This window comes from Lygodium microphyllum, chromosome 19, assembly GCF_053477565.2.
Source record: "Lygodium microphyllum isolate KBCC chromosome 19, Lygodium_microphyllum_v1.1.10, whole genome shotgun sequence".
Classification (NCBI taxonomy): domain Eukaryota; kingdom Viridiplantae; phylum Streptophyta; class Polypodiopsida; order Schizaeales; family Lygodiaceae; genus Lygodium; species Lygodium microphyllum.
This window is the reverse complement of record NC_141153.1, coordinates 68,741,400-68,877,962: the sequence shown is the minus strand read 5'-3', so window position 1 is coordinate 68,877,962 and position 136,563 is coordinate 68,741,400. Positions and strand designations below refer to the sequence as shown.

Below are 136,563 nucleotides of genomic sequence, written 5' to 3'. Positions count from 1 at the left end.
GCTTCTTTAGCTTGGTTTCTCATTAAACTATGCAACCAAGTGGAAGTCATGAGGGCAAAATCAATTTTCCAAAATTGCCCAATGTGAATAGGAATGGATTTAAACACGTCAAAACATCAAAGCCAACATCCTTAAGCCACCTCACATGAACAACTCCCAAGTATAGGAGCCAAAATAACAACTTGTACATGACTTAACATACCCCAATGTAGTGGCTTGTGAAATGATATTTATCTTTCATTTTACATCGCCTCATAGAGATCAAACCAAAAGGGTGTCACCTTACAAGCCTTAACTAGAAGAGCATTACCTTATAAGCCTTAAGAGGTTTTAAAGGACTCAATGAAGCAAATATTCCAAGCTTAAAGAGCCTTGCTTCTTCAAGCTTCCAAGCTTAAACTTTTCTAACAAAGGCCCTTCTTATCCATGGGCACTAATTCTAAAGCTTAAACATTTCTAACTTCAAAGGCTCTTCTCATCCATGGGTGCTAATTCTAAAGCATTACACATCCATGGTTGGCAGATGATCTTATCTTCTTCAAGATTAGCTTGAAGGCCTCGAAAGTAGCTTAAACCTTTTGTAAAAATTAGGAAGAACTAACCAAATGTATGTATAGCATAAGTATACAAAAATAAAGGACTAACCAAATGTATGTATGGCTAAAGGATAGGAGAAGAAAGGAGAACCATTAAAGAAGCTTTGTCTCCATTCGACAAAAAATGAAAATTGTGCATACGTGGATAATTTGCAACTTTTAGATAGTCCTCTCATAATTCATCCCCCACTTAGTGGGAGTAGAAATGACACTTGCTAATATTGATTAGGAGGTTCCTCCATCACATTGGAATCATATGAGGTCTAAACTGACAAGTAAGCAATTTGGACTTGGCTATTAGGCTATTACCTTTTTAGACATGGTTGAGTACAAATTGATGTGTAGACTAATTTTGAGCAACATGTGAAGATGAAGATCTACAAGTCCATGTTTCCCCTTCACAACACGCATAAATGAAGATGCGGACAGTCTTTACACATGTATTCTACTTCAAATTCAATGCTTACAACTCAAAGACATGTCCTTTGATGATTAATGACCCTTGATTAAATGGCAATGTGACTAGAACATGATAATATGCCTACGTTACGGGTTGTGGGGTAGCATAGGTTTGAGTGGCATAATTGTGTGTTTCCAAGAGTTAAAGAGAATCCACAATCATGTGGAGGCTACAAGTTTGAAGCTCTCATTCACTTAGGTAGCAAAGCAAATTTATGCACACCATAACCTTGATATGTGGTGCCAAGCTTTAACCTTAGGTTGCTTGTAGGAGCATGTAAAGGACTTGCTGATAGAAATTTATCGAGACATCTACATTTTAACTATACATGCACATGGGGACAATGTGATGTCCAAGGATTTCACTTTCCTATGATTGCTCCAATTTAGGTATGACAAGGTCCTACATCTTGTTAGCATAATGGATGTGAAAGATGCAATGCTTTTGAGGGATTATGCCCACTGGAATGAAAGTGAAGATCACAAATGTAACAGAAGAGTTGCCCCATGCACATATAATGAGACTGAATTAGTTGAGGTGGGGAAAGGCGACCATTTTGAAGAAATAGGCATAGAGTCTTACTGAATGAGATGTAGATGGCCTTGCACTAGAGAATTCTAGCGCATTAAATTGCCTTGGTCCTACATTTGATGTTTTGCTTCCTACACAAGGACAGTTGTATTACGTCCCTTTCCATAAGCAACACTTGAGAGTATTGACACACATATATAAGGAAGTGAATGACAAAGTGCTACCAATTGTTCAAGATATGTTATGTTCTCTAATGAAGGGTGCTTTGACTTGTTCTCATTTTGAGAGAAGTGACACTTTGTAATTATTTATTGATTATCTCAATTCAAGAGAAGACCAACATAGTTTCCCACCACCGCTATTCAAAGAGAAAGATGTTGCACATGTCTCAACCTTAGGAAAGCAAGGTGCCCCAAGTAAGCCAGAAGAGTAGGATACACTAGCTTCAACTACCCCATCCCTATAAGAGCATCATGTTTCACCATCAAATTTTGTAAATTAAACAATACATTTTGTAATTAAATCAATTCATTGTCCTAAGTCTTAAAGTAAATGATGTACATGCACTCAAAGAAACAAAATTTAAGCATGTATTTATTATATGTTGAGTTTATGAATGGCATAAGTACGTGACATTTAGTGATTTCTCCTACATAAATTGTGGTAGTAAGAAAACAATGATTTCTCCTCGAATGCAAGGGGCTTGTGCCTAAAGGAAACCCATAAAGGGTAGATCAATACCAATTATATTAAGAGCTACTAACTAAGAGCAAGATTACAGGTATTGACACAACAACGATGTCACCACGACCATGATAGGCCTTGACCACCACATGCCTTGATTCACATCATTATTGCAATCCCATCCCTCGACACCAGCACACAAGGCTAGCATGCATATCAAGTTGACCAAGATATGACCCACCATAACTTGTGCCTCAAGACTTACATCCAATCTGTATTCAAAGCTCAAGCAACTAGTTGTGACATTTGACACACTTGGGTTTGTAAGAATTCAATAATCATAACACTCAAACTATATTTATCTAGTTGATCTACTCGAATAACAACTTATTTGTGGGTGTTTACATTTAGGTCACCTTAATTGAGTGCATCACAACTAACTTCGAGTGGCATATGAAGATATCTAGACATGCTCATAAGTTGATTGTGAAGCCACAATGGATGTTAGATCTTGGCCTAAGTGACTTGAACCCTCGGCTTTGATATTGTGACCATACATGTCTTGAACATCTTGAGCAACAAGACTCAACACCTTAATGACACATCTTCTAAAGGTCATGCAAGTTCCCTTCTTGAATACCATAAACATTGCTCAAAGCTTCAATGCCATGAGTGGGTGTTGGACAACTTGACCTAGCCAAGAATTCTTTTAAGTATTTCATGTGCACATACTCTTTGCTTGGAAGTGTTGAAACTCTTCTTGAGTAGAACACTTGGTTTCAACTAGAGCAAACCCACATTAATTCCTACAACACTCACACACCTCACAAGTAGTAATAGCCTACTTCAAGCTATCTACTTGGAGGACTAGAGTCAATAACTCTTGATTACAAAATTATGCATCCTTCACCTCTACTAACCTTAGTTACTTGTATCCAAAATGTCTCAAAACATTATCATGCACCACAATTTGTAAGGCCTAAGTCATCTCTCACAACGAAGTCCCATCTTAAGACTTGGCAATGTGGTAGAGCAACTTGGCTACATTGTATTGAGTTATCACACTCTTGTGCCTCTAGTTCACATGAAAATGGCACATTTGAGTACCACCAGATCTAGGGCCGCCAAACTCTTGCCATTGAAGCCACTCATTTGAGAGGTAACTCCTTAATTTCAATTAATCTCGTGATTGAAAGAACTCAATCAAACTATCTAATTTCCAAAGGACAACTCTTAGGCTCCACGCATCACCACAATATCGGCCCTCACAAGCTCCACAAGCTACCTATAAAAAACAATAGAAATCTAATCCATAGCTAACCCAAGAATCGAACACCTCAAGTTGGTTCCTAGGTATTAAGCAAATTTTTTATAGAAACATGAAGTACTTGACTTCCCTAAAGCTAGACAATTCAAAAGAGTTCATTGTCAATGCAATCACCTCAAGTTAAACCTTAGTCTTAGCTTCAAAAGTGACTATACTTTGGTGATGCTTATGCCACAAACTAGAGACTTGCAACATTGCCATTATGTGGGAGACAAGATTCTTTGTGGGTTGTAGAGAGCTAGAGCACTTGAGCCTCACACTAAGCTAAAAATTAGACATCCAAGTCATGCACTTGAGTAGTTGAAGAAGCCCTTCTCAACACAACCCAAAACACATGATTCACTAGGCCATTGAAGCTCATAATGCTTGCCTTGAAAGACTCCCCAAAACACCACAAGTGGAAGATTGCACACACGTGTGAATTGGGCATTTTTTGATTGAATCTTGGTGAAAGCAACTCCTCACACCTTGGCATGTCACAAGGTCATCATAGTTTGGAAGCAATAGCCAATACTTCAAGGACAAGAAGTTAAGCTCAACTCAGTTGTATGGGCACCTTTTAGGAGTGTTCCGAGAGCGCTAGATAGAGGCAAATGAAATTGAGCCAACACTTCTAGTCCACTCACTTCCAAAGAGAGTGCCAAAGGCTCACTTTATACCTTGAAAAGTGAACTCAAATAATTAAATTGAAACCATTTGTGTACTTGCCTAGGACCATGCCATGAGAACACATTGAGTGGATGCACTAGCTAGTGGTATTCATTAAACCTTGGAATCGTGCATGGCAACGAGACCACCAATAGTGACTATCTCAAGAGAGATAACCAACCCTATGAAGACCATGACCTTGCCCAAATTAGCCTACAAAAACACTTGCAAAAAGTGAGTAAATCATAAGACAATGAGTATCTGAATCGTTTGGTTGCAAGAATTGTGGTTGGATGCTTATTTACACATGTCACAAGTGAATTGGAAAGTAAACAACCAATTTGAGCACCATCATCACAAAGATAGTTGCATTTGCATCGAGTCACAGTGATTGTGGAAAGATGAAACATAATTGTAGATGGTGCATTTGCATACACTTGCACAAGCTAGTAAAATGATGGGTTGCTTGCAAAGGGACACAAAAGAAATAAGAAAATAATTCACAAAAAGGAATAACTAGAGAACAACTTAACGAACCCCAAAACCAATCAAATCAAACATAAGCAAGGAGGGGTAAATAGAAGGAAATTCAAAAATAGGGAGATTAGCCCAAAACACTTGCAATCATAGTTTAGACAAAGAAAATACACTTTGAAAAAATGGACCTTATCATTAGAAATATTCTAAAGCTCTCACATGATATATACCACAACACTTAATGAGCCTTACTAACCAACAAGGGCAAATTAGGTGACAATCTTTTTAGCACTAGCATGCGACACATCAAACATACAACAAAGTTCCAAAGTGATAAGTGACTTCCTCAAGAGCCATCGCTTCCTTGCTTGAACTAATTAGCCTTATTAAGACCCTAGTCATGCAAGAGGAGTCAAGAACCATGTTTGCCTTAAGCTCAAATGTGGATAGTCTAGGTTTTGATCCTACTGAATCCCCAATGGAGATTAAGCACTACTAGTGCAAGATGACCATGTCAGCATAAGAATGTAGATAGTCTAGGTTTTGACCCCACTAAATTGCCAATGGAGATTCTTCACTACTAGTGCAAGATGACTAGCTGCTTTGCTGACGAGGATTGTTCACATAGGTTAGCGTAAGAGATACTAGCAGACTTAGAGGAGGAAAGAACACTAGGGAAGGATTTGCTACAATAGGTTTCTAGGTACACAAAAGCACAACACAGATAATTTATAGAGAGAGGCCAAACTAAATCAAGTACAGCAAATCTTGGCATTCATAAGAATAACAAGATTGAGAGGAAATAATAACAAGAAGAGAGCCCTAGAAGAAAACCTCACCTTGACCCAAATGGCTACTAGATAATTTAGCTAGCCAAAACTAACGAACTAGTGTGGCACTAGTAGCTTCAATCTTGGCCAAACTACAAATAGCACTGAATAGCAAGAGTAAAGCAAAAATTTCCACAATCACAATGTAATTTGACAAGTATAAAGTAGGGGATGATCTCTATAGCTTCATGGAGCTATTCGAACAAGTCTATGAGGCCAATAGACTCCAAGACTGGAATAGAAAAGCACAAGCTTTTAGGATGTGTCTAGGAGAGAAAGGTAGAATTTAGTTCAAAAACCTGGGTAATGTTGAATGCAATAATATTGACGTGCTCGAGGATGTCTTTATCAAGAGATGTTTGAAAGTTGGGTATGCATACAATTATATAATCAACCTCATGAATGCGAGTTAGAAGGACAATGAAAAAATTCACAATTATATCACTCATATTCAAAGTCTGTACAAGAGGATCCTAGCAGCAGAGCGATCTATGCAAAAGGCTATCTCCACAATGTTTTTAATGGGATTAGATATGAGGAGCTTTACAAAGCACTAATCAGCAATTCAATCTACAAAGGGATGATGTTTTTGAATAAGCAATATGTGTAGATGACCTACTAAAGGAGAATAACACTAAGCCTATTTGGACAACAAGCATTATCACCATACAATTAGAGATCAACTATCTAAAGTGAGAAGCTAAACTTTGATTTGCAAGACAAAGGAAAAGGTATAGTCCTCACAAAAGAAATGGCTTGCCTTATGCTAGAACTTGCTTCAATATGTATTGAAATGACCCATGTAAGACCACATGTGTGGTGAAGAGAGAAGCTCAAGTGAGAGCATGAGCAAGTGGAAGCACCAAAGGTGTGAGCTATGGTGGATGGAGAGAGAGAGAGAGAGAGAGGGATGTGTGGAAACTCAAATAGTCACAATGTGTGATTGGCCTCCCTTATTCTATTGGTCATTGAAAGAATAAAGAATGACATGACACTGACGGGGCCTACGAGTTGCATTGTACAAGTGTGCGGGTAGTGTTAGTGTAGTGAATACACTGGCAGTGTAGGCACAAGCACCTTTATCCCCAACAACCTCTCACTTAAAGAAGAATGTATCCCTAGTGAGGAAAGAACAAGAAAAAAGTGACAACATACAAATGTATATAAATTACAATAGGACAAGGAAAGGTGTCATCTCGTCCAACTTCCATCAACTTCATAAGGAAGGGAAAATGCTTTGTTGAGAGACTTTTAGTGAACAGATCTGTAGGATTTTGGTTAGTTGAGATTTTAAGAAGATTGATGGATTTGTCCTCAATTGACCTCTCTACTAACAAAGTGGTAACACACCTCAATATGCTTTGTCTTTGCATTGGAAGACCAATTTCTTGGCCAACTGGAACTCATAAAATCTGAATGTGGTGTAGGGACTAGATCAGTGATACCAAGGTCTACGACTAGAAACCCTAATTGAAGAGCCTCCTTATAAGCCTCAATGGCTACAATATACTTTGCCTTTGTATAGATAGGGCTGTGCATTTCAGCCCCTCGAACATCCAAAAATAGCACCTCCAGCAAAGGTGAATACATAGCCAGAGATGAAATTCCTACTATTTGCATGTCTTGGATAATCAAAGTCAATGTATCCCATGATTCCTATATCCTAGCCACCATAACATATGCACATATTTGCAATACCCTCAAGGTACCACATGATACACTTCATGACATCCCAATGCACTTAGCCAAGTGTAGCCGTATAACATGCCACAACTCCCATTGCAAATGCTATGTCACGATGAGTGGCTATCATGGCATACATCAAACTGCCCATTGTGGATGCATAAGGGATATTGTCCTTCTTGGCCTTTTGCTCATTAGAATGCGGACAATCAACCTCACCAACCTTCACATGAGAAGGCAAAGGACAGTCAATAGGCTTAACAACATGTATATGAAACCACTCAAGGATGTTTTTGATGTACTCCTTCTATAACAAGTAAAGGAGCCCCTTGGAGTGATTGCACATGATGTGCATCCCAAGAATATGTGAGGTTGATTCCATGTCCTTTATCTCAAAGCTATTTTTAAGTGCACTTTTCAAGGTATCCAGTTCATCATGAGAGCTCCTAAAAATCAAAATATCATCCATATAGAGTACCAAAATCACAAGGCTGCCATCACGGGCCTTCTTTGTGTATAAAGATGGATCCATATCACTATGGGTCTATCATTGTGAATACATGAAAGCATCAACCTTGTGGTACGATTTCCTAGGTGTTTGATTAAGACCATAAAGGCTCTTTCTCGACTTGCACACTAGGTGTTCCTTGTCTTTTTTGAAAGGTGAGAAGGATTGAAGCTTGCTTGGAAGAGCTATGACGGGAGAGCAAGAGCAAGAAAGAGAGAGAGACCAAATGGGAACTCCAACAGTCACAATGTGTGACCGGGCCTTCCTTTATTCAAACTGTCACTAAAAGAATAAAGAATAAACTGATGGTGATGGGCGCCCGCCACTTGCAATGTGCAGTGGCAGGTATTGTTAGTGTAGTAATACATGGGCGGCTAGGTAGAGGCGCCTTTACCCCCCAACAACCTCCCACTTAAAGGCGAATCTGTCCTAGTGAGAGTGAAAAGAAAAAAAAAAGACAGTACAATGTATACATGTACAATAGGATGAGGAAGAACATCATCTCATCCAATGCCCATCAATCTCCTGATGAGAAAGGCAAAGCACTTAGTAGTGAGGCTTTTTGTGAGATAATCTGCAAGATTTTCATTAGTGGAGATCTTGACAAGGTCAACAGACCTATCCTCCACGACCCCAAGTATAAAGTGATACCTCACCTCAATGTGTTTCGTCTTCGCATGGAAGACTAGATTCTTGGCTAGTTGGATAGCACTCATAAAATCCGAATGTAGTGTAGGTATAGCATCAATCCCAAGGTCATGAACCAAACAGCCCAACCATATGGCCTCCTTGAAAGCCCTAGTGGCTGCAATATACTCGGCCTCAGTGGTAGAGAAAGCCGTGGACTTTTGAATCCTAGACATCCAAGAGATATCACCTCCAACATAGGTGAATACATAGCCAGAAGTGGACTTCCTACTATTTGCATGTCTTGCATAATCAGAGTCTGTGTACCCCACAACTCTTGTATCCTAGCTACCATAACAAATATACATATCTGCTGTGCCTTAAGGTATCTCATGATACCCTTCACGGCATCCCAATGTTTCTTGCCAGGTGTAGCCATATAGCGTGCCGCAACACTAACTGCAAAGGCAATATCTGGATAAGTGGCTATCATGGCATACATCAAATTGCCCACAGCTGATGCATAAGGGATCTTGGCCATCTCGGCCTTCTCCTCATCTATCTGCGAACAATCGACCTATAAAACCTTCACATAAGAAGGTAATGGATAACCAATAGGCTTCACGTCCTGCATGCGAAAATGCTCAAGGACTTTATGAATGTACTCCCTCTATGAGAGATAGAGTAATCCTTGATGCCTATCACGCTTAATGCGCATACCATAAATGTGAGAGGCTTGTTCCAAATCCTTCATCTCAAAGCTCTTCTTTAGCTGAGATTTAAGAGCATCCAGCTCATCATGAGCTTTCCTTGTTATCAGCATATCATCCACATAAAGTACCAAAATAAGCAATGAGCCATCATGGACTATGTTAGTGTAAAGACACGGATCCATAGGGCTTCTGTTGTAGCTCTGTGACTGGTATTGCCTTATAAGCCAGCTTGGGGTGCCCAGGGGTACTTTTCATCTTGTACACCCATTTGCATGGCAAAGCCTTCTTGCCATTAGGTAATGCAACCAAATCCCAAGTCATATTCCTATGCAGGGAGTCCATCTCAGACTGCATAGCCCTCTCCCAGGAGTGACTATCACCCCTCTGCATAGCCTCATCATAGGTAAGAGGCTCTCCCGCATTTGTAACCAAGACATAATGCATCGAGGGCTCAAATTGATCAAGTGGACATCTAGCTCTAATGGACCATCTCACTGCAAGCTCTCTTGCATGTCTAGCATCCTGTCCAATACCCTGGCCATGTGTACCAACTGCTGTTGCGAGCTATCCAACTCGCTATGTAAGAGCATGTGGCTCCTCCTGGAATATAACCCTACGTATCTCTACCACCTTCTCAAGCTGCTTTTGCATATTGTCTTCATGGAAGACTACATCATGGATACAAACGACTTTTTGCACTTGTGGATCTTAGAGGTGGTAACCCATCTCGCCTGCATCTCCATAGCCAAGGAAAATGCATTTGACACTATTAGGATCCAACTTAGTCTGCTTGTCCTTGGGCACATGGCAGAAATCCTCACATCCAAAGACACGTAGATGCGCATAAGATGGAGGTTTCCTAGTCCATACCTCCTCAGCAACCTAAAAATCCAAACCACTGGAAGGTGATCTATTGATGACATGCATAGCTGTATTGACTGCCTCAAACCAAAAGCTCTGTGGTAGGCCTGCATGGCTAAGCATACTGTGTACATGCTGATGGATAGTTCTATATATCCTCTTAGCCAAACCATTTTAGGGTGGGGTATAGGGGGCGATCAACTGACACTTAATACCCCTTTCATCACATAGCTACTCAAAGGCACGTGATACATATTCTCTCCCATTGTCAGTCCTAAGGCATTTCAGTCTATGCCTAGTCGGGTTCTCAACCAATGCAAGCCATATCTGAAACATAGCCAAGACATATGCTGACTTAAGCTTAATGGGATAAGCCAAGACATCTAACTTAAGTATAATGGAATATGCCCAGACTTTACGCAAAAAATCATCAATAAACGTCACAAAATACTTTGCATCACCCATAGACTGATAGGGCATGGGCCCACAGACATCCAAATGTACTAATGCCAAGAGCTTATCCATGCATGTCCGACCAGACTTCTTATGTGTATTCCTAGTCCTGTCTGCCATAAAGACAATGCCCACATGAATCAAAGCATGAATAGTCAAGGGGCGGTAAGTACTACAAACCAGAAAGGATTTTCATTCCTTTCAAAGACATATGGCCCAAACGGGCATGCCAAAGAGATACATGTGGGATGAAATTGACTGACAAAACATGGTCAACAGAGGACCCATCAACTACAACAGGATAGAGGCTACCAACCTTGGCACCTCTAGCAAGCACAAGTCTGCCATGGGTGATCTTCTCGATAGAATCCCCAAATGAAACATCAAATCCAGCATCATCAAGCTGCCTTGCGGACATAAGACTGTATGTAAGTGCAGGTACATGACATACATATTGTAACAGTAAAGTAATGCCAGTAGAGAATTGCAGCCATACATCCCCAATGCCAACAATAGCAAGTGACCTGTCATCACACAAGCGAACTGAACCAGAGACAGTGTGGTGGGAGTAAAACTATTCAAGTATGGTGTAACATGAAATGAAGCACTAGAATCCAAAAGCCAACACTGCGCATACATAGAGTGAACCTCAATCAACAGTGTAGCATCACAAGAACTAGTTGCAAGTATGTACTCCCCATCGAAGTCATAAGTTTGCATGACATTTATCTCCTCAAATTTCACATTGGATTTCGTAGGTACCATGCTGCGATCAGAGGGCTTTTCTTATACTTTTTGTTTCCCCTTCTCTTTGTGTTTCTCATTGCATAACTCATGACACGGTGGGCGTATATGACCCTTTTTGCTGCAATAATGACATGCCACATTAGCATTTCTTCCACAAGACTTGCTGCGTGACTTACCATGCGACTTAGACCTAGATTTCCGCGAGTCTCTGCCCCACGGCCATTCCTATGATCATTCCTTCCATTACCATCTCTGCCTCTAACAGTCAAAGCATGCCACACACGAGAGGCACCTAAGTTCTTATGCTTGATCTCTTCCTGCAGAAGAGCATTCTCTACATCAGGCAAGTTCAAAATAGTATTAGGAGCACATAAGGCAGTGCAGAACACATCCCGTAACTCACTCAAACTCCCAAGCAAAAATAATGGGGTCACCTCATCATTGAAGGTAATACCTTGCGAAGTCAAGTTCTTGAGAATAGCATGGAACTAGCTCAAATGAGCAGACATCATCATATTCTCCTTCATGCGTAGGTCCATAAGTTGCTTCAGCAAATACATCTGACTTGTTGGACTTTTCTTGTTATAGAGGTTCTTAATTTTATCTCAAAGCTGCCAAGCACTCTGTGCTTCCTCAACCACATTGTAATGCACTTGCTCATTAAGAGACAAGATGAGCATGGACTTGCATAACTCATCAAGCTCATCCCATTCGTCTCATCAGTCACATAGTTTCAGACTGCTCGCCATGTATCCTTAGTGGCTTGATTTGTGATTTTTGCACCAATACCTGCCAAACTTGGCTCTTCTAATAGGCATAATTCGTACCATCAAGCTTAGTGATGTTGAAGATAGCACTATCATTGGAAGAATAACCCATAATGCAGTCCAAAATGGTGCATATAGTTCAAAACTGCTTGTTATTTTCTGTTGTAAACATCCAAAATACCACCAAAACCAAGGCAAAATGACCACAAACTGATAGCTAATGATGCTACCACCAAGTACTATCAAAAGTACATAAAATGAGGATGATTTAGCATGAAGATTCCACACCAATCCATGCATAATTACTTGCTGTAATAAATTACACCCAGGTACAATGAGAGCAAACTATAGGTAAAATGAATGCACCAAGTCAACCACTGACTGTCAAAGCATAACCAGTATCAAGCGGGCATAAATCAACATGTGACAGTCATATGGACGTCGAGGGAACACCCAAGTATGTCAAATGAATCGGTCAGTAAGAAGGCAAGACTTGACACAAATATCTGTATGCTTAAGGAGTGCAAAGCCTAAATCAACCCAAGTACATCTGTGAGGACTATGACATATCAACCATGTAACATCCAAGTGAAGATCCCAGTCTCAAGTATTCGAATGATCAAGTAGTATAAACTAACTGCTCAATGTCTGTCAAGCGTATCAAGACACTCCCACCGATACAAAAGCTGTAAATGTCAAGCAAAGAAGCTCAACAAGGGCATATGATAGCACCAGTGTCAAAAGATCCAAGATCAAGCATCAATAAGACCTCATGAGCATATAGGCCGTGTAGCATCTGTACATAGTATCCCTAGACATCAAGTATATTCAAAATTTAACTCTGGCAAGCTGAGAAATAGCCAAAGTAAGCTTCGATCAATCAAATGTCAAGCCAAAGCAAGGCTCAGTAGCATCCAACTCCAGACAATGTAACGGGCATGTAGTAGTGGCATAGGCCAAGCATGTCAAGACCGGCCATACATAAGTGAAGTACATGCCATAAGTACATCAAAGATGGAGATCCAAATGCTATGCAAAGAGAGATCAAGCTCAACCAATGATCTGAAGCAATATCAAGCTCAAAGTTGATCCCCTATGATCAATACATCAAAGTATATCTCCAAAGCATGTCCCGATTCCAAGAGGCATAGGCAAACATGAAATAATAGACTTCAACCCATTATTGTACAGCACTGATTTACTATTCAAAATTGAGATTTTTTAGCCCAAAAATCAATCCAAAGGCATGGCAAAACACTAGCATTACATCCACCAACCAATAGGCATCAATGGCCTAGTATACGAGCATTAAGTGAAGTGTAGATGAGCTCCAATCTTCATGTAGAGATCTATGACAGACATAAACAACAAGTCTATTATATACACAGTCAAACTGGAGCTAAATATCAATGCCCAAAGCCTTTACAAGGCTCAAAGCATGTCAGGGATCATTGCAAGTAGTGCCACAATGCCCAAGAGACCAAGCTTGATCATTAGCAAGAGCATGGGAGATGTCCAAGGTCAGCAGGAAACATGCGGAAATCACATTGATTTGTTGATGGCTTTTGCTGCTCTTGTTGGAGGTAAACCAAATGAAAAAGGGCTCAATCTTGAGCCAATGAAGGCCTAATACAAGCCCAAGCTGGCCTAGAAAGGCTTCATGCAGGGTGTGATGAGAACAAGCTCCAATGGTGGGAGCTATGGCTGCCCCTAATCTTGCAACCCTACTGTACATGTGAATAGCAATGAAACCTTGAAATAAATGAAGAAAAAACTTTGATGCAATGCCTTGAGGGTGCCCAAAGGGGTCGGGTAGGTACTCGAGAAGCCGGGGAGTGACGGAAGCTCAAGAGAGTCGGCTACTATGTCTATCGAGAAGGAAACCCAATGAGTGTAGGTAATCAATAGGAAGCTGAAAACACCACGAAACAAGCTCAAGTAGTCATGAATCCATGCTCTGATACCGGTTGAAAGGTGAGAAGGATCGAAGATTGCTTGTTGGAAGAGCTATGGTGAGAGAGCAAGAGCAAGAAAGAGAGAGAGAGACCAAATGGGAACTCCAACAGTCACAATGTGTGACCGGGCCTTCCTTTATTGAAACCATTACTAAAAGAATAAAGAATAAAGTGATGGTGATGAGCACCCACCATCTGCAGTGTGTAATGGTGGGTACTGTCAGTGTAGGAATACACGGGCGGCTAGGTAGAGGCACCTTTACCCCCAACATTTTTCCTCAAAGCCCTTATGTTGATACATATAAATCTCATCATGTAAGTCCCCATGTAAGAAAGCCATATTGACATCCATATAATAAGGCCTAAATCTAGGTGTGTAACCAAAGATAAAACCAAGCATAGGGTACTCATCATGACTAGAGAAGAGATGACTTCATCGAAGTCAATACACCATGCTCCTGCTTAAAATCCTTAGCAATCAATTTGGCCTTATAACCTAGCTTCCCATCCCTAGGGGTACTCTTCAACTTGTACACCCACTTGCATGGCAAAGCATGCTTTACACTAGACAAAAGAACCAAATCCCATATGTGATTCTCTGACTACCTGGCCCTCTCCCAAGAGTGACCATCACTTCAGCACATGGCCTCATCATAGGCAAGAGGCTCACTAGTATTTGTCACCATAATATAATCCGTGTAGAGGGCACAAATCAATTAGGCTGATGTCTATCTCTAGTAGATTGTCACAAATAGGCTGTGTGGCCTATAGATCCTATCTACCACCATGGCCATGGGCCACTAGGGCATCAACTACTATAGGTTGTCTAGTTGGCTATACAGTAACAAGAGGATCCTCTTGAAATATCACCTTGTGGACCTTAATGGCCTACTCAATCTACTTATGTATTCTCTCCTCATGGAAAATAGCATCATGGCTATGGATGACCTTCCAAGCTTGTACATCCCATAGGTGATATCCCATCTTATATGCATTCCCATAACACAATTGAGCATATAATGGAGGTTTTCCAGACCATACCTTCTCTGCAACCTGACAGTCAAGAGCAATGCATAGGGATCGATTAATCAAATGTACAGTAGTAGTAGTAATTGCCTCAGCCCAAAAGTGTTGCAATAAGTATGCTTGGCTAAGCATACTATGGACTTGCTCTTGAATCATCATGTTCATGTCCTCAACCATACCATTGTGGGGTGCAATGTATGGAGTGGTCAACTGATACTTAATATCCCTTTGATCACAAAAATGCTCAAATGCTTTAGATACATACTCACCCTCAGATAGGAGTTGCATTGGGCTCATTTTGAAATTTGATCAGCCTATACCTAGACTGGCCCTCAACAAAAGCAAGCCAACATTGAAATGTAGCCAATATTTTTGATTTTTGCTTTATGAGATATGCCTAAACCTTATTTGAGTAATCATCAATGAAAGTAGGCAAAATACTTCGCATCACCTAATGACTCATCCATGCGTGTAATGCCAAAATTCTTATGCAAACTATGGGTCTACCTGTCATAAAGGCAATGATCAAAGAATCAAAATATTTGTCATTTAGGGGTGGAAGATATTGAAAATGTGTAAGCATTTTCATTCCCTTTAATGACATGTGCTTCAGATGATGATGCCATAACAATATACGTAGTATTGTAACCACTACCAAAACATGGTTGATAGACCCAAATATAAGTAAGGGATAAAGAGTGCCAGACTTGGCACCTCATGCTAGAACAAAATTCCCACAAGTAATATTCCATAAGGAATTCCCAAAGGATTCAAAGTAGCATGTATCATCCAATTGTCCATATCAGAGTAGGCTTTTAGTCAAAGCTGGAACATAGCATACATCATGCAAAATAAAGATGTTTCCTAAAGCAAACTACCATTGGACATCTCCAATACCAACAATATGCAATGCCAAGTCATTATCCAATCTAATAGATCCTTTCATGCTGTGATAGGAGTGGAACCACTCTTAATGAGGGGTAACATGAAGAGAAGATGCAAGTATGTAGTCATCATCAGATTTGTCTCCATGACACTAATCTCTTCAATCTTGAAGCATTGATTGTTAGGGAAAATGTTGTGATCATCATTATTTTTTGACACTTTGTCCTTTCCCTTTTCCTTGCACTTGTCACATTATGCATTTTATGATATTGTGGTAGAATATGACCTTGATTCCCAAGAATGTGTAGAAGAAGCAAGCAAAGCCGATTAAAGCAAAGGGAAGAAAACAAACTGATGTAGAGCAGGATGATTGGGATGAATTGAATGAGCTTGCATGCTCGACCATTGAGCTATTGATTTCTGATGCCTTGCTGTTTAAGATTGAAGGGCTGGATTTTGATTATGCCATTTGGAAGCGACTATAAGAATTGTATGCCCAGAAGAGTGTTGCAAGCAAAGTCTACTGGCTGAAGAAACTCATGGATTTGCATATGAAAGAGGGTACTACAATGTCTACTCACCTTAGTGAGTTTAACTCCATTTTTAGCTAGCTTGCCGCTTTGAAGTTCAATATTGATGATGAGTTCAAAGCTACATTCTTGCTTTGCACTCTGCCAGAGAGCTAGGATACCTTTAGGATTGCTATGAGCAATTTTAATGCTATGCTTTTGTATGATGGTGTAGAGAGTGCTCTACTCATGGAAGAAATGAATTGGTAGAACAATGCATCTACTAAGTCTTCTAGTGCTTTGCATACTAAAGGCAAATCATAGTAGAAAGGCAAATTTGATAGCAAGGGGGGATGCAATAAATCACGTAATAAGGATGTTGAATGCCATCATTGTGGCAAGAAGGGTCACTTCAAATGTGATTGCTATAAATGTAAGAAAGAGAAAGCGAATGTCAAGAAGATGGATGATAGCAAGGAAGAGAATAAAGAGAGTCAGCCTACTAAGAAGAGTAGTGTAAAGATCGAAGAGGTGAATGTAGTTAGTCCATGAGAGCGACAATGGGAATGATGTACTCTTTGTCTCTTCATGTTTCAATGCACATGCTTTGATAGTCGATACAGATGATGACATACACGCTTGGATTTTGGATTCAGGTGCCTCTTTTCATATCGCCCCTCACCGTGAGTGGTTTACAGGCTATACAGGAAGTTGACATGGTTTTGTCCATCTTGGGGATAATTATGCATGTGACATTGCAGGCATTGGTAGTGTGCAACTACAGTTTCATCATGGATCTGTCTTCACTCTTCAAAATGTAAGGCATGTACCACAGCTCAAGAAGAGTTTGATTAGTATTCATAGCAAGGACAAAGAGGTTGACATGTTTAAAAATTTCTTGGCATTGGTAGAGAATTAGACTAATAAGACACTTAAGTGTCTTTGCTCTGACAATGGTGGTGAGTACATGTTTAAGGCCTTTCAGGCATTTTGTGACAGTAAGGGGATAAAGAGGGTGCTCACTACCCCTCATAATCCACCCCAAAATGGAGTTGTAGAGCTCATGAATCGGATCATACAAGATAAGGTCCGTACGATGCTGTCTCATACTCCGTTACCTCATGGCTTTTGGGTAGAGGCTATTATGACAACCGTTCATCTGATTAACACGTCACCGAACAGGTCTTTGGGAGGGAGAGTCCCTCAAGAAGAGTGGTCAGGCAAGCCACCTTCGTATGCTCATTTGTGAGTGTTTGGCTGCGAGGCTTTTGTGCACATAAGGAAAGAAGAGTACAACAAACTGGAACCAATGTCATGTAAATGCATATTCCTAGGATATGGTGATGAGGGTGAGATGGGATACAGACTATGGGATCCCAAAAAGAGAAAGATAGTACGCAGCAATGATGTCATCTTTCGTGAAGATCGCATGCATAAGCAACCCATAAAGACTAAGGAGGTTAGAATGGTTGTTTTCAAGGAGGATGTACCTATTGGACAACAGTTAATGCCTAGTGGACAATAGCATATACCTGTTGTAAATACTCCTAAAAATGCAAAAAATGGTGCTAGAAATGACGAGCATGGTATTGCCCATGATACACCACAGTTTTAGCCTAAAAACATGTAGTTAGGATAGCCTGATTTGTTAGGATATCATGTTGGTATTTCAGGACATCAACATGTACATGCAGAATTGCATGCCCAAAACATTTATTGCATAGGTCAACCTTACCTTCATGGCAGCCAAATAGGTTTATTCCTGGTGTGTAGTATGTTGTAGATTATGTCATGGTTATCGACTGTGGTGAGCCACCATGCTTCAAGGAAGCAATGACTAGACTGGACATCAAGAGTGGTTCAAGACCATGCTGTTAGAAATGGAATAACTTGATAAGAATGGTACTTGGGACTTGGTGCAGCTGCCTAAAGGGTAGAAAACTCTTCCATGCAAGCGGGTGTACGAGATGAAGGTCACTTTTGGTTCTTCGCTAAAGTATAAAGCACGGTTGGTTGCAAAGGGGTACAAGCAAGAACATGGAATTGACTTGATGAGATCTTCTATCCTGTAGTCAAGATGACTACTCTGAGAATCATATCGGGCTTGGTTGCAGCTGAGGATATGGAGCTCATACAGATGTATGTAAAGACTACATTGTTACATGGTGATCTGCATGAAGACATATACATGCAACAACCTGAAGGTTTTGTGGCTAAGGGCAAAGAGAAGATGGTCTGTAAGCTCAAATGGAATCGGTATAGACTGAAATAGACACTGAGGGAATGGTATCATAAGTTTGATACTTTCATGTAGTCTCAAAGCTTTCAAAGAAGTCAAGTTGATCATTGCTTGTACACCAAGAAGGTAGCAGATGTGGCAGCTTGATTATCTTGGTTCTGTATGTTGATGACATGTTGATTGTTGGCAGGGATACTCATGCCTTAGATTCATTGAAGCAAAGTCTTCATGGCAGCTTTGACATGAAGGATCTTAGTGATGCAAATCACATTCTTGGGATGCAGATGTCAGAGATAGATCCAAGGGGTTACATTATCTATCTCAGCATGAGTATGCATCCAAGATTTTGCAGTGTTTCAATATGGAGGAGGGAAAGCAATCCGAGTTCCATTGCCTCCATATGTGAAACTCAATGCAGAGGATAGCCCTACATCTGATGATGATGAGAAGGCTAAAATGGCAAAATGCTATGGTTGTTAACTGTCCTGACATTGCCTTTGCAGTGGAAGTGGCAGGTACATGGCAAATCCTAGCAAGAAGCATTGGGAAGTAGTGAAAGGTATTATGAGATACCTCAAGGGCACCAAGGATTTGTGCATTTGGCTTGGTAAGCAAAAGGCATATGTCATTGGATTTACGAATGCAGACTATGTTGGACATGTGGACTGTATGAAGTCCACTACAGGATATGTGTTTAACTTCACAGGGGGATTTGTCTGTTGGATATCCAGATTGCAGAAGTGTGTTGCAGAGTATGTGGTTGCCACAGTGAGGCATGCAAAGAGGCCTTATGGCTGTCATGTTTGGTTACTGAGCTTGGGATTACTGAGGTTCATGTCCTCCATTGTGATAGTCAGAGTGCTATCATGTTAGCACAAAACCCTGTCTTTCATGCAAAGACAAAACACATGCAAGTGAAGTATCATTTCATCAGAGAGGTACTTGATAGCAAGAGCATTGAGCTGGTCAAGGTGCACACTGATGATAACCTTGCAGACCTTCTTATGAAGGGTCTTTTACCCATTGCTAGTAAATGATGGGTATTGGATAGGTATAGTCTTTTCAGCTTTGTACATACTCAGACTTAGCTGATTCTTTTCCTCTACTTTTGGGCACATTACCTTTAGGGGGGAGGTTGTTGGAATAAAGGATAGTGCTACCCGTGTTTGCCCATAAGGGCCAGGCTGTACATAGTACATATACCTATCTAAAACATTATTGAGGTACTCTTCAATACCACAAATCTTGTGTCTCTGTCTCTTCTCTCTCTCAACTTGCATCTCTACACAAAAGTTCCATTGCAGCTAACTCAATAGAAACTCATTCAAGTGGGTGGACATGGGAAGTTCCCTTTTTCATACAAAGTTCCATGAGTTATGTTAGCCTATACATCTAAGAGGCATGCTTGTCATAGACATTATGAATCTTTTTCCATAATTGCCAACGGTCTACCCTTTAGAGACGACATTATAGTAGACCTACTTAGACAGTGACAAAATGATTGTAGATTTACATAACTCATCTAACACCTCTCCCTTTCATGAACTAGATCCTCAAGTGTGGGACAACACCTCATGCTTGACCCATCTCCCAATTCCACCACCACTCACACAATGCACTACATGGTAAGGTAGACACTCCCCCTAGGTAGTGCACCTATTCTTCCTTTACAAGTACATTCCACAGTTGTACAACTAGCCAACAACTTTAGAGGCCCTCTTTGATCAATCAACATAATTTCTGATCATATGTCACAAGCTTATCCTACATGACCAATTTTCCAAATGCCCCAAGTACCATTTCATAGACCGCCCTCAACCTCTTACCATCTAGTGCCGTGGGATTGGCACTCAGCTATAGGAGGGGGGTAATGTTAACCCTCAAAACAACCCAAGGTGCAAATAAGGCTTAAGAAGGAGCATAAGAAGATAGGCCGATGGAAAAAGAAGACCAAGAAACACGAGAAAAATTTGAAAATCAAGAACACGGCACACAAGAGATAAAGCACATTTTAATCCTTTGTAAAAGAGCGCCAAGCTTCCTCCTATGCAAGTTGTAAATGAAAAGGTGCATGTAAAGGAGCCATGAGAATCGAAAAGAATAGGAAAAGAGTACAAAATAAAATCGAGGCCATATGGCCGATTATGGAAATGGGTTGGGTACCCAAGGGGAGAAGGGCATGTATAGAAGCCAAAAAGTTAATGGATAAGCTCATTCTTGGTGTGTGTGTGTGTAAACTAAGTCTCTTCTTGTTCTTGTTCTTGCTTCCTGCTTCTGCATGAGAGAGGGTGAGAGGAAGTGTGTGAGTGTGAGAGTGAGGGACCATGGAGAAGCTCTTCTCTCCTCCTCTCCTTCTCCTCTTCTCTTTTCTTGTGTGCGCAACTATGGAGGTTGGAGCTTGGAGCATGGAGATGGAGCTTGCTTGAGCTAGCACCTTGAATCATGGAGCCGTCAAAGGATTTGAGGAAGAAGACTACAATGATTGGATTAAATAATAAGCTCACTACATCCTTGTGTGAGAGCATGCATGGCTATGTGAGAGGTAGCCATTGCTACTCGCCTTGAACACTTGACTTGATAAGGGGTATGTAGGGTCTTTGCAGTTGCTAGTGATAATGATGATAGGGTAGTTGAAAAAAGTCTTCATGAGTCGACTAAATGAGAGCACTAGATATTATGGTTGGAATAGGTGGGCCTTGTACTTTAGGAGGGCATAAACATTGGGTATCTTAGGAAAATGGTAGCAGGAGTGCTCCTCCTTAAATAGGTTGTGCTAGTGGGGGTAGGGGTAGCAAGTAGGATTAGCCCATTCACAAGCACTCACATAGTAAAAGGTAGGCTAGGCAATCAGATCAACTTCTAAAATAGGATATTGTCACTCCCACTAGGTTGGCCATACATCTCGAGGCTTCTTATTAAGGCAACTACTCCTAAACCCTCAATGACAATAACTTTATTGGAAGGTCTCAGCTTTCAACTAGGAAAGCTACTCACAAGCTATATTTTCCCATCTTTTGATGACTAGCTCTGTAGTTTGCATTGAGAGTGGACTTTGAAAGTTGGTATGCTAGCTCTTTTGTTTGCTTTTTGTGGCACTTCCTCTTCATGTAATACTTGTGAGGCTTGTGATATGTTGAGAGAAGGGTCCACTACTCTTTATGTGGGTGTCTTTAGCATAATGAGCATTCCCTTATACACCTCCCTTTGATCTTGTGTCATCTCATTGAAGGTGCCATTGCATCAACTTTGAACATGCATAAGGAGTTAGTTAGAATCATCATCATGGTCACTTAGTGGATTGCATGTAGTGTGAATAAGAAGTAGGATTTTATTTTGAGAACCTTGCCATGCTGGATTAATTGGGAGATGTGAAAGTAAAAGACCATAACATTTCACTTAGTTAATTTTTCACATTTGACACACTCACGCACTCATGCACGCACGCATGTGCACGCGCGTGCGCGCGCGCACGCACACACACACACACACGAGCGAGCGAGCGAGTGTGTGTGTGTGTGTGTGTGACTCACACACACACACACACACACACACACACACACACACACACACACACACACACACACACACACACACACACACACACACACACACACACACACACACACACACACACACACACACACACACACACACACACACACACACATGCTTGCACTTTGACACCAACCATGTGCTTTCGACTCATGTTGCTAGGAGGAGCAGGGAAAATGAGAAATTTTATTATGAACTTCCCTTCAAGTTACATTGAGTAAGTTGAGGGTGCATGAACACTACCCCCCCAAGTGTGTGGGAGGAACCGTGTATGGGTAAGCATGAGAGAGAGGAAGTGGTTGTATGTGGCAGAGGAGGGGAGGAACATGAGCTTGAACGCTATCACATGTGGGGGGAGAGAGAGGAAGACAATTATATAGAGGGAGAGAGAGGAAGAAAGTTATGTCTATTTGTAATTACATTTTTTATTTTTTATTTTAAAAAAGAACTATAGGTGTAGAGGGTTTTAGTGTCTTTACACTTTTTAATTAAAAAAAGAAAACAATAGAAAAGAAACGTGAACGTGCTTTCGTATAGAGGGAGGCCTTAGGGTTTGAGCCCCCCCCCCCAATACCTACTCCGTCACTACCATCGGGCACTCTGCCTTCACTCCACATATTGTGGCACCACACAACCCCACCACACCACACAAATGATCAAATTATGTGAAACCCCACCATCATACCATGCCACAAGCACTTAGCCCCACAACCTCTCACCATCATATACACCAATCCCACCACCGTACACGCCAAAACTACCTCCTCCTCACCTCCATAAACTACGCCGTCTTCCCCTTCTCCACCCTTTGAAACATGTCTAGCAAATGGATTGCTAACACCATTAGGAATTACTGCCGCTACCACAAGGCAAAGCCATTGACAAAGGGAAGCACCACCAAAGGCCTCACCATCGACCATAGTACGAGGAGACAATCACAGAGAAATGAATGATCCTTTTTAAATAATAATTTTCCTCTCACTATGTAGGAAGGAATGATAATGATTTTGGAAGGAGCATGCATGAAGTGTGGATATTAGTGAGAGTAAGGAAGGTGGGGCATTGATGCCAATCGGTTACAACTTATTGTGTGACAAGGAGATTGGGAAAAGTGGTGCATTAAGAGATTTTATTACAACAACTAGTATTGGGTCAAAATTGTTTTTTCCAATAGTCCATTTTGGAATGTTCTTGTTTATTAAAATATTGAAAATATTCCATTGTAACCATCCTATTAGTTGTAAGCCACTTGTCTTGTCAAAACTCATTAAGGAAAGAGAAACTCATCGATGGGTAAAAACTCATTGGCATGAGTGAGAAAACACCTTAAAATCAAGTACTACTTTCTAGCCTACTTGTAGCTCCTGGTACTTCTTCATTGGCTCCTCCAAGTCTTCTCGTTGCTCCTCATATCTGGTGTTGTTGAGCGGATGGTCAATGACTTTTTAATTGGGGGTCTTCAATGCATTGCATAATGCATGACAACTCTCTTGCACTTCAGATAACAACTCCATTTCTAGAAGTGGTCCTTGTGGTACATCTTCTAAGCCTTCCTCTAGCTCATCAAATTCTTGAGGCTCTATAAAATCTATTAAGGTAGACAAAATCTCTAGTGGTTGTAGTGGAAATGATAATTTTGATCATGAAATGTCTAACTTGCCTAACCTTATAGCTTCCAATTCCCAATCTTCATACCCAACACTTTTTAGATGATGTCGAATTGCACCTTTAGTTGGGGTTGAAGTTGAAAGATCTTGTACTTAGCCAAAGTCCATATTGCCCAATGCTACATTGGCCAAGCTCGTGCCTTTAGCTCAATCATTGTTATAAGTTGAGATCATTTGAATGGTTTTCTTGTAGAGCTATCACTATCTTGTCATAATAAATATATAGATTTCTATATGTGATTTGAGCCGAGTCTCTCTAGCTAGTGAACTGGCTAAGTCATTTGTCAACCTTTTTGATGCTTCCCCCAGGCTCCTTTTTACTTCATTCTTAGTCCTTTTGATTGCTTCAAATAGATATGCATCAATGGTTTGTTGTAGACCTATGCAAGCTAGCTTTAATTGTTCTTGGGCCCTTTGATTCTCTTGGATTTCTCTTTCATGTAAGTCTCCCTTAGCCGTTTCTTGTTTCAATGATAACTAGAGGTCTATAATTTGAGCTTGCAATTCTTCTATCTTCTTTGCTTTTGATTCCATTGCCTTACCCTTTTCCTTTAGTTCGATTTGAAGGTCTTGAGTCTGGCACTTTGCTTGGACTATGAAATTTTTGTAGGCCTCATGAGTCTTCCCTAATCTTTCTTGCTCTAGTTCTAGAAGAATAAGATTTATTTTCAATGAACATGTGGTGGAACCCTAATGGTAGGTCTTCATCCATGATGGTTGTGTAGTACACCATGTTGCATATTCTCTCTCGATTTTATAAATCATTGTTGCACATTTGGAAATCTAGGGGTATTCCCTTGTTTGTTTCATATTCCTAGGGCCAAATCTATCAGTTGTTGCAGTCTAAGGGTTACCTTGCTAATCACTTGTTTATCATATGTCCAGTCTGTCAACACACTAGCTTTAGTGTGAGGGTTACCTTGTCAATCAATTGTTTATCCTATGTCTAGTCTATCAACACACTAGTTTTAGTGGTGGGGTCATGGTTCAAGATGAAGTTCCAACATGTGTATAAGTGGGTTGATTCACTGCACACTTTTGTATAAAGCTATAGACCACAATCTTGGACAAATTCCTTTGTCATTTTGTTGTCATTTACTAGCTCCCAAAAATTTTCTATGAGTCTAAATTTGAGATCCCTTAGGCTCCACAAGGTGGGTTCCAAGTTGTGAATCAAAGTATTTAGCCCTAAGGACCACTTTTTCTTTCATTTTTGGTTCACTTATTAGGATGGGGGTTTCAAGGTCACTCATTTTCTAGAGTGTTTTGATTTGCACATTTGGACAATAACAACTTGTGAGAATGAGAGAAAAACAAAACAACATTGATACAACATAACATCATTCTAGAACACACTTTCTTGACATTGTACATGGTTCCTACATCTTTTATACAACCCAAGCAATCAAGCACGTTAGGCAAGATCTTTTTGGTTTATTAAATTTAATGTCTCTCTCCATTTCATTTCAAATCTTACTCATGTCTTTACAGTCTTGGTCCAGTCCCCCTGTTGGGTTGGTAGTAGACAATTTCCTAGTTGTGATAGTGGTTGGTTTCAAGTGTGCTCGTGTGTGTTTTTGTTAGAATCAGCCTCAAGATCTGCGACCACTAGGAGAGACTCCCTCCTCTAGCAAGGGTTGTGAGTTTAAGTCGAAATGAGAAGCAAGCTCTGAGAGCGATCCAAAGATACCCCTGACCACCTAAAACCAAATGCACCAAGGGGGACTTGCTAGTCCATCTGAGGTGCAAATGGTTGAAGGGGAGGAAAAGAGAGGACAACCAAAGGGGTTGGAGGCCAAACAAAAAAGGAAGCCCCATGACCTACCAAAGTGCCTCACTAAATTCAAGAAGGGAGATAGCGTAGTGATCTTATTGGGAGCGAAGAGGTAGGGACAAGCAAGTGAACCAATAGAAGGGACTGCCAAGGTCAAGGAAGTCAACTTGATTAGAGAAGTGGAGAAGCCTCAACTCGTGTTTATAACCAATGACCTAATCAAGCAAGAGGAGGTTGATCTCATCGCTCTCTTGCGAGAGTACATAGATGTGTTTACCTGGTCCTTGGATGAACTCAAGGGAGTTGATCCGAGAGGCGTAACACATAACATTCCAATCACTCTTGACACAACACCAATAAAGCAATGATATGACCTTACCTTATGAATCGCAATCATGCTCACACCATCAAGGAAGAGATCAATAAACTATTGAAGGATAGATTCATCTATGGAAAAATTCGAGTGTGCAAAAACTACAAAAAAGTCAATGCCATAACTAAGAGAGACAATTATCCATTACCCTACATAGAGCACATGCTCAAGAGAGTATTGAGGAAAGAAGCCTACAGTTTCCTAGACAACTTCTCGAGCTATAACCAAGTTCAGGTATACCCCAACGATAGACACAAGATGGCATTCGCCACATAATGGGGCATGTTCACTTACATAGTCATGTTGTTTGGGCTTACTAATGCACGTGTCACCTTCCAGCATCTAATGTGTGCCATCTTCAAGGACATGCTTATGTGAGAACTAGAGGTATTCATTGACGACCTATGCATGCACTCTAGTTGGGCAAAACACTTAGAAAAGCTTCACATCTTTGAATGGTGTAAATAGTATAGTGTCTCTTTAAGCCCCTTCAAGTGCCAAGTTCTGGATTAAACATGGATGTATCCTAGGGCAATGGTGTCCAAGAATGGCATTGTCCCACTAACTTCTCCAAAATTAGGGCTATTGTCGGCCTTGCCACCACCAATGAATTATAAGGGAGTTTAGTTCTTCTTGGGACACATAGGGTACTATCTGTACTTCACCTTGAAATACACATTGATTGCTAGACCACTTTACAAGTTACTGATCATATTCGAGTGGACCGAGGAGTGCCAATGCGCTTATGAGGAATTGAAAAAGGCTCTCACTACTGTACCTATTCTACAAGACCCAAATTGGAACATAACATTCTGCGTGCACATTGATGTATCAAAGTTTTCCATGGGAGTTGTTTTGTGCCAGCCTGGTGAACACAATCTTGACTATCCAATAAGATTTTCTAGCAAACAACTCACCAATACAGAGATGAACTACTCCACAATGGAGAGGGAAGGACTAACCATGGTATTTGCTGTAAAGAAGTTTTGGCATTATCTTTTGGCTACACCTTTCACCTTCTTTGTGGATCATCAAGCTTTGCTTTATCTTGTAAATAAACCTTGCACTACAACATGTATAGCTAGATGGCTGCTTTTGCTTCTAGATTTTGACTATTCTATGGTAGTACGCAAGGGCAAGTAGCATTACATGGTTGATCACATATCCCACATACCCACAGGAGAAGCTGTTGGACAGGGGATTGCAAAAGACCTACCCAATGCACACCTGCTTAGCATGTCCAATGAAAGAGACTTGTTCAAGGTAGTCTTAATGCCATATCGGTTAGATGACATATTCCAAATCTTAGAGTGCAAATTACCTACAAGATCTATGAAAAATGCCATGCTAAAGTGCCTTATTCTCACAATTCACCCTTATCAATTAATTTTCCACCAGCTCTATAGATTAGGGCAGGATGGCTTATTGCAAAGATGCGAGTGTGAGCATGAAATGCATGATTTTTTGACTGAAGTGCATGTTGGAATTGTTGGAGGCCACTTCAACAGAGGTACCATGGCCCACAAGGTGCTACAATCTCAAGTGTGGTGACCCACCCTATTTCACGATGCTATCATTGTCACGAGTGCCAGAGGACCCAGGTCCCTGTTCATAAAGATAAGATGGAGTTGACCTCAATCATAGCACGACAACCCTTTGAAAAATGGAGAATTGACTTCATTAGGCTACGAATCCTGCAACATAGTACTCCCAGGCCAAGTACATCCTAGTAGCCACACTGACTACCTCACAAAATGGCCCAAAGCTCGAGCCACCAAGAAGAACGATGCTAGGATTGTGCTAAGTTCCTTTGAGAGTAGGTGATCTCATGATTCGGTTGCCCTATCGAGCTAGTTAGTGACCAAGGCACGCACTTCATTAATGAAGTGATTGCTCATTTTCTATCCACATTCTTGATCATCCATAGAATATCATTACCTTACTACCCTCAAGCCAATGGTCAGGCAAAATCCACGAACAAAATCCTAGTGAACGCCCTGACTAAAGTGGTCTTTGCCTCATGCAACGATTGGGATAACAAGCTCATAGCACTACTATATGGGCCTATAGGATAGTCTATAAAATGACAATGGGGCAAATACCCTTCAAGCTTATCTATGGGACGATCGAAGCGATCTTGCTAGTAGAGTTTTTCATTCCAAGCTTTGAGAGTAGTAGTATAAGAGAGATGGGATGGAAAGGAGGCATGGATGGAACACCTAGTAGAGCTAGAACATATTTCTAAGACTGGCTCTTAGCTACCCATGTGCTCATATGTGAAAAATCACGATGCAAGAGTTGGTTTGACAAGCATGTCAAACAACATGATTTCAAGCAAGGTGACCTCATGTTGCTATACTTTGTGAAGGGCCATAAGCAAAAAATGAAATTAAGAGGATTAGGGCCCTTCAAAGTTTGCAACATTAGTCGAATCGACAATGTCGAGGTCGAGACCTTAGAAGGCAAGGGCATAGACTTCTTCAATGGTAGTTTCCTCAAGAGGTACCACCCTCTAACTCATCTGTTGCATGAGCTGCCAATGTTGCAACCCCCTGTAAATGTAAGAGTGGTCACTATCATAGAGATCGAGGATATAAATGAGAAAGTAGTAGCACTTGCTTACTTGCAAGTAACAGTCACTGCTCAAAAAATACACGCTTTCAACATTGCTTATCGATGAGGGAGGTGACTTCAACATCCTTACCCATGAGCATTGGACTCTCATTGGTCAACCCCAATGGCAACCCACAAATGCTGAGCTCAACCCGTTCTGGAGGTAGATCTACCCACTACTATGAAAGTACATAGTAGTGGTTTCTATCAAGAGACGGAAAGCCTCCCTATGATCTTCTATGTGTTACTAAACACTAAGGACACTAGTAGGGAATTGATGTTAGGCCGCACTTTCACAAAGCAAGCCCATTGCAATGTTGATTACGACTCATAGCGCATTCATCTTGCCATTGGCAATATTTGGATAGTGATGGCTTTCAATAAGGGTAGTGCGGCTCCATTGTAGCTTGCAATACCACCAATAGAGGAAACAAGTGCAAGGTCTAAGGAGGGGGATTGTAACTTGTCCCACCCTCCCAAGAAAAATCACCTACAACCCAAATGAGACATAGCCAGGGGTAGTGACCAATAGCCCAAATGGGTGCCCAAATGACAACCAAAGCCACCTAGAAGCCAGCCTACACAAACTCGTAACCACAAAACCTCATGTCCTAGGCCTAGGAAGCAAGCTTGGTGCTACCCAAGTAGACAAACAGTCAAGCGGTGAAGGGTACCCAAAGACTTATTGTGCACTCAAGGCTACTATGAAGGCAACAATTGGATTTGGTTGCCTAAGACTAGGGGTGGTACACGTGCTCCTCAATCCAAGCCCTCCATCCCATCTCCAAAGACTTTGAAGTTGCCTAAAGTGAGATACTGCCTGAACTAAAAGCCACCAAACCCATAGAGTCTCAATGGGTCTATCAACCTAAACTGTAGCCTGCTGTCCCTCTCAACTGATGCAACCCACAACTCTCAGTGTTCCTGTTGTTCCTTAAGTAGGAAGCAATGCAATCTTGAAGCCCCCAGATAAGCCCCTCATACAAGTTTCTCTGATGAGAGCTCTAATAACCAATCCATGCACCATACATCAATTGCTGAGTTATCTAGCCTAGTCAAAACCCTAATGTCCTGCTACAGGCACCTTAGACCCTCTTATGAGAGTCAATTTATTCTCACTTTGGCATTTGGTTTAGTTGAGAATATGGGGATGACTTGCTCACTTGCATTTGACGTTTAGATGGCACCATCACTATGCTTACTAAAAGCTATGGGCAGTCAGACTTAGGTCTCCTAGAAGAGCCTTTGGGAATTGATGTACGCACGCTGCCATACACCTGGGAAGAATCAAAATTCATGTTTGTTAAAGTCCCCATGGTAGCTGAGGAGTTGATTGCCAATGGATTTTCTCAAGAGCAAGCTCATAAACAACGGATGCTTACATCCTACAGCAAGAGCAAAATCTTTGCAACTCATCAGGAACTAGAAAAGCTTAAAATACTAGCTAAATCTGACTCTTCTTTTCTACAGAAATGGTATGCTCTCTGTCTCCAATGGGAACAAAAGGGCTACCAAATCATGACCAATGTCGAGCATAGATGTGCCATCAAAATCTCAAAGTATGATCAAACTTATAGAGCTCCTACCTCCTTCAAAGTATTGGCTATCACTCATAATTGACCCTTAGAAGATCATGTTATGGCCCATCCTTACTTGGATTGCATCCCGAGTGAGGAAGAACTACACATTGCTAACCAAATCAACTCTAGTGATTTCCTATTGATGTCCTCACCTACATCACACATGTCATTATTTGACCTCAGGACATGGACCGTCATGCTACCTTAGAGTACAACCCACAGTTTTACGCTTGGCTCATGAAAAAGTAAAAGCATCACACCCATGCACTTAATGCCCTTCACCCTTCATCCTCCAATCCTAGGAAGGATTTGCATCATTCCCTGGGGGGAGGGGAAGTAAGGTGAAAAACAAAACCTCAGAGGAACACAAATGATAAAGCATAAAAAGGGGAGGTAGACAAGAAGAAAACTTTGAGATCAAAACCCGAAAGTAAAAAGGCGAATAAAAAGTATTTGCACTTAAGAAGATTTGACAAGAAATGATTGCTTGGAATTTACGGACTGCCTAAAGCAAAAATTCCCATTCTATCTTTGAAGCCCCCTTGTTTCATTGGGTAAAGTTGCAATATTTTGCTTTCATGTTGGAAAATTGTCTTGCAGGTGAACTAATAGAAATTGTAGTATCTTGGTAGGAACCCAAAATGACAGCACAAATTCCATTCTCAAAAGAAGAGCATAATAGGTATTGGTTGGCTGTTGAGACAAGAGTCTTCAACCAACTCAAGTACCATAGCATCGACAATTTGAAGGAACTCATAAATGTTGAAGATGCAGTGAAGAGGATGATTGACTAGTACAATCTTCACAAATACATGGAAAATTTTGACCAAGAGATGGACCACAACCGATGCACAGAGTTCTCAAGGACCTTTGATGCAAGCAAGGGCAACGTTGTTGTACAACAATAGGAATTAAGAGAGCAATTGGAAAGGATAGAGGAGGCAATGAATAGGCTTGTAGAAAAAGACACCTCAAAAGCTCATGAAGAGGAAAAGCAACGCAAAGAAATGGAGGAAATGGAGAATAAGCTGATGTCAACACTGAAAGAGCAAGAGAGACTGAAAGATGAGTGAAGTGTTTGGAAGAGGAGAGAGCAAAAAATGTTGGCTTTAGCCAAAAGACAAAATGGAAGTCTAGAAGAAATGAAGCAAAGAGTTGAAGAGTGGGTAGCTAGGAGCAAGGAAAGAGTGAAAAACTTGGCAAGCCATCTAGCCCATGGGGAGAGCAATAGAGTGCTAGTAGAGAGCAAGCTAGAGGCCATGGAGATGAGGATGGTGGGTGAGCAACGTGCCTTCATCAACACCATCTTAGATATCATGCAGCCAGAAGAGGAGGAGGCCATTAAAATTTTGAAGAAGAAGCTAGAAATTGCACACAGAGCCATATGGCATGGGTTGCATGCTCAAACGCAAGAAGTAGAGACCATCTAAGCCAACAAGAGTAAAGAGAATACTTGCTAAGGGCTGGGTTGATGCCATAAGAAGTAGAGTTGCTAGGGTATCAGGAGCAACAAAGACCACTGGAGCCTGCAAGAGGAGATGACAACACCTAGAAACAATGCCTATTGTTGCAATTTTTTAAAGCAAAATTGTACACAATTGGCACATTGTTACCAACTTTTTACATTAATTTAATGCAAATACGGTGCTCGTTATTGCTATTTTTGGAGGCTGTCTCTTTGCAGTCTAGCCAGGAGATGTCGATACAAGGAAGTTCTTGTATGAGAGAAAGGATTAAAGATTTGGGTAGAAGGTTTTAATCCTAGCCAATCTAGCCATGCTTTGAATACCAACCATAACTAACATCCAACCTTGAGTGCTTGAGGATTCAACACATTTTGCAAAGGGTGTTGAATGGCATGCATTACTTCTCATGGGGAGACCCGTAGAGACACCACATGTCATAAAATAGTAGATATTGGGCCTAGTGTAAGTATAGATAATGACAGTGTCCTCCAAGCCTTGAGTAATGTTGCCATGAAGGGAGTAGAATACGATTTATTTTTTAGTTACCCATGGGTGCATAATGCTCAACTCATTGGAGATTGGGGCAAAAGTCTAGTTTTCTTAGGAAATCGAAAAGAAACAAGCTGTATTGAGATGGAGTCTTGAAAAAAAAAGCCTTTTTGACCTTGATTTCATCTTGATTTTATTAAAAGAAGATTCCACAGACCCTCAAACCATCCTCGGAAACCCCTTCATTGCCTCTTTTTATGATGGTCCTCGACTGTGTACCGAAGGCTATCCAATTCCCAAAGAGAGATTTGTACTAATAAAAATATTAAGTCATGGAGGCCATGTTTCATGATCGCCCAAATGAAAATTTGATCATCTTTTACTAACTAGCCCCACTTGGCAATGGAAAATTTGCATCAAGTTTTATTCCACTTCCACAATAATCTTTTCATATTGTAAATGCAGAAGCAAAATATAGAAGCTAAAGAGCTAAATGACTCAGAGGATGATCATTAGAAAGAGAATTCCAATTCGGATGCAATGGATTATGACATTGATGCCTACACCATTGAGAAAATTTGATTGGACCCCAAGCCATCTCAACCTAAGCCATTGCTCATTGATGTTAGAATTGTAAGTACACAAGGGAAGGGAAGGATATGAATTAAAAGAAAATTTGGAAATTAGTTAGAGAAAAAGACGTTGTTGGGAGGCCGTTGGAGAAAAGGAGGGTTGAATAATTGAGGATGGATTAGTTGTACTATTGTTGTCACAAGATGAGGTAAAATATCAAACGTACTTCCTGTCTAACCTTACCCAGTCACAATTATCACAGCTAATTTTCCCTCTTGGATGTATCCCAAAGGGGGAGGTTCATCAACTAGCCGAGTCGATGGGACTTCCCAATAAGCAGCAGAAAGATTCTCAAGGAATCTGTTTTCTTGGAAAGTGAAATTTAGTGATTTCATCTGTCATCATCTTGGAGAAACGAAGGGTCGTGAAGATGAATAGGGCACCATTGTGCCAAATGGAGAAGATGGAAATTAGAGGGAGATGAAACGAAGCTATGAAGGGAAAGGGAAGGCAATAGGGGGCAATTAGAGAGGGAGAAAGAGGGGAGTTCACTTAAAAAGAAAAAGGAAGAGTCTTGATGAGGAACAAGGCACCATTTTTACTATGATGAAGGGTGAGAGAGAGAGAGAGAGAGAGAGAGAGAGAGAGAGAGAGAGAGAGAGAGAGAGAGAGAGAGAGAGAGAGAGAGAGAGCAAACTAAATGAAGAAGAAGGCGCCATATTGAATGCCATCAATTGGAGAAAGGGAGAGAGGTAAGAGGCTTTCTAAGTCATCCAAGCTAGAAGATTGTAAGGAAATTGTAGTAGGAGAAGAGCAAGAGAGAAGCATTGAAGCCAATGGCTTATTGGAAGCCATCGCCATGCCTTCTCCTCCCACCTCAAGTTTTGGAGCTTCAATGTACCCCCTTCTTCTAAAGTGATAGGATAGGAGATTTCTCTGTTGCCTTCGAATTGCTCTTGTTCGCTCTTGATTCCATGGACAGATGATGGAGATATTGCATTACTCTCCTCCCCCCTCTTAGTTGTCAACATGAAACTCTAAAGGCTAAGCTCTTAAGCTTGAAATTAATCAAGATTAAGTCTTAAAAGAGTTACAAGTGGCTATTCCTATGGGAACAAGGCAATTCGAAAATGAAAACTCAAGGAAGTGGAAAATGATGAGCTCGTTGTTGGGAATGACTAGATAGACTCCCCTTGGATGGATTGCAAAGGACACTGCTTCCAAAGACGCAATTACGATTCTCGTACTTCACATAAGTGCTTTAAATCATTTAACGAAAAAAAGTAATTTTGCATAAATATTTCTTTGGTTTATAATTTTTATAAAATGTCTTTGAACCTCAGTTTCAATTTTGGATAGTTGTTAGAATTTATGTAGGTCTAATTTTATATTTTAAAAATAAAAATATTAAAATATGCTTTAAAATAACTTTAAAAGATAATATATATAAATATGTATAAAATATTTGGTTGAATAATTATGAGATAAAATATTTTTATAATGAATTATATGCTGCTAAAAGTATTTTTAAAAATTTTTAGAATTTTTAGAAGATATTTACTATATCTTAAAAATAAAAAATAGTTATTTTAAATAAATATTACATTATTTTTAAATAAAAATCATGTTTTTAATTCAATAAAAATTAGGATCTTCTATAGAAAACCTAAAAATGTAGTTTTAGATGTTTTATGATATTTTCTTGGGATTAGAGAAAAAGAAAATTAATTCGATGTTATTACTTTGAACATTATTAATATAGAATATGATGTGTCTAACTTTATGCAAATTAAAAGTGTTAACGAGGTATTAAGTTATACCAATATGGAACAAGGGAATTTTTTATGAAAGAAAATTAGAGTTTATGGGTTTGAGGAATGTTATTTGATTTGATAATAAAAGAAATTAGATAGAACTATTGGATTTATGCTCTGAAGTTAATTCCTAAAGGGATTAAAATCCTAAGTCTAGTATTTTGGTATCTAGTACAGAGTTAAAGATGAAGTGCGAGAATATGTAAGTTTATTGAGTTCTCAATATTAGATTTGTTGAACTACTACAAACGAGTGTCGTAAATATTGAGGAAGGCTAAGATAAATCATAGAAGTTAGTTATCAATATCACCTATTCAGTGTAACAACTCCTAGGAGTTGACTTGACAACCTGGTTAAAAGTGGCTTGGTCTTTGGCCGGTCAAGAGAAGAGCGGCAAGTGCCACATACCAAAGGAGGGCAAGGTTTTGAGGAGGTAAGCAAACAAGAAGAAGAACAGGTCCCACAGTTGAGGTCCCCATGATCAGAAGCACAACAAGAGGTTCCACAAGAAGACCCAATGGCAGAAAGGAAAGTCAAAGTTAAAAAGAAGAGAGAAAAGATGTTGAAGCAAGCATGAAGAAGGCTAAGGGGGCAACCCCTAGCAATCCTAGAAGTTTCTATCCCACAAAAAGAAGAATGCTTTCATGTCAATTGGAACAGGGAACTCACGGTGTGGGAACAATGGGAAAACAAGTGCAAAGCCTTTGAGTTCACCTTCTAATTCCCACTCTCAATGAGCCAAGTGCTATCCCCTAGAGTGGTGGAAGAGGTGATAAATATGGGTAGAAGACTAGGGGACTGATGGCATGAAGAAAGAGAAAAGAACCCAACACTGTGGAGGTCAGAGTCACCAGACTATTGGGAAGATAAGATCATGGAAGTGCCCAAGACTATGAAGGGGTACGAAGCACAACCCAAGTGAAGAATAAGAATTTGAGATGCAAATATGAATGTGTGGATGTATTTTTATAGCACCCTACCCTACGAGAGAAATGACCTAACCTACATGCCGTATCCTAGAAGGGTAGGGGTGGATTTCAATTCTGACATCTACAGTATCTATGACTTCCTGAAAATATATAATGTAAATTCCACTAAACAAGAAGAGGCCCTCACATTTTCTATAGATGACCTTAGGCCCTCCATCTCCCACTTCCTTATTGAGTTCTTCTCTTGCCCTAACCCAGCCTTCATTACAACCTGTAATTACCTTAGGTTACATAGGGTGTCACTCACACAAGCTCTTGCCTCTCAAGAAATTGCCTACTACCCCTCTTTTTTTACTTGAACACCGACATAGACAGCTGTACAATGGCTAGACTCATGATGCAAACCACACTTCTTCCATCTTTTTGCATGGCTCTACTAGAAGATATTAATGATAGCCAATTCACTAGATGTTATCATCCCTTGTTGTCCACAACCCCTCTAAATGTACATATGAATCTAAAGAACTATATGAAGAGTAAAAATTTCCTTTTTAGGAAGTCCCTTAAGCCCCCAACCTCTTCCTCCTACGAATAGGGACATGAAGACTAGCTCTTCACGTACCTTCAAAAAAAAAAGAAAAAGAAAAGAGAAAAATAAGGAGGAAAGAGTAGAGAAAATGAAAAGAAAACCAAAAGAAGCACAAGCGATATATCTTGCTTTTGATGAGAGCCACAATCACCTCACCTAGGGGTCCTCAAGTTAGGTGCATTCGATGGCCTTGATCAGCCAAAACCCCTAGCCCTTTTGTCCCCCACTCCACACTTAGGGCTCATCAAGGGCAAGACACACCTAGGGAGGTCACAATCATCTATGGTTAGCCTTGTCTCCCTAAGCTACACCCACTGCACCACCTCCCCTCTACACGAATTGGGTCTTCAAGTGTGGGACAACACCCCAAGCTTGCCTTGACCCAACTCCCAATTCCATTGGCACAAACAAAATGCACTGCACGACAAGTTAGACACCCCCCACACACCCCCCCCCCCCCCCCCGAGCACTGCACCTTCTTTTCCTTTTCAGGTGAACTTGACCAACTACGACAAACCATCGACCTTAGAGGCCATGTCACCCGCTCACTCCACTCTCGGCCTCCACAACCTCAACCACTTTGATATGCTTCTTCTCCATGTACAATTCCCACAAGTCCCCTATCATCGACCTCTATGACAACTCTTCAACCACCCGAGCCCTCATTAAAACAAAGCCCACAAGGCCATGGGATTGACACTCAACTAAGAGAGGGGTGATGTTAACCCCAGTGCAAGAAAGGCAAAAAATAAAAAGAGAGAAGTAAAAGGAAAATTTAAAATACAAGGCAAAGTGAAAAAACGTGGCTCGACATCAAAGATAAGAGGAAAAAGGGCCAAAAGCATAAAGACACCTTAAAAACCCAAGGCGAGTGCAAGATGAGGCGCATTTTAAAATGCAAAGGCACTCCTAAATCTTTGTAAAAGAGCACCAAGCTCCCTCCTGTTCAATTTGTAAAAAGTAGATGGGTGTGGGTGAAACCACAATGTAAATAGAAGGGAATAGGAAAAGAGGACCTAGGCTAAAATGGCCGGTCATGTAAAATAGGGATGGGTGCCCAAAAGGGATGATGGTATGTATAAAAGCTTAAAAATGAATGGAAAAGCTCAATCTTATGTGTGGCCAAAACTAGCTCTCCTCGTTTCTTCTTCTTCTTCTTCTCGTTTGCTTGAGCTTGTGCTTGAGAGAGGGAGTGCGAGAGAGTGAGTGTATGAGGTTGAGGGATCATGGTAGAGACGCTCTCCATCTTCTCCTCTCTTCTTCTTCTTCTTCTTTTCTCTTCTCTTGTCTCGCATGAGGAAATGGAGCATGCAGCTTGGAGCTTGAGGATGGATCTTGCACCTTCGTTTGTGGAGCTACTAGAGTGCCTGAGGTAGAAGGAACTCAATGGAGCATGGAGATAAGCTCACTACACTGGTAGGTGTGAGAGTGTGTACTGCTATGTGAGAGGTAGCCATTGTACTTGGCTTGAAACGCTTGAAGCAATAAGTGGTCCGTGGGTCTTGGCAATCGAGCAAAGGCTCCCACATCCTCGATAAGTTGGGTGTTTCACATCCGAGGGTGACCTAGAAGCAAGTCATAGTCCACTCCCTTCATTACAACATGTTTTACAATGAAATGAATGCCCACAATTTTAATTGGCTAATCTTTCAACATCCCAAGTGATCTAACTTTGTACCCACCATTAGCCACATTAGATTGAAATGCACATTTTTAATAGGTGGGTCTACCCAAACCTTTAGCACTAATTGACTAACTGTGCTGACTTCCACACAATGGCTATGATGCCTCTTCTCAATGAGTTGGCTAAGGTCTCCCTGGGAAGAACGACATGATGCTTGACTCCTTCCCAAAATGTGTTGACCCTAAGGGCTCATGAAGACCATTTACTTGATTCTGCATATGCTAGTGGTTTCTATGACATTTATGGATTGGGTATTCTTTTGGTTTTGCCCCATTCTCTATCCAACTTTTGAAGGCTCTCCAATGATTGGGGGTACTGCACATCAATAGTCCAAGTGGTATTGTCCTGCTAATTGAGGCTACGGTGGAACTAAGGCTAGGTTCTATGTTTTTATAGTAAAACCATTGATTTGGTAGATTGCTAATTTGTTCAAGGATTGAGATGCTCTAGCTCACTCCAATCTCATGTGGATCATAGGCTAGCTCTCATGTTTCAAGTCCTTATCTTGCATTAGATAGTGGCATAATGCTTAACACCCCTAAGCCACTCATATCAAAATTGGGATTGGGTGCTTGACACCCCTAAGCCACTCACATCAAAGTTGGGATTGGGTGCTTGACACTCCTAAGCCACTCATATCAAAATTGGGAGTAGATGCTTGCTCAACTTGTTGAGCTTCATGCACCCGCTTCTTAACCTTGTCAATGATTTCTAGTTGTCACTAAGCATTGGGGTATTCCTTCACCTTAGAGGCTTCCACCTTCTTGATGTGAGTGAGAGTGGTTGCACTTTCAATACTAACACAATTTTTTTTGTATGCTACATTGTGATCCCTTTGCTTTGGCATTTTTCTTGTCATTTATGAATCCATTGGCAGTGGATGGTCCATAGATATTGACTATAGTCTTCTTGCTTTGCATCCTTGTAATGGCATTGATGGGTATGGGGATCATGTCCCCATCGTGAATCATCTCTACCTCAAATAGCATGAGAGGTATAGACATGAAAATGGCTTTACTTGTACCAACTTTCTTCCTAGGACAATTAGGGGACATGTGAGTTATCCCACATTTGTGACATCACTAGTTAGTTTGGTCATCGTTGGAAGGTTTGATTTTTTTAGGACATCTCAAAGATATGTGTTCTAGCTTCTTGTAGTTCTAGCTTTCAATAGGATCCTTGTAGTACGTAGGTGCTCTACCTCTTCCTTACACTAACACCATGACTAGGACACGTCAGTAGTCCATAAGGACTATGTTACCCTCCTCATTGTAAGCCACATAGGGATTTGAATGTTCCTCTTCCTTAGTTGGCTCCTTGATGTAGTGTGTAGAAGTATCGATCGGAGGATAGGTGACTATCAAGGTTAGAGGTTGTAGTATTCCAAAGGGGTTAATATTTTCTCTTTTCACTGTTGGTTTCTATTCGTTGGGTGCTAGCAATGCTAATTGATGGGGCCTTGGATAGTATGGTGTCCTGTTTTGTTGTTGGTGTAGATCATTGCTTAAAGGTTGTGCATTGGGTAGCCACCTAGACACTTGGTAATAAGTTGCCTCATGTCTAATACACCCATAATTTGTGCAAGCCCATGGAGGTCTAAAAGACTGGGATGATAGGTGGTTGCCTCTAGAATGCACACACTAAATGTTAGAGATATGGTCATGGCTGCTTTATGGCATATATGAGCCTTGCCAGCTCAGTTTATTGTTGTTTGAAGGCTGTGAATAGGTCTTGTGCCATGGTTAGTTTGGCACTACCCTTCAAGAATGTAGCATCACTTCTAACTCTATCCCTTACCTTTGCATATATTGAAGCCTTAAAGATGCCTCATGAGCCAAATGGGACTCCTTTGATTTTGCTTCTTTGCCACCAATTGGCTCCTCAAGTGCTCCACAAAGATGAGAAGTTAGAAAAGAAAAAGGAGAAGAAGAAGGTATAGAGGAGCTTCTTCATTATTGATTCTTGACTCTCTCACACTTTCATTTCCTCACACAAACCCACACTCTCACTCTCCCTCACTTTTCATGTTTGCACAAGAAGATGGATGGAAGCACGAAGAGGAAAATCAAGACCCTCAAGTTTGCACATATGTGACAGCTCTTCCATTCAATTTTAGCTTTTTTACATGGGTTTACGATTTGGGGTTCTTCTCAATTCTTTGAATGCCCATCCCACTTTTTAGGCTATTGATCAATCTTCTCTAATTTATGTATACGTTAACTTAGTTGGACTAATCCCCTCAAAGTGAATACAATATTGTTACCCTCAACCTCTTATGGTTACATTTTCTTCTAAGGAATCCCAATATACTTTACTATTCACAACCCAATTCTTGACTAATGTGACAAAAGAGATAATAGAAATAATTGCAACTACATCATGATTAGAGATTGCAAATAATAGTGCCTAAAAGCAATATTATGCAATTTGAAAAATAATCTCCTAAAATTTTCATGGCACTTCATAACTACATGTCTTTGCTCTACTTGAACTTGTATCCTTCTTCATGCACATGGTTAACAACTCTAGCTCCAAGAAGGCTAAAGTGAACACGCTCTTTTGCATAGTCAACCTAACATTTGGTTTGGAACTTAAATGGTCATCCTAGCAAGATTTCATGGCCAACAACTTTCCTATTAGCGAGGATGTAGAAGAACATGGGGATATTGACCGTTCTATCATCACCATTAACTTACATTTTTCCAATTCCATGTAGGGATATCCTCCATATGGGTTGAGTTTATCATTAGAAGGCACCATTAACTTACATTTGATCCTAGAATCTCTAGGGAAACGTGTTCTAGTTGAAACCTCATCAATGAGAGCATCAATGGGGGCCTCTTTGGTAGTGGCGAGCTAAACATTGAGGTAGACTAGAGTATTACTCATTATCCAACCTCATCCAAGTTATGTTTCTAGTTCAATATTCGTGCTCCAGCTTATTGCACAAAGTCAATAGGACCCCATCCACAAAACTTGAGTCTTTTCTTATGGCCCTCATGTGAATTCAAGAGAATTATTGTTGAACATGTTTGTTGACCCATGGTTTGTAACTGACATAAGGGTGGCGAGTAGCCTAGTCTCGGCAAGGCATTCCAAGTTGAATTAGTCCAAGCCTCACTTCCTCCATAGTGTTCCTTGATTGCTATGCATAGGCTAGATATTAGGAACTTGATGGGCATGATGGCCTTTGTGCCATAGGTTGGCCTAAAGAGCCTTTGACCCATGGCAATATTATACGTGGTTCGATAAGCCCATATAAATTTTTGTCCTAATTGGCTCATGATGCAAACACTCTCTTGGTCAATATATTGATTTAGGTATTGTTAGTTAACCCAGATTGGCCATTGGCCTATGAAAGGGGCTAACTTATAATTGGATAATGAGAAATGTAGAGAGCAAGCGCCCCACAAATTCATTAATGATGTGCATCCCTCTATCATTGATGACCTCGAAGGGACAATTGAATTAATGTATGACTTGCTCTTGTAGAAAATTGGTTGTGGTTCTAGATTATAAATTTATGTTGCCCTTGCCACATAAGCCCACTTTGACATATAATCCATAGCAATCATGATGTATTGTGCTTGTGAGTACTTGACTAAATGGGTCCCATGAAGTCAAATCCCCACTTCTCAAAGGGCCAACAATCAAAGACATGTACTATCTCCCTTGCACCCATTGCAATGTTTCACAAGTCATGTGGTATCCTTGAATAGGGTCAACTACTATTAGAGTTGAGACTAGAGAACCTTTTGGGCTATGATTCCCATGTCAAAGTGAGCTCTTATTATCCCCTCATGTGCTTCTTACAACACTTCTTTAATTTTGTGCTCACAAATATATCTCTTTAATGAACCATCCTATTGGAGTCTCATTGTACTATCACTTGATAAGGCTTGGTCTTGATAAGGAGGCATGTGAGGTAGGCCTTTTCTATCAACTACTTATAGTCCATGATATGGTATGTTTACTAGTTGTTAGCCTGATAAGGAGGGATCAACATTAAACAACTTAGCTTCTTGCTCCATCATCGTGAACAATTGGGCATCAAAAGGTTATCATCAATTCCAATTAGCCATATGATGTGATCTCTCCTTCCTCATAACCACATTGAAATCTAATTTAAGGACTAGTCGTAGACATCTAGTGACATGCCATGAGGCACATTGTTTGTTTACTAACTAAAGTAAGGCTTGATGGTCTACAAAGAATGTAAAGGGGGTGGCTAATAGGTAATGATAGAACTTCTTCTCAACATAAACCACGCCAAGCCCCCTCCTACTTAGTTGTAAAGTGGTTCATTTTTGTAGTTGTCAACTAGCAAAACTCACACAAAAATCCATACTATGCTAACCAAGATGGTAGAGCACTAATCCAATTGAAATTTTAGATATGTCAATATGCACATGAAACATGATTCTCTAGTTTGGGGCTCATGGGATAGGTGCACTAACTAGAGCCATCTTACGGCCTTCATTTGCTTTTTATTGACACTCCTTGCCCCACTCCTAGTCTATTAAGAGCTTGTACAATAGCCTAGCAATAGTTGCATAGTTGAGCATGAAGCATCTATAGTAATTGGTGTGACCATGGAAGCATTGTATGCCCTTGACCTTTTCCAATGGTGGTAGCTCTAAGATAACTTTGATCTTTACTATATTAGGGGCAATGTCATTCTTTGATACCACATGGCCCACAATGATGCCATGCTTCACCCAAAATCGGCACTTAAGTGGGTTTAGTGAGAGTTGATATTGCCTACACAATCTAGCTTGATAGATTCAATGTTTGATGGTAGCATGGACACAAATCTTGAGATCCCACTACTTACCATAGTGTTAAGAGGTTAAAGAGAGACTTGTTAGACATTTAAGAAGGCAAACATCGAGGGATGCTTGGGAAAACCAAGATTCTAATAAGGAAAAGGGAAAGAAATTGCAAGATGTCCCTAAGTGTTTCACAAAAATAAAAAAAGGAGATCTCATAGTTGCAATGATTAGCAATAAATGGGAAGGAAAGTTTGGCAAACCCATAGAGGAACTAAGTAAGGTAAAGGAAGTGAATATCACAAAGGGGGGAGACCCCCCCCCCTCCCCGAGCATGTACACATCACCCATGACCTCTTACAAGAGGATGAGATAAGGTTCATCAAGCTTCTGATAAGATGTACTCGTATGGAACTATACTAATCTTAAGGGGGTACCACTACACATGTTGACACATATGATACCTATGGAACCAGACATCAAGACGACCAAATAGAGGCCTTATCCAATGAACCCCGAATATGCTTATCTTATACAAGAAGAGTTAGACAAACTTCTCAAGACAAGATGCAACTACTATGAGATTGAGCACATGGACGAGGTATACCCATAGCTGTGATATTGAAGAAGAATGGAAAGATTAGAGTGTGCATTACTCACAAAAAGGTGAACCTAGAGGGACCATTATCCCTTGTGACACTAAACACATGATTAAGCATGGGGAGTGTTTGCATATGTGGGTGATCTATACATTGACTCCAAATAGGACAAGCACCTAGATAAGCTCCAATAAGTTGTTTGCTAGGTGCCTCAAGAGTAGGCAATGAAGATACCATACCAAATTTCTGTAAGGTGCAACAAACTAGCAAAATTTAGATGACTAGAACACACATGCTAAAGTTTTACATTTGAAACTCATTGTATATTTGTGAATACACATGTAATGACTTCCACACATTTTCCATAGTTGTTAAACTTTTATAGCCCACAATGTAGTGAACCAAATGTAACAATCATATCACCGCAAGAGAGGTTATGAACTATACATCTGTCATCAACACAAACTTCACAATCAAGCCAATCTTGGCAAGTGCAAAAACTAGGAATAAATTATTCTTTAATCTTTGATTCACAGAAAGCATCCATAAGTGTGAATATACTACCATTAATAGTAGTCAATATAAAAGTTTCAACTCCTTTGATAGGATAAGAGGAGTTATTGGCACATATACTACCCTTAGGGATAGGCTCTAGAGAAGTGAACAGACTGTGTAGAGAAGTAATATGCTTTGTGACACCACTATCAACATATCCTGCATTTGAATCCATAATAGACATGTAAGAATAAAGTAAAGAAGGGCCATAACTGCATTGTGCACTAAATATATATTCTGTATCTTGCATAACATTTATAGATTCTGACTTAGAAGGAGAGGTGCCTGCAACACCCATACTAGCCTCTTTTGCAAAAGCTAATTTAGGATAGTGCTTAATGACATGATGATCTTTTGCCCTACAATACCTTCAAAATGTCTAACTCTCTTTTTTATTCTCATCCTTATCAGCCTTCTTAGTTCGAGCAACATCTATACATTTTTGCTTACTAGCAAAAGAGAAAGCTTTCCATTTACCTTTTTTGACGAGCTATAAATGCTTGGTTTGCAACACGCATAATGGACCTTTTTTGCCTAGATTGTTTTTCTTGCAAACAGAATAGAAACAAACTCATCAAATCACAAGGCATTCATATTTTCTTTCACAATCAAATGAAGAGCAGATGTAAAACTTTTATAAGAATGAGAAAGACCATTGAGTGAAATTTGCATAAATGTATTGAAAGGTTGAGAGACTGAGTGGAAGCACACAAGCAAAAGCAAGAGCTATGGTGGATGGAGAAAGAGAGCAAGAGAGAGAGACACCACATGTGGGAACTTCAATAGTCAAAATGTGTATCCCTTATTTGATAGTCACCGAAAGAATAAAAAATAAAGTGACAATGATGGGCACCCGCCACTTATAGGTATATGTGTGGGGTCATTGTGTATGTAGTATACATGGGGGGGAGGTAAACACATGTGCCTTTACCCTCAATAGCCTTCCATTTAAAGTGGAACGTGCCTCTAATGAGGAGAGAGTAAGAAAAAAAAGTAGCAAAGTACAAATATACATAAAGATTAATAGAATGAGGAATAGATGTCATCTCATCCTACACCCACCATCTTCCTACTAAGGAAGGTAAGACGTTCCGCTAAAAGACTTTTAATGCGAAAATCTATAGTATTCTCATCAGTTGACTTGTCCTCCACCACCTCCCTAATGAAGCAATGGTGCACCTCAATGTGATTTGTCTTCGCATGGAAGATCGGATTCTTAGCCAACTAAATAGCACTTATAAAATCCGAATGCAGTGTAGAAGTAACAATAATACTAAGGTTTGCCACCAAACAACCTAACCATAGGGTCTCCTTGCAAGCCTTAATGGGGTTGCAAGATACGTTGCCTTAGTAGTAGCTCAGGCTATATATTTCTATACCTTGGACATCCAAGAAATAGCATATTTAGCAAAGATGAAGACATATTGACTTGATTGATCTTCACATGAGAAGATAAAGGACAACCAATAGACTTAACATCTTGCATATGGAATCACTTAAGCACCTTCTGCATGTAGGCCTATTGTGATAGGTAAAGGAGCCCCTTAGAGTGATTACGTGTGATGCACATACCAAGAATATGAGAGGTCTATCCCGTATCTTTATCTCAAAGCTATTCTTAAGCTAATTCTTCAAATCATCCAACTCATCACGAGCTCTCCTAGCAATCAACATATCATTGACATAAAGTACCAAGATAATAAAGCTACCATCACGAGCCTTCTTTGTGTATAAATGTGGATCCATATCATTGCTTGTGTATAAATGTGGATCCATATCATTGCAAGTATATCCTTGTGAATGCATGAAAGAATCAAACTTATGACACCATTTTGTAGGGGCTTGCTTAAGGTCATAAAGGCTCTTTCTCAACTTGCACTAGGTGTTCCCTATCCTTTTCCATAAAGTCCTTAAGTTGTTGCATGTAGATATCCTTATGCAAGTCCCCATACAAAAAATCCATTTTCATATCCATATGATAAAGGTCCAAATTTTACTATGCAACCAAGGGCAAAACCGATTGTAGAGTAGTTCTCTTGGCTACACAAGAAAAGACTTCATCAAAGTCAATATCATGCTCCTACTTAAAACCCTTAGCAATCAAATGGGCCTTATATGCTAGCTTTGGGCATCAAGCGATACTCTTCAGCATGTACACCCACTTGCATGGCAATGCATATTTTTCGGTAGGAAAGGAAATCAAATCCCATGTATGGCTTTTCTGCAATGAATCAAACTCAAATTCATGTCCCTCTCCCAAGATAGTCAATCACCTCTCTACACACTGCCTCCTCATAGGTAAGGGATTCACTAGAATCTATTACCATGACATAGTCCATAGAGGATGCAAATCAATCATGCTGACATCCTATCCAATGTCATGATCATGGGCAACTAGAGCATTGGATGTAAGCAACCTAGCTAGTTGTATGTGGTAACAAGAAACTCTTGTGAAAGATCACTCTACATTCCATAACTACATGCTTAGGTTGCATATGCATATTCTCCTCATGGAAAGCAACATCATGGTTATGGATGATCTCACGTATATCCCCCAGTACCAAGAAAGATACATTCCACTAACTTAGGATCTAGCTTATTGCATTTATCCTTAGGTACATAGCAAAAAGTCTCACATCCAAAGACTCTAAGATGCACATATGACAAAGGTTTTTCAAACTATACCTCCTCTACAACATGAAAACCAATAGCAATGCATAGGGATTTTTTATCAAATACATGATAGTAGTAACTGCCTTAGCCCAAAAATGCTACAATAAGCGTGCTTGACTAAGCATATTTTGGACTCTTTCTTGAATGGTCTTGTTCATGTGCTCAATAATACAATTTTGGGTTAGGGTGTATAGAGTGATCAACTGACACTTACTACCCCTCTCATCACAAAATTGCTCAAATGCTTTAGAAACATACTCACCCCCATTGTCAAACCTTAGGCCTTTCAACCTATACCCAAATTGATTCTCAATAAAAGCAGACCAATGCTAAAAGGTAGATAAGACATCTGATTTTTGCCTAATAGGATATGCCCAAATCTCATGTAAATAATCATCATTGAATGTACCAAAAGTGCTTTGTGCCACCAATGACTAATAGGACATGGGTCCACATACATTAAAATGCACAAGAGCCAAAGTCTCACCCATGAATGTAATGCCAAATTTCTTATGAGAACTGCACATTTGCTAGCCATAAAGACAATGGTCACAAGAGTCAAAACATTTGTAATCACGAGGCAGAAGATACTACAAAAGCGTAAGCATTTCATTCCCTTTAAAGGGATGTGTCCAAGGCGAAAATGGTATACAGATACATGTGGTATGTCAGTCACCACAGCCAAAACATAGTCAAGGGATCTAGGTACAAATAAAGGATATATGGTGCCATCCTTGGCACCTCGACCAAAAACAAAATTCCCACAGGTAATCTTCCATGTGGAATCACCAAAAGATACATAATAGCTTGCATCATCCAATTGTCCAACAGATAGAAGGCTTTTGGTCAAAGCAGGTATATGACGTACATTATGTAAAGTAAAAGAGCTAACTGAAGGGAACTACAGTTGTATATCCCAAATGCCAATAATATCTAATGCCAAGTCATTTTCTAGTCTCACAGAACCTATCATGATACAGTACGACTGAAACCAATCCCTATGCGGGGTAACATGAAAAGAATCCCCCAAATAAAGAAACCAACATTGAGAATAGGTAGACGAAGCATCAAAAAAGTGAGAAGCATCAAGAGAGGAAGCTACTAAGATGTACTCATAATTTATCTCTTCAATCTTTACACTTGACTTACTAGGGACAATGCTAAGATCATCACACGTTTCTTGCATTTTGCCCTTGCCTTTCTCATTGTGCATCTTATGGCACTACAGCTAGATACAACCATGCTTCCCATAATAATAACATGTCATAGAGGACTTACGACCATGGGATTTATTGCAAGATTGCTTGCAAGGCTGAGACCTTTGTGAGTCTCTACCACAATGGTCATTACCCCTCTTACCATCATGTCTACCTCTAACAATGAATGTATGAGAAATACTGGCTATATCCACATTTTTTTTGTTTATGTCCTTTGTGAGCAAAGCACCCTCAACATCTGAGAGTTTTAAGCCATCTTTAAGCATATTAGCACACATGGCTGTAAAGAAAGTATCCCATGACTCAAGAAGTGTCACAAGCAAGAAGAAGGGAGGTAGATTATCCTTGAACTCAATGCCCTGCAAAGTCGATTGATTAAAAATTGAATGAAACTCACTCAAATGTATGGACATACTAGTCGATTCCTTCATGTAAAGATCCATGAGTTGTTTCAACTAATATATCTATGAAGCAAGACTTTTCTTGCCATAAAGATTGCATATCTTTTCCCATAACTGCCAGACATTATCCTCAAGTGCAACAACATTAAAGTAAACCTATTTAGATAATGATAGTATAAGGGTAGATTTACATAGCTCACCTAACTCATCCTAATCCATGCCTTCAAGCTTTTAACTCTTGGTTTTCAAGATCCTAATCTATTTCTTTTGAACTAGTACTTGCCATATCTGCGTCCTCTAATATGTAAAATTTGTGCTATCAAGCTTTTGAATATTGAAAATAGCACCATCATTTGAAGAACAAGCCATAATGATAGCATGCCAATGCAAAATCCAAGAGAATGTGCTACTCTAAATGATTGCAAATCAGCCCCCAAAAATAAGCCAAAATAAAAGCAAAACATGAGGAAATACTTAAGTATAGAGCTATCCACAAACTGCAAGCAATAGAAACTACCAAAGTACAATGTCTGCTCTCCAAGACAATGCTAAAAATTGTAATTACAACAATATTGAAATAAAGATATCAATATATGTTAACCCAATTGTGGGCAAAGAGCTAGGAAAGAAAGCTCCCACTACTAGGGATATTGGAGTTACAACAAGCGAGATACAAAGAATGCAACTAGGAGTGACTATGTATAGACCATTGGTACCAAAGATTATCACAAACTCAAAGTTTCAGTAAACCATACATCCCATAAGTATATAGATCATCAATAATCTACTGATAGAGGTAAGTGCTAATGTCCAAAGCATACGAAATCAAATCAACCCACAAGCAGGAGTAACTACATCCAATAACATACATGAGAGCGTACACATGAGCCAAGAGTCCCATTATCTCAAAGAACCAAGTTGTGCCAAGTACAAGCATCTCTCACTCGAAGAAAATTTGAAATGCAAAGTGAGCAAGCAAATCTTAGACATATACATCAAAGCATCTAGGAAGCCCAAGCGCATCATAAATATATTCACGATCATAAGTGTCGAATGAAGCTTCAACACCCATGAGTAAGCACAGAAGCTCAAAACAACTAATCAAAGCACAAACATCAAATATAGTCCAAATCCAATTACCAAAGCATTTCATAACCATATCCACACTCATACATCAATGCTAGACATCACCGTAGACATGTAGCATACCTGAAATACCATGTAGGCACAATATGCACTCAAAGCATGAAGTTCACTATTGTATGCTTGCTGTCCAAAGTGTTATGATAGCAATATAACCTCTATAAAATTGAGCTAATCAAGCTCTAAACATTACAGGTAGTATCCCAAGGCATAACCATACCATTTTAGGGCATCAAAATAGCATCCCCGAAGCATCAAATATGGATTATGGAATTTACTATTTGCTGATATGCATTTTTGCCATCCCAACACATTTTCTTAGGAGTAGATGGTGGTGGTTCTCTAGCAATAACTAAAGCAAAACTAGAACATATAGCATCCTCAACAATACATGTTTCTATTACTTGTGCTACACTTACAAGTTCTAAAACACTGTCGTGATATCTTTCAATTCCATGTACAATGTCCTAAAGCCCCTTTCCAACCAATACATGGTGCATCATGTTAAGCCCATAGTAGCTAGTTGGTTCCATCCAACTTGCCCTCAACAACCAACATATGGAGTACATCATCGTTGCTAGCCATGGCCATTGGCTATACAATGAAAAAGTTGCATATAAAGAGAAAAATATGTAAAACCAACTAGTGTTATGTAGCATAGTATAAGGAGGCCAGAATGGATCTTACCTATAGAATTGATTGATGTCAAAAATTCTATACAAAAGATGAAATAGCCTACACAATACTAGCAATACTACAAAGGGAGGCCAAAATAATAAAATAGCTTGTGCAATACTTGCAATATTGCAAACATAGGCCAAAATGATCCAAATAAAAATTATGATGATACCAAGTCCTTATTGGCTTACCCAAAGTACTTGTCGACTTGTGAACGCTTGTCGAATCCTGTCCCAATATGAGGGAATCAAGTGGAGGGTATTGATGGCTCTGCCCAAGAGGTGGAAGCCTACTTTTATACCAATTGTTGGGTTTAGGGTTGTACGAAAGCAAGTACACAACTTGGAGAAGAAGAAGCTTGAGAGAAGACAACTCTAAGTATTTTGAGGAGTATCACTAGAGAAGATTTTCAAGACTTAGTATGCTCTAAAAATAAATAGACAAATATACAAGGCTAGGGGAAGTAAACCTCCTAAAGAGGGAAAAAAGTGTGCCGATGATATGGAATGCATTCACATACATCACTGCAAAATATGGTATCACACATCATTCAAGAAAAGTATCATGTGTTTAATGTAACATGGCTATGTGGCTATCCCATTGATTGGGCCCATCTTAACTTAGTTGAGTGATTAAGCAAACCAATTATCCATTCAAGTGCATGTCCACAACTGCACACTGATATATAAGGCACAACCCAAAATAGAACTTTTACTCTTTATTAAGTCTTATTTTGTGAGAAGAGTCCCTAAAGGCTTGTGAGGACTTTGTGCAAGTTCATTGATGCCATAGCCATTGCCTACTACTTGCCTTGCCATAACCATCACTATAGGTAATCGATTATGAGGGCAAGCACATTACCAAGGCCAAGTTTAATATCAATGCTATCGTAATCATGACTCCCTCCCATCATAAGTAGGATTTCATTATCGTTATGTGCTTTCGAGTTGGGGACTGAATTTTGCTTTCCATTCATTCTATCTTGATTTGTGTTGTGGATATTGGGTCTTCCATCAAGCATCTTGCACACCCATTATGGCCTCCACCAATGGTGTACTATTGTGGTATAAAGCCTCCCATCTTTGATACCTTGTTCAATCATTGGGTCTTCCATCAAGCATATTGCACACCCATTATGGCCTCCACCAATGGCATACGCTTGTGGTATAAAGCCTCCTATCTTTGATACCTTGTTCAATCATTGTTGAATCTAACCTCATGGCATAATCTCGATCCATTGCTAGACTTGATAGTATCCTATGATTCCTTGCCATTTGAGCCCCAATGGCTCAACCTTTGACCCACATGCTAATACTTGAATCCCTATTAGTCACACCTTCACATCTCAATTAGGCTAACAAATCTGAAAAGAACTTGAGCATGGTCCCTCGAGACCTCAAACTCTATCAACTCTAAGCTACTCAAGACCACCTTAATCTACTTGAAGCCTATAATGGCTCAAGTCAATCATTGAGGGTTGACCATTCAAGAGTCAAGCTCTCCAACTCGCTAATTACCTTGAAGGCATTTACTCCATTTTCCTAAGATTATTCACATGAGAGAATTGAGAAACCCCACTTGAGAACTAGACTCAGTTCAGTCCTAAGACTCGACAAATTGACTCAAGGTTCTAACCTATTGCATTGGACTCGACTGAATACCATTGGACCACCCCAAGGCTAGCCAAGCTAGTAGTCAAGGGTGAAAACCTAGCAAGTCACTTCGAACAAAAACTGTTCGATTTCTGCCCACGATTTTGCCCATCAATCAATGCTAGAGTCGATCCAAGCGGAATACCTAGCCTTGTCAACCTTGATTGCTCAAGTGATAGACATCCAAGTGTACCTAGAAACTCAAGTGCAGAATCAGAAACAAAGCATAGAGCATGTACTCAGTTAGGGGGACTAGAAGAGAGAGAAATAAAAGTTAAGTAGGATTGTATGTGCATCTCAATTGCTTGCAAAAAGAAGAAAGGATGTTTGAGCATCAAATCATAGGAAATGGAGTCTTCGGTTTGAAGATCCCTACAAGCGGGGCAAATTGACTTAAGGGAACCCTAAATATCTATAAATAGAACCCATTATGTGATAATTGAAACCTTGAAACTTGTAAAGATTTGCCTCATAAGCTATAAAAAGAACCTCACACGAAATCATGAGTAACAAACCAACAACCCTGGATGAGGCCATTACAATTCAAGTAGCATAAGTGCAAGCACAACCCATCTTAGCCAAGGACTATGACCAACTTAATAACCATCAAGTCACCACGATATGAAACAAGGCATCTGCAAAATCGAGAAGGAATGACAATTGAAGGGGATGCTTGAAAACTTAAGGACTGCACTAGGAAACTTCCGATAAGCCACAACAAAGAAGAATATCAGTGAGCTATTGGACATAGGAGAGCAATACCAAACCCTCGTAAGACAAAGTAAGGCAATGCTAGAAAAGCTCATGGACTTGACCATAGCACCCTAATGAGAGAAAGGGAGTGTGCAATAGGAGTTATCAGAAGATTGTTGTGCAACATAGGGCAAGCTAGTTCATCAAGTGACTTAGTTCATTGAACTCCTGCAAAGGAGGTTTTCTAGACAATACCAATGCCATCTAGGTTAGGGCACATGTTACTAACACTTTGCTCACAAAGCTAGGAGCCATGCCTTGATCCAAGAACTAAGCTAAAAGTTCACTAGTCTCCAATTAGATAGATAAATATAGGGTAGGGGATGACCCTTATATCCTTGTAGAGCAATTTGAACATGTTTGTGAGGCCAACACACTAAGAAGGTATAAGCCTTTGGGTTATGCTTCGGTGATTGAGGAAGAACCTAGTTCACATGCCTAGATGCAATTGAGAAATCACATTTCTTGGTGCTCAAAGACCTATTTATATTGTGATACGTGGAAGCAAGTAAGGGAACAACCTTGTAATATAGCTCATGAACCTAGCATAGTAGTAGGTCAAAGCATGCTCATAGCTTGTACAAGTGAATCTCGACCAAAAACCCCAAGGAGGTTGCCAAAGCCTTTGTGAAAGGAATATGTGACAAGCGAATTTATGAGGCCTTAGCCAACAACTCCATGCTAGATATGCATGACTTAAATAAAGTCCAAGTAGAGATGATGAATAGTGAGGACACCATTCCTATCCTTGTGAATGCTTTCACACGGGCATAAACCAAGAAGGCTAGCATTAGTATTCCCAAACCTTCAATAGATACACTATATGGAAGAAGAGTACAAAGAATATGAAGGAAGAGAGCCACAACCAATGTAATGTTGCACAACAAGGGGTTTACGATAATACTCTCTAAGATCCCTAGACCGAGCATGGAGAGTATCACTACGACTTCACTAATGGAAATGAATGCAACCTCGAAAGACAAAGGGTACCCTAATGCAAAATGCCAACTAGAAATCATAAACAAGGTCAAGGAGTGGGTACATGATTCTCAAGAAGCTAGGCAAGGTCCCCAAGCTCCTCATAATATAAGCACCATAGGGTTATCTAGCACCACACCACTATCATTGACCAAGACATGAGTGCCACATACTAAGATTGGTCTCTACCCAGTGGAGCAAAGAATGAGTCCAATTCCAATAGAAGTGCGGCAAGAACTTAGTCAAGAAACCAAGTTGTTCCATCTCATTAAGGTAGAGCCCGATCTTGTTATCTCATTGGCCTTGAAAAATGCCTGAATACCACCGGGCTCATTACCTCATTAGCCTTGACTAGTGTGTCATTACCACTAGGGATGCTACTACGAAACAATCCCAATCTTTGGAAGGTGTTCAAACTCTGGATAGAGGGAGGATTGGAATTACAAAAATGGCCACTAAGTGTAGCACAAAAGAACCCCACCAACATTCAATGTGTGTGGCTCTCGAGGATCTTGACTCAAATCAATGATCTGTTTGAGAGCAGATTTATGCTTTGTCTATCTATGCCTTTTTTTATCCCTATTTTCCTATTATTCCTAGAGTTGAATATCTTACACAATGTCTTTATGTCTAGATATTTTCCAATATCTTTTTGTATGTTATTTTCTACTAAATTGAAATACAACAAAGCCAATACTCCGAGTTTATCAAACAACCATTATCATTTTCTTTCATCTGCTACTCTGACCATGCTTGTTTTGGAAGCTTGCCACACAAGCTGCTATTCCTAAACACGATGGAGAAGTGAGCGCCTTAGTTGGTTGATTCTACTCTTGTCCCAACAATGAAACCAAAAATGTCAGCACTCACTTAACAGTGGGACATGAGGGGAGCTCCCCAAATTTTAGGAGTTCAACCACCTTTAGCTGACCAATTCTCACCTATTTGCTATCCTCTCCTCTCCAAACCACTAAGTTCACAAGCAAATAAGCAAGTGTATTCTATGAATCTGAGGTTGTAGAAGGCACATCCCTTACTCCCTTCATTGTAGTCAGCTCGATTTGAAGCTTGAGATGGTCCCACAATCTTAATGCAATGTCCTCCACTCCAAGATCTTGATCCACACTAGGCTCACTTCAATCCCAAAACTACTTGTCCCTCATACTTTGAACCTCAATCCCTTGAAGCTTCCCCCCACTGCTTCCCCTTGCCAACCCAAAAAAGAAGCAAAAGTGAGAGGAGAGTAAAGAGCTTTGGCACACACACACAAGAATGAGTTTTCCATTATTTTTCCAAGCTTATGTATATGGACACTTTTTGGAGATTTCTCCCTTACATTGGGCATCCATTTGTGGGTTGGCTCCTTGAATGGCATTTTGGCCTTGAGATTGTTGCTCTTAGGATCATTATGCCATTCCTAAAATCCTACTAGAATCTTTTACACCTTGGACTTTACCTAAGATATTACATCACGAGTAATTAATTATTTGAGGACATTTCAAAAATTGGTTGCCATTGGGCTTCATCCTTGTGCTTCTTCTTCACTATTCTCTTTTAATTGCCACTCTCTTTTCCCTTTGCTTCTTCTATTGTTGCCATGAGTCAATAGATGTCTTGTTACACAGATAGCATGGGCAGATGGTTGTAATAGGGGAGCATTGCATGCGCTTGTCTGATTGCCCTATTTTTCCTACAAGTTGGACGATGAAAGTGTGTTTGGCTGTCTTTCCCCATTAATCACAACATGCTTTTGTTGGGTTTCTCCAATCAAGTCTCCAACACACTCGGTCAGTTTGCTTTCTCTAAGAGGCCGTTTGCTAGAAAGCTAGAGTGCTGGGGATTAGCGAAAGGAGTGGCCATATGCTGTATGTCTAAAGGCGCACATCGTGCCCTTCGTTTGCCGAGTAAAATACCGTGAATCCATAGAGGGCGCATGAGGGACTGGCGACGTGTACGTTGTAGCCACCCTTAAGTGGAGATCGAAGATAGAGAATTCTTTCCTACGGTTGGTGTTTAGCCGGAAGAAGGAGTTCTAGCTACGGATAAGAGGGTTGGTCAGTGGCTGGTGCGAAACATCTCAGGTGGTAAAGATTCCAGAATCTCACACGAAAACAGAGAATCTGCAGCATGCTGGCGTGGCTTACTGCCAAGCGCGAGTTTTCCGATTACCCCCCACCCCACCATAAACCCATTCTCTCTCTCTCTCTCTCTCTCTCTCTCTGTGCGTGTGCTCCAGCCCGGACTTCAGGAATTCCATCTCACCAGTGCCCAGAGGAATGAGATTCTCAGACACACAGTAATCCCTCTGTGATCAGTAATTGGGCCTTTTACATGCTTGCTAATTTATGCCCCGCTGCCTAACTTGAAAAAAGGCAACAAATATTCTGCCTGTCCTTTCCACACAGAATGTGGGTCTCGGGCCTTGCCAAACCTTCGTGCCTGCACTTCAGCAAAGACTCCCAGAAGCTCCTCTGTATCAGTGGATGCTCCAGAGGCCTGATCAATGGTAACTCTGCGCCCCTGGCATCGTTCCCTACTTGCACTCCTGCAGGCTTAGAGGTTCATCAAGCCACTTTCAATTGTGGGTCCTCTTGGGGCACAGCGCAGCAGACCTTGGCTAAGAAAAGGGTCTCATCGGTACTGACTGCCACAGCCAAGGAACTGAGCATTCAGTCTGAAAATGTGGAATCTGAAGGTGCTGCAAATGCAAGTGAAGGGCCGAAGATTGACCCGAAAGAGGCTGCAAAGGCCGCTCGGGTACGTTGCACTGGTTTGTTTTGTCTATCGATTCCACAGAGATGAACTTTGTATCACGACTTTTGAAGGTGGGTTGGCACCATAAGACAGATGATTAGCTTTATATAGTGTACTTTTGAGCAATCTATGAGATTTTTCAACAGGCACTATGCAAGAAAGGTTTGGGCTTTACACCCTGTACTCTGAAGAAAAGATAGCAGTGCATTAAAAAGTTTTTGATCAGTTAATGAAGGAATAAGGGTTTTGGCTGTATGGGATTGACGTAAAATTGTCAAATTATCACTCAGATAATCTGTAGGGAAGCTGTGTTTGCTTTTGTTTCTTAAACAGATAAAAACATCTCTCTTTGATTATATTTGAGTCCGAGTCCAAAACCTTGGTCCCAACTCACCATCCATTTCTTTCAGACATTGAATGTATTCTCGTTCAGTTTCATGTCTTGTGAAGGTTAGAGAGGTCTGTAGGGAAGCCGCTGTTTGCATTTGTTCCTTAAACAGAATTAAAAAACATCTCTCTTTGATCATTTGAATTTGAGTTCAAAACCTTGGTCCCAACTCACTATTCATTCCCTTCTGACAGGGGATACATTCTTATTCAGCTTCATGTCTTGTCAAGGTTAGAGAGCGGAAGACTGGGAAAAAGCACTCAAAGCACAGGAATCTGGTGCTCTGCAATACGTGAAAGTAGAAGCTTGCAATAATGGAGGTTTACTGGTTCGATTTGGCTCAGTTGCGGGCTTTTTGCCCTTCTCACAAATAGGCACCACACGCAGCCCCAAAGGTAACTCTCTGAGTAAATCGTGAGTTTTAGTGACTTAGCCATCAGTCTCTCTTGCAGAACCACACATGCATGCTTACATAGTGTCATTTTGAAGCTTTACACCATATTTCCTGTCAAAGATATCAGATTTGTGACAGTCTTCATGCAGATTTTCACAGTTCAGTCTCACATACACAAGGAGACATGTACTATTCATTTTGGTGAAAATACTTTGATGTTTAATATAAAAAGTTTCAGACACAAATCACTTATTAAATTACCTAGGAAGCAACAAGAGTAGATAGTGCAATGATTTTGTATCTCTCCAATGGATGTGTGCATATATTGAAGTGCTCCAATTTACATCCAAGAAAAGCAAAGAGAGTTTGAAAGGAAAAACAGAAAGGAAAAGGTCTAGACAATACAGATAGGGGAACAAAACAATGTGGGAAAGGTGCGCCCCTCTCATGGGAAGGAGACACATATTACCCCTCATGTCCCTCAATTAAGCTGCTAGGCATCCCTTTGCTGAAACACTCTCAATAACGGGAAAGGCAGAGCAAGACAAAGAATTTGATAGAGTGATCTTGTGATAGTCAGCTCTGCACTATATCTTTGGAAATATTTGGAGTGACGAAGCCACTTCTTGTGCTCGATTCTTGTGCTATCATCAAGCTTGAACTTGATGACAGCTACATTCATCACGTTGATGATTGTGAAACCTCTCAAGCAACATGGGATTGGTTAGAAACCTTGTTTGGAGCTCACTCAAAATCCTCCAAATATGGCTTGCTAATTCAATTTTTTAGGCTTGATATGAAAAGTAGTACCTCACTTGAAACTCATTTGAATTACATGGAAATGCTGTGCGTCTCTTGCCTTAGATCGACACTTGTGGTCGTAATGGCTAGCCTTTTGACTATGTTGACAATATCTATTATTTTTAGGTACATTCTGCCATCCTAGTTTAAGTGTGGATTGATTGTTTCCTTGGGATTCACTAGTCCTATTTTGATTTTGATTTTGATTTGAATTTTGTGTGCCCTTGCTTTGTTGCCACCTTTGAGAAGATACAACAAGAGCCCTCTCTATTGAGGACCTGTTATAAAATTGATTGAACAACTGTGCATAACACAATAACTGACACTTGAACTCATAAGATTGTTGAGAAACCCTTCACCCGCAGCTTTGCGTTCTGTGTTTTGCGTTTAGGGTTTCATAGTGGACAATCCCAAAAAGGGGCTGGGCGCCCACAGTGGGGGCACCACCCTAGATAGGTGATGCCCTCGCTCTAGGCGCCACCCTAGAGTCTCTTGCCTATTTATAGTTTGCCTCTGTCACTCATTCAACATGGTTGATTCATTCAGTCCATTACCTCTTCTCTCTAGTCTCTCCACTACCCTCACATCCCTTTAGGTGGACATTGCGATTTGTGGTTTGTGGCTGTTTTCATAATCTTTCTTGTGCTATAGCACCCTTGTTCCCTTGTATCACATTCACTCCATGATTCAGATCTTCATCATTCCATTCATCAAAGTTTCCTCTCTCTTCTCTTATCTTCTAAGTGTTTACCGAGTTTACTCTGTATTCCTTCTTGCAACCCTATTGTCTTGCTGGTACGTCATCTTTTGACAAAAATGTGGGCATCCGAGGCTGTGAAATCACCTGCTGCACAAAATGGCAATATTTTCTTTGTAGCTTGTTAAGAAACAAGGTAACCTGATTGTCAGAGGACTTAGGAGTCCCAATGGTTGAGAACTTGGTGAGAAAGTACCTATACTCAGCCAACTCGACTTTCAAGTTATCCTTGTTGATGATTTTGAAATTTTGGATCTCATGATCCAAATTGATGCGATGGGTTCTATCCCGAGCCGCATAGTGGTCAGTCAAGTGTGCCCAATGCTTGGATGCTAAGTTGAATTGTTGAAGCTGAGAGTGAAACTTAGGCAACAAGCCCTACATAAGCTCGTGAATAGTGAAGACATCATGAGCCTTCCATGAGCGGATGATCTCATATGGAGCAAGGGTTGGATCAAGTTGGGGTTTCAACCCCTGCACTATATCCCGTAGATTCTGAGAGTCTAAGACATGCCTCATCAAATTTGACCAAGTGGTGTAGTTTGACCCGTTGAAACAAGTTTTTTCATTAAATGCATGCTTGGCAGGTACTAGAATCATAAGGTGTTTGTGAAGATGGATAAATGGGATAAGATGGTAGTGGTGGTGGATAAGAAGTAGGAGGGGTAAAAGATGGATAGGTAGAAATAGGTTGCTGGTGTTCAATGAGTGCTAATTGCTGCAGAGATTACGAAACGAACATAGATCCATATGATACCATAGGTGTAGGTGGAGGCATTGGAACATAATAGCCTTGTCCAAATATTGGCTAGGGCACTACAAAATGATTGGATGGTCTACTAGGTAATGCCATAGAGGTAAACTGCAATACTAACTGATCCAGACTCCAAGAATGCTTTGGAGGGGGAAAACTCAAAAGTGCGTGTGTGGGGGGATGAGGTCCGATCACAGGGACACCATTTGAATAAGAGAAAGGAGTCCTAAAGGCTGTGCCTAATGGAGGACCCCCCAGTGTGGCGTGTTGTGGAAACATAGGTGCACTTAATGGAGGCTAAAAGAAATGTGCAGCGGACGATAAGGAAGGGATGGATGGGAGCCCAAATGGATTTGTGATGGATGTTGTTGTGGAAAACATTATAGGTTCCTTTTGTCCATGAAATGCACTAGTGGAAGATGCACCTATTGCATATTGACAATGAGAAACAAAATCATTTGAAGGAAAAGGAAGGGTAGTAATACTTACAAGTTTTTCTTTTAGCTTGTTACCTAGTTTTGAGTCGATGAAGAAATACCTGACTTTCTCATTACTTATAAAGCAAAGCTTGATTTGAAGAGTCCCTTCTTGATGAGCATCTCCTAATCCAAAAGAAAATATAGAATCAGTTGGCATAGAATTTGAAATAGTAAGGTTTGTACCTAGCATTGGAGAAAAGTACAAGGGAAGTGATGTGTAATCCAAGCCAAGTTCCACTTGTGGATGGCTGGTCCATAGTGGAGATTGTGAAGGTCTTGTAAGATCATTAGTTCTGTGCACCGGATCTAAAGGAGAAAACTCAGGCTTACCTTGAATCTCCTACTGAGCCCTATGCATAAGGATGAGATTATACTTATTGGCAGAAATTTGATACAGTTTGTGGACTCCATGGTAGTCCGATGGTTCTCTGCCCTGTCAAAAGATGACGTACCAGCGAGACAGTAGGGTTTGTGGGGAGGAACACAGAGTGAACTCGGTAAACATGGAGAGGAGAAGAGAAAAGAGAAGAAACTTCGATGAATGGAATGATGAACATCTGAATCATGGAGTGAATGTGATACAAGGGAACAAGGGTGCCGTAGCACTAGGAAGATGATGAAGATAGCCACGAACCATGAACCGCAATGTCCTCTTGAAGGGGTGTGAGGGTAGTGGAGAGGCTGGAGAGAAGAGGTGACAGACTGAATGAATCAGCCATAAGGAATGAATGAGAGAGTGGCCTATAAATAGGCATAGTTAGTCTAGGATGGCGCCCCTTTTTGGGGCTGCAAACCCTAAACACAAAACCTAAACGCAAAATGCAGAAACGCAAACTGCGGGTGAAGGGTTTCTCAACACGTCCATGTCAGATCGGGCAGTAACAAGCGGGGAGGCCCACTCTTGATCGTTTTTGTCCATGTTTGGATGTGGAGATTGGAGTAGTGTGTGAATGTGTTCAAAGTTATCTGACCCTTCTGTCCATGTTTGGTTGTGGAGATTGCAATGGTGTTCGAAGTCATCAGACCCTTCTGTTGTTCCTATTTTCGCAAATGAGCTTTCCGATCAAAGGCCAAGGTTTCTTAGAGTGTATCTAGCTTTGATACCATGTGAAGAAATGCTCTAAACGCAAAATGCATGAAACCAATCGTACAACAAAGCACAGATTGATAAACTCAAAACACAATCAGAACTAGGGTTAGGGTAACACAAAGATAGTGAACACAATGAATAATGAAGTGAATGAATAATGAATATATAGTGCTCATGCAATAAACACACTTATGTAGTGAATATTGAATCTCGAACTCTTGTATCTCTGGGATCAAGGTAGAGGTTATGAGCTGTAGAGTGTGTCATATTTCAAACGGATCCTGAATTGTAGCAAATGCCACCTTCGAGTGTCGAATACTAGCAAATGCAGTTAAGGAAGGCTGGATCTGATGCATATGGCAATGCAGGAGAGAGAAAGACTAAAAAAGCAAGTATTTGAGGATAGAGAATTTGCACAATAGGTGTTAGATGCAAATGCAGCAGATAGAGATGAGAGAATATCAAGGTGGCAGCCTGAAATTGCAAATGCAACATCCAAAGGAGAGAGAAGATCCTAGCGACAGCTACCAATTGATGGCGATAGCAACCAACTATAGGTGACAGCACCCAACTAAGGCGAGAGCTCGTGAGACTTGGTGACAGCTACAATCACGCGAAGAAGGTTAGAATCACGTGCTAGATGATAGTAGGTGGTTGGTGGAAGCTCTAACCGTGATGTCCTTCTCCAATGGGATGTGGGTAGCAGAGATACGGCTCCTGAAACTTGCAAAAACAAGATTGAGGGAGAGTGATGGGCTATATGCCTATTTATAGAAAGTTTGGGGCACCCAAATTAAGGTTTTGCATGTGGGACATGATACCTCTATAGGATTGCGTTTCTTTTTAAAATAACAAGTTTTATCATGAATTAAGCATGTTTTGGGACTGTTTAAGTCAGGCTAATGCATTTTTAGCTCAACAGCTGATACTATGATGATGGAGTGATGAGTCTCTACATGTAGCCCAAAGTGTCAGTGAGGGCACTAGATTAGGCTGATGACAATGGTAGCACCAAGCGCGAAGAGTTCGAGTGTGCATTTAGAAAGGGAAGATTGAAGATTGATGAGTGTGTGTGTCTTTGCTAAATGGTGCGTGCAACTATAAATAGCAAAAGTACCAAAAAAATTGGTTGACCCAATCTAGAAGAGGCTATAAATGCTGGCCGATCAGCATATAATGTTAGTCATTGAAGAAAAAAAAGCCAGAAAAATAGGGAGATCTATGAAAAATCCCAGATGACAATGATAATGTCTGGTAGGTGTAGGTAGACTAGAAAGTAGAAACTAGTCTAGGGATGTGCACAGGGAAGTCAACAAATAAAGAAAATGCACGTAAATTGCGAGAGCTTCTATATCACCATCAGACTTTGATAGGAGCTCACAACCAAGAGATGATAGACTGACATGACTCATATAGATAGGTTAATAGATCGAACAGTGCTAAGAGGTGATAAATAGAGTTGCATCGCCATTGCCAAACATCTAGTTTTTCACGCATGTACCAAACACATTGAGATCCAATATCACTATATGTATGACTTGATTGAGGATGGGATCCTATGACTCTATTCAACCAATAGGCTAGATCCACAAAGGTCACCTTTTTGCCATCAAGTCATGTAGACCTCATTTGACATACAAGTTAAGACTTAACCAATTTCTGGGCTCACACATGGCTTCTCATTATAATGGGGGTTTTACAACTAAGAGCACCATGGGACATTGGTGGCACCTTATGAGGGTGGGGCATTAAGCATATCTAATAGCTTTATCTAGACCCCAACCCTAAAGGTGATAAGAAACCTCTATTCCAACTCCTTACATTGGAAACTTAGCATGGGGCAATGAGAGGGTCATATGCTAGGGGATCATCTTTTTGTCAGAAGTGGAGTAGCGGTGGAAGCATAAACATGTGCTGAAATAAACTGCTGAAACACAAGACAAAAAGAAAAGAACAAGATACAGATGAGAACTCATATGTATGCACGGGAAATGGAATCCATATATTTGAACATGAGACAGTCGCATACAACAGTGAGTCATTGGCTGCGTGGGCACTGGCACTGGCTCTAGCTCCTCTCTCCACAGAGTCTGCAGATGGTGAAGATGATGATGATGATGATACTGACTGAGGAGGAGCACTGGGTATAAATAGGCTGAAAAAGTGGGGAGCAATAATGCTGGTCGGACAGCATTAATGCTGGCCGACTGGTGCATAAAATGCTCCACTGCCACACCAGAAAATACCTAAAATACCTAATAAAAATGCCCAGCCCAGATCAAGCTCAGACTCACACATGAGCTGACAAATACTCTGCTAACACCCTCTCTCAGATCATGAGTGATCTGATACAATACAATAGTACAAGGAAAAGGGATCAGAAACTATACAACATAGAACCACCAAGTAGAACCATGGATACCCAAGCAGTGGGTGATCAAGCCACCACCAAGGTGCCTTGGAGAGAACCTGATGTCGATGTCGATCGTACCAAACACCTGAAAATAGAGAAGATCATAGCATGTCTCTGTGTTTTGCACCAATGTCTCGCAGTAGCATACAAGACCATCCTGTCAAAAATGCCCCTGAACATAGGTGACCATGGATTTCCCGCCTTTGGCCAGACCACCAAAGTGTCCCCTCATGTGAGCTCCAGACGAAAGCCTCCCGCTCTTTGTCAGATAACCAGCTCATCATGAACCTGGATGTCAATCCCAGCTCCAGGATTGGATTCCGCCAGATTGAAGTCGATGCGTCAGGGACGTCCCTCTCTGGAACCTGTGCACCTGTATAAAAGTATAGATGAGGCGCGGCTGCCCCATCTGAACACCCCCTCACACTCCCTCTCTGGCACAAGAGAGTCGTGAGGGATGACCTCATCACCACCACTAGAAAGCAGCCGAGGAAGGGGCCACCAAGCCCTTCCCGCGATCCGAAGAAGAGGATCCCTTCTGCGCCTTGGACTTCACCTTGGTCGGAGGATCGGAGTCGGAGTCTGATGAAGGAGAGGACTCATCGGTAGAGGCAACATCCCGCTTCGTCTTTTGCTCCTTCTTCTTGGAAGCCGCTAGCGTCTTGCAGTCCTCCCGCAAATGTCCCTTCTTGCCTCAGTGGTAACACTGGGCCTTCGACTTCTTCTTCCCGTTACCCCTCTCTAAAGCTACATAAGCCTTGCCTTCATAATGTGCCGGAAGCCGCTCCTGTAATCTCAAGGATGTCTCATGCTCAAGAAGCATTGAGGTCATATGTGTAAAACTAACAGGAGCCGATGATGTCTGTGCCCGCAAAGCACTGGCCACTCCATCAAACTCCGGGGGGAGCTTGTAGAGGACTGTCCCGACGAGATGCGCCTCGGGAAGAGCAGATTGCATGTGCCGAAGCTGGTCCTGTACCTGCGTAACACGAAGAAGAAAGGACTGAATAGTCTTTCGGCTCAAACTTCATCGGCTAGAGCTGGCCATAAAGTGTGACGGCCCGCATGGTGGAAGGTGTCTCGTACATCTGCTGCAACTTCTGCCATACTTCAGGAGATGTCCTATAGGAGGTAACCGCCGGTAAGACCGCTTTAGAAATACACCGAAGCAACGCCGAGTAAGCACGGGCATCGTCCGAGTCCCATGTGAGCATCTCTTCCTCATGGTTGTCCTCATCAAAATCTACAGGAAGAGGAGAAGGACGGAGAGGTCGAGCAATAGCTCCACAGACGATGTACCATAACGGCTTCTGCACAAACCAAGCTTTCATGACAGCACTCCATGTGAGATAATTAGGTCCATGTAACTTATCATCAGTGGAAGTGCACGGAGGAGCCATATGGAGAGGATAAGAAGAGAAGTAGAGAAGAGATGGAATTTAGAGAGGAAACACAACCAAAACACAAGCACAGACCGCAGAAAATGAGAGTTCACATGCAATACAACCCAAAATCTGATCAACAGAAGACAAAATCTGCTGCAGAAAGTCAAAAAATCAGTCAAAAACTGCCAAAAACAGCAAAAACGGCCTGAATTAACAGTCTCCCAGCCACGAGAGACGCTGAATCAGCAAAACGCAGGCTGTAAACTGCAGGAAAATAGGTAGAAAACTGTCGACAGCAGCTGCAGATGAAAAACGCAGGCAGCAGAGGGTGCGTAGGCAGCAGGCGATGGCAAAACTGCAAAAAACGCAGGCTGAAAACAGCCCCAAAACAGGTCGCCTGGCTGCGACAGCAGTCGTCTGATCAGCAGAGGTACAAAACAGTCCTGAAATCAGCAATAAAACACAGCAGAAACACAAATCCTGAAAACTGATACCATGTCAGAAGTGGAGCAGCGGTGGAAGCATAAACATGTGCTGAAATTAACTGCTGAAACACAAGACAAAAAGAAAAGAACAAGATATAGATGAGAACTCAGATGTATGCACGTGAAATGAAATCCATATATCTGAACACGAGACAGTCGCATACAACAGTGAGTCACTGGCTGCGTGGGCACTGGCACTGGCTCTGGCTCCTCTCTCCACAGAGTCTGCAGATGGTGAAGATGATGATGATGATGATGATACTGACTGAGGAGGAGCACTGGGTATAAATAGGCTGAAAAAGTGGGGAGCAATAATGCTGGTCGGACAGCATTAATGCTGGCCGACTGGTGCATAAAATGCTCCACTGCCACACCAGAAAATACCTAAAATACCTAATAAAAATGCCCAGCCCAGATCAAGCTCAGACTCACACATGAGCTGACAAATACTCTGCTAACACTTTTTTGCTCATGTCTTGGGACCACCTTGTGGTGGAATCCCAATTTAGGCCTTGAAAAGGGTTTATGCCACTTGCGATAGCTTTATTTTGATGGGATGCCCACTAAAAATTACATCTTGTCACGTGATTGGGCCTGCCTATTGTAGTAGCATTTTGGATTCAGTAGCCCATGATTAAGTCTCATCGATTTGTCTCAAGAGTCCAAGACAGAGTTTTGTTTGATTTCTGTTGCAATATTTCAATAGCAAGTCCTCAGTCGGCCTTGTCAGTTGTTAGGGTGTTCCAACTCACTTGAGGGATTTTCTTTCCATCCTCTATCTAGAGAAAGTGTTTGAATAGCTTTTCAACTTTTTCCCAAGAATTTTTGTGGAAGAAAAATACCAATCCCACGAAGGTGATGGTTGTGGTTAGGATAGACTTTGGGATAGTTAGCTTTCCTCCAAATGAAAGACGAGCCTCTTGCCATTTGGCCACTTTGCATTCAATCTTGGCATGAAACGAGTTGAATTGCTGCCTCGTAGAGACTTCAACTCTAATAGGGCACCCAAGTTACTTGAAGATTTTGTCCTAGGATCACCAACCTAAATCCATAGCTTAATAACAATCCCGAGGCTCGTTTCAGCGAATCAGAGTCTTCTTGAGCTAGTTTTAAGCTCTTCGCCTAGCATCTGTCTAGATTGCCATCTAAGCTTTATAGTGAAAGCACATAGGTGGGGACATAGCCATCTTTGTATCAATTTGATTAAAATTAAAGCAGTTTTTGTTCTTCTCATATTTGATGTGTATTCTTTACTCTTTGCTTTAATTTTGTCTATTGTGATGTGTAATTTTTTACATGGAATCGGAGCCCAAGGGGCTTTAAGGAGTGAAGAGTATGCAAGAGGTACGGGCTTCAATAGTAAACATGAGAAATGTTGGTCTACTACATTAGGTAGCAATATTGGCGCATTAGGTGGTGGTGGTGCTGTACCAATAATTCAAACATTAAGGATTTGTCCACCAATCTTCAATGCAGGCAAGTTAGATGGTACAAACTACACTTTGTGTATTAAAAGTACAACTATCCTTGATTCTTATGAGCTTCCATAGATGGTGCTAGGGATTGACCCAAAACCATAATCCACCCTCGATCCATGAAATTGGAGTGTTATGATTTCTTCAAGTATAGATCTTCTATAGATTTGAAAATGAAAAAATGCAGATATGTTGTGTGTCTTAGTTAGAAGTTGTTTTGACAGTGTTTTGATATTGATTTAGTATACAACCAAGGCATTAGAGGCTTGGAACGTACTGAGGAGTCGGTAGAAATGTGAAATCAAGCAAGGATTTAAAACTTGGAGAATCAACTAGCAGTAAAGAAGTTTGCTGAAGGAGAGAGAGCGTAAGCATTCATCATTTGGATCAAGAAATTGCACGACTGAATGGCTAGCCTTGGGATACAATAAATTAGTGAGGAGCTAGCTTGGAGGTATCTTCGGATTTGTCCACCAAAGTTTGATGGATTGGTAATTGTCCTAAATAGTCAGATGAGACCCCAAGCTTTGATGTTGGAGGAATTTTGTGCACTACTAATGGAGGAGGATTTGCGGTTCAAAGCTTGAGAAGGTAGCAATAGTGGAGATGCTACATTCTCGGCCAATGTGAAATTGCAAAGGTGGTTGCTCTACCAATGGTGACAAAAAAAAGACGAGTGGAAAGGGGACAACTAATATGTTTGAAGCAGAGTTGGAGTTATTTACAGCGACCATTGAGGAAGTATTTTTCTGGGTACAAGAAGTATTTACTACTGACTCATAGGTATTGGATAGTGGCGCTTCCCATCAACAAGAAAGATCTATATAGTTCTATGTAACCTTTGCAAGAATCCATTATTGTGATGGTTGGGAAGAATGCAAAGGGCCCTATTGTAAATGGTGAACTAAAAAATCTTTCAAATGTGTTGTATGTTCCAAGGATTAAGGGAAATCTATTATTAGTTGCTTCTATAACTGATCTTGGCCATGAGGTGAGGCTCACTAAGACGTGCATAAATTATCGATAGCGTTGGCAAAGTTGTGAGCAAAGGAAAAAGAAAGAACAATTTGTATGAGCTTAGTGCTCTTATAACCACTGTGGGTGTGGGCACAAGTAAACTTGGGTATAAAAGATTTGGTCATATTGGTTTTGTAGCGTTAAAAGGAGATGCATAAGCAAGGTATGGCTGCTTACCTACATGCAATGACTGAAATGAAGAAACCATGTGAGGCTTGTATAATGGGCAAGCAACAGAGAAAGGCATTTCCACAAGAAAGCAAGATCAAAGCGAAGGCTCCTCTAGAGTTGGTGCATACTAACTTATGTGGTAAAATGTCTGTACGAACCTTGTGGGTGTACTTCCTTCGTGATAAGGCTCAAGCTTTTGGTAAGTTTAAAGAATGGCTAAAACTTATTGAGAATGAAACGGAGTAAAGTGTGAGTCAACTTAAAGGCGTTTGAAAACTTTTGCAAAAGCAAAGGGAGTAAGTGTCAATTGATGATGCCTCAAACACCTTAGTAGAATAGTCTTGTTGAATGTTGAAATCGTATCATTGTGAAAATGGTAAGGTGAATACGTAAGTGGAAGGTATTGTCTAGTCTCTTTTGGGTAGGTGTTATTATTGTAGTTTACATTCTCAATCGTTGTTACATAAAGGCTCTCAAGGTCAAAACTCCTCATGAGGCCTATACTGGTAAGAAACTATCTGTCTCGCACTTTAGAACTTTTGGATGTGAATGTTATCACATGTTACAAAGGATAAGAGAAACAAGTTAAAACAAAAAGCACAAAATGTATCTTCTTCGGTTATAGTGATGAGCAAAATGCAAAGAAGTGTTGGGAATAAAGGGCCATCGTGCCTTTCATATGTGCACGGGTGTGAGCACACCCTTAGCACTTTGTACTTTCATACATATATCTATCTAAAAACCTAAAGTGGTACACTCGTCATTGTACCGAAAAACGTGTTCACTCACTACTCTGCTCTCTCGTACTCTCTCTGTCTCTCTCACATCGCGTAAGGTCTGTCTGCCTCAATCTCCGTGCCTAACCTTTCTCTACAAATTGGTATCAGAGCTGGCAAGAGATAGCCAAGGTGCTGCAGGAGCAACTGGTAGGTTGCAGGTGGGCTCGTATGTTGCAGGAGTCCGACGAGTTGGAGAGGTCAGTCGCCTGATGGTCAGACTACAGTTTGCAGTCGTCACTGCAGGGCACATGACAAGTCGTGGATGCTGGAGAGTAGGCGACTGTTGCTGTAGGCATTGCGGGCGACCAGCTGACGGGCGATCAGCAGTAGCTGACGGCGACTGCAACGATTGGTGACGGGCACGGCAGCTGCGTGACACGCGACGGGGCGACTGCACGGTGGGCACGGTGACCAGCATGTAAAGGCAAACAGGCGCACATCTGACAGGTCCGTTGACCCATCAGATTTCTTCAAAAATTTAATCTTTTTTTGAAATTTCTTTCACCCACTCACGAGGTATCGCGCGCGTAAGTACAAGATCTCAGATTTGTGCAAAATCAGCTTAGAAATTTGGGGCTTTTTCCAGATTTGGGAAATTTGATGCAAGACAAGCAAATTTGTCTCAGAAATTGCAAGAATTTGTGACATTTTGTCCCCGACATTTGGGGCTTTTCATGTACATGCACAAATTGGGCTGAAATTGACCCAATTTCTCGACATTGAGGCACATTGGACCTCGTGCAATTTGGGGCTTTTGCGATTTGGGCAAAATTTGTGTACCATTTGGTCATTTCATGTACATGCAGGTTGAATTCTACGCAATTTGGACATCAACACTTGGTAAAATTTGGGGGTTTTGCTGAAATTGCTTTGTTTGGCAAAATTGGACAGTCCTATGCATGACAGAGGAAATGCAGATGTGTGTTTGACGCTTTGAGTACAAAACTTTGGGGCTTTTGACCGTTCGTGTCAAATTTTATGCCCGTGGGTACATGTACAACAGAAATTGCAGCTGAAATTTTGGGATTTCTCATGTAATGTGATGCACATGCCCTTTGGAACAGCTGTAATCAGTTGGATACTGCTGTAGCACTTGGTTTGGTGCTTCTGAAAACTTAATTACAGATCTGAAATCTGTACTTCTACATGGTCATTTATTGCTGATTGGTACTTGTTTGTACCTTGGTCACTTGGGTGACAGTTTCGGCCTGCATTTACTGGTTTTTTGGTCACATTTGGGCTGAAAACCATGGCTGGCAGCAATGACAGCAGTAATTTGATGCATATAAAGAAGCTTGAAGGCGCACGTAATTTTGCAGTGTGGCAAAAACAGTGCTACAATATCCTGTTACAAAAAAAGCAGGCAAAGCCGATCAAAACTAAAGGGGCAAAGCCTGCAGATATGGATGAGGACGATTGGGATGAGTTGAATGAGCTTGCACGCTCAACCATAGAGCTATCGATTTCTGATGCCTTGCTCTTCAACATTAAAAGTTTGGATTCTGCATATGCTATATGGACTAGACTGGAAGAATTGTATGCACAGAAGATTGCTGCAAGTAAAGTGTATTGGCTGAAAAAGCTTATGGATTTGCGTATGAAAGAAGGTACAGCAATGTCTACTCACTTGAGTAAGTTTAACTCCATTTTCAGCCAGCTGGTTGCCTTGAAGTTCATGATTGATGAGGAATTTAGGGCTACTTTCTTGCTTTGCACTCTATCAGAGAGTTGGGATACATTCAGGACTGCTATGAGCAATTCTAATGTGATTCTTTTGTATGTTGATGTAGAGAGTGCTCTACTTATGGAAGAGATGAATCGGCAGAACAATGCATGTAGTAAGTCTTCCAGTGCTTTGCATACTAGGGGCAGATCATAGCAAAAGGGCAAATATGATGGCAAGGGACGCAGTAAATCACGTGGCAAAGATGTTGAATGCCATCATTGTGGCAAAAAGGGTCACTTTAAACGTGATTGCTACAAATGGAAGAAAGAGAAAGGAAAAGGCAAGAAGACATATGATTGCAAGGAAGAGAAGAAGGACAGTCTGCCTAAGAAGAGCAATGTAAAAATTGAAGAGGTGAATGTAGTCACTTATGACAGTGATAGTGGGAGTGATGTACTCTGTCTCTTCACATTTTGGTGCACATGCTCTACTTGCAGATATAGATGATGACATGCATACCTGGATTTTTGATTTAGGTGTTTCCTTTCATGTCACCCCTCATCGTGAGTGGTTTTCCGCCTATACTGGGGGTCGACATGGTGTTGTCCATCTTGGGGACAACTATGCATGTGAGATTGCAGGTATTGACAGTGTGCAGTTACAGTTTCAACATGGCTCTGTCTTTACACTTTAGCATATACGGCATGTACCTCAGCTCAAGAAGAGCTTGATTAGCACAGGGTAGCTAGATGATGATGGTTTTTCATACCACCTTTGGTGATGGAAAATGGAAGATCTGTAAGGGATCTAGGGTTATTGCTAGAGGTTGCAAGAGTGATAGTTGTATCCACTTCATGTATCTAGTGTGCGCGACCATGTTGTTGGCGTGACCGAGCAGCCAAGTGTTTCTTTGTGGCATGGCCGATTGGGACACATGAGTCAAACATGAATGAAAGTGCTTTCTCGTTTGGGTTACTTGCCTTATCTTCGTTATGCTAATTTTGAGCACTGTGATCATTGTATTTATGGCAAACATGCACAGACTTCTCACAAAAAGTCTCTTTCTTTGAAATCTTCTCCTCTAGAGTTAGTACATTCAGATGCATGTCAAATGGCAGGATTATCTTTAGGGGAAAAGAAATATTTTGTCACCTTTGTCGATAATGCTACACGGAAAGTATGGGTTTACCCTATTGGTAGCAAGGATGAAGTGCTTGACAAGTTTAAAAAATTCTTGGCATTGGCTGAAAATCAGAGAGATAAGACACTTAAGTGTCTTCGCTCTGACAATGGTGGGAAATATGTCCAAAGCCTTTCAGGCATTTTGTGACAGCAAAGGGATAAAAAGGGAGCTCACTGCCTCTCATAATCCACCCCAAAATGAAGTTGCAGAGCATATGAATCGAACCATATAGGATAAGGTCCGTACGATGCTGTCTCATGCTGCATTACCTCATGGTTTTTGGGCAGAGGCTGTTCTGACAGCCGTTCACTTGATTAATCGGTCACCAAACAAGTGTTTGGGGGGGGGGGGGAGTTCCCCAAGTGTGGTTGGGCAAGCCACCTTCATATGCTCATCTGAAAGTGTTTGGTTGTGAGGATTTTGTGCACATTCGTAAAGAAAAACACAGCAAACTTGAGCGAAAGTCTTGTAAATGCATTTTCCTAGGATATGGTGACGAGGGTGAAATGGGGTATAAATTGTGGGATCCCGAGAAAAGGAAAATAGTACGCAGCAATGTCGTCATCTTCCGGGAAGATCGCATGCACAAACAGCCCGAAAAGACTGAGGAGGTCCGTAGGGTTGTATTCCGGGAAGACATACCTTTTGGACAGCAAAATGTGCCCGTTGTACAACAACAAATACCTGTTGTAAATGAACTTGTAAATGTAGGAAATGATCAGCCAGCTATTGCCCATAAAAATGAGCCATTACATGTGCAGGAACAGCCAGGACAGCAAGCTGTTAATGCTGATTTGCAGGCTGAAATACCAGGACGGCATGCTGAAAATGGAAATTTGCAGGAATAGCAAGTAAACAATGACCATTGGGTTAGGAGATCGTCTAGGGCTACTAGACAACCTGACAGGTTTGTTCTTGGTGCAATTAATGTGGCTGAGTATGTCATGTTGACAGACTGTGGTGAACCGTCTTGCTTCAAGGAAGCAATGGACAGACATGACAGCAAGAAATGGTATAAAGCCATGCTGTTAGAGATGGAATCTCTTGAAAAAAATGGCACTTGGGACTTGGTGCAGTTGCCTAAAGGGCAGAAAACCCTTCCATGCAAATGGGTTTACAAGATGGTCACTTCTGGTTCCTCATCCAAGTGCAAAGCAAGATTGGTTGCAAAGGGGTACAAGCAAGAGCATGGAATTGACTTTGATGAGATTTTCTCTCCTGTAGTCAAGATGACTACATTGAGAACCATTTTGGGTTTGGTTGCAGTTGAGGATATGAAGCTCATACAGATGGATGTAAAGATTGCGTTTTTACATGGTGATTTGCACGAAGACATATATATGTTGCCTGAAGGGTTTGTTGAACAAGGGAAAGAAAAAATGGTTTGTAAACTCAAAAGGAGTTTGTATGGGCTGACGTACACCAAGAAGGCAGCAGATGGCAACCTGATTATCTTGGTTTTGTATGTAGACGACATGCTGATCGCTGGCAAGGATACTCATGCCTTGGATTCATTGAAGCAAAGTCTTTATGGCAGCTTTGACATGAAGGATCTGGGTGATGCAAATCACATTCTTGGCATGCGAATACTCAGAGATAGATCTAAAGGCTTACTCTATCTATCTTAGCAGGAGTATATCTCCAAAGTTTTGCAGCGTTTCAATATGGAGGGAGGGAAAACAATTGGGGTTCCATTGCCTCCATATATGAAATTTAGTGCAAAGGACAACCCTACATCTGATGATGAGAAGGCTGAAATGGCTAAGATACCATATGTTTCAGCTGTTGGCAGTTTGATATATGCTATGGTTGCTACACGTCCTGACATTGCTTTTGCAGTGGGAGTGGTTAGTAGATACATGGCAACCCCTGGCAAAAAGCATTGGGATGCAGTGAAAGGTATTATGAGATACCTCAAAGGCACAAAGGAGTTGTGCATCTGCTTTGGAAAGCAGAAGGCATCTGTTGTTGGCTTTACGGATGTAGACTATGCTAGTCATGCGGACTGCAGGAAGTCTACTTCTGGGTATGTGTTTACTTTCACAAGAGGAGCAGTCTCTTGGATCTCCAGGCTACAAAAGTGTGTTGCATTGTCTACTACAGAGGTAGAGTATGTAGTTGCCACTGAGGCATGCAAGGAGGCTTTATGGCTTTCACGTCTGGTGGGAGAGCTTGGCATAATAGAGTTACCTGTTCTCCATTGTGATAGTCAGAGTGCTATCATGCTAGCACGGAATCCTATCTTTCATGCAAAGACAAAGCACATACAGGTGAAGTATCACTTCATTAGAGATGTACTTGACAACAAGAGCATTGAGCTTGTCAAAGTGCATATAGATGATAATCCTGCAGACCTTCTCACGAAGGGTCTTTCAGCAAAGTGGTTTGCTCATTGCCGACAGATGATGGGAGTTGGATAGATATATTTATTTCAGCTTTGTGCATACCTAGACTTAGCTGATTCTTTTATCCTCTTAAGGCACATTGCCTTTAGGTGGGAGGTTGTTGGGAATAAAGGGCCATCGTGCCTTAAGGCACATTGCCTTTAGGTGGGAGGTTATTGGGAATAGAGGGCCATCGTGCCTTTTATATGTGCACGGGTATGAACACATTCTTAGCACATTGTACTTTCATACATATTACTATCTAAAAACCTAAAGTGGTACACTCGTCATTGTACTGAAAAACGTGTTCACTCTCTACTCTACTCTCTCGCACTCTCTCTGTTTCTCTCACAGCGCGTAAGGTCTGTCTGCCTCGATCTCCGTGCCTAACCTTTCTCTACAAGAAGTTCATAGTGAGCCGTGATGTGGTGTTTAAGGAGTAGCCACATACAGTGGAGAAGGAAAATACAAGTTCTTCCACTTTATCATCTAGCAAAGAAGTAGCCAACTATGAACTTGTCCCAAGAGTTGTCCCCATTCTCAAGGAGAAGGAAGTATTGTCTTCGGATGATGAGGAGAAAGTTTACCAATGTGTAATCATACCATTGGAAAAGCCATTGCCGCAATGGATGAAGCAACTCGATGGCTACAATAATCCTATACCTACCTCTGTTGAGGAAAAAGGAGATGGACGAAGATCTCAGAGAATAGATGAGCAAAGAAAGGCTTCTGCTCATATAGTTAATATGGCCTTGATGGCTGAGATTATGAGAGAAGTAAAGGAGCCAAATGACTTGGAAGAAGCACTTGCCGATCCAACGTAGAGAGCGGCTATGCAAGCTGAGTATGACAACATAATGAAGAATGATACTTCATAGCTTGTGGATCGGCTAGAAAAGAGGAAGATTATTGGCACCAAGTATATCTGTAAGGTAAAGTACAAGGATGATGGAATCTTAGAAAAGTAGAAAGCTAGATTAGTTGTATAGGGATTTTCACAGGTTGAAGGATTTGATTTTCAAGAATCATTTGTTCTAATTGCTAAAATGACTACTATTTGCATAATACTTGCGATGGCTGCTCATAAGAAGTGACTAGTTTACCAAATGAATGTTAAATCAACGTTCTTGAATGGTAACCTCAAGGAGGAGGTATACATGGTTTAGCCATCGGGTTTTGAGCTTCCCCATTTTGAGAATAAAGTTTGTAAGCTAAAGAAGGCATTGCATGGGCTGAAACAAGCCCCTAGTGCATGGTACCAATGGATAGATAAATTCTTCTTAGGCTTAAATTTCAAAAGATATGCCTCAAATGCTAACATGTATGTTTTTAGGGATGGTGAAAAGTTGTAGTGATTGTTCTATATGTGGACGGCCTTCTTATTACAGGTGACTATGAAGATACGATTCATTAGACTCGAAAGGCTACTATTGTGTGAGGATTGAAGTTTAGCAAGAGCTTGTTGGCAAAATCTTCATCTCTTAAAAGACATATTAATGGGAGAATTTAAAATCATTTGGCATCACTTGGTTTAAGGAGATAGCTACATTGATGGAGATCAATGCCAAGTTATCCATTGAGGATATATTAGCATTAGGAGACATTGGGAGGTACAAGAGGTTGGTTGACAGTCTCATATACTTGTGTAACACCAAGCCAGATATCAGTTTTGTTGGTGGTGTTTTAAGCAGGTTCTCAAACAAACCATGAGAAAGTCATTAGAAAGCTGGGATGTGGGTGCTCGGATACTTGAAGGGAACTCTTGACTATGGTATCGCATACAATACGGGAAGTGCTCTTGTGGGGAACTGTAACTCAAATTGGGCAGGTAACCACAATATCAGGAAATAAGTTTTTGGATATTGTTTTTCTTTGGGTTCAGGAATCTTCTCTTGGATTAGTAAGAGGCAACCAATTGTGGCACTGTCTTCTACCAAAGCAAAGTACAAGGCAGCTTATTTTGCTGCATGTGAAGCAGTATGGTTAAGGAGGATCCTATGGCATATGGGAATACAAGATGAAGATCCAACAGTGCTAAGAGGCGACAATCAGAGTTACATCACCATTGCCCATCTTGTTGCCTGATCCTAGGCCATGATCTGCCTATTGTAGTAGCATTTTGGATTCAATATCTCATCAATTCAGCCCATGATTGAGGTTCATGGATCTGTCTCAAGAGCCCAAGACAGAGTTTGGTTGAATTTCTCTTGCAAAATTTCAATAGGAAGTCCCCCATCGGCCTTGTGAGCTTTTAGGGTGTCCCAACTTACTTCCCATCCTCTACCTAGAGAAAGTCTCTGAAAAGCTTTTCCACTTTTCCCCAAGAACTTTTGTTGAAGGGAGATACCAATCCCAGGAAGGTGATGGTTGTGGCTAGGATAAACTTTGGGATAGTTAGCTTTCCTCCAAATGAAAGAGGGGCCTCTTGCCATTTGACCACCTTGCATTCAATCTTGGCATGAAACCAGCTAAATTGCTGCCATTGCTGCCTTGTAGAGACTTCAACTCCCGCAGGGCACCCAAGTTACCTGAAGATTTGTCCTAGCTTCATCAACCTAAGTCCATAGCTTAATAGCCAATCCAGAGGCTGTTTTAAGCCTAAGAAATCTTGCAGAGTTTTGGGTGCTGGCTTGTGACACAGAGAAAAGCAGTGTCTTCATAAACCTTAAGGAAGCAATCTATGGACTGTTTCTCAGCTTTGATTAGGTTTGCATTGTCATCCATGAAGAACAGTGCTGCAGATTGCTGACCCGAGGGCAAAGTGAGGCCCTTAATGACCCCATCACCTGCATCTCCCTTCCAATCTTCCCAAGTGGGGGTTCTGTGACAAGTGCAAACAGCAAGGGTGCAAGTTGATACCCCTGCCTAATTTTCCGTTTAAGTGCAAAGGGGGTAGTCTTGAATCCATTTACATAGACAGAGGTTGAGGCATTACCGATTAAGCTCCCACCATATGAATGAAAATTGACACATGTAGTGTGGAAATGATGATATCCAACTGATGCTATCATAGGACTTATCAAGGTCCATATTGACCAGGACGAAATCAACTTGCAAGCCCAAGGTGTAATCCATAGAGAGTGTTAGATTCAAAATTCAAATAGGGTCACATATTGTATGGCCATAAATGAAACCATGGCGATGAGGGTGAACTGCCCTAGCGTGTTTATCATCAAGGTGAGTGCCTTAGCGAGAACCTTTTAGGCTAAGCCCAACATGGTGAGCTGTCTCTAGTGGCTAGGTCTGCTTCAATCCACCACCCTGGGCACAGACTCTTCTAGGAGCCTTCCAGACTTTTTGACCCAGATGAGGAGATTGACTAAGTCATCAGCACAGGCCTCCCAAATCCATTGAAATACCTCTGGGGATAGCCCATCAAGCAATTTTCCATGTTTCATGGAGTCCACTATCTTCACCTCCTCCACAGTGAAGGGCTTTTCCAAGAGAAGGCACTTTTCAGATGGAAATGTACTGCAATATCATGAAAAAAGTCATGAAGCTTCTTCTCATAGTCTTGAGGCATAGCTGGCTCCAAGCCAACCATGGAGGATAGGTGTTATTTGAATGCGATTCCCTTGCTCATCATCAACAAAAGCAACCATTGCCTTTGCATGCTTCAATATGAGTGCAGTGAAAGAGAAATTAGTTGGGCCATCTCCAAGAATCCCAATCACCCCTGAGTTGGATTTTGGCTGCTTGGATGCAATGCTCCTCCTGCAGCTTCAAGAAGGATATAAGGCCATGTATCAACTTATGAAGGATTAGGTCATCAGGACAAACCTACACAGCTCGGAGAATCACTTCTCTGCTGCAGGAGGCAAGGTTGTAGTGCTTTCTCCTAGCTTCTATCTGAGCCTTCCCATGGGTTTTGCTACCTTTGTAATGGCATCCGAACACTACAGCCATAGATAGTCTGGGCTAACTGTAGTGTCATGGGCTCCTTGCTGGGTTTCCTTAAGGGTCTGTACAAATCAATCATTCTTTAGAAGTGAAGTGATGAACCTAAAGGGGTGGCCTATTCGTAGTCCTTTCAGACAGATAAATCTTAGATAGTGAAGAAGGATGTGGTTTGAGGCTGTAATCTGACTTAGTGTTCTAATCTTGAAACCCCACTTAGCTACTAGGCACTTAAGTTAGCACAGACTCTATCAATGTGGCTGGCTCTCCAAGTGCTCCCTGAATGTTTGTTATGCCATGTGTATCCAGATCCCTATTTATTTAGAGACAAGAGTGCCATGTCTCTCATACATGCGGGTTAAGTCATTCTATGCTTCTTTCTTTACTAGCATCATGCATCCACCTCTGTGCAAGTGATTAGATTCGCTGCATGTTGTTTCCAATCCCCTTCTAGTAAAGTGGGCTGATTATCCAGTCTTTCACCAATCCTCCTCCACTGGTCATTAGAGGTGTATACAAGTAGGACAGTATGGTTTTCTCCATCAACTCAGTTATTTGCTGCCACACATTTCTTGTCACCTGTCTTTCATGCAAAAGTGGGGTGGTTAATAGCTAGGAGTGTGCCTGCTTTAACCCATGCAGCATGTTGCTACAAAAATTTAAATCCATAATAAGAAATATCACTGATGCCTTCTTTGTCTAATTTGATCTCTTGCCAACAAACCCTAGGCTTGTCCCTGCGAATGATTCCATAATGTGCTTGCTTGTGCATTTCTCTGTCTAATCGTCTTATGCTCTAGGATACCATGGTGATCCTGGAAGATTCTCTGTGCCATTCAATAGCACCCATCTGCATAATCAAAGTTCTCATCAAGACCATCAATGGTTGTGTAGAAGTTGTGACGAGGGGAGTTCTTGCTAATTTTTTGAGGGAAACTTTCCCCTGATTCTTCTGCTACTTCATGTTTTGCAGGCCATGCTTCAGGTCCACATTCTCTTTTTGGATGTGTCTCAGAGGCATTGTTCTCCTGGGATGTGCAACTTTAGTTTTTTGTTGGTTTGCAGACTGCTGTTCATCATCGCGATCTTCGTTGGTACTTGAGATTGTTTGCCTTTAGCAAGATGTTGCAGCTTTGAATCTTTAGCCTTGTCAAACTACTGTTTCTCTGCTGTTCCATCTGCTACTTTCGCCACCTCTTGCTTCTCTGCATGCTCTGGGGGGGAAGACTTGTTGGGATATGCCTTCGCAAAGTGGCTGTATTCCCACAGTGATAGCAAGCATCAGGGAAGGGTGAGAAACAGACTTCAACAACCACTTCGAAACCTTGTGGGTCTATGAGTTCAAGGACTTCCTGAGGCTCATTTTTACGATCCCACTGGATACATGGTTTGCATTCTGACTCGAGTTTGCCCATTGGGGAAGACACAGCAGGCACGTACAGCACCTTGCCAAGCGCTCGGGTCAGTGTGTCAAGCTCGAGGGTCCTCTCCAATGGTGTGGCCTCTCTCTGTCTACTCACTGGGTCAATCTGATGAAGTCCTATAGATACTGATCTCCATGCCCATATAATAGGTGCAGCAAATCTGACCTCAAAGCTGTTCCCAAGCCTTGTAGCTTGGATATGCTGAGATATCCAGTGTGCGCTAGACTGCCAGCAGACACGGCCCTCCATGAGTAGGAACAATGGTCTCTAATCTCCATAATAGTAGCTTCTTCCATGGCTCCTCACCCGGAAGAAGGCCCTTGACAACGAGCTTTACCATCAGTGCTCTACTTTTACTATTTGGTTCAATAACCCCCAAACCACCCCTGGATCTAGGCTGGATGATAACATCCCGAGCTATCTTAGCCCTCACAGGACTACTATCTCTGCTTGACCAAATGAAATTCCTGATGAGTCACTTCACTTGGCCAATGCATGACCTATAGAAGGCCCAACAAGAAGTTGTGTACCACATGGTGGCTAGCAGAACCTGATTTGCAACTACTGCCCTGCCTGCTAGTGATAGTCTTGTTGCACTCCAATATAGTAACTTTTGTCTTATGCTAAGTAATAAGAGTGCCAGCTGCTGCTCTGAAGAAATATCAATGCCTACATGGCAGCCCAAGTATCTCACAGAAGTGCCACTCTCATGTGGTTTCCAGTCTATTTGCCGAGTATTGCAAACCCCAAATCCATAGGATTTGTGCCAGCTAATAAGATTTCCTGAGGCTTTGCAAAAGACCTCTATTGCAGCTTTAAAGGCCCTAAAATTCTCTTCATCCCCATCTACGTACACAAATGTGTCATCTGCAAACTCTACATCCAGCAACTCCTCAAACTCTGAATGGGAAGTCTGATGCCTCGAATACTTGTATTCCTATCCCTCAGGAAGGAGCTCATAGCCTCTGCAACAAATAAGAAAGGGAGAGGTGCAATGGGGTATCTCTATCTCACTTATCTTTGAATGTTGAATCTAGCATCTTTGGTCCTACCAATGAGGACTTGGCCCTGAGGTGATGAATATAGAGCTGATACACCTCTGATCCATTGCTTTGGGAAACCCATCCTCAACATGGTGCCCTCTAGAAACTCCTAATCAATTCTATCATAGACTGCCTTGAAATCAAGAAGCAAAACAATGAGATTTTGTTTGCAGGATTGTGGAAGAGCTATGGATTCCCGGAAGGTGAAGATATTGTTAAGGATGCTGCACTCCCGAACAAAACTAGTTTGGGTAGGGTAAATGAGGTCTGGCATCAAGAGAGATAGTTTGAGACTGATAATTTTGGCTAGGATTTTATATGTTGTTCCAAGTAAAGTGATTGGTCTCCATTGGGTGTTCTCTAGTCTGTCTCTGCTGCCCATCGGGATGAGATGATGTAATATGCCCGCCGCCTAAAATGTGGCCCCCCCCCAATCGCAAGGGGATAGAGAGGCCTTGATTTGCTGTTGCACGGGCACATAGAGAGAGAGAGAGAGAGAGAGAGAGAGAGAGAGAGAGAGAGAGAGAGAGAGAAGAAGAAGAAGAAGAAGAAGAAGAAGAAGAAGAAGAGGGAGAGAAAGGGAGAGGTGAGAAGAGAGACAAAGGAGAGAGAGAGAGAGAGAGAGAGAGAGAGAGAGAGAGACCCTGGGAAGGATCTCCTTCTCTTCTACTCCTTAGAGGGTGTCCATACGCGTCCTTTCTGCTCCCGTTGCCCGTGAACCCATACCCCGTTTCCGCGAGATTATCCTTTAATTGCAAGCTCATTTCGCTCCCCAATTGGCCCCTGCTAATCGAGTACAAGGCGCGGAAGCCTTGTGCGAAGTGCGTTTAAAAGAGAAGAAGATCGGGGATGGCACCCAAGCGGAAATTGTCGCACGCAGATGGCAATCCCTCAACGAGCAACGAAGCCTCGGGCAAGGACATCGCTACCAATTCAACTGCGATACCGGTCGTAAGTAATGTATTTCCAAATTAATAGATGCTTGCTTTGATTCCAGCATGAGGAGTATTGGATTGGTATTATGCCGCACAAGAATAGGACATTGAAAAGGATAAACTGTATCGCAAGTATTTGAAGGATTGAGTTTCCCAAATACGTGTATCAAGAGAAGTTAATTGTATTTAGATGCTATGTGATAAATTCATAAACAATATATAAGGCTTCACGCAGTGTCAACTTCCCGTCCTCGCAATAGTAGGTGCGTTTCCATCACTTCAAAGGTATATGTTGCAACTTGTATACCTGATGGATTGCATGGTAAGCAACTTAGTCTAGAAGAGAATCATTTTCGAAGCTCCAGACCTTTGCCCAGACCTTTGCCCAAGCTCTCGTTAATAGCTTATGTTTGATAGGTTGGGAGTCTTGATGTTGTGTGTAGCTAGTGCAAATAATAATCATTAGGATTAAAACTACGATGCCTTGAGAATCCTATTTGGGGTTGGGCTAGATGCAACAACAACTCTAGGGCAAGCGAAGAGCTCATGGATTAGGAAACCCTAAGTCGAAGGAAAGACCGATGCTTTTGTACTTGTTGGGAAGAAGGCTGGGTTGTCAATCAATGTAAGTGATTAATAAAACTTATGTCTTGTACAATATTTGAAACCGTAACATATGCCTTAGTTGAAAGAAGGGTATGTTAGGTAAATTTTACATAGAACCGCTCCTGATCCCAAGGGGGAGAGCAAATACGCGATGGAAAGGTTATCGCGACTATTCTTGCAATGCTTGGAATAGTCGCAATGTTTGGAAAGGATATCATTGTTTTTGTTGATTAATCAAATAACGTCCTAAATGCTTTTGCATTAAACTGATTATAGGGATGTGATTTGGATGATTATTCAAAGTGCTTGTGTTTGATGGTAAATGCATGGCAGGGGTCAGTGATGACAAGTTGTCATGGGAAATAAAGGAATGTTTTCTTGGAAGACGATATTAGGCTGATTGCCTTGATTGTGCTTAATTAGTCCAATCCATCATTCCCTACGCACTTCCTTGATGGTAGTTCTAGCAAGGCCTTGACAATCTCCTCCTTTGAGAATGGGGCTATCAAATGTATCCTCATGCTCTCTATGATGACTCTCTTGGTACTCTGTCATACAATCTCTTTATCCCTCTTCAATTCTGGAGGCCTCGTTGTCGTGCCAAAGCAATGGAATAATTTGTGGGCACTTGGCTTACCTCATACAGTCCTTGGGCAAGGGATCCATCTACTCTTCTAAGTCTCCTAACACCCTGTCTAGAGTGTCTAGGACCTGTGGTGGGAAAGAATTCTTTGTTCACCTTATCTCCTACTTGTATCTAGAAAGAGGCCCTTGCATGGTTCTTATACTCTGATCTGGCTTCCTTCATAGCATGTATTTCTTCTTTGGCCGCATAGATCCTCTCGGCCACCTACCTATGTCCTTATTGTCTTTCCTCCTCCCTTTCAAGTGTTGTCAATGAAGCTCTAGCAGCCCTCTCTCTCTCTCTAAGAGGTCCTTTGACACATTATTGTACATGGTGTTTTCAACATGCATACTTAGTGTTTGGTTAGATTTTTCTTTGTCTCTTCACATAAAATAGTAAAAGAAAGCATACATTACTATTTATAAGCATGCTCTTTTATGCCTTAAAATGAATTTTCTTTTAAAAGGGTGTGAATACAGCATTTATATGTTCAAAATCAACATGGAAGTTGTGTAACTTGCAGATGGGAAAACAATGGTGGATGTGGGGCAGGACATGATAGGACAAACTATCATGGTAAAGGTATGTTAGACGAGTTATAACCCATGTTTGAATTGGAATTGGACATATAGTACTAAATACCAAAATTGATTAAGAAAAGATATACAGCATTGTTGAGGAGCTATTAGGTTGGCACTGGCATGGTACAGGTAATGTGATAATTCTAGAAGAGCTACACGACATGTTTAATTTGGAACTTGTGTGCTTTCTTGCAATTAAAGTAAGAGACATTCATTCTTAAAAGAATAAAAAGTCATACCAAAAGTTGCAGAACTTGTACTTAAAGAAATGAATCATTCAATGCCAATGATATGAAGGGAAGTCTGATCTAAGTATGTTTCAAATATACTGTGTTACTGTTCAAGTTGATAACTCATTATAGTCTGTAAGCAAGTGGTTCAGCTGAATAATGTGGAAAGGTTATTCAAGAGAATGGGTGGGTCATCAATGCTGATTCAGGACTTCCTTTGAGAGACTAATATGTTTATCTACCTTCTGCTTTGTATGTCCCCTTCCTTGACCCTAGCAAACAGGCTCGGCTTGTCATTTGCTTGTGTCCTGTTTCCCATCATAACTGATAGCACTGGGCCAGGCTAGGTTTCAGGGCAGAGATCAAGCTGTGGAAGCTGTAGGTTCATTTCTACAATTTCCAATTGTTAGAAATGAGGCGTAGTGCCATGCCTACTAGTTTTTAGGTCAGATTGTATCCACTTTCAGCTTCACAGGAGGCTTTGATACATGCTTATCACTTTTTTTTTTGCACGTAAAATGTGGCTGATTATATTACTCAAAAAGCTGATTACAACAGAGTGCTCATGCTCAACAGACTAGCTGGAGCTGATGCAAAGTCACCAATACATCATGTATACAAGCCTCTCAAGGCGGTCTAGGGGGGATGGGGGCAAGAAGCCATGGGGGGGGGGGGGGGGGGTTATATCGCCAAATGGGGCTGCCTGCCTGCATCACAAAGAACAGACCCTGGCTGCCCCAAGTACGCATGAAGTGACCACGGAGCTCTTGACGAGCCCTGGACTCGCCTTGCACTTGACCCCATCGGCCGCAGAGGGAGTGGATGATGGAGGTCCAGAGTTCTGCTAAGGTCTCATGTGCTGAAAGTCTCTCTCCGCCGAAAGCCACTTGGCACCACACCTTCCAAATATGCCATCCAGTAAGACTCCCTATGATCTCCCATACCTCCGAGGGGTCTGCTGTGGGCTTGAGTACCTGGCGGATGGGTAGAGCCTCTAGACCGACCACTGCGCATGACCTTGCCTCGATCATGAATATCTTGTCCTGCATCTCGGCCTCATACAAAAGGTGACGGCCCTGGTTGATTGCCTGCCAACAGAAGGCTCCCCATGAGATACACCCAAGGCTAGGTGCTATACGTCGAAGGATACGGCATGCTCCTCTCCACACGAGCTCCGCCTCCTCACATGACCAAAGGCAGTGCTTTGGGGTTTCGAAAGGCTTCTGTGTGCAGCGTTTACAACCTCCCTCCTTCTGCATCTAGGCAAGCTAACTTTCCACCGCCAAGCCTCCATGTGCCACTAGCCATAAAAAATACGACACCCTCCTCGGCCTCTAGCTATCCCACAGGCGGTGCCAGAAGGTCCGTCGGAAGGGCTCTGTGATGCTGTGCTCCACCCCCAGTGCCCGCTGCGTGACGGCGCCCAGTCCATATCCTCCTGTATCAGTACATGTCTGCCAATCCTGGGCCATAGCCACTCTCCTGGATTCCACTCCAGCTCATCAAGTTGGTCTGCTCTCCCAGATCCAAAGGCGCCACTCCTTGAGCTCCTTCCAGAAAACATAGGGGTCCAGTCGTCAAGTCTTCCCTTGAAGACCCACCACTTGAATCCTTCTCCACGAAAGGGTGGCAATCCTCTCATCCTGCTGCCCTCTGTCAAGGGCCAGACGTCCCCCCCTCCTGAATGGCGAAGAAAGTCCCCTGCAGGGTGCCACCCACTCTACCTGCCACCCGAAGGGGGATGCCTGCTGGTGAAAACCTAGCTGCCCATACCTCCCCGAGCTCTATCGGCTCTCGTATCGGGGGGGGGGGGGGGGGGATAAGCCACTCCAGAGGCATTGTTGCGTCTATCTCTCTTCTCCTCAACTCCACTCCTCTCTGGCAACCTGATACTCGCTGCAGCACCTCCTCGTCCGCCATCCTGTACACCTCCCGCCATGTCTTGATGGTATGAGGCGGGCCGGCCTCCCACCCAGGCCACTGGATGTGGGGGCACTCACCTATCTGTGCCCCTTCCCGATCTTTGACCTGGAGGTTCCCAGATCACCGGCTGACGATCTATTTCCTCCTGGCAACCTGGGGGGCTCTGGATTAGGGCCTTACAAAGGCCCCGCCACATGCGGAGTAGACTGCGAAGGAAAGGTGATTTGGGCTGACGTGAAGATCCATCTCAGGGACGGCCTCCACTCGCCGCTAAGCCTCAGTTTACAATCTTGAAGGCCCTCCTGCAATAAGACCTTCCAGGTCTGCCCGCCTGGTGTGAGACCGCGGACAACTAGCTTGCCCAAGAGGGCCATACTCTGATACTCTGGGTCTATGATCCCAAGCCCTCCCTCTGATCTATGTCGTATGATGGTCGCCTACGCCACCTTGGCCTTGGAATCCCTGGAGCCATTAGACCCAGACCAAAGGAAATTCCGCACTATGCGGCGAAGTTGCACTACGCACGATGAGGAGAAGCACCAAGACGAGGTGATGTACCAGGCCGTCGCTAGGAGGACCTGGTTAAACACTAGGGTCGACTGGCTAGTGAGAGGTGAACCGTGCTCTAGTAGGTCAGTTTCCTCCGAATAGAATCAAGGACAGGAAGAAACTGTTGGGCATGAGTGATGTCGAGTCCCATCTGGAACCCTAGGTATCGGACGGTCTGCCCTTTGCTCACCCATATGAATCCTAGGTGGATGCCCCACTCCGTGCTGGAGTTCGGGTCTGTGAGGAAACCAACCAACTTTTGCTAGTTGATTTTTGCTTCCGTTGCAAAGCAAAACATGTCAAGAGCCAGCCTCACTCTCTCCAGCATCAACTCATCGTCCTCTATGTAGAGGCTTATATCATCTGCGTACTCTGAGTCTAACAACTCAGTGTCCTCTCTCACTGGAAGTCGAAGGCTGTGTAATCCGCTCACACGTGACGTGAGGAAGTAAGACATCGCCTCTGCGAAGAGTAGGAATAGGTATGGGGCTGGGGGGCAACCCTGTCGAACCGATCTCTCTAGCCGAAACTCCTCCCCTCGCCTTCCGCCTATGAGAACCCTGCTGGTGGCCGATTTGTACAGGCCAGAGACCCCACGAATCCAAGTGTGGGGGAATCCCAATTTCACCATGGTGCCCTCTAGGAAATCCCAGTCCACCCTGTCATAAGCTTTCTCAAAATCCAAGAGTAGTACTGCCAGTCTCTGTCCACTATGTTGAGCCCACTCTGTCACCTCAAAGAAGATAAATACATTGTCTAGGATGCTCCTATCCTAGACAAAGCCTGTCTGTGTGTCATGAATGATATCTGGAAGCACGGGGCATAGTCGCCTACCAATCATCTTTGCCAGTGCCTTATAGGCCACTGACAATAAGGTGATCGGTCTCCACTGGGATAGCTCCAACCGGTCTCCCCCTTTGGGGAGAAGACTGATAAGGCCTGCCGAGAGACTCCCTGGCATCTGTCCTGAGGTGAAGATCTCCTGGAAAGCCCTCAGTAGGGGATCCTTCACCACTTCCCAGTAGGTAGTGAAGAAGGCCTTAGAGAGGCTATCCTCCCCCGGGCATTTCTGCTCATCCTGTGTATGGAAAGTCTCCTCTAGTTCCTTCTCTGTGAAGGGGGCTAGGAGGGAGTGTCCCATCTCCTCTGTGACGAGGGATGGGATGTGATCCCATACCTGCTATCTACATCTCTGTCTTCTTGCTGAAGCTGGCTCCTGCTGAAAAAGGTGCGTGTAATAGTCAGTGGCAATCTCCATCATCTCATCTGGGCTAGAACGGGTCCTCCCATACTGATCTTGAAGGCTGCGTATCTACTCTCCCGTGGTGCGCGGCTGGTGCACTTGGAACAACTCCCTGCACACCGTGTCCCCCTTCCGCGCCTAAAAGGCTGTTGAGGTGAGGAAAGAGAACTCCGAGCGCTTGTCCTCTAGGCCAGCAATGGCTGCACGCGCGCGTATCCCCTGTGCTTGGAGGATGGGATTCCCTAGTCCCTCCTGCAATAATCTCTGCGTGGCTGCAATGTCCTGCCGGAGTGCTCTCTCCTCCTCCCAACACTGTTGCTTGGCCTGTGTGGCTGCCTCATGGCAGATTCTGCTTGACTCGGCTAGGACCTCTGCAACCTCCTCTGCTATCCGGTCCCTCCTATCCCACTCTCTGGTCCAAATCTGCTCTACGTGTCTCATCACCTCCTCCCTCCTATAGATCGAGTCAGGGATCCGACAGGATCGTGTGTCTAGGGCGGATGTTGGGGGGTCAAGTGCAGGAGAACCGGGCAATGATTGGATAATGTGGTGCCTGCCAACTGCTCAATCTGGCCTCCACGAAAGCCTTCCCACTCTCCCGCATAAAACCTGTCCAACCGCTCCAAGAAGACTCCATCTAGCCGCCTGTATCCCCAAGAGAAGTCCAACGACCTCTCCCTCCTATGGAAGGCAGGGTCTTTCGAGGCATCACGTGCTCCGACTGCAAGCAAAAAGACCTCCCATGCCTCCTGCTCCTCCCCAGCCATGCTGTAGTAGTTTTTGCCTCTGCCTTGCTGGTCCTCCAAGGCCTCCAGGTTGTTGAAATCTCCTCCAACAATCCAGGAGTCCACCTCTGGTTGTCCAGCTACGATCTCCACCCAGAACCTACTACGTGCCCTAACCTCCGTAGGGGCATAGACATTGAGGACTCCAATACACAAGTCCCCAATATCCAATGTGATCCTTAGAACCCTTCTTGCCACTATCATCCCGTGGTCTCGTACACAGGTGGTGAGACTCGGGCCAATAGAGGTGCATATGCCTCCACTCCTGCCGTGGGCACCTATGGCGTGCTCCCAGTAAGTGTGCGAGCTGCCTGGAAGTACCTTCCCAACCCATTGAGCCCGGGTGTGGGTGAGCTTGTGCTCCTGCAGAAGTAGGATGTCGATCCATCCGGCAAGGGCAGGCTGCAACTCTTGCCGAACAATCAACTTCCTGGAACCACGCGCCCCACTGTAGTGGAGACTATTCACATTCTAGGATGCAAGGTGTAAGCTCATGGGGAAACCTGTGATGACTGACCGAACAGGCATCTGTTCAGTGTGGATGCTGGTGATGAGGAGGAGAGACTATGAGGCATGCAAGTGCGCTTTGCCGTAGGTCTCGATGGTGAACTCCAGTCCCCCATGATGGCCCTCGGCCGGACCATAGGGGTGATAGATGCTCTCGGTGGTACTATCAATGCATCTATCAGCCATGCTGAGAATCGCGACTCTGTACATTGGTAGAAACGGGCCGCCTGTGCCGGGGGCCACTTGATCACGTCCCTCGGAACTCTCCACTGTGGAGGGGCTCGAAAGATAATGCTCAAGTGTGGGCCCCCGGCACGAGCCCACCAGTTAATGTCCATCATGCAACCTGACCATTGTTGTGCAAACAGTGCCAATCCTTCATCTCCTATCCATTGGGAGATGTGATCTGCCACCTGACTTCAACTCCTCCTCAATCTGTGTAGTCGTCCACTCCCCTGAGTAAGAGGACTGAAGAAAAAAGGTGTAGTTTGGTCCATCCGGTGGTGCTGGTAGATGGACCTTGCCCCTCCTTGACTTACGAACCTCGAAGATCCCCACCTCTAGAGGTAGTGGGAACTCTCCGCGCTCTGCAACTCGCAGGTAGGACCATGGGCCACTGCGGAAGAACTCTTGTGGCAACAGCTGTGCCTGTCTTAGGAAGGTGTGGCGGGTGGCAGGGGCGGATGAGCTGGTGGCTGTGTGGGAGGGGGAAGACTGCTGGTGTGCGGAGGTGGTAGGTGTGTGTGGCTCATCACCTCGTGTGGGAAGAGGGGGGGTGGGTTTGGGAGGGCTCACTTGACCTGGGTGCGGATTAGGGGGGGTGCTCGGTAAGGGGGGTGGTGGGGGGGAATACATGCTTATCACTTATGAACGAGATCTTAAGTTGAACGTGTTCCCTATTCCTCCTCACTTATGGGACTAAACTACTATTATGACCTGCTGTGTTTTGTTTTGGTACATGTCACCTACCCTCTCTCATCAGGTGAACACTCAGCCATATGTTAGAGGGCATCAGATGAACACTTAGCCATATGTTAGAGGGATGTTTATCTTCTCATTTTAGTGCTAGTGCCTGCTGTGGTTGTTTGAGAGTCTAAACTTTGTTTCTTGTTATGAGTCCAAACTTTGTGTTGTTATAAGTTGCATTCTTAAGCTAAGCCACTGCCAGATTGTCAAAGTTCACCTAATATTTGGTTTGTTGAATGATTTTAGTAGGTCATTGAAGCCAACAAAGATGATAGGAGGCTGATCTTTTCAGAGAAGCAGGCTGTGTGGTCAGAAAGTATAGGAAAGATCAAGGAAGGAGATGTTTTAGAAGGAAAAGTGAACAGTGTCACAGATTTTGGTGCTTTTGTGGATTTGCAGTTTCCAGATGGTTTGTATATTCTTATCTGTCATTCCCTTAAGATAGTCACAACCATCACTGAAGTGCACATTGTTATCAAGCATCAACGTTTCATTCATTTGATCATCTAGGCTGCTTGTTTGCCAACATGATGATACATCACTATGATCAGAGGCTTTAGATACTTTAAATTCACATAAATCATGTTATTACAAGATAGAAAGCATTGGTAAACTTCAGCATCTTGAAAAAAAAAAAAACTATAATATTTGTTCCTGACTATTGTTTAACATAGATTGTGGTCACAAGAGAGCTATACCCTTTTGAGAGAGTAGCTTATTTCTCCTAAGCTGCCTCATCAGATAGAGGAGGTACAGCTGATAATTGCACAGCATAGCTCCACAGATGCATCCATGTACATGGTCCACTGGCCTGTGTATGTGTATCTGCACACACACTAATACAAACACCCATGTATGTGTGCACTGACATGCACAAATACGCTTGCACCAATGTACATACATACATGATCAACTCAGTAAACTTGTTAAGGTTATGATGGTTCCTTGGATTTTGTTGTACATAGGAGTGGGGCATCAACTAAGCTATTTCACGAAAATAGACCTGTTACAAAGGACAGAGAGGAAAGGTTATTCAAAGATTGGCTTAAGCCTTATACAGACTTGAGAGATGTAAAACCGTTACTTTACATGGCTAGCTGGAGCATCACATATCCTGGAATTCGGCCACACTAGGCTTGCATGGTTCTTGAGCTCCCATCAGATCCACATGAAAGAGTCTCCCAATTGGTGCCCTCTTCTCTTTAAAGGGATAACATGGAAAAAGGCATAATTTTTCATGGTCAGCAGCTAGCTAGAGAATATCAGTGTCCTGAAATTTGGCCACATTAGACTTGCATAGTTCTTGAGCTCCCTTCAGCTCCCACATGCTGCTCTTGGATCTGCTATTGAAAGAGTGGTCTCCCAATTGGTGCCCTCATTTCTATAAAGCAACAACATGGAAAAAGACAAACTTTGTTTTTTTGGAGAAAAGAGCCTATTAAACACCTATGTTGAATTAGACCAAGGTAAAACAATACCAGCCATATATAGGATATTAGTGATAAAACAAAATAACCAAGTGGTCTCCTAGCTAACTGACAAGGATTGTGGGAATAACCAAATCTAGTAGTTTGTACTGCCACTATATGTGACTTGAGGTGAAAGAATGTGCAAAGCCTCCCTGCAGTTTTTGTCTATGCTCAAGCAGATGCGATGACTAAGAGAAAGCTGCCTTGATCCATCCCAGATTTTGATGTTTCAGCCTTTTTCCTAAACAGATTGACATGTCAGCTTTTTTCCTCTGTTTCACAGCTTTTCCCTTATGTGTACATAGCAAAAGTATGATCGACTCTATTGAATGCAGTGTCTTTGTCAAACCTTTAGTTTGTTGCCGAAATTTAATAGTTTTGTCCGGCTAAAAAAAGATCCAATTGATTTAGTGTGCTCTCTGCATCTACACATTAATTAATGTGCTAATGGACTTGCCCTTGTCCTACACAATTCACAAGATTTTTCACATAAAGTACTGCATATGATACTCAGTGCCATGGTAAGGATCAATGTGCCAGATTGGAACATCATATAAATCCCAAAGTAGATATACTGTCAGCAAACAATGCCTCAAATGAACATATAATACCATTAAGTGACTTCTACATCTTTCAACACAATTGTATTGAGAGAGTGGAGGTGCTACCACCCTCTTGAGCATCAATCAATGCTCTGGATCTTTTGGCTTTGCTGAACTTGAAATAGCCTTGACCAAAGTTAGCTCTAAACACTTCGTTTTACGTTTTTGAGAAAGTTTAAAAATGTCCAAATTCCATCTTCATGATTTTCCATGAGAAACCCTACCAACATGGCTGATAGGTAAAGTTGCAACTAGTGAGGTGAATCTGCTAAGTGACCCTCCAAGTACTTTGCATCTCTATCATTGATAATAGATTGAGGTGTCCCATTATGTGAAATGAACCTTCCTTCTGAGAGAGGATGGTAAAACTTGATCAAGCACTTAATTAAAACAATTAACAAATGAACATAAACTGAAATGCACACTTTATCATAATATTCTTGGACATTGAACACCCTCTTGGCCTCAAAATTGGCACCCTCTTGTTATCACAACTGATCAACAAGCCTTTTGGGCAATTTGCCCCTTTATCTTTACCCAAGACTTGTACAAATGGGAATACAAACTGGCCAAATGCTGCCCCAAATCAAGTGGGATGGGCTGGGCATCTGAAATTCTTAATAATTCCTTGAATTTCAGTTGTTGATTTCATTGTACGATGTCTCTATGTGCTAGTATGGTCCCAAGGTGACTGCTAAACCCTAATTTTTGCTGAGAATTAGAGTTTACAATAAAAATCTCACTGTTGTTTACCAAATTTGGTTGAAAACACCTCCAAATGGCTGAGAAATGCTGAGATACTTAGAAAATGGACTAGAGAAGGTGGGAGAATGCTGAGAAGAGATAAAATTCAGAGTTTCCATGCGAGAGAACCTTCAAAACTACTTGTTGCTTGCCTTGATCAGCATTAAATGCTATTGCTTGCTGCCCGGAGCCTCAAACCTATTGTTGTCTATATTAAATGCTGTTGTCAGCAGCCCTTGATGTCGTAAATATTGTCACTTGCTGCTCTTGGCTCTCCTATAGCAAATGGCTGCCTTCAGTAGGAGTCTATAGTCTCACAATTTGATCAGCAACACCTCCTTTCTCTCTCTCACAGGTTGAATGCATTGAATGAGTCTCTCCTGGCCCCAAAGCAAGCTTCTCTTACATTGCATGGGCATTTTTGCAAGTGGTAGCCTTCTAATCCGTTTTTCTAGCAATTTATAGCCAATTTATTAATTTTTAGAATTAAATAATTCTAAAAATTAATTTCAGCCCTTCTAACCTTGCCCAAAATTAAATATGCCCATCCATAATTTAATTGGCTTGGCCATTTGCAACCCAAGTGGTCCCCAACCTTAATTGAGCCTTGGATAGACACAAGTTAATTAATTAGTACCTAGTCCCTAGTGTCACCACTAACTTTAATTGGTCAATTAATTGCCCTAGGGTCAAAATTGACACCAATTGACATACAAAACCTCGTTGGCATAACTTGTCACAACTTTCGCCTTTGACATCCAATGCTTCCTTATGGTCCGTGGCTTGTTACCATGCAATAATCCTATGTGACTTACAACATTGCAAATTTGATTATTAAATTAATCGAATGTTACTAGCAAGAGTAAAGCATCTCAAAACTTTCACATCCCCATGACAGACCTTTCCCTTGAAATCCTTGCAATCATCCTTGATTACATTGTATTGTGCCAAAACAGAAGCATATTGCACTGGAACTTTCAGAAGGCATCATAGTCACAACATTGGCCATTGTTGTATAACCATCCCATATGCCCAAAACTTGCTGAGGCACTCCTTGTGCCACCTCTCCTTTCTCGGCCACAGAGATCGTTCTGCATTGGCTATTAGAGTACTATGCTCAAGGCAATAAGACATATCCGATGTGCACTAAGTGCTTTCGAGCACATGGATAATCGATTAACGCTACGATCTCCGGGAGATCTCCGGGAGATCGTCACAATGCCAACGACAGTCTTCTCCCACCTATTTTTGGGTACAGTGGCTACCATGGCCCTCAGTTCTGCAATGCGCTCCATTGAGAGACTGTGATTGTTTCATACCATCTCCTCGTCAGTGCGCTCCATTGAGAGACAGTGACTATTCGACTCCTTCCTCTTCTTTGGCTTCCCGGTCTACACCATTGAGAAGTAGCAATTGTTGCCCACTCATTGCTCAGTCTAAGCCCCACCCTTCACCCTCACCTACTTAGGGTCGAGAGGCCACCTCAGGGAGTTATTCACCACCCCAAATACCTTCTTTGGCACGACCGCTGGCACTTCCTTCATCCTCAGACATTTTGGAGTCTATGATCCCTAAGTTTTTGGATTCCCTATCTACCTCAGAGGGGGATGGTCTTTCTTTGCCCTCCGAGGGGGCATCTATATCTATTGTGACTTCAGAGGGGGACTCCTATTCCTCTAGTTTCAAAGGGGGATCCCCACCCACTGCTCAATCCTTCGCACACCCTGGCGGAGGTCTTTTATCTTCTTCTTCTACCCTTGGATGGGGTGGCTTTCTTCCAGTAGTCATCTCACCTCTTGATTCCCAGGATCTCAAGGATCTACCTAGATCGAGGCCTTGGAGGTTTAGCTGCAACTTGGTGACGAGGCCTTCGCATTCCTTCTTGCATGGATGCACGGAGCTAGTGGCTTCTCTCACGAGGTTGAGTTTCAGGTTCTCCAATTCACTTTGTCTACTGTTCTTTACCATAGGTTACCTTTCAGGTGGAAATTTTGGATCTTAGGGATTCTCTAGATCTTCCTCCTCCTCTTCTTCTTGCCTTGGTATCTTGGTCAGCATGAAGCTAACTCCCGAGATCGAGTACGGGTATATCCTTATGGTTCTCAGCACCACACAAAGTCTGACATTCCTCCTATGCATTGCTTGTTTTCATCATCTTTGTACTAGGGCGCTTGGGCAAGTGAACAATTTCCCTACGAGGGACATTGTCCAAGTGGCACCTGCTGCATGAGCATTCTTTAGCATGTAGCATTTCATCTTCACCTCAATTTTCTCTTCTCCTTTTTGGGCCTGAGAGGGGGTGTTGAGAAACCCTTCACCCTTTACCCTTCACCCATTGTTTGTGTTTTTGCGTTTCTGCATTTTGCGTTTAGGGTTTGTAACCCCAAAAAGAGGTGCCCACCCCAGACTGACTGTGCCTATTTATAGGCTACTCCCTCATTCATTCCTTATGGCTGATTCATTTAGTCCGTCACCTCTTCTCTCCAGCCTCTCCACTGCCCTCACACCCCTTTAAGAGTGGTTCGTGGTTCGTGGTTTGGGGCTGTCTTCATCGTTTTCCTTGTGCTACAGCACCCTTGTTCCCTTGTATCACATTTACTCCGTGATTCAGAACTTCATCATTTCATTCATTGGAGTTTCTTCTCTCTTCTATTCTCTTCTTCATGTTTGTCGAGTTTACTCCGTGTTCCTTCCCGCAAACCCTATTGTCTCGCTGGTACGTCATCTTTTGATAAAGAGTGCCTCCATAACTATAGGTGCTACCCCTAACTCTGCTTTGATGATAGGTAGTGGGGCGTAGGGCTTACTCCTGATCATGCATGATATCATTATCACCAATGGTCTCTCTATGCGGTCCCAACCATCATAATGGCCTCTCTTTGGGCCAGTTTGGTCGGACTCAATCGTTTGTGATATAGGTTGTAACCCCAAACCTCCGTTGTATACAGAAGAGTAGGTGTGACTAGTGTGTTAAACTACCATAGTTTGGTGTGAGTTTCTTGAAACTATATATGGGTACACTGGCTCTCAAGGGTCCCTAGGGTTGCATAGCCTTGCGCTAACCAGACCTAAGCTGCTTTCCTTAGTGAAAATTTTGGGTTAGTACTCAATTATTGCCCTAAGTGTGAGAATATAATCCAATGTGGTATATCCACGCCTAAAATGAGCCTGCCCTTGTGCTCTCGTGCCTTGCATCTCAGCCCATGCACTAAACTCATACTCCAATATTGGTCCATATATCTTAGTGAGTGTAGGGCCAATCATTATGGTCCTATAGTTAGTGGAGATTAGAGGGTCACCATTGTTAAGGAGTGGGAGTATCGATTACAACTTAATTACAACAACAAACAATTAATGCAAATCTAAAAAATACAAATTTACCTATTGATCTTGGACAATGCACACCTGATTGGCTTAAAAATTGGCACCCCTTTTGGTATTTCAACTCCCCTTGTTGTTCAAAATCACCAGCAAGTCTTTAATCTGATGTGCCCCTTGATTTGAGCTATCAATTGGCCTTCACCCACTTTGATGGAGATGGAAAATGCCCTAAATTCAATTATTTGCTGGTTCCTCCACTTGAATAGGCTAAAAGTAGCTTCAGCCTTGTTGAATCTAAGTCTTGGAGCTTCCAATTTTTGGCACGCTTCCCAAGGTTGTCGGTAAACCCTAATTTCTACTACTTTATAGCAGAGAAATCTGAAATAGAAATCTGAAATTTGTCAACCTCCAAGGGTTCAAATGCTGAGATCTTCGAAGCAAAGCTGTAAAATGGTTGGGAGATGAGAGGGAAAGCTGTAGAGAGAGAAAATTCAGAGTTTTGTTGCGAAGAATGACTGAAATCAGTCAAATGGAGTTGCTGCCCTGCATAGCTTCAATAGCCTGTAGATGCTGTCACCTGATGTTGATTGGTCTTTTTCTGCCCTTGGCGCCTCAAAAGGTTCTCCAATGGCTGCAAATCAGACCAGTAGCCTCCTCTCCTTCTCTCTTGCAGGCTGAATTTATAAAAATGCCTCTCTCCAGCCTCTAAAGACGTTTTTCAGTTCTGCATGGGCATTTTTGACAAGTGGCAGCCTTCCCAAATGGTTTTTCCAGCATTTTTCATAATTAAATATTAATTTTCAGCCTTTAAACACTAAAAATTAATCTAATAATTATTCTGGTACAGTGAAAAATAATATGACTGGCCAATAATTAAATTGGCTAGGCAACTTCCATTCCCGAGTGTCTCTGCACCATCTTTGACCATCAGATTGGTGTTAGGTACCATTAAATGCCACTTTCCTAGTGTTACCAACTGACACTTATGGCCAAATGAATGACCTAGGCCAATAACTGGCACCAGATACCACCAAGTACTTGTGCGGCATAACTTATAGTAACTTTTGCCTTTGACATCCTGTGATTTCTTTGGGTCCTGGGCTCGTAAATTTACTTTAACCCTAGTTGCACCTCATGCGTGTAATATTTACTTAATCATGTGGTTAAGAATTAATCCACATGTTAAGTGAGGTTTCAAAAATACATGTCCTCATGACAATGTTTCATGAGAGATAGCTCCCCATACAAATCACATCACCAAATGCTTGGCTTGACTATGGGAGACAAGTATACAATGTGCTAAGACAGCCACCCATGTAGCCTCCACAGGCTTGCAGGCCAATACAATAGTTTTTCTTCTCTTGGAAAATGGTTAGAGATATGATTTATAGATTACAAAATGGGAGGGCACAAGATTAGGATGGCCTGATGGCATAATATTTCAGACATGTTTCTAATATACTAGCACCCATACTAGCATGCATATTCATCGATACTAGTAGTATGTGATGGATTCTCTTTTGGAAAGTTGCAGGAGCATTAGTCAATCCAAATGATAGGACAAAAAGTTGACAGTGTCCATATTGTGTTCTAAATAGACTATATGGGACATCCTCCCGAACTATCCATATTTGATATATTCGACCTTGATGAAATACCATGCACCACAAAGTTGATCTATAAGATCATCCATCTAATGCAATCGATATTTTTTCTTGATGGTCACCTTATGAGACCCTTATAATCTATGCAGAAGTGCATTGTGCCAACCTTCTTTTTCATGAGAAAAGATAGGCACCCCATGGAGCCTAGCCAAATATCATGAAGCTATCTAGTGATCTAATGTGAAATGGATAGAGCTTATGTAGGAACTTGACTTTGAGATCCATTACTGAAAGGGCACAACCAATATGGTTGTTGATGCCCTTAGTCGGATCCCTGAAGTTAATGCCTTATCCTTCTCTAAAAATTTGAGTGAATTCTACCTTTCTTTCAAACGGCATTGCCAAAACGATTCTCACTTTGGTAGAACTTGGCTATTAGTCCAAGATGGACCTAGTTGCTTTGGATGCTTTGATGGTCCAAATCGCAGAGAGTTGGCTAATGAGAGAAAGATGGTGGAAAAGCTTTCCATTCCTAATGGGTTACCTTTTAAAGAAGGCAAAGTATATGTGTCTGATAATCAGGATATTTGCAAGAAAATTTTGCAGGAGTGTCATGATGCACTGGCTATGGAATACTTCGTATACACGACACTTTGGTTGCTCACTGCTTCTATTGGCCACACATGAAGACTTTGGTTGAGTCTTACGCGAGTATCTCTAGAATTAGTTTACAAGTGAGAATGTTGCATCCTTTATAAAATTTGATAAAAAATGGAGCAACTTTTCTATGGATTTTGTAGTAGGATTTCCCCCCCATTACCCCCTGTGAATTGAGGTTATGGACTTTGGATTATGGTAGATCAATTGATTAAAATGTCTCGATTCATTCTCACAAAGTCGATTGTGAAAAGCCATGAGTTAGCTAGTCTCTTTGTTGAGCAACTTTAAAGGTTGTATGGTTTGCTTGATCAAATAGTTGGTGATTGAGACCCTAATTTTATTGGCCATTTCTGGTGGATGATTTTTCAAAAATTGGAAACTCAATTGTTCATGTCATCCTTGGAGCATCGTGAGATAGATGGACAGATAGAGAGGACAATCATATTATGGAGGATGCGTGCTGTAGACAATTAGATTTGGAGCATTATCTTCATGAAATTGAATTAGCTCATAGTAGAGCTAAGCATTTGGCACAAGATATGACTTGTTTAAGCTAATGCACGACTATGAGCTGAAACCGCAAATTGCCATCAAGCTCAAGGGGGTGAAAATGCAATTGGTGGTTGACTTTTTGCATGATTATAAGAGATGTTGACCATTGGGAGGGAAAGCATTGAAACGGCTTAGGATCATGCAATGTTTTATTCTACAATTGAAGAAGGAAAGTTTAAAGACATTAATTAAAATTAAGGTTCAATGCAAAATTAGTTGCAAAAATTTCATGAAATCCATTTAAAGAAGAATGTATAAAGCCTTGAATTTTCTTTTGGTTCATGAAAGAAATATAATAATATTACTAAGACAAGGGAAAAAAAGATATTTACAATTCCACAAAGGATATGTTTGCCCACATAGTTGACCAAAGGTGCAAAAGTTGATTTAGCATGACCTCTAAGTAACTTGTAGCAAGCTTTACAGTAGTAACTTTTATTAATGGACCTTAGACACAATAGAGATGATGCAAATTGGCATTGCAACAATGGCCCTTCATTCTTGTAATATGGCCTATCATGAATCCATTACACATGGTCTAAATACATTTTAGCACCTAGACATCTACACCTTGAAGAATACTCCTAGTGCTTTTTCTAATAGTAGAAGGCAGAAAGCCCCTAAAATAGGCTTTTTGATGTTATGGTTAAAGCACAAGGTATTGTGTCCCTTTTGAATGCACTAGAATGATAAGTACTATATCCTGTGAGCATGACTTACCTTTGGCGATCCAAGTTCACCCTGTATTCCACATGACTCATTTAAAAGAACGAGTGGGGCAAGGTGTGTTAGAGTGAAGCAATGCGGAAGCGAATGACCAAGACAAAGAGCGGACAGAGAGAAGAAAGAGAGAGAAAGAGACAGTGAAACACAGAAAATCTGCAGTGAAGAATGCTGTATAAGGATGCAGAAATATACACGGGTGTAGAGAGAATGTTTGCGTATGTCTCCACGTGGAAGATCTCAATCTCCATCAGCCCCGAGATCAGTCCCCATGGTCTGCAGTGTGAAAATTCTCCACGGTCTGCAACCTGAAAATTAGGAGCACAACTAATCAAGACTGCAAAAATTGAGGCCAATAAATAGGCCAGCCAAAAACACCGAGAAATAGTAGGCGATTGGTTAGCAAAACTGGCTGTGACCTGCAATCTACCCTCGCTTTATACGGCGCAGCTACCCTGTGGCACTCTTGCACCAATCGCTGCCTGGTGTACATGTTGTACCTGTTGCCTGTTCGGGGAATGTCCATTTCTAACATCCCCTCTCAGATCCTAGACATGGTAGAAGGCTAAGAGATTTAGAGTGCTGTCGAAGTAAAGCTTGAGGAAGCACCTTCGTAATCATGTTTGCAATATTGTCCTTTGTCTTGCAATAGACTAGGGAATAGTCTCATCTAGAATCTTCTCCCAAATGAAATGGTACTAGATCTCAATATGCTTCGTCCGAGCATGAAAAATAGGGTTCTTGGCCAAGGCAATGCAACTCTCATTGTTGCACTGGAGAACAATAGGACCGCTTTGCCGGCAGCCAAGCTCCTCCAAGGGCCTGCGAAGCCGTGCTGTCACATGTAGTAGAAGACAAGGCTCGGTACTCCACCTTAGTTGAAGATAGGGCAATCGTGGGTTGCTTCTTGCTGCTCCATGAAATAGTACCAACACCCAAGGTCGAGCAATAACCTGTCGTGGACCTTCCATGATCCACATCCCCGGCCTAATCAGAATCACTCCATCCTGTAAGTACAAGGTTTGTAGCACCTGTACTAGTGGGATAATAGATTCCAAGATTTGGATAATAGATCCTTTGAGCAGCTTGCCAATGCACCATCTTGGGGTCACTCATGAATTTGGCTAGCACACCTTCAACATAACATAAGTCAACACGAGTATTAAGAAGCCAGATCAAGGAGTCAACTAAGTGGCTATAACGGGTAGCATCTGCCAAAGAAGAATCGAAATGAGCTGTAGCCTTTCAATTCGGGTCCATAGGAGTCATAAGAGACTTGCATTCCTCCATCTCACATGCAGTCAAGAGCTCTTGTACATACCATTGCTGGGAACAACCCCCCCCCCCCCCCCCCCCCCCCCCCCCCCACCCCCCCGAGTTTGATAGATCTCATGACCTAGAAAGAAGTGAAGAAGTCCCATATCTGTCATCTTAAACTTCTCATGAAGTGTTGCCTTCGTTTGCTCAACCATGTGAGTATGGTCACTTTTCACAATCAAGTCGTCCACATAAAGGACAAACAACACACAACCTCCACTTGAGGCGTGGACATAAAGTTGGGGGTCGGCTTTGGAATGCGGATACCTCAATTTCTCTTGGAGGAACGATTCAATCTTCTCATTCCAAGCATGGGGAGCCTGCTTAAGGCCATAGAGAGCCTTGTGCAACTTGTACACCTTACCATCAGAAGAACCAAAGCTTGGAGGTTGCTCAGTATAGATTTCCTCCTTCAACTCCCCATTTAAGAAGGCAGACTTCACATTCAATTGATAGACCGGCCATCTCCTATGGCTAGCCAAGGCAAGAACTGCACGAATAGTAGCCATCCAAGCTATAGTGGCAAAATTATGATGGAAATCAATGCTTGGGCATTGTGTAAACCCTTTAGCAACAAGGTGGACCTTGTGCTTGTCCAATGTGCCATCTTTGTGATACTTGGACTTGAAGACCCATTTGACTCCAATGATCTTTTTATGAGGAGGCTTTGGCACCAAGTGCCATTCTTCTTAATCGACTCCAGCTTTTACTCCATCGCTTTCTGCCAATGATCATGTTGTAAGCCTCCTTCACGGAGGTGGGCTCCGGATCTTACATGACATGAGCCATCAATCAGTAATTAGTGTAAACAAGCTCGGTGTGGTGTGCTTGGTTTCTCTGAGAACGCTGTAGGCCATCTTGCGGCTACCACTCCTCAGGGAACCCCTCAATCCGTGTAGTGCGAAGAGTGTCATTAGCCCAACGAGGAGGCCGCCTTGTCACTCTCCATCGGCTGAAGTTTCTGGAAGGTCCATCGACGACAGGGGAGCAATCGGTGAATCCGATGGTTGAGAACTGAGCTCCTCGTTTGAAGAAGAGTCCTCAAAAGGCACAAGCTCTAGAGGAACAGTTGTTGGGTCCTAGCTATCATCAGGATCTCCAAGAATAGGGTGTTTCTTATCCCCCTCCGAGGTTGGAACTTCCACAAACCTAACATCACGGCTTGTGTAGACATCTCGCTTAATGGGATTATACATCAGTAGCCTCGAGAGTGCGAGCTATAGCCCACAAACACCTGCTCCTGAAATAAGAAACATTTGGCTTAGTCCCAAAGTACGCCTCATATGGAGTCATACCAAACACAACAGAAGTAGGGAAACAATTAAGGATGTGAACTGCAGTAGCCATAACCTCAGCCCATAGACACACAGGTATCTGACGATATTGCATCATGGTATGGGCCATCTTGATCACATTGCGATTCTTCCGCTCCATTATGCCATTCTCCTGAGGGGTATTTGTATTGACAAACTCCTGGTGAATACCACCATATGCACACAAACGAACAAGCTCATTAGAAACAAATTCTCCGCCCTTATCTGATCGTAAGGTCTTTTGCTACTAGCCCGATTGGTTCTCCTCAAAGAGCAACCAATCCTTAAAGTTGAAGAAAGCCTCCAACTTCAGCTTCAAGAAATAAGCCCATGTCATCCTGTTGTAATCACCCACAATTAGTATAAAATATAAGCTTCTCTAAGCAACTCCATCGTCATCGGTCCACAAAGATAGCTAGAAACAAGCTCCAAGGGTGCTGAAGATCACCTTGAAGCCTTGCTAGGAACATCACGAGTCTGCTTCCCACGGATGTAGGATAAACAAGGCTGCTGGCTCACCACAATTGATAAACTTGGAACAAGCTATCCCTTGGACACCTTCTGAAGATAATCATAGTTGAGGTGGCCAAATGGAGCATGCCAAAGCCTGGATTGAGTTTGTGAGGTAAGAAGAAGAGAAGTCAAGGCAGAAGAAGCCTGCAACTTATAGACTCCATTCTCCTCATATCCTGAAGAAATAACTTGTCTCAATCCATGATCAAGAATTCGAAAAAAATCCACATCAAATTTGATCAAAAGGACGAGGGCACAAATCTTGTGCATTGAAAGTACATGGTAGCCCAAGGCCGGCAAATAAAGCACCTTGGATATATGGGTACTACCTCGCCCATCTGGAATAAGATGCCCTACCGCCTTCCTGTCCATGTAGGACATGAGAGAAATAAAAACGAGTGGATGTAAGCATTGAGTTTATCCCAATGTGCCTAAGCCTTTGCAAACACCACCTTATCACTAGAAGAGAGTTTGGACTCGTCTCGCGAAGAAGGACAATGAATAGCCTCCGTAACAAGTTCCGCCAAATCATAGGACTGCAAAATGGCAAGAATCATTTTGAATAGTTCATCACCTACCATTAGGGGCTTGTGATAGGGGCTTAAGCAATCACAAAGGGGGTTGGATTGATGGCAACAACTGCTATTGATTGTAGGTGTAGGTAGCCTTTAGATTGGAGAAATTGGGGATGCAAAAGGGTGCAATTAACCTAGCACACTCTATTTATAGAGATGGAACCAACCAAAGTTAGGGTTTTGCTTATGGGACATAGAAGCACACTTATGCATTTGCGTTTCTAGTTGCTTAACGAGATTAATGAAAGTGTAATGTGCAATGCACATTTTTTAGCTCAATAGGCAACCCCTTCTCTTGAACAACTAGTTGATCTCTTAGATGGTGCATGCCCTTTGTGAGACATCACACTTTTCTTGTGAGTAGATTTTTTGGTCCGATTTTGTATTGTAGAAGAGTGGTTTTACTTTTAGATACCTTTCTATGCATCTACTGAGGAAGTAGAGATTGTAGGGACTGAGAGGAGGCCAGCATCTATTCGAGAGGCAGTTTTGAGGAGTGGAGGACATATTTGCCTACATGCAAACTTTGATAGGACTCTTCTCTAGAGGAGACATATTGTTGCTTTTGGTAGTGACATGGAGGTAGGGAGTCTTTCATTTCATTATGGAAAAGAATGGTAGACACACAAGCAAGGTGTTAGATTACTCTCGCTTCATTGGACTAATGGTTAGGTTAGCAGCTCATTTTGAGTGGAACTCATACGTAGATCATGATGGAGCTTACTGCTCATAGGACAGTGGAGATTTTGGCATACCAGAGAAGATGTTTGGAAAATACTTCAATATGGGATCCAAGAAAGTGGGTTTGGTTTTGTAGAGCCATTTTAGAACAAAGCTCTAGACCTTTCTTTTTTATGGTATGCTACTAGGTTGAGGAGCGGGATACCACAGCAGGATCAAGATGATTCTAGCAGCTACCCAACAGTGGTTTAGACATGGGACCTCTTTAGTTTTGTTAGACTTTTGGAGGACACTTTTAGGGCTAGGTAGATTTCCATCTTTTTGTGGTTTATGGCAATAGGAGTCTAGTAGTAATGAGCTGTTGGGAGATGATGTGGCCTGCTTGCTTGTTTGAGATATGGGGTAGTGGGGGAGAGACAGAAAATGTATTTGGGATTGCCTTGAGCTTAGGAGGCTTGGAGGAGAGCCCTCAGATTGGTATTCCATGGCACTCATGCTCAAATGCTTGTGACCTAGGGATCAGGGGAACAATTGCATGGGTCACCAATAGCGGACTTGCTTGTGTATAGAAAGACTTTCAAGTGAGCGGATCTTAATTTCTCAAACTAAATGGACATGAGGCCATTGTCAACATAACAGCCAGAAACGTTAGAAACGTTTAGAAGCGAAACGTTAGAAATGTGTTTTATAAGTTTCTTTCAAGAGGGGGTAAAATAAGAAACGTGGGATTTTTTATGTAGGGATTTTTAATAGTTTTGACCAGGGAAAGAGGTTCTAAACCTCTATGGAACTCTCCCTCAAACAAAGAATTGCCAATTGAGCTTGAGTGATAATAGAGTCAATTGAGAATAATACTTTACATATCCATGATCCATTATTATTGACTCGTCACTTATGCCAAAGTTAGTCTTTGGATAAGCTATAGTATGGTTCAGAACTCAAACATTATGATTCATATACGTTATACAAAGAAAATTGAAATAAACATATAAATAGCCGATCTACAATATGGTCTGAGTCAAGTTGCAACATATGATTCTCATTTCAAAACAGATTGACAATAGAGTCAATTGAGAATAATACTTTACATATCCATGATCCGTTATTATTGACTCGTCACTTATGCCAAAGTTAGTCTTTGGATAAGCTATAGTATGGTTCAGAACTCAAACATTATGATTCATATACGTCATACAAAAAAAATTGAAATAAACATATAAATAGCCGATCTACAATATGGTCTGAGTCAAGTTGCAACATATGATTCTCATTTCAAAACAGATTGACAAAATGTCAAAATCGAGAACGAATCATAATATATCATAAATAACTCATAAATGAGACTAAAGTCGTATAATAATCAACTCCCAAGGCAAGAATAGATACTAGATTGACAAAGTCCAATAACAAAACAAAATCACAAAAAAATCAGTTGCTCATCCAAAATCTTGAGCCCTCACGAGTCATTCCACATCATTATCATCATGTTTAACATTGCTCAACAGTTTTTATTAAAAAAACCATGTTTTGGGTTTCAACTCCAAAAAAAAAGCCCCATGTTTTTTACTCTTAGAAACATTTCGTACTTTAAGAAATGCTTCCTAAGTTTCAAATTGAAAGAAACGGTTTCTTGGCTGCTATGATTGTCAAGATTGGAGATTATTGGTGGCATCAGTGTGTGGTGTGGATAGTGAGATGCAGCATCTAAATGGAGCAGCAGCACACCACTACTTTGGAGACACTTTCTTGCATGTATGCGCTGAGAGTAATCACTCTCTCAGAGTAGATGGGAAGGATTGCACATTCCCATAGCATAATTAGGGGCAAGAGGCTCGAGAGGCTTTCCTTTATGCGTAGGAGATTTACACTTTGTTCCACCTAGGCACCTGAATGGTTCAGTAGCCTTGTATTTGACACATCCTTGGTGCAGATAACCAGGGAGGGGAAATTTTTCACTCGATTTCTTGATATTAGTCTACACCTTGATAAGTAGTCTAGTATTTTGTAATTTATGATAATGATACTTTTCACTCAGGGTTTTTTGATGAATTTTCTCTGTTAGGGGAAAAAATAGTCTACTTCATTTAAGACTATTAGGAAATGCTGAAAAAGCTTGTTTAATTTTCTTGCAAGATGATGTATAATTACATTTTTAAAATATTGTTGATTTGTTTGCATTAGTGTGAGGTTGAAAACTATATGTAGATTTCACTTTGAAATTCCAATGATTATTTTAGAAACAGCAAATAGGCTAAAGCTGACAGTCTAATACTTTGGTGTCACTTTTTGTCCAGTTCTTCACAGTTTTGTGGTGGAAACTCTTTGAGTTTTGGAGCTTCATACATATCAGCTGATGCATCTTGTTTCTTTTTGTAGGTTCATATCGTGTGACCGGCCTTGTGCATATCTCTGAACTGTCATGGGATCATGTGTATAATCCGAAAGACGTTGTTCAGGAGGGTCAAGATGTGCAAGTCAAAGTCACTAACCTGGATATGTGAGTTTGCATGCCAAATTATCACCATATTGTTGCATCTGTTCAGAAAAGGCAAGGAGCCATCATAGAGCCACTATTATGGAGAGTTTGGTTTGCAGTAATTTCTTGAATTTAAAAATTTTTAACCAATCCAGACTTCATTGATGTGAATTTGATTCAAATTAGCTTTTTCCTAGCATTGCTTTTTTGCATTTTCTTATTGCCTCAGAAAAGTTGATCCATCATCCAGTTAACTTAATTAAATTAAGAATTCTCCTCATTTTCAGTGAAAAGATGAGAATTGGCCTTTCAATCAAACAGCTTCAAGTGGATCCGCTTTTAGAAACTCTTGATACGGTCATGTCTCAGGTGAAAATTAATGCCCTTTCCATGTTACAGTCAAAATGACAAAGTGCACTTGTGTAAGATGAAAAGTCCTTGACCTGTTGCCTTTTGTATTACTTGATTCCACAACCAGGAAGAATCTCCTGACAATGCAGTAGCTTATGAGGATGGTGTTTCAAATGAACCATTGCCAGGGTTGGCAGATATATGCCAGGAATTACTTTCTGAAGATGGGTAAATATATTAATTTATCTGCCTGAATAATAATTGACCTTGCAGTATTATCTGGGGCCAAAGTTGCCGATTTGGGAAATATATGCTCAGTCCAATGTATATGCTAATGACGTCTTTTTCTTGGTAAATCCTGCATGTATGTTTGGCCCACCATTTTTAACATGCAGGGAATTTTTGTACATGTGTACAGAATTAAACTGTGTGGCTTATATGTGTTTGCTTCTTGCTCCTTTTTGCGTCATGTAGTCTCAAAACATGCTATGACATGATATTCATAGCAGTGTCATGCACCCTTTTAGAGATCAGCTTGACCATGCACAAGACCATACCATGGTGACTGGTCCAATGCATAGGGCCTTCTGAGATTTTGATACAATTGGGACATAGATAAGCCAAAGAAAGATATGGCAAAAAACAGAGGCAGATAATTTTACATTTGGAGGTATCAAACAGTATTGGGATATGTAGCATCTTGCTGTCAGGTTGCTCTGAAAGTGCATCTTGCACCAACCCTACAGTTTTGATTCATGATTGAACCCAAGATCCCTAATTTTGTTGATCTCAAGCAGGCAACAACACAATACGATTGCAAAGCATCCACCAGAAGGCTATCGTCCCTCAACCTGTGGCTCTCTAGGAGACTCTAGAGAGAGTACTGTTAAAGGTGTTGTTAATGGGGATGGGTGGGTGATGTCCTTCCCTCAAATGCAAAGGCGGCATGGACTGAGTATGCACCTTAGACAGCTTTGCAGTGAGATCCAGCATTACTTTAGCCTTCTCAATCTGTCCCAATGCTGAATACAAAGAATCAACTAGATAGAAAGTTGAGAAATGCATGGTTTCAGAAAAGTTCCCTTTACAGTTTATCATCAAGCAAAGTTTACTAACTTGTCACCCCACCTCCATGGATGACTGAAGGTGCAATCTTTTGTAGGGTTTATGCGGATACATAAATTATTTGGGAACTTGCATGGTTGTTTCTTGTGACGATATTTTGGCAAACAATTCTGTCTATTTGGAACCTTTTCATCTCTGATCCTAGATCATACTTAGGTCTTTTCATGATTTTACTACTTGGCATTACGAACATCATGAAAAATCAGATATCAGTTAGTTTTTATATGTTTCCATCCCTATACCTTCTTTAGCACAAGACATAACAACCTTGTTAGACTGTCTATCCCGAATATCTGTTATTATCTAGTCAAGTGGAAGAATCGCCTAGAGGTAGAAGCAACATGCCAGTGGGTCTACATGCTTAAGAACCACTTTCTCGACTTCATCCTTAAAGATATTGCTCTTGAGAACAACCATTGTAAAGGGGGAAGTGCAACATCTTGGATACGTGCTTCAAAAGTGGCCACTACGTCACTTAAACTGGATAACAATGAAGGTTAGGGTGATTCAAGAATTGTATTAAAAAAATTAGGAGCTGATTATGCTGATGAAGATGACCTTTAGCATGCAGGCGATGATTGCTGAGTGAAGAAGCCTCCTGCAGAGGTTCCAGGAGCTGCAAAAAACAAGGGATTTTCTCAAGACCTCCTTGAGGTCATTGCTACTAGGAGAGACATGATTTCCGCTTTCATGTTGGAAATCATGATTCCACTTTCATTGCAACTAGGAGAGACATGATTTCCACTTTCATGGTGGATGAGGATGGTCGCCTTCAAAGAGAGGATCATTGTAGATTTCCCAAGGTGCTCTAGAGAGAGGATTAAAGCAGTGGCATACTACTTGATAGATAGATGGAGACATTGGGCTTATCAAAGGAGGTCCCTTTCAAGGGTCACAGTGGGATCCAAGAGAGTGGGTCTGGAGGGATCTATGAGTGCTATAGTGGATTTCTCAGATTGTCTCTGGCTTTTTTTTGCAGAAAAAATATGGTTAATTATATTGCTCAGATGTTTACAATGAAGTACATGTGCTCAACAGTCTAGCTGGAGCTGAAACAAAGTCAAGTGGCGAAGGGCTCCAAAAAGGGACAGCTACTGGGTGGTCAGTTTGGGATCAAATGCATCCAGTTTGGTGACATCAGCAGCTGCAACTTCTTCCTATCCAACAGGAAGCTGGGTTTGTGTGAAGCAGGATGAAGATGGGATAATAGGCGGCTAGTACAGCAGCTGCAGGGCTGTATCTGTTCTCCGACAGCTGAAGAATGAGTGATGAAGACACTAGCACCTGCACGCCCTCATGCTCAGCAAATCACAGCAACTGACATGCTGGAACAGGTTGCAATGTGTATGGAAGAGTTGCTTGCTAGCAAATGCAGAGTTTGGACTAGTGAGGGATGACATTGATATCAGCGTAAGCTGCTGAAAAGCCAAATGCAGCAGTGGCAGCAGATGAAATGAGGGTGCCAAGTGCTTGGAGAGGAGAGAGAATAGAAGTGATGATTTGGAGAGTGCCCATGTCCACAACATACTCAATTTATAGGGGATTTGTGTTGCATTTGTCCTACCGTATGCCTAAAATATAAGTAAAGTGTTTTAATGGAGACCAAAATTACCAGTTAATGCAATACAATTTAATGTGAATGCATCTAATTACTTTGGCAATCATATATACAAGCCTCTCAAGGCAGTTTTGTGGTGTATGGGGGCAAGGAGCCATGGGAGAGGAGTATAGCACCACCTAGGGCTGCCCACCTGCATTGTGAAGAACATGTCGTGGCTGCCCCTAGTGAGCAAAGAATGAGGACGAAGCTCCTGCCAAGCTTGGGAATAGCCCTTGCACCTAATTCCAACAGCCATAGAGGGAATGGATAATGGAAGTCCAGAACTGTGCCAAGTTTGCACATACTGAGAGGCACTCACCATCAAAAATCATCCAATAGTGCGCCCTCCAAATGTGCCACCGTGTGGGGCTTCCAATGATCTTCCACACCTCTAAGCACTCTGCTGTGGGATCCAATACCAGCTGGATGGGCAGTGCATCCAAGCCGATCACAGCACAGAAACCTGCCTCGATAACGAAAATCATGTCATGCATCTCAGCCTCATACAAGAGGTGGTGGCCCTAGCTAACAGCAAACTCCATCCTGTTGCATTGGAGCCAACTAGCTCCCAATAGTTAGACCTTTGTGTGCAATGAGCTAAAGGAAATACGGGACCTTCCGAGGCCTCTAGCTATCCTGTAGGTGTCGCCTGAAAGCCCATCAGAAGGCATCCGTGATGTTGCATTCCCCTCAATGCCTGCTGCATGAGGGCACCCAATCCATGTCCTCTTGTATCAGTACATGTTTGCCAATCTTGGCTATATAGGCCAAGAAGCCCTGCGACTTCTTGGAAACTACAGTGGCCAGCCAAAGTCACTATCCAGGGTCCCATTCCAACTCATCTAGAGGTCAGCTCTCCCAAATCTAGAGGCACCACTCCTAGAATTCAACCCATGATGCATAAGGGTCTAGCTCCCAACTCTTTCCCTGTTGTCTGATAACACAGATCCTCCTCTAGGGGACAACTAATATATCCTCATTCTACTGACCTTTGTCAAGGACTAGCCAACCACTGACCTGCACTATGAAGAAAATAGGGTGAGAAAGGCCACCCACTCTGCTTGCCACTTGTAGGGGGAGGCCCACTGGTGAAAACCTAGCTGCCCACACCTCTCGAGGTTGTGTTAGCTCTTTGTCGGTGGGAGGCTCCAACCACACTTCCAGGATCGTTGTATCAATCTCCCTCCTAGCTTCAACTCCGTCCCGATAGCCAGAAGCCTATTGTAAAACCTCCCAATCCACCATCCTGTAAACCTCTTACCACCCTAATGATGCGGGCAGGGTTAGCCTTCTAGTGAACCCACTAGATGTGATGGTGCTCGGTGACCAATCTCCTCTTAACAAATTGGGGGCCACTGAACAAGGGCCTTGAAGAGGCCCTACCAAACCTGGAGCAGGCTGCAAAGGAAGGTGGATTTGGGTGGTGTGATCTGAGCTGACATGAAGATCCACCTCAAGGATGATCTCCACTCCCTGCCTAGCTGCAACTTACACTTCTACAAGCCCTCCTAGTAGAGAAGGACTCTCCACATCAGACTTCCTAGTGTAAGCCCCCATACCATTGGCTTGCCTAATAGGGGCAGACTCTGATACTTTGGGTCAATGATTCTTGGCACCCTCTTGGAGCAATGTCGGATGATAGCCACCCAAGCTACCTTGGCATGGCAATCCCTAGACCTATTTGAACTAGTCTAGAGAAAATTTTGCAGCCGGCAGTGTAGTTGTACCATACATGAGGAGGAGAAACACTAGCAGGAAGCAATATATTAGGTTGTTGCTAGGAGGGCTGGCTGACCATTAGGGACCTGCCTGCCAGAAAGAGGTGGACCATGCTCTAGTAGATCAGCTTTCATCTAATAGAGTCAAGTATCAGTATGGACTGGCGAGCTTGAGTAATGTCAAGTCCCACCTGAAAACTAAGGTATTGGGCTGTCTGTGGCTTGCTCACCCGTCTAGAACCCAAGTGGATGCCCCACTTGCTGTTGGAATCAACTTCCATTAAAAAACTTGATGACCTTTGCTAGTTGATTTTTTGCACATGTAGTTGTGTACAACACCTCAAATGCGAGTCTCACTCTCTCAAGTATCACCTCATCATCCTCAACACATAGGGTTGTGTTCATCATCATACTTTGAGTCCACCAACTCGTACTTTGAAGTTTAAGTCCACCAACTCAATCTCACCCCTCAACAGGACCGGATGGCCTTGCAAACTGCTCACTCTTGAGCAAGGGAAATCGGACATTACCTCCCCAAAGAGTAGGAAGAGGTAGGGGGCTGGTGGACAGCCTTGATTGATGGACCTCTCCAATGAGACTCAACCCCCTTCTATCCTCCGATGAGTATCGTGTTGGTAGTTGACTTGTATAATGTAGAGACACCGCTGGTTCTATCTTGGGGGGAGCCAAGCTATGCCATAGTAGCCTCCAAGAAGTTCCAATCCACCCTATCATAAGCCTTCTTGAGGTCTAGAAGAAGTACAACCATCCTGTGACCATTGTGTTGTGCCCACTTAGTGGTCTTGAAGGTGGTGAACACACTATCCAAGATACTCATGTCCTGGATGAAACCTATCTAAGTGTCATGAATGATGTTTGGGAGAATGGGGTGGAACCTATTGCCAATCATCTTGGCCAGTGCCTTATCGGCCACTAACAACAAGGTCATCAGTCTCCATTGGGATAGCTTCAGGTGGTCTCCCCCTCTAGGGGGGAGGCTAACTAGACCTGCTGACATGCTGCCTAGAGAACTGAAGATCTCCAGAAATGCCTGAAGCAGGGTGTCTTTCACCACCTTCGAAAATGCAAAAAAGGAATGTCTAACTAGACCTGCTGACATGCTGCCTAGAGAGCTGAAGATCTCCAGAAATGCCTGAAGCAGGGTGTCTTTCACCACCTTCGAAAATGCAAAAAAGGAATGTCTGGACAACCTATCCTTTACAAGGTGTTCTTGGTCCACATTGTGTATGGAATGACTTGGCTAACTCCTCTATGAAAGGGTTGAGGTTTGAGGAGAGACCATCCGATCTCCCCTATGACAATGGATGAGATGCAGTCCCATACCTGCTGTTTACATCACATAGCCCTACCTGAGACAGCCTCTTGCTAGAAGAGCTGCCGATAGAAGTCGGTGGTGAGCTCCATCACCTCCTCTGGGCAAGGATGGACCCTCCCATGTTGCTTGTTGTGGCTGCGCAGATTTGGTCTTCAGAGGTGCGTAACTAGTGTATCTGAAAGAACTCTCTGCACATTATGTCCCCCTTCAGTGCCCAAAAAGTTGTTGAGGTGCGGAAGGAGAACTTTGAACCCCTATCCTCTAAACCTACAAGACCTGCCCGCGCTCAGAGTTCATGTGTGTAAAAGAGGATTTTTGGGTGACTCCTAAAGTAACCTCTCAATGGCTGCGAGATCCTGCCAAAGGGCCCTCTCCTCCTCCCAACACCATTGCTGCACCTGGAGGGATGCCTCTGGAAAAATCCTAACTCCCCCAAGGCCTTAGCAATCTGCTTTGCAACTCGGCCATCTTGTAGCCTCTCCCTAGTCCAAAACTACTCAATTTACCTCCTCACCTCTGTTTGCTCATAGGTCAAATCTGAAATATGGTAGGAGTGAGGATCCAAGGCTAATTCGGGGGGATCAAGCATGAGGAGCACCGGGGAGTGATTAGGCAACGTAGTCTCAGCCAATTGCCCCTACTGCCCTCCTCTAGTGCACCCCCACTGCCCTACCTAGAACCTATCCAACCTTTTAGAAGAGCACTACCCAACCACTTGTATCCGCAAGAGAAATCAGGGGAGTTGTCTTGCTTGTGTAAGGTTGGGTCCCTTCAAGCATCCCATGCTCCTATTGCTAGAATAAGGACTTCCCATGCCTCCTACTCCTGGTCTGCCATGCTTTGGAAGTCCTTGCCCCAGCCACATTGAGGGTCCAAGGTCTCTAGGTTGTTGAAGTCATCTCCAACAATCTAGGAGTCCATCTCGTATAGAAGCTGGCGCATACACTGACCTTTATGGGTGCTTAGACATTTAGGACCTCAAGATACGAGCCCCCCAAGTGGAGTCTTGACCCATGGGACCTTCTTGTCTCAATCATCCCATGGTCTCGCACACAGGCTGTCAAGATCAGGACTATAGAAGTATATACTCCTCCACTCTTGCCATGGGCAATAATGGAATGCTCCTAGTATATGTCAGACCTGCTCGGGAGTACCCTACTAGCCTAGGAGGGGTGAGTTCATGTTCCTGAAGAAGTAAGATGTCAACCCATTTGGCAAGGGCTAGGTGCAGCTCATCGTACCTAACTGTCAGCTTCCTGGGACCATGTGGCTCACTGTAGTGAAGGCTGTTCAGGTTCTAGGGCGTTTGGTGTAAACTTAGGGGTAAAGCTAGGGTTTGCCAAATCGACACTTGTTGGGCATGGATGAAGCCAATGAAGAGGGAGTGCTGTGAGGCATGCACATATGCTTTGCGGCAAGCGTAGAGGGTGAACTTCATTCTCCCATGGTGAACCAAGGATGGAGAAGGGGGTAATGGTTTGCTCCCTACCCCACTACAAGGGCCTCCATAAGCTAGGCTGAGAGGCACGTCTCTGTGGTCCAGTAGAATCAGGAAGCTTGTGCAAATGGCCACTTGATCACATCCATTGGCAATATCCATTGTGATGAGGCTTGGAAAATAATGCTAAGGTGTAGGACATTTGCCCCATGCCACAAGGTAATATCCATTGTGAAACTCGGCCACGGTTGCAAAAATAACACTAGCCCTGCCTTTTCCATCCATTGAGAGACATGCTTTCCTACATGATCCCTCACGACCATGGGACTAGGTAGATGATGCCCTTCACAGAGGTGATTGAGGGGCTGTCAACCAATTGGTATGCCACATTTGTGGAGGTGAGCTATAACATGAAGATGCCTTGGCCCTTGCCCCTGTTGTGCTAAGAAATGCACTTAGCCACTTAAACAGCCCCAAAACATGCTTATTTTAGGCTTATTTTAGCCAAAACCCTAAAACGGGGAGCGGATCGAGAAAGTTAAGTGGGAGAGGATCTAGAACCCTAATTTTCTATAAATTGGCAGTCAGCTCTCCACTCTTTTACAATCTCGTTTTTGTAGGTTTCAGGTGTTACTAGTTTGTTGCCCACACCCCGGTCATGGAGGACATCTCAGCCCTTGCTGTCCATCACTGTTCCGTACAGTCTGGCGCATGTTTCCAGCCCTCCACACGTTGATTGCTGCTGTTTCTACCTGGCGACTGATTGCTGTTCATCTGCACTGCAGTTGTACAGCGTGCCACGCCAACAAACTGCTGCGTTTGGAGGCTCCAGCTGCCACCCTGACAGTTTTCTCTCTCCTGTTTGCAGTCGCTGCAGTCTTTCTCTCTCCTGCAGGCTGTCCTACTCACGTTTTCAGTCTTTCTCTCTCTTGCATACTCCGTTTTCAGTCTCTCTCTCTCCTGCAGGCTGTCCTGCCTGCGTTTTAAGTCTTTCTCTCCTGCAGGCTGTCTTGCCTGCGTTTTCAGTATTTCTCTCTCCTGCAGGCTCCGTTTTTAGTCTTTCTCTCTCCTGCAAGCGGTAATGCCTGCGTTTTTTGTATTTCTCTCTCCTGTAGGCTCCGTTTTTAGTATTTCTCTCTCCTCACTGCTGTCTGCATCAGATCCAGCTTCTCACTGCTGAGTTTGTTTGTGTTCGACATCCGGAGGCTGCCTTGCTACGATTTGGGATCCGTCGGAGTATGACACACTCTCCAGCTCATTACCCTTGCCCTGATCCTAGAGATACAGGAGTTTGAGGTTCAGTATTCATTCACTGCATAGTGTGTTTGCTGCATGAGCATCGTATTGTTAGTAGTCATATCATTTCATTTATTCACTGTGTTCATTGTCTCTGAGTTACTCTAACCCTAACCCTAACTTTGTTCTTTTTATTAGTCCGTGCTTTGTCGTACAGTTTCTGTTTATGTTTTTGTGTTAGGGTATTTTTTTTTACCGCCCCATGAGCATCACCTCCACTATTTGTGAGGTGCCAATGTGCAAGGTGGAGTGAAGCCAACCACAAAGCTCGGAGAGTGTCCCACGACCTGTTCAAATATCGTGTTTCCCTCCTGTATCTTCTCTATGGTGTGGATTGATGAGAGCTGTTCTTTTATCAGGGTAAACACACAAGGCGCTTGGTTTGGGGGACACCCGTGGAGTGCCCCAGCGTCAGACCAGGGGTTTCCATTGTGAGTCTTCACCAAAGCCCAACAGAAGATGCTGCTGTTTGACAGGGGGAAAGCTGCTAAAGAGAAAGGGAGCAGCTGTCGAAAATGACCTGCTACAGCTGAGAGAGCGGATGGTGTGGAGTGGTGGAAGGGGCTGGCTGGTTGGGTTCGAGCACATAAACTGTTTTGAATCGGCAACCAGTGTCAGATTGTGTCTGGCTTGTAGGCCACCTTTGCATTTTCAGGCTGCCTCTGTGCATATGTAGATGTGCATTTTGCACAATCATATCTTCATTTGGCATTGAACCTAGTGTCTGTCTTAATTGTAAGAAAATATAGTCTTGAAGCTCAGCTTTTAGCCAAAAGAATCAAGATGCTGCCAACTGTAGTTGGACTGGTTTTGCTCAGATGGAGTCTTGCACAAGTTGTACTGTTCTCCATATGCCTGAAAAGAAGCAAGTACTCCAGAGGAGTGTACATATTAGGGTAGCAGAAGGCAGATACATGAATAAGCAAAGACAAATGTGAGCATGAATGTGAAGGAATAAAAAAATCTGAATACATGTGAATGCTTGAGAGCAACAACCATTGCATGTGAATGCAAGATGTAACATTGAAAAGAGGGAATAAGGCTATGAATACCTAGCTCAATGACCCTAGCTGAATCTTACCCAAGAAGGTGGTTAGGCAAATACAGGTGGGTGCCTTGGAAAAGGGCATCAGGGACAAAGCTCTTAATGTCATTGACTTTGCAATGGGGTTCCAAGTAGGAAATGATCATACTCCTAGCAGGAGTTTTTGTTTTTGTTTTTGTTTTTGGGGTGGGGTTTTGGGGGGGGGGGGGTGGGGGGTTGTTAGGACCTCTCCAGTACTCTTCAAACTCTGTGTCAGGTCTGCTCTGTAGTTGCTTGGAAGCTTATCATGCTAGGTTCATTTTAGAAGGCCTTGATTACTCATCAAGCTGCGAGAAGTAGCATTGCTATCAGAGTCCCGATCTGATCCAGGAACAACCAGTAATCAGTAATAATGTGCAATATTCATCTGTTAAGAACTAATATTCCTGATTATTAATGACCTTCAACTTCGGAAAATAAGCCATTTTGGCAAACAGTAACAACATCCATCTCATTTCTCTTCATGTCTATTTCTGTTTTTCTGTATTTTCTTTCAGATTAGTTGTTTTGCAAACTTGGCTAATCTGTTTGGGCTGCAAATTAGGAACACTCTGTTTGGAATATGGGATTTGATAATGCTGTGAATTTTAAGAGGTCTCGTCTACTATTGTTGTTGTGATTAAGTGTAGACAAAACTTTTTCCTGATATATTTTTGATCGGCCACCACTTGTGGTCGAGACTGGAGAAGACTTCACTCTATACAAATGTGTTTTTTTTTCTAGCATACAGTCCTTAAATGCAGATTTATGTTTATGCTCATAGGTAAAAAGTGCTCTCATCAGTTTTCAGACTTTTTCCAGTGGGGGATGATCAGATCAGTGTGAATGCAACAGTGAAGCTTGGTTTTCATTGTGATTTTGTATAGCTACATGAAATGCTGCTCTAACATATTGTATCTGTCACCTCCCAGGATCATTGAGGTAACCCCTGGAAGAGTAGCTATTGAAAAGCGAGTAGTTTCACAAGATCTTGAATTATGGATTTCTAGTGTAAGTAAAATCCAGATACAACATGCGTATATTAGCTTTATAAGCTACTCAACTGTTTGTGGGTTTCCTTGATGCATGACTAACAATATAGCATTACCTTTGATTAGCAGGTTCCAGTTGAAGAAGGGAGTTTCACAATTTTGGCACGTGCTGGGCGACAGGTTTTAACTTCTCTAAAACCCCTGTATAATAAAATCTTATGTATTGATTGCAACCATGTGCATGATTCAGAGTATGATAAAATGTTTCTGCTTTGCCCCAAGGTAAACTTGCTTCCTGGACTCCTAATGTTTCTGTGGCTTTAAGTCTAACAGCAGTATTATAGCCGGGATAGGATAATATACTGCTGGGTGGGACAATGGTATGAAGCCAGAAAGTATGTGTAATGGTCTCAAGGTCATCAGTCTTCAAATCATTTTAAGGACAAATCAATGTAGGAAAACGTTTAGAAGGCAGTTGGTTTTTCTGATTGTAAGTGCTGACAATATGTATGTACGGCCCAGCAGTTTTGGAGGGTGGTGAACTGATTATTTGACTTCAGAGATTTAGTGTTGTGGATTCATGTGTAATTAAAAAACTTTTAAGAGGCTTCTTTTACAATGGCTTGCTTTGTATTTCAAATCAGGTTTGTTTGATGGCATGAATTAATGCTGACAATCTCCTCTGACATCCCTTCTGGTGCTTGAACCTGTTCAGTGACTGACTCGTACACTGCCAGGACAATCCACCACACTGAGCAAGGACCCCCAGCTCCTGTGATTTCTGCTTGAGCCTGGCTTGTGGCACTATGTCAACTACTTTGCAAAAGTCCACAAAACAACAAGTGATCTGTCTCCCATGTGCTCAACCATCCTCCATGGTGTCTTGAAGTGTGAAATATGTATATTAGTGTAGAACACCCTGTCTTGAACCCTGCTTGTCCACATGCTTGATGTTGGTGTGTCTTTGCCCATTTTTCTCAGCTCATGCTCTAGTATAGAATCATAAAGCTTGACTAGCATGTGGCTAATCATGATGCTTCTATAGTTAGTGAGAACCATGGGATCTCAAGCTTTCAGGATTGGTACTATAATATTGAATTGATCAACTGGCCAGGAAGCCTTTGCAAAGGGCTGTATTAAATAGGTAGGCTAGGAATGCTAACAACACGTCCCTAGCATATGAGAGGTGCTTTGCTACCAATCCATGGTGGTGTTGTGCTTGACCATTTTGGAGTATATCAATGGCATCTCGGACCATAGTTGTGCTAAAGGAGGAGGAGGTGTGGAAGATCACACGTGCTTGGCCATGTGTATAGGTCCCTTGTGTTGAGCTAAAAATGCGTCATATGTTGATTAGCCACATTAAGCGATCCCAAAACAAGCTTAATTAATTAAATTACCGAACTTTCATTAAAAAGAAATGTGTTCCTAGAGAGTGTCAGTGTCCAATAAGCCAAACCCAAATTTGAACGGACTGAGCCATCTATAAATAGATAGGTTGCTCAAGACTAAGTCGTAATCTCGTTTTGGCAGTTTACAGGTGCCCTCTCTATGCTGTCCACACCCCATTCGTGGAAGATATCTGAGTTCCAGCTATTGCCTACTACTTCTTATCATCGGGCATGTGCTCTTGAGCCCTTTTTTGCAGTTGGAGATCATTTATAGCCTGCTGCCGTCATCAGGACTGCTGCATTTACTGCTAATCTGCCTTCTACAGCTTGTGTTTGGACATGCACAGCTGTCATTAGCTTGCTACTTGGTAGCCAGATCTGCATTTTGCACTGTGACCTGTCGACCAGCCTCCATGTCAGCAGATTTGTCGTGTTTTCCAGTTTGAAGGTGCCGCCTAGCTTCCACATCATCAGCATTTGCTGCATTCTGCTGTTCCAGCCTCTTCTTGCTCATCTTTCATTGATCTGGCATCACAAAGCTGCGTTTGGTGCTGCAAGTCATCTTCGGAGGCTGCGTGCTATGTTTCGGAATTTGTTGGAGTATGACACATTCTTTTCCTTGTACTCTTTGCCCCAATCCTAGAGACATGAAGTCTGGGGATCAATATTTCATCTAGCATAGTGTGTTTGCTACATTGAGCATTGTACTTGTCTATTATTAAGATTTCTTTCATATTCTATATTCATTGTCTCTTTATTACCATAACCTTACTTGTGTGGCTTTATCAGTCCGTGCATTTGTTGTACAATTGTGTTTGTATTATGTAGTCAATCATTTCTTTATATAGTAATAAAGCTAGGTATTCATTGAAAAAACCTAGGCCCTTGATTGGGAAAGCTCGATCCTGAGAAACAAGAACAAAGGAAAGATGACATCAAATACATCCACACTAACTCAATCTTCAAAGGAGCCTATGCAGAGGACTAAGCAAGAGTAGGTTCTAGAACCAACCTTGCAAGATTTCGATTTGGTTGGCTACCCCTAGAGAGAGAGGACCCTATTCTATCATAGATGAGGAGTTGAAGTTGATCATTGCTCATAGAGCAAAGAAGATTGAGGAGCTTGATAGGAAAATACGACTTCAATAATAGCTACTGAATAGATGTATATATGATTCTTTCTCTTCAGATGTTGCACATAATTTGATGATGTTGTAGAGTCATCTTGACCTCCATCAAGGATGGGCCTCTCTATTTAAGAAAGAGATCGGGAGTATGTCCCTCTTTTCAAACTTTTTGATCTACTCCTGTGTAAGATACACAAGTTTCTATTTTTATTTCTTCCTTCTATTTTACTTCTCCTTTGCAATACTTTGGTAAAGATCATAAAAAAGTTAAGAGTTCTTGAGGCCAAGTTCTTGCCTTGAGGTGCCCTTGGAGGCCATTCATTTTACAAGTTTTTAGCTAGATATCTGGTTCACTCTTCTTCCTTGTGTGCATCTTCTTTTCCCCATCGACATTGATATCTTTGGGAGAGAGGGGGTGCTTACTTCTCCTTTCAATGATTGATGGTGAGATATGGTGGTCTTCTACTCTTGGTGACCACAAGATTTTGATTGCTCTAGAGATATTATTATTATTTATACTTTGTATCATTAGGATGATTATGATTGTAAAAGGGTGCTTGGGCAAGTGAAAATTTTTCCTATGAGGGCACTGTCAGAGTGGTACCATTGCATTGCATTTTGCATGAGTATGGTGATTTGCATTGCTTGTTGCATAGCCCCATGCATTGGCATTTTGTTATTGTAATCATGTGTCTATGCACATTTATTTATTTTCAATCAAAGAGTGGTGGACTCTAGATCCACCATATTCACACGTCTACTCACATGGCAATCTCCTAGGGTAGTCTCCCTTGCTTCTATCTATCTTTTTTGCTTCTCCATATACCCGCCATACTTTTTCTTTGTCATGGACACCCAGAGGTGGTCGGGGGATAGCTTGTCCATTTTATGATGTATTGGGTGTGACCATCCCTTTTGATTCTCCCCAAAGGGCACACATTACTCAATAGGATGAACCTTGATTGAAAATCTACAATTAATGCGAAATCAAATTAAAGGTTAAAGGTCCTTAAAAAATAAAAAGAGAGAGGTCCACTGTGGTTCAATTTTCCATTATAGGTCCTGGTAGGCCATTGGGTAAGCCAACAAGCACCCTTTGTTTGATGCCTTGGCTTCTCTAGGGTAATCACTTGGGCTCCCTTTGTAACCATCGGCTCTATGGTCTTTGTAGGTCATTGGGTAGTTGGTGTGTACCCTTTGTGTGAAACCCTTGTTGCTTTGGAGTGGGACACCTTGGAGTAAAAGAAAATAAAATTTGGACTTGGGCTAGTACAATCCCTTATTAGTTCAAATTTTGGGCCTAAGAGAGGTTGTTGAGCTAAAAATGCATTACATGCTAATTAGCCACATTAAACAATCCCATAGCAAGCTTAATTAATTAAAGTACCAAACTTTCATAAAAAAGAAATAGGTGTCTAGGAAGTCTCTATGTTCCTTATGCCAAACCCTAATTTGGGAGGACCCAACCATATATAATAGATAGGCTGCCCACCATTGAGCGATAATCTCATTTTTGCAGCTTCTTGCAAATCAACAGCAACTTTGACAATTGTTTGGCCAAGTAGGAAGGCTAGTCGATCTGAAATTTGCATTTGACTGTTTCCCATGGAGTTGATAAGTAGACCACGCGTAAAGAGATGGAAATTTGGATATGACTGATGTGATTACAGTTAGCACACAGCCTCTGCTTCGCATGAAATTCATAATCATATAGCTCAGTGATCTTGCATGAAGTCGATATTGGACCATTTGTCATCATCATTGTGTTATGTGGTTAGTGTATTGAAGGATTGATGGATCTGATAACAAATGCATGAATATGAAATTTTCATTTGAAGTGGTTAGAGGTCTCTGAAAAACTCAGAAACTGGCACCTGTTAAAGGGGAGTATATAAATGTCTGGTATTTATTGTACAATGAATGGTACTAGTACAGAAATGAAATGTTTGCTTCTGGCATTTGATGAAGATCATATGCCTAATATGAACTAAACTTAGCATTTCCTTACCTAGGTTCAAGAAGTGCAGGTGAAGACAACCCTTGACAGAGATGGTTTGAAAATTGCTGTGCAAAGAGTTACTGAAAGAGTGCCATAAACATATACATGTACTGCAAAGGCAAGTCGGCACTTTCTTAAGAAGGTGTGACCTTTAATGCAGTTACCCACTTTTAAGTGGATGTACTATTGTGTCATATATGGAAGTAAATTAATCCTCTGCCGTGGGACATCAACCTATGGAGTCTGTACAGTCCAAGGAGCAACTATTAGCCCTAAAGCCGATGGTACACAAAAGCTACTCTTGTGTTCAGCTCCACTGTTGTTATTCTACAGAGAAAACTTTGAAAAGCTGCTCTTTTGATAACAGGAAAGCAGTATGAATATTGAGAATCTACTTAAACTGCTCTTGAGGCCATTGTAAAAACAATTAAACTCTTTTGCTATGATGTGTATATGTACTTTCCAATTAACAGAGGCAGCAGACTTGTGCTAACCGTGTCACAAATTTTGCTGACTGTCTTTTTCCTTGGAAGAGAAGTGTCAGAAGGTTTGTTTCTGTGAACCTTGACAGTTTACAACCCTCATAGGGAGTTATTTCAGAACATTTAGTCAATGCTTGAGAAAGGATGGTTAAGCTAGATCCTCATGCTGCATTAGATGAATGAATTCTTCGATCAGTAGGGTGTGATTTCTAACTCTATGAACCTCCATGACACAGACTCATGATCCAGATTCATTGAGACTTGGACCCTTACGAGTAGGGGAAGTAGGTGTGGTATCAGGAAGTTTCCTTACAAAGCAATCCCATATCTTTGGGCAGTCAAAAGAGTTGGACCATCAGCAGCGTCCCATTCTACCTGTCAGTCATCTGATGAGAGCATCTCATTAATCACAGCCTGTGGTTCAATCAAATGGTTTAACTTTAAATACCTACACCAGGTCCCTTCATGAAATAGAGCTATGAATCCAGTGTAGCAATATTGAAATGTAGGATAATCCTACCAGTGACCACATCTTACTTGAAAGAATGGAATCCTAGAAAGAAGGCTAGATTGGGATAGTATTTACTCTGTTTTGTGAGGGCTTTGTAGGTATACCATGGCGTTCCCTACAGAAACATCTATATAGGAAGTAGTAGTGACTCTGAACCTTGCTAGGTTTCCACTCTATGTGTGATTTCCTATACCTAGTGATAAACCCTTACATGTGCAGCGTCACGAGGGTGTAGTCTTGGGATATGCCTATGTTGTACCGTTCTTTTCATTGAATAATACAAGAGTATACCAAGCTCTCACGTATCGTGTCGCCTTTCTATGCCATGTTGAGTGAATGATGGAGTGCAAGTGCATTACACTTGATATTAGAGTAACTCTTGCTTGGGGTTGACGAATGCTCACAGAAGCAGGAGAGATCCAATGCACTGAAATCGTGTTGTGACGATTAACATCGCGTTGACCCACGGTGTTGTGACGATTAACATCATGTTGACCCATCCCACTTGTGGTAGTTGAAGAGAGGAAAAAGAGATGAGGTCAAGAATGGAGAGAAGTTGAGGAAGAGAAAGTAGTGGGATTAGAGAAGCAATTGGAGGGCATGCTAGGCTTGTTGGGTTCAATTTGGAAGAGCATGCAAATGATGGAAGAAGAGAAGGAAAGGAGAATAAAGTTTGAAGAAGAGCAAGGATATAGGGAGTGAATGAAACAAGAAGAGAAGGAGAAGAGACGCAAATTATAAGAGCAAATAGATAGATTGGCATACTATGGCCTTCCCTACGAAAACACCTGTATAGGTAGTAGTAGTTACTCTGAGCCCTGCTAGGTTTTCACTCTACGTGTGATTTCCTATACCTAGTGATGAACCCTCACATGTGTAGCATCATGAGGACATATCTTGGGATGTGCCTATGATGTACAACTTCTATCATTGAGTAATACAAGAGTATACATAGCTCTCACATATCATGTTGCCTTTTTATGCCATGTTGAGCGATTGAGTGTGGGTGTATTACACTTGATATCAGAGCAACTCTTGCTCGGGGTTGAGGAGTGCTCATGGAAGCAGGAGAGAAGATCCAATGCATTGAAATTGTGTTGTGAGGATCCACGTTGCGTCTATCTACGGTGTCAACCCATGACGCAACACCCCATGGCCCAACGGTCCCGGCATCCCATATCACTCGAAGAGGTGATGTAGCTTCCTTGTGGCACAACCACTATTCGAAGGTGAAACATGGCTTTTACATGGCGACAACCCCAAAGCCAAGGTGTGGCTCCCTTTGGGAAATGTCAATTAGAGCCAAGGCGCGGTTTTCCACTAAAACATGGAGGACAATGGAGAAAATGCACCCATCCCAGGTGTGGTAGTTGAAGAGAGGAAGAAGAGCTAAGGTCAAGAATGGTGAGAAGTGAATGGAGAGAAGCTCAAGAAGAGAAAGTAGTGGAATTAGAGAAGCAGTTAGAGGGCATGTCAGGCTTGTTGGATTCAATTTGAAAGAGTATGTAGTTGAAGGAAGAAGAGGAGGAAAGGAGAAGAAAATGTGAAGAAGAGCAAGGGCACAAGAAGTGGATGAAACAACAAGAGAAGAAGAAGAGACACAAATTATAAGATTAAATAGATAGATTGTTAAATAGGCTAGCTATGGAAAAATCATCAAGGAGGTTTGAAGAGATGAAATAGGACAAAGAGAAGGAGTCTAAAGTAGGAGACAAAAATGATAATAAGCAAGATGTGAAAAAAAATACCAAGAATGTAGAGAAGAGTGAGAACTCAGAAGATTACTATAGAAAGTTCAAGATGCCCTACAAGGATAGGAGAGATGGACTGATTTTGAAGAAGTGGATTGCAAAGGTATATAGGTACATGAAGTATGCCAAGATCATTGAAGAGAGGACGTGAGAAGTGGTTGCCATCTATTTCGAAGAGGATGCAGCTAATTCGTACCTCTTGGAGCAAGAGAAAGGCCATACCATCGTCTCATGGGAGGAACTACAAGAGAAGCTCAAGGATTACTTCATCCCAAAGATGGAAAGATTCAAGGTCAGGGGCGAGTGGAGAAACCTCAAGCAAGCACAAGGGATGATGAAGGAATATGTTAGCAAGTATAGACAATTAATATTGCAACTTCCAACGATGAACATAGACAAAATTACATGGATTTTTATTTGGCATGCAGGAGTAGGCTAGAAGAGATATAGAGAGACAAGAATCAACATGTCTTCTTGCTGAGGCCATGAGGATATCTGAAAGATTAGTAGATTTGGAAGGAAGCAGGACTACCCAAGGGAGCAAAGCCAAATTCAACACCAATCTCACCATTAGCTCTTGGACTGCAAGATTAAATCCCCCAAGAGGACCCATCTCATAAATTAGAAGTTAGATTTCAGGAATGACCCTAGCCACATTATAATCCCGCCTTGGTAGCAAGGGGAACATTTGGAAGGTGGGGGAACAATCACATTAGATCAACTCCAAGCATATCTTATAGGTCAGCATGACCAAATACATTATGGTGGAGACCCCAAGCCTCAATTATAGGAGTTTAGATGTTTCAAGAGTGGGGGATGACACTATCAAAATAGATGCCCCATGGAAGACACAATATTCACATATGGATCCAAAGTAACAGCCACAAGTACTTACGGAGAGGAGACAACCCCACACATTTAGAAGATTTCCAATGAAAGTGAGGAGATCCTAGATCACATGTGAGTGGGAACACAGAGTGCCTCTCATCAATTCATTGCGGCACAACATAGTACCTTGAAATGGCATTTCGGGGCTACAGAACAGGACTGGCTGTTTTGCACCTGAACAGAAACGGCAAATTGCCATTTTGGTATCATGCGGTCCATTTTGGGCTAGCTTATCCGGGTGTTGATCGTGTCCGAATCGAGATCCTAGTCAGGCTAGTTCGCAATGTGTACACTCAAGCTTTGACAACACACTCTAGCTCCCGCAGGGTCCACCTTCTTCTCCTCGGATCTCCAACTCCTGCCGCTGCTGCCACCTCCTCCTCCTCCTCCTCCTCCTCCTCCTCCCATAATCCATTTCCTAAAGGCTAATCATCATATCATGGCGTTGGAACCATATTGGAGGCATGTCACTCCAATCAAGGGATATGAGGGCTCTGATAGATCAAAGAAGTATTGTGGATTGGAGAAATCGGGGAGTGTAATGCGTGTGAAAGACCACTTAACATGCGTTTCCAACAAAGACATTGGGCCTTGCGCAAATGTGCCAATAGAAGTAACGGTAAGTTTCCATCTTTGGCATCGAAAGCATATGGGTATTGAGCTAGAAGAGGATCCTCTCATCCAACACCACATCGGACTAATGAAGCACAAGTGGGGCAAGGAGAGACTAGTGGGTCTAGTGGGCCTAGTGGTGCTAGCTAAATTGGAGGCTCCAATGGCCCATGAAAAAGAAGTGCATCTATATCCATATGGGGTCCAAGTGCAAAAAGAACCTCGTGGCCATCTTCTAGTGGTAGTGGGCAAAATGACTCGTTGTATGGTGCAAGTGTCTATGTAGGACTTCAGAGGCAAGCAATCATAGAGGCAACTATGAAGCTCACACTTATTTATTCGGTGTGCTATCCCTTTCAATGTGGCTACTAGACATCAATGGAAGAAGAAGATAATTAGGACAGTGAGCCACACAGGGTATAAGTGGAAAGGCCCATCCATGGATGCATTACACACATGGGAGCTTCAAAAGGAGAAAGCATCTATAGAGTCTGAATTAGAGCCCTTGAAGGAGACATGGGTGAAATATGGATGCACAATATTATGCGATGGATGATCAGATATACGCCAAATGAATGTTTATAATGTTTTGGTGTTTTCATGTAAAGGTACCATGTTCATTAAGGCCATCGATGGCTCTTTCTCAGGCGTTACTATAATAGGAGCTTTCATTTCGGAGCACATGTGATGAGTCATCATTGACGTAGGAGTCCAAAATGTGGTGCATGTGGTGATAGATAATGTAAGCAATTGTGCGTATACAGGATATATGCTTGAGGAGGAGTTTCCTAGCATAGTATGGACTCCATGTGCATCCCATTGCCTTGACTTGTTTATTGAAGATGTTGGGCAAATATATTGGGTGGATATCATTTTTAAGATGGTAATAAGCATGGTAAGATTTGTGAAAAAGAGGTTATCCGTCAGAAGCATGTTGCGAGACAATAGTACACTTGAGCTATTGAAGTCCTCTACCACTAGGTTTGCGTATATGTTTATTGTATTGGAGAGGTAGACACAGATCCATCTAAATTTGATACGGAAAATTGTTTGCTAGGAATGACTCATATGGAGTGAGAGAGTCTCCAAAGGCTCTTGCTTTTAAGCGCAATATTTTTAATGAGAGTTGGTGGGTTGAGGTAGAGGCATTGGTGAAAAGTCTCAGCCCTATTTACATTGTATTGTGCGCCATTGATATGGAGGGGAGTACTTTGGGCCTTCTATATGAGTATATGGATAAAATTGACAAGACCTTGCTTTGTAACAAATTTTTGCCCCAAGAAAAGTAAGATCTTGTTTAACTTACACATGTAATTATTCGATGTTAACGACTCCTTGATGATTGATCACTATTTTAACTTCTAAGTTTTTAACTTATTTTATTGATGATCCATCATCCTTTTCTTTGAAGGGTTGAAGAGATTCATACAGTGTGAAATGTACGATGGGATTACTTTCATAAACCAATCCATGCTATCGTACATATCTTGCATTTTCTTTGGCACAAGGAGGAGTAGTACACTAGCGAGGAGTTACATAAGGGTTTCATGGAGTATATAAGGCACCTCATAGAAAATGATATAGATATGATAAGGAGAGTAGAGAATGATTTGTTGGCATTTTGCAATCATTCTCTTTATTTTGATTGACCCACAGCTAGAGGCTTCAAGAGACAACTTTAGCTTGTCTCATGGTGAAAGAAATACATCAATTGTGCTTCTACTTTAGTATATGATTAGTAACTTTTATATTTTGAATCTTGATTATCTAATGCATTATGCAATCTAGATAATATGTTCTATAATCTATTGTTCACTCAAATGTTGATTTTGTGACTTGTATATTAGTAATTGCCAATTACTTAATTTTAATATCTTAAATTTGAATGGAAACACATTGTCAATCAGGGCCTCTCGTAAGATTGTAGTTTAGGGCCAGCTAAGAGGATCTAGAGCACATGAGACCTCTTCCATATAAAAAAGAGAAATAAGCTCACAATTGCCCAACTGGAGCATTTAGTGTTTTGCCATTGCAATCTCCAGCTTCTTGAGAGGATCGCTTTGTCCCTTGAGCCTCCACATGTAAATTGGTAATGATTAGTATTTTGTATAATTAACTTTTTAATCTTGACACTTTACATTGCTTGGAAGTTGGATTGTAAATTATGATATCTATAAACATTGAACATGTTAAATCATCTCTCATATCATATATCTTTGTCTCGTTCACCTTTATGGGTGAATGTTGATAAGATTGATATAAAGAAGATACGTGACATCTGGTAGATATCACAGGAGGAGTAGGATATCTACTCCATGCTCTATGAGGAGCTATCGGTATTGGTGCATGGGACTCATGCATAGAAGAGGATTAGAGTAAAGGCCACTTGTAGTCATGCATCACGCAGAGTCAGAGCTAGAGTTTGAGTTGAGGCTAAGGTTACTTCATTAACTTCTTGATCAAGATCCTCGGAGTTAGACAAGGAGATAGTGTACTAATCTTGAGAGCATGGATGAGACATAACTTGTGATATATAGGAGTCAGTTTAGCATTGTAGAGTCCAGACTACAGTGCCAGTTGTTCATTGATGTTGATACTTATTACTTTGTAGTTACTAGAGTCTGGAGACTAGTATACAATGCTCAATGCTCATTGGACTTGAGAGTTTTGACAGATTCACATGACAAAGTTACATGTATCATTGTATCTTGATTTCACTTATTATGCATCTTGATTCTTGTTCCATTGTTCTTGATATTAGTCTCCACTATTCTTGATATCAGTCTCTTCACTGCTCTTTAGATCATAGATGATTCACGAGTCATAGATTATAATTCATTTTATTGCCTTAAGTTTTGAAAATTGAGTCTTAATTATGTTAAGTTGTCTTAAGTTTTAACCATTGTGTCTTGACTCAATCTTCACTCGTGAGTTGTGAGTTATGACATGTGTAATGAATCATATGATATGAAGACTTAAAGTTTTATATGAAATTTGGGTACATATTGTAGGCATTGATATATTTACATATCCACAATATTAATATTGTATTTATTTTAGTATACAATTTGAAGCATCATTTTTTCAATTTCCAAAATTTGGTCGAAACTTCTGTTTGTTCCATTTTCGTTTTTCCCATTTTCGAAACTCCCCCGTACTATGCGGCACAAGTAGTAACAATGCACCATTTGTACTTAAAAGGAAAGAGTTAGTGAAAGGGATTAAGCTATCATGGTGGACACAAAAGCAACCCATAATTTCATCACGCTAGAGTGTGTAGCAAAGTATGGGCTAAAATTGTCTTGGATCCCAAAAGGCTTAACAGTAACTGTTGCACAAGAAGCAAAGAAAGTGAAACAATTGTTTATAGTGCAAGTAGAAGTAGGAAAATGGAAAGCCACACTTAATTTTCTCGTGATACCTATGGATGACTTTGAAGTCATTTTGGGCCTTGTAATGTGATCGCAATGTTCAACAAAGGAGTCAATGACATGCTACTAGATATGCAAGGAGGTGTATGAGTGCCATGTGAAAGTATGCAACTTCTAGGTAAAATATCAATACAATTTTAGGTCAAGAATAGCAACCCAAGAGTCTCTTACCAAGGCACAAATACAGGACCTAGCAACCTAAGAGCTCTAGTTCAATCTGAAGTAGGGGGGATATGGTGTACTTACATATGTCCACGCTTGTGGAGAAGGAGGTAGCCAAATGTCTCAAATTGTAAGTTGGCAACAAAGAAGTAGAAGAAATACTTGAGAAATATGTAGATGTGAGGCTAGAGAAGCATTTTTCAAATCTAAACTTTGTGACCCTAGACAATACAAAGAGTATCTTATCTATATGTGAGACTTAATGTATGAAGGTTTAGGTGTCCATGATAACAGTATGAAAGAACATCTTGTATGTTCTTTGCTTGAACCCATTCCATTTTATTGTAAACAAAAAATGAAAGCTAAAAATAGAGATTTCACTAAGAGTGTTAGACAGATACTACATACTATTGAATAGACAATCAAGGAGGTTTGCCAACATCCGAAAATGATACAATTAAACCAAAGATTTTCACAATCTCTATGCAAAACTACGAGTAAGTAGTATGAGCTTGATTTTGGCTGTAAAAAATGTGTATGTTTTTCTTATGGTGGAGAATATTCTTCTAATAGGTCTCAGTGGTATCCTTCTAGAAGCTACAGAAATCACAGATCATATTTCAATCGTTAAGACTAGCAGGATGATCGTAATACAAGGAGAAGTTCAAGGTGAAGACATTCAAAACACACACACAAACATGGTAAGCATAGATCTTCTCATAGACACAATTTCCATGAATCTCAGCATACTGCGAAGAAAGATCTAAAGTGCTATATATGTGGTAGTAAATTACATCTTGCTAACAAATGTCCTAAGAAGTCCAAACAATATGGTACTTCTACTCCTACAGCTAAAGTAAATCCACACTATCTCAGTGATGTAGTCTTGGACTCTGACAATGCTAGTGTCTCTTCTCAGTTATACGACTCATATGAAGATTCTTATTTTTTAGTCCTATTCTGAGACTAATTCTGATGATTATTCTTCAAAAACAGAAAATTCAAACAGTGAGTTAGAATGCAACACTTTTGACTCATGGCATACTATTGATACGGAGCACTCTGTATCTAATCATCCTTCTAATCTTTCAAATTCTGAAACTGATTATGCTATTCATTCAGATAATTTTGTTCCTATCAATGCACATTCTGTGCATTTCTCAAACCGAAAAGACAAATTCTTTCTTGGTGCAACTCTCTTGGTGGAGCAACAGCTCTTTAAGAAGACATAAAGGCAAACAAAAGCAATCAAAGACTAATACTGAGGAGGATACTTCAAGAGACATGAGTTCATAAGATAAAAAACACAAATATAAAGTAAGGCAAGAATTCTTTGCTAATCCATATGATCTACCTAAACCGAGAACACTGAGTGTAGACACAAAAGGCAAGGCTAATATGTTTGTTCCTCATACATTGGAACCAATGCATCATCCTCACATGATTGTCAAAGTTCTTCACTCCTTATCATCAACAACTAGTTCAACTGCACAAGAAGGGGGTGAAATGGTCCAAGCTTTTACTCACATGCAACATGAGCTCCATGCTCTTTGTAAAGTGTTTAAAAGGATGCTAAGAAATCAAAAACATTTAGCACAAGATAATACAGCTATTTTACAGGAACTACAACATACAACCAGTATCAGTGAAGCTCTTATAAAACTGGTTAACCAAATCCGGTTAACTCCAATACAAACATATAAGGTAAATGCCTTAAACACTGGTGGCCCAATCCCAATGATTGGTGTACAACTTAAGAATATGCCTCAATTCTCTCTCTATGTTGATGCATTACTAGATATAGGATTGAGTTTAACAATTGCACCTTTTAAGCTTTTTCCACCCAACTGTATAAAAACTACTTCTCCTATTATAGTTGAGCTTTCCAACAACAAAAAGGTTACCCTCATTCATGTTAAGTCTACATTCAGCTTAGTTCTATAAACATGCTTATTGAAATCCAACTTATGAAGTAAATGAGATATGATTTGCTGATAGGGACAGATATCTTACAACATTTGGTCCCTTATACTTTTTGGGCTATGCATTTTACAGTTTCTTATTTAAACACCATATTTGGGAATATGGGAATCTCCCATAAGTTTGGGACACATGGTCAAATCTTTGGATTTGTCATTACTTGAACACTATAACTCCAAATCGAGCGCTCTATAGCTCAATAGATTCCATTTTTCAAGCACTTTCCAATGATAGGTCATATCATATGGTTTTGATAAACTTATGGGTATGATATCTAGGTGCCACCTTTTTAGTATTCAAAAAATGGAAATTGGGAGATTCCCAAACTCCCTAATATTGTGTTTGTAGGAAAAAAGGTAGATATGCCTTTACTTTCTAAAATTGCAAAAAGTGTGTATTCACTATCTGAAGCTTCACCAAAACTTAAAGAAGCTTCTATGGAAAGATCACTACAAGAAGAGCAACAAAATACAATAGGTAAAAGCTCACTTGCAAAAATTTATGCATGAAGATCCCCTAATGTTTAGGGAAAAAAGAACATCATATGCCATTCCCTTATTTCTCCAACCCAATGCGGTCCCAACAAAAGCAGTACACTCTGGCATGAAGGAAGAGCATCTACTTTTATGTAAAGAAGAGATTAAGACATTACTAGAAAAAGGATTGATCAAGCCTAGTAATTCTCCATGGGCATGTTAGGTGTTTTATGTGAATAAACATTCAGAACAGAAAAGAGGGAAAACAAGAATGGTCTAACTATAAACCCCTCAATAAATATCTTATTAGCCATGGACATCCTATACCTCTCAAGGATTTACTTATAAACAAAATAAAAAAGGCCCGCATTTTCAGTAAGTTATATCTCAAATCAGGCTTCTGGCAACTTCCTTTAAAAAAAGAAGACATGTTTAAGACTGGGTTTTGTGTTCTGCATGGTCATTATCAATGGACAGCTCTTCCTTTTGGCATTAAAATAGCTCCTACATATTTCTAGGGTTGGATTGACTCCGTGTTGGCCAAATTCCCTTTATGTTTGGTATATATTGATGACATATTGGTTTTTTCTAAAACTATCAAAAAGCACATTGATAATCTATATCACTTTGCTAAAGCTAAAAAGGAGGGTGACATGGTTTTTTCATCTACAAAATCCATTATGTTTACTTCTTCTGTGGAGTTTCTTGGATTAAAGATTCATCATGGTACTATTACACTCCAAGATCATGTTTTGAAGAAGGTTTTGGAAATGCCAGATATGTTTAGCAATGTCAAACAGCTACAACAATTCCTTGGCTATTTAAATAGGATAAATTCTTATACTCCAAATTTAGCCCTTTATGCCAAAGATCTATATCCTCTCCTTCAGAAAAACCATTTCCATTAGGATCCTTTGCACACCCTTGCTATACAACACATCAAAACCCTTATTAAATATCTACCTCCTTTCTGTCTACCAACTGGTCTATCCTTCATACTGTATATGGATGCTTTTGATTCTAGTTGGGGTGCTTGTCTTTGTGAGGAAGAGATGGCAACTTCTCTGCCCACTCTTCACATTTGTTGGTATGCGTCAGGAATCTTCAACGCCATGCAAAAGAACTATCCCTCATATCAGTGTGAGATCATGGCTATGATTAAAGCAATCAAAGCATTTACACTTTTTGTAGAATTCGTCCTTTTCACAATCTTGATAGATCTACAACATGTCCCGAGATATCTCACAAAAAAAACACCAAATGAAATAGGGAATAAATGTCTCCTTTGATGGTCACTTTTCTTTGATACCCTAGATGTAACTTTTCAACACATTCCCAGAATCCACAACACTATTTTGCAGACCTTTTGTCACATCAAGCGTGACTTATTCTTTTCTTTTGTAATGATGTACTATATTCCATACACACTAAGTCCTCTTGTATGATGAGTCATATCACACTCACAAATACTCCACTACACTTATGATTGATGGCAGGCTTCAAGGCCTATAAGCACTCCCTTTGTAATTCATTTCAAGCAAGTGAATATAACTCTTCTCAAGCATTCTCTCCTCTCTCAAGCATTGTCTCCTCAACTTTAGTGTCCTCTTGTGCTCACCGTACTCAATATTCTTAACTGTTCTTGATCCGTGGTTTCGCTTTCACCGTGCTCTCTACAACTCCAATGTTCTACATTGTGGGCTGTCGAGTTATAAGCAATCAATTGGACTCATTTAGCCCTTACTATTGAAAAAGTTGAAAATTTGCAACAACTGTGTGATTCCATCTTAAGATTGTGCCAAAATATTTTGAAAAAGCAAGTGCAAGTTACTCTAGTAACTAGCCCTGTAAGTAGTTCTACCCAAACTATTGCTTTTACACTCCTAGCAGTACAACTAGCCACTCTAGACTGGACAGCATTTTCCAACAAAAGGCTTAAAAAAGGTTGGAGTTCTTACTTTTCTTCTCCTTCTTCTGGATCTTTGAATATACATCAAGTTAGTCACAAAGGTAAAGAGAAAATGTCAGATGATGTTTCTCGTGAAGGTCCTTCTGATAAACCTTCTACGTCTACCTGCATTCTTGCCTTAAATCAAGCATATCCGCCTATTTGGTAACAAGATGAAGATGAAGATCTTTTTTCCACTCTACAAGATATCCAAGAAATCTATTATATTTCTCTTCATTAAGTGCTGAAAGGGGAAACAACGATCCAACAACCTTGCATGCTCCAACCAACCCTACAACTAGGGGAGACAACCAAAGAGTTACTAGAATATTTAGAAGAGCTATTTCCAGATTGGTCAGATCATGACTACCAAGTAGCATTTGATCAGGTTGATGATTTAATGCCGGAAAGAATTCGAAGGCAAAAAGTAGCTACTCAGGTTCTTGACCAAATGCCTCTCTGTGTTTCTCCAATGGAACAATAGAAAAGCCAGGCCCATCGAGCTTTTGATGCTCGGCTTGATTCTTGTCGTATTGGAGAAAGCATTGAGCAACAACCGCCCAATATGTCATCACAAGAATTACCTACATGGCATTTCTATGATCAAGCTGCATTTAAGAGACAAGCTCCCTATACCTCGTCAGATGATGATGGTGACAGTGTTGTTGATGATGACTTTATTCCCATTAATTCTCATTGGGATCAAGTACCAACATACACATTGCTTCATGCATTATTGAATGCACACACAGAGAACACTATAAGTAAAACTTCACCCTTACGTGTCAATACTACTGCTTCTCTTAATGCCACCACTTCCTACACAAAGTCATATTGTACAAACTTTTATAAGAAAATAGGAGTACCAGAAAAGGTGGGTGCATTCCCCATCTGGTCTATTGATGGAAAATCCCCAAAGGAGATCAAGCTTCTCACATACATGATGTATGTGTATGTTAGGCAAAAGATCCTTGACAAGCCCCAAAAAAATAGGATTGATATCCTAAATGCCATGACACATGGCTTTGTTGGTGGACTGAAATAGTGGTGGATTTCCATTCATCCTCAAGTCAATCTAGCCATTGTATAGCATGCAGACCCAGTTCAATTGTTCTTTGAATTAGTTCTTGGAGAACTGGTACCCAAGAGAGATGTAGACCACAAGATTGAGTTGATTCCAAGAGCACCAACTAGGGCCCCATATCGGATGAATCATGTTGAACTGATGGAATTAAAGAAGCAACTGCATGAATTGGAAGAACAAGGCTTTATATGGCCAAGAAACTCCCCGTGGAACACCCAATGTTGTTTGTTAAGAAGAAGGATAGAGAACTCAGATTGTACATAAACTATAGGCACTTAACAAGATCACCATCAAGAACAAATACTCTAGGTCAAGCTACCACCAAATCCACATAACTAAAGAAGATATCCCGAAGATGGCCTTTCATACTAGATATGGAAGCTTCAAGAGGCTAGTCCTAGGATTTGAACTTAGTAAGCCTTTTCATCATCTGATGTAGGCTTTTCCTCTGCACTGAGTTTCACATATGGAGGTAATGGTACACCAATTGCTTTTCCCCCTTTCATATTGAAACACTATAAAATCTTGGATACATACTCTTGTTGTGATAGACAAAGAAGACCTTTCGATCTGTCCTTGAGTATACGCATGCCAAGAATATGATTTGCTTTACCAAGATCCTTCATATCAAAGTTGCTATGAAGGTTCTACTTCAATGTGTCTAACACATGAACATCCCTACCACCAATGAGCATGTCATCCACATACAAAATTAGTATAAGAAGGCTATCACTTGCCCCCTTCTTGGTATACAAGCAGTGATCCACTTGACTTCTTTGAAAACCTTAAGATTTCATAAATGTATCAAACTTATGATACCATTCATGTGTTGCATGTTTCAGCCCATACAAGCTTTTATTGAGTTTACATACCATCTTTTCTTGCCCCTTAGTCATGAAACTTTATGATTGTTGCATATCTATGTCCTCATGCAAATCACCATATAAGAAAGCAATCTTTACATCCATCTATATGAGTTCCACATCCTCACATGCAACCAATCCTAATATGGTTTGCAAAGTAGTCATTCTAACTGCTAGAGAAAAGATATTGTCAAAGTCAATCCCACATTCCTATTGTATACCCTTTGGCAACCAATCATGCTTTGTACTTTGGCAAGGAACCAAATGTGACCTTCATTTTGTAAACCCATTTGCATAGTAGGATTCTCTATCCCTTTGGCAAATGCACTAAATCCCAAGTACCATTTTTCTATAGAGATTCCATCTCTTATAGCATAGCTTTATGTTGTTTCTTGTTGTCCTTGTTGTCCATTGCTTCCTTGAAGCACGATGGTTCACCACAATCTATCAACATGACATAATCAGCAACATAATTCGCACCAAGAACAAACCTATCTGGTTGACCTACAAACCCAATTATCAGTGTTTTTGCTGGTTGTTGAGCTTGCAAATCTACATTAACAGCTTGTTGTTCCAAAGATTCTGCATGTTGAACTGCTTGCTTGGGCTATTTCAATGGCACATTTTCTTGCTGAAATTATGGCATTTTATGGGTAACTTCTTGTCAATCAATTTTAGCATCATTCCCTGTATTTATAGGGTCATTTACAGTAGGTATTTGCTACTATACAACAAACACTCTTTACTTTTCTACATGCATTTCTCCTTGAAATACAACCCTTTTCACTTCATCTGTCTTTTTAGGCTGTTTATGCATGCGATCTTCTCAAAAGATTGCATCTTTGCTACGTACAATTTTTCTTTTTTCAGGATTCCATAACTTATACCCCATGTCTCCCTCATCACCATATCCTAGGAAAATGCATTTACAGGACTTTGGCTCCAATTTGTTGTGTTATTCTTTGTGTATGTGCACAAATGCCTCGATGCCAAACACTCTTAAGTGTGTATACGAAGGTGGCTTGCCCGGTCACACTTCTTGAGAAACTCTCCCTCCCAAAGATTTGTTTGGTGTGACTGATTTATCAACTGTATGGCTGTCATAACAACCTCTACCCAAAATCCATGAGGTAATGCAACATGAGACAATATGATACGACGGATCTTCTCCTAAGTAGTCCTATTCATACTCTGTGATACCATTTTGGGGTGAATTATAAGAGGGAATGAACTCTCTTTTTATCCCTTTGCTATCACAAAAGGTGTAAAAGGCTTTAGACACATATTGCCTACCATTGTCAACGTAAGGAGACTTTAATGTCTTATAGGTTATTTTTTTAGTAAGTGCCTAGAATCTTTTAAACTTATCCAAAACTTTGTCTTTATGATGGATTAGATAAACCCATACTTTGCGTGTGGCATCATCAATAAAAGTGATAAAATATTTCTTTCCCCCTTGAGACAACCTTGGCATCTCATATACATTTGAATGCACCAACTCTAAGGGCGAAGATTTTAGTGAAAGAGACTTTTTATGTGATGTTTAAGCATGATTGTATAAATATAGTGATCACAATGGTCAAAATCAACATACCTTAAACACAGCAAGTAACCCAAATGAGAAAGTGCTTTCATTCAAGTTTGACTCATGTG

At 41.6% G+C, this 136,563-nt stretch overlaps 1 protein-coding gene across 2 annotated transcripts; it reads left to right on the top strand.

Moving 5' to 3' along the window:
* Positions 1-55,078: 55,078 nt before the first annotated feature.
* Positions 55,079-121,215, top strand: LOC148019992 (Nucleic acid-binding proteins superfamily). 2 transcript variants are annotated; one of them, XM_087700236.1, is made up of 10 exons: positions 55,085-55,804; positions 56,425-56,584; positions 82,476-82,534; positions 88,986-89,145; positions 105,187-105,307; positions 105,574-105,655; positions 105,765-105,865; positions 116,146-116,224; positions 116,335-116,385; positions 120,736-121,215. In XM_087700236.1, exons 1-10 carry the CDS (start codon positions 55,454-55,456, stop codon positions 120,817-120,819), a joined length of 1,248 nt encoding a protein of 415 aa, XP_087556362.1. In that variant the 5' UTR covers positions 55,085-55,453; the 3' UTR covers positions 120,820-121,215. The 2 variants fall into 2 exon arrangements, with proteins under 2 accessions (XP_087556363.1, XP_087556362.1); XM_087700237.1 differs by lacking the exons at positions 116,146-116,224; positions 116,335-116,385; positions 120,736-121,215 and adding an exon at positions 115,452-116,139 and having other exon boundaries at positions 55,079-55,804.
* The last annotated feature ends 15,348 nt before the right edge of the window (positions 121,216-136,563 follow it).

Bases quoted from the DNA above. Each gene is read 5' to 3' on its own strand.
- LOC148019992 (XM_087700236.1), top strand. From the start codon at position 55,454: ATGTGGGTCTCGGGCCTTGCCAAACCTTCGTGCCTGCACTTCAGCAAA. The intron at 89,146-105,186 runs GTTTGTATATTC...TTCTTTTTGTAG, and splicing joins GGATTTGCAGTTTCCAGATG to GTTCATATCGTGTGACCGGC. The intron at 105,866-116,145 runs GTAAATATATTA...GTCACCTCCCAG, and splicing joins GAATTACTTTCTGAAGATGG to GATCATTGAGGTAACCCCTG.